This window comes from Triturus cristatus, chromosome 2_1 (assembly GCF_964204655.1).
Source record: "Triturus cristatus chromosome 2_1, aTriCri1.1, whole genome shotgun sequence".
Classification (NCBI taxonomy): domain Eukaryota; kingdom Metazoa; phylum Chordata; class Amphibia; order Caudata; family Salamandridae; genus Triturus; species Triturus cristatus.
Window position 1 is genome coordinate 70691223 of NC_140581.1, and position 144179 is coordinate 70835401.

The 144179-nt window shown below is 47.8% G+C and overlaps 1 protein-coding gene across 1 annotated transcript; it reads left to right on the forward strand.

Annotated features, from left to right (window-relative positions):
• Nucleotides 1-38038: 38038 nt before the first annotated feature.
• LOC146863759 (uncharacterized) lies at nt 38039-90496 on the forward strand. The gene is made up of 3 exons (XM_085627929.1): nt 38039-38346; nt 41896-42019; nt 86965-90496. Exons 2-3 carry the CDS (start codon nt 41935-41937, stop codon nt 89094-89096), a joined length of 2217 nt encoding a protein of 738 aa, XP_085484055.1. The 5' UTR covers nt 38039-38346; nt 41896-41934; the 3' UTR covers nt 89097-90496.
• Nucleotides 90497-144179: the final 53683 nt, after the last annotated feature.

Genomic DNA, 144179 nt, shown 5'->3' on the forward strand with positions numbered 1-144179 from the left:
GCTGCAAGAATCACTTGATAGCAGTATAGGTGAGTGGTTCCTTTTACTGCATTATTCTTATCCTTCTACTGTGAGAAACTGTTTACTCTCACCTTGGGTGACTGCTACATTTGCGCACCCTCAAATTATCCCTTTTTCTGTTTCTCCTCATTATCCTTATGGATTTCTTCTGCCTCCTTATGATAGGACTCTGTTTCATCATGTGAGTGCACCACGATGTGTTGTTCATTGTCACTTTTTCGTTTTTCTTTTTCCTTCTTTGTAGGTTACCTCACTGAACCTGTTGGGTATGTAGATTTGTCATGTACCTAGTATTGTCGATAGTTCTTATTTTTGATCCTGAGGAAGTGCCCTGACCATTGGCTACCACGGCACGAAACATGTCGATCTTTTTTGAGAGTAGGGCATGCATAACTAGTCACATAAATTACTAGTGCCTATACCCACCTCAATTCCTATTGTTTTTAGTTAGGCTGTTTACCACTTTATTAAAATTTACGTGTGGACTAACAGTACCTATTTTATACATTCACTCACATCTACACATCCTAGGGCCCCTCACCCCCACTGCACCTTTCGGCAGGAACAAAAGATCCCCGCCAAAGAGCCCCAATATTGGGAGCCCGTCAGGAATTGCAGTGCCGACCTGACGAGGGGCAGGCTCAAATGATGAAGCATGACACCTAGCTTGGTGGGTGTGTGAGAGCCCTAGTTCTAACAAAGGATTTCCCCCTTTGTTCTTTACCTGTGTCACTTTTGACCAGGCCCCATTTTCTTTGACACATGACAATACACTCTTTTCCTTGAGGAACTCTGTACCTTTTTGCATCATTAGTTGATGGGGTATGTACACTGGACCTCATTAAACTCACCCCCTTGTCCCCATTTTGTTGATACACTTAGAAATGAGTCAGGACCAAACCCTTTGGGACTTAGGAAGTTCTAGGGCCAACACCCACGGGCGCACCAGTGTACTCGTGTTACCTCGCAGGTCTCAAATGGTGTTGGGTCGCTTCGATTTCAATGGGAGCTGGCGAAGAAGTGCTGCTGCCGGGAAGATGCGAAGTGTCGAGAAGAACCTGAAAGCAGAGGGGACAGAGTCTGGGTCACTTGCCAGTGACCAGGAAGGCGATAGGCGGATGCCCACCGATGTCGGGTGATTTCAGGTGAAGAAGGTGAAGCTTGACTCTTCAGCCACGAGGACCAGGAGGTATCAAGGACAACCAGGAGCTGGATTCAAGTTGTCCCACGAAGGATGTCGAGTGCTGCAGTGTCGGTGCCCGGATTGAACACAACAAGCCTTGGCAACAGCAACCCATGCAGAAAGGAGAAAGATGCTTTGGTGCAGACCAGCAAGGTCTGTTGGACTCACCACTTGCTAGGGCATCGGAGGAAATCTGGTGCAACTAGGAAAGCCCAAGGAAAATCAAAGTTACCCCCGTAGGGACCCACCAGTTGATGGACCAGGGATCGCAAAGGGACCTTGAGACAAAACACAAAATGGCCGCCCACGGGTCACTCGGGGTGACTAGGCCAACATTCTTCGGTGGATTCTGTGCCTGAGGTGCGGGCTACACGTAAGCCCAAGCACGACTTCAAGAGATGTCGAGAAGTCAATGCACTTGCAAAAGTGCATGGTGACCAGGAGTTCCGGTTCCACGCTACTCATGAGGGCTGCGGATCTCAGCTTTGCTGGGGACTCGGGATGGCCTCTAAGATGTCTGGAAATCCTTTTCCTGGGCTGCAAATACTTCGGAGTCCGGCAGGAGCTTTGGAGATGCAGACTGGCAAAATGCTTCATTGGTGCCTGCCAAGCAGGGGAGTCACTCCTTGACCCCAAGGGAAATTTCTTCAGTCCTCTAGTCGTTAGTAGAGCGTCGAAGTTCCAGGATTCAGCTTCAGAGGTTCAGCCAGGGATATCTAAAGTTTTGGTTACAGAGGTTCCTTATTCATACCTAATGAAGGGGTTGGGCTAGCTCTGGGGACCCACCTATGGGAGGGTTTGGAAAGAGGGGTGGCTACACCCATTTCCTTTGTCCAGTTTCACACCAGAGCAGGGACTGGAAGCCCCTGAACTGGTTTCAGCTGGACTATGCACAGGGACACCAAATATGCCCCCAGTGCAGGACTTCAAAGCACTCTGGGAGTGCTCCCACCCAGCCCAATACACATCATTCTGTTTGGGAGGTGGTTACACCTCCCTGTGACAGGAAACCTTTTGTCCAGGCCTCCCCTGCCGGAGTTTCGGTCAGCAGCAGGAGGCCAGACCCATGTCTGTGGCTGCAGCATCCATTTTGTGATACCAGGGCTCTATTAGATTTTTGCCGGGTATACCAGTACTGTCATGTCTCCCTCTAAAAGGGTGGGATCATATTCTCCCACCAGTTACTGGTGTGGGGGTATGACTCCAAGGTGTTTGATACCAAACACGACATGTTTCCGCGCAGCCAGTCCAAAGTCAGCATTTACCGTTGGGTTATAATGCACTTAAGAGTGTATGGTCAGGCTGCACCACTGACAACCCCGGAGACGAGATTCCGAAGGCTGCAGAGGGGCTCAGCTCATGGCTGGGCACCCTCTCACATATAACCAAGCACCCTGCCTTCAGGATTGAAAAGGCCTGCAATTGGGGTAACTGATAGGTTACTATGTGCAGTGATAGGTGAGGTATAGTGAACCTATACCTCAGTAAGGGGTGCATGTACCACCTTACCCAGGCTGCAGTAGCAGACCTGTGGTGTCATTTTGCATGGCTTTGCAGGGGCTTTGCATGTCTTCAGCCCCTGGTAGGCCTCTGGGGTACCTTTGCCCTGGGTATATAGTATACCATATGCTAGGGACTCACAAGGGTACCCCAGAATCCAATCTGGAGTATACTTAAAGTACATGCAATCAATTTAGGGAGGAAGCAGCTAGGCTGGGCCCTGAATAGCAGGGTCCCAGCCAGACTAAAGTCGAAAAACAGTGAAACACCAGCAAAAAGCGTTGATAAACATGTGAAGCAGATCCTACTCTCCTACACAACCCCCCCTAACGTAGGGACATTAAACTAACCTGACCAGTTGAGTCTTCATGTTCTAAGTGGAAATATCTGGAGAGTACATCTGCATTGGCATGGTTACTCCCAGGTCTATGTTCCACTGTATAGTCCATCCCCTGTAGGGAAAAGGACCACCTGAGAAGTTTGGGGTTTTCACCCTTCAACTCTTTTCGTCATAAGAGGGGCTTATGGTCTGTCTGAACAATGCAGTGAGTACCAAACAAGTTTGGCCTAAACTTCTTCAGAGCCCAAATTACAGCAATGGCCTCCCTCTCAATGGCTGACCAACGTTTCTCTCTGGGGGTCAACCTTCTGCTTATGAAAGCTACTGGTTGTAGGAGAGTAGGATCTGCACTTATGTTGCACCCACTTTTTTCTGATGTATACACTGGTTTCTGGCTATAGTCTTGCTGGGTCCCTGCTAATCAGGGCCCCAGTCTCTCTGTTCTTTCTAAACGACTTGGAGTGCATATTAGATGCACTAGTGATTGGGTACTGTGGTACCTTATGAGCCCCTAGTATATGGTACCTTAGGTACCTAGGGCATTGGTACTTCACAGGCCTACCAGGGGCTGCAGCATGCATTATGCCACCCCTGGGAAGCAGACTCAATCTGACACCACAGGCCTGCTACTGCAGCCTGGGTGAGGTAGTGTTAGCACTCCTCACTGAGGTAAGGTTCCTATATCTCACCATACACATATAAACCTATCAGTCAACCCAAAGGCAGGCCCTATCAATCCTGAGGGCAGGGTGCTTGGTTTACTATGTGAGGGGGTGCCTCTGCATGAGCAGAACACCTCTACAACTGGCAGAGTCTATTCTCTGTGGCTGTTTGTGGATGCGGTTAAACCATATGCTCTTAAATGCATTATAACCCAACGGTAAATGCTAACTTTGGAATTAATGCATCAAAACATGTCGTGTTTGGTGTCAAACAACTTGGAATCATACCCCATCACCAGTAACTGGTGTGAAAGTATGATCCCACCCTTCTGGAGGGGATGACATGTACCTACTGTGGTAACACGGTAAAAATCTGAAAGAGCCTTGGCATCACAAAATGGATGCCACCAGCACAGACACTGGGCTGCCCTCCTGCTGGTGACTGAAACTCGCAGTGTAGGAGGCCCAACAATAGGCATCCTGTCACAGGGAGGTGTCACTACCTTCCAGACAGGATTTAGTGTATTGGAGCTGGGTGGGTGCACTTCTAGAGTGCTATGAAGTCCTGCACTGGGGTAGCGGTAGGCTCCTCTGTGCATATGCCAGCTCAAACCGGTTCAGGGGCTACCTGTCCCTGCTTTGGCATGAAACTGGACAAAGGGAAGTGGGTGTAACCACTCCCTACCCTGACCCTCCGAGAGGAGTGGTCATAGAGCTAGTCCCTCCCCTATCTTCAGTATAAGATAGCAAACTTTGCCATTGCAAAGCAGATAACCCTGGACGATGCTCTACAAAGAAGAATCATGGCCCTTCGACGTTCCACTACCTTTGGAAGACAGAAGAATCTCCCTTGGAGTCAAGGAGTGACTCCCCTGCTTGGCAGGCACCAAAAACCTTAATCAACGGTCGCAAAGTTTCCCGCTCCCGCTAGAGTTCGAAGTCCCTGCAGCCCTGGAAGTGGATTTCCTGACTTCTTGATAGCCGTTGTGAGTCCCCAGCAGAGCTGAGGCGAGTGGACCCCACGAGTGACGAGGAACAGCAATTCCCGGGTACCGTGCACTATTGTCGAGTGCAACCCCTTCACAATGATCTACAAACTTGTGCATTGGACCATTTATGGCCCAAGCATCTAGCAGGTTTTGCAACAAAAATCAGAGGCCTACCCCATCCCGAGTGACTGTGGGCTCCTGTGAAGTATTTCCTCAAGAGACATCTTCATGATACCTTGCCCATTGGCTTTTGGGTCACCTGAAGACTTTCTTATCAACTCAATGGGCTCCCCTGGTTGCTCCAGGTCTGCCCTCACTTGGTTTGCAACGCTGACTTTATTCACTTTCCACGCGACTTGCTGTTGCCAAGGCTTGTTGGCTCCAAGCCGATTGACGACACCTCAGTAAGCTGCAGACCTTATGGGACACTCCAAATCCAGCTGCTGGTCATCGTCGATCCTTCCTGGACCTCGTGAGTGAAGAGTCAAAATACCCTTGATCACCTGAAATCACCCGACTTCCGTGGGCAACCAGCTTCCTGGCCCCCGGTCACTGGCAAGTGACTGTGAACACTGTCCCTTCAATTTTCAGGTCATCCTCATCTTGAATTCACCCTTGGATTCCACCGGACACTTCTCCAGTCTTCGCAAGCAGCAAATCTTCTTTGGTCTCCATAGAAAACAGTGACGCGACGCGACACCAAAAGACACCTATGCACCCGGCTTCCCTGGGTGAGGTAACTCGTGCACTCCGGTGTCCTAGTGTGTGTTGGCCCTCGAATTACTTACCTTGTAAGTGGCTTGCTTGTAGACTTTTTCGAAGTACCCTTAAACTTTAAAAATCAAACCGCGATTTGCTCCATTGTAATCAATAGGGAACCCGCGGCTGTGTTCACACACTGCACGCGTCTCCCGTTGGTCGTTTACTTACCTGCTTTTACTGCATTAGTGAAGACCCAGCGATTCTACAGGCCCTAGGCCTTGTCATTCTGCAAGTCGACTTTCTTAACCCATTTTTTTAATATATGGTCTGGTACGCCCCTAGGGCCCCAGCCATATTTGTGCTTAACTTATTGTGAAACGTTGATATTTGAATGTGTTCCTGGCTTCTAATCTCATAAAGAGATTAGTAGAGTTTGTCTAGTAATAAATACATATATATTTGATATATATACCTGTGTGGTGTCCTTTCATTTGGTAATTCAAGAGATTATAAGGTAAAAGAAGCTGCTTTACATTCCTCAGAGACTTAGCCTGAAGGCTGCTCTCCACAGCTACCACTAGGATAGCTTTCTTTAAAAGGTTGTCTTAAAACTATCTACCATAAGAGTCGAATTGGACTGGTGCAAGGTGGCCACTATAACTAGTGACCAGCATATGCCAGGCCAACTTCTCACACTGGTTGATCCTGACCTTCATCATTCAACTGTGACAGTACAGCCCCTACCACCGACTCAGAAGCATCTGTTTGAACAATGAACTTTTTGGAGTAGTCAGGACTTTGCAGAATGGGAGCAGTGCACATGGCCTCCTTCAGGTTATCAAATGTCTTTTGCCAGCTACCTGTCCACTGAACCTTTTTGGGTCTTTTCTTAGAGGTTAGGTCATTCAGGGGTGTCACTATTGATCCATACCCCTTGACAAAGCTTCTATAGCACCCAGTCAGGCCTAAGAAGGCTCTCACCTGAGCCTTGGTAGTGGGAACAACCCAGTTCATTATGGACTGGATATTGCTCTGCAATGGTTGAACATGGACTCCACCTACAAGGTGGCCCAGGTGCACAACCTGACTCTGCCCTATCTGGCACTTAGTAGCCTTGATAGTTAGGCCTGCTTTTTGCAGGGCCTCCAAAACATTCCTCAGGCGGACCAGGTGATCCTCCGAGGTGGTGGTAAAGACAGCAACATCATCCAGATATGCTGCACTATAGTCTTCCAGTCTGCCAGTAGCCAACTGTCAGGTCAAATGTGTTTAGAAACTTGGCTGAGGCCAAAGTATTTAATAGCTCATCTGCCCTAGGGATGGGATGGGCATCAGTCCTAGTGACTGCATTGAGACCCCTGTAGTCCACACAAAACCTCATCTCTCTCTTGCCATCTTGCCACCACAGGTGCTGTAGTGGTCCTAAGTGGGATTGCCTCTGGGTACCTAGTGGCATGGTCCACCACCACCAGGATAAATCTGTGCCCAGATGCAGTTTGAGGATCCATGGGACCAACAATGTCAATCCCCACCCTCTCCAAGGGAACCCCCACCACAGGTAGTGATCTGTTCTGACATTGCTAGCATTGGTCACTTGGAACATTTTACCAAGTATAATCTGCCCAGGATCCACAAGATCTTTTGTCACCATTGTGAAACTTGCTCCTATGTCCCTGAATGCCAAAGCCTCTTTTCCATTTATTAAAGGCTGTTATCTGTATTTGCCCAAGTTACTGGGACTCACAAAGGAGAACATATCCATGCCTCCATCACAGACTAGAACAGCCTGAGTTGGAACTCTGACTCGGCCAGAGTCCATCTCAGAACCCAGGGTCAACCCTACTACACCCTTATTCTGAACATTACCACCACCAATTGTAGCCATACTGGGGGGAACTGTTGCCTTAGGGGCAATTGTGGCTAGAGTAGATTATTTGGACTTGGTGCAGTCACTGGTCCAGTGAGTTTCCTGCTTACAAATTTTGCACCATGATTTCTTTTGGCCTTTTCCCTTGTTAGACTGTGAATCCCCACCTGAAGAAGATTTTTGGGGGCCTTGTGAAGACTTCTGGTCTTTACACTTCTCCCCACCCTTGTCAGAGCTTTAGGATCTTGCTTCTTGGGTTCACCACCTTGGTTCTGTACCTTCTACCTCACCCTGGTTCTAGCCCACTGGTCTGCCTTCTTTCCCAATTCTTAGGGAGAGGTCAGATCTGAGTCCACCAGGTACTGGTGCAACAACTGATTTTGACAGTCTTGATTTTGTACCTTTTGGGTATGCCTGAACCTTAACCTGTATTGTCCAATGGTTAGGCCAAACCCTTAAATTAAGGCAGTCTTCAGACTGCTATAATCATCTGCCTCCCCCTCTCCAACAGTGAAGAGCTTGTCTTTACCTATGTCTGCAAAAGAGAGCCGTAAGATTGCTGCCCACTGCTCCTGGGGGACCCTTTGAACGTTACAGGCCCTTTCCAGTGCAGTTATCCATTTGTGGATGTCATTCCCACTCTGGTAGGGAGGGACAATTTAATTCAGGTTTCTATGGTCATGAGACCTCTCCCTATCGCTATTGATGTTGCTGCCACCATGGGACACTAGTCCCAAATCTTTTCTAGCTCTGTAGAGCTCTAGGGCCTCCTTATCTAGGGCTACCTGCTTTCTTCTGATCTCAAGCTGAGCTTCCTTATACTTAAGCAGTCTTTCCCTCCTCTCCCGAGAGGTTTCCCTCCTATGAGAGGAAATAGAGGTCCCTATAGACGAACCAGAATGATTAGACTCCACTGAGGGAGATCTAGACCTTCTAGGCCTACTACCAACTCTTCCAGGAGGGACAAAGAGGGGGCCATTATGGCCCTCCCCCTCATCTTCCAGGGGAGCTGGATTTTCAAGGTCCAGATCATTGTCATCTACCTGGCCAGCATCAGAGGTCGGGTCATGGGGAGTGTCACCCCTAGGCCCTTCCTCATGTGCTGTCCCACCCACTCTGCCTGTCCCTTCAGACCCTATAGGGCTTCTGAGATCATCCAGCCTGAGTACCTCTATGAGATGCTGGGTTGTTGGACTTTTGCCTGTCCTCAGTTTCCTAGCTGTGCATAATGCTCTTAGTTCCATGAATGGGAGGTTATCATACTTGGAAACTAGAAGCCCATTGGCTTCTGGCAGGGACCCACTAATTCCTGGACTTGAAGACATTACTAGTGAGGTGTAGTGTATTGCACTACCTACTCTAGTGTGGCCTACTAAACTCTCTTGAGTTGTTGAAAGGGTGTGCTAAGCCCTTAACACACAACTCTAAGTTCAGTAGAACTTAACGGTATTCTAAAGCTTGCATTATATGTACATAGGGTACCTTTAGTGGTTTTCAGTTAGTCACTCAATAGAGATTATCTTGTAAAACAATAGCAATCTGGAATCCCACCGCTGCCACCAATGTGAGAAGTTGGCCTGGTATATGCTGTCCACTAGTTATAGTGGGCACCCTGTTCCAGTCCAAACAACCCCTTATTGGTTAAATGTTAAAGACAACATTTATTGAAAGCTATCCTAGTGGTAGCTATGGAGAGCAGCCTTCAGGCTAAGTCTTGAAGGAACGTAAAGCAGCTTGTTTTACCAGTCTATCATCTCTTGAGTGCCTAAATGAAAGACAACCACACCAGGTATATATAAAATATATGTATTTATTACTAAACACACCCTCCTAGACTCTGTATGAGACTACAGGTCAAAACACATAAGTTAGACTTCAAATATGACAGTAAAATAGCACAAATACACGTCAGGCCCTAGGGGCGAGCTAAACCATATACTAAAATAGTGGTATAAGAAGCACAGCTTAACTAAACACATGGCCTTGAGCCTGTAGAATCACTGGGACCCCAGGAACCACCCGAGGTAGTGACACAGGGGACCCACGGAGGCCGTGTGCAGTGTGAGAACACAGCTGCGAGTTCCCGTTAGCTTCTATGGGGAAAGTCACGGTTAGATTTTTAAAGATTAGGGACACTTAGAAATGAGTCAGGAGCAAACCCTTTGGGACTTAGGAATTTCTAGGGCCAACACCCATGGGAGCACAAGAGTACTCGTGTTACCTCATCCAGGGAAGCCGGGTGCATATGTGTCAAATGGTGTCGGGTTGCGTCATCGATTTCAATGTGAACTGGTGAAGAAGTGCTGCTGCAGGGAAGATGCGAAGTGTCCGAAGAGATCCAAGCCTGGATCAAAGGTGAGAAGAACCTGAAAGCAGAGGAGACAGAGTCTGGGTCACTTGCCAGTGACCAGGAAGGCGATAGGCAGATGCCCACAGATGTCGGGTGATTTCAGGTGAAGAAGGTGAAGCTTGACTCTTCAGCCACGAGGACCAGGAGGTGTTGAGGACAACCAGGAGCTAGATTCCAGCTGTCCCACGAAGAATGTCGAGTGCTGCAGTGTCAGTGCCTGGATTGGACACAACAAGCCTTGGCAACAGCAACCCATGTAGAAGGGAGAAAGATGCTCCGGTGAAGACCAGCAAGGTCTGTGGGACTCATCACTTGGTAGGGAGTCGTAGCATGTCTGGTGCAACCAGGGAAGCCCAAGGAAAATCAAAGTTACCCCCTCAGGGACCCACCAGTTGACAGACCAGGGATCGCGAAGGGACCTCAAGATGAAACACAAAATTGCCGCCCACTGGTCACTCGGGGTGATTAGGCCAACATTCTTCAGTGGATTCTGTTTTCGAGGTAGGGGCTACAAGTAAGCCCAAGCACGACTTCAAGAGACGTCGAGAAGTCAATGCACTTGCAAAAGTGCATGGTGACCAGGATTTCCGGTTCCACGCTACTCACAAGGGCTGCGGGTCTCAGCTTTGCTGGAAACTCGGGTTGGCCTCTGCGATGTCTGGAAATTCTCTTCCTGGGCTGCAAATACTTCAGAGTCCGGCGGGAGCTTTGGAGATGCAGACCTGCAAAATGCTTTGTTGGTGCCTGCCCAGCAGGGGAGTCACTCCTTGACCCTAAGGGAGATTTTTTCAGTCCTCTAGTCATTAGTAGATTGTCAAAGTTCCAGGATTCAGCTTCAGAGTTTTGTTCAGGGATATTTAAAGTTCTGGTTACAGAGGTTCCTTACTTATACCTAAGGAAGGGGTTGGACTAACTCTGGGGACCCACATATGGGAGGGCTTGGAAAGAGGGGTAGCGACACCCATTTCCTTTGTCCAGTTTCACACCAGAGCAGGGGCTGAAAGCCCCTGAACTGGTTTGAGCAGAACTATGCACAGGGACACCAAATGTGCCCCCAGTGCAGGACTTCAAAGCACTCAGAGAGTGCTCCCACCCAGCCCCAATACACATAATCCTGTCTGGGAGGTGCTTACACCTCCCTGTGACAGGAAACCTATTGTCCAGGCCTCTCCTGCCGGAGTTTCGGTCAGCAGCAGGAGGCCAGACCCGTGTCTGTGACTGCAGTATCCATTTTTTTGATGCCAGGGTTCTATTAGATTTCTACCGGCTATACCAGTACTGTCATGTCTCTCCCTCTAGAAAGGTGGGATCATACGTCCACACCAGTTACTGGTGTGGGGGTATGATTCCAAGGTGTTTGACACCAAACATGACATGGTTCCGTGCAGCCAGTCCAAAGTTAGCATTTACTGTTGGGTTATAATGCACTTAAGAGTATATGGTCAGGCTGCACCATTGACATCCCCAGAGACGAGATTCCGAAGGCTGCAGAGGACCTCAGCTCATGCCTGGGCACTCTCTCACATATAACCAAGCACCCTGCCTTCAGGATTGATAAAGCCTGCCATAGGGGTGACTGATAGGTTACTATGTGCAGTGATAGGTGAGGTATAGTGAAACTATACCTCAGTAAGGGGTGCATGCACCACCTTACCCAGGCTGCAGTAGCAGACCTGTGGTGTCATTTTGCATGGCTTTCCAGGGGTGGCACAATACATGCTTCAGCCCCTGGTAGGCCTCTGGGGTACCTATGCCCTGGGTACATAGTATACCATATACTAGGGACTCACAAAGGTACCACAGAATCCAATCTGGAGTGTACCTAAAGTACATGCAATCAATTTAGAGAGGAAGCAGCTAGGCTGGGGCCCTGAATAGCAGGGTCCCAGCCAGACTAAAGTAAAAAAAATGTGGGTACAAGTGACATGGGTCCAGTCCTAAATCAGCCAGGCAGAGAGTAGCAGGCAGCAGGGTAGCACAATACAAAAGTTCTTCCAGAGCAGCAGTCCAGAGTGGTAGTCACTGTAGCAGCACAGCAGTTCTTCTCCCTGGCAGAGTCCTTCACATGTAGTACTGATTTGGTAGGGTCAGAATTCCAGTGCTTATATCCAGTTGTTCCTTTGAAGAGGGGGTGACTTCAAAGAAGGGTCTTTGAAGAGCACAGATGTCCTTTCTTCCAAGCCTGGCTCCAGACTCAGTACAGAGGGTTAAGCAATCTTTTTTGTGGGAGCAGGACAATGTCTATTCAGGTGTAAGTCTCAGCTCCTCCCATCAGTATGATGATGGCCACTCAGTCACGTGTATCCTCCCTTTGTCAGAGACTGTTTAGAGGGAATGCATGACTTCAGCTGTTATCACAGCCCAGAAGTGTTTTGGAGACTGGCTACAGACACACAGGGCTTTAAGAGCAGAGAAATGCCAACTTTCTAAAAGTAAGAGAAAGGAGGGGTTTGTCCTAGCCATCACATTCAAATGCTGCTAAATCAATTTAACAGAATAAAGGCCATTAATTCAATTAATATGGACTGTAGGCATTTATTTCCTACTCCGTTCTGTGCACATTACTCCACATTTAATCATGAGTCAGGTAAGTGTGGATACGTTTCAATCAAGAAAAAATTATACATATTAAGGCAACAAATGAAGAAAAAACATGCAAACTTTGTGATGAAACAATATGACATAATAAACAATACATGAAGCGTGATACATTTATCTAAACATTATAACACCAGTCTTAATTCACAAACGGGGCAGCTACTAGGACAACCTTTAGCATCCACATTGTGTAACAAATTCAAGGAGCTGCTACCCACAGGGTAAAGAGAAACATTAGGCCCAGTAGTAAGACAATTCAAATAACATTTCTACTGGGGAAACTTAATTAAAAGCGAAAGTCCCAGCGTTGTGTAATGCCAACGCGTTTCGATTCCCAAGGTAGTTTGTGGGATTCTCTTCAGGGCGTGGATTGGTTTTTTCTAGGGAATAAGAAGGGGTTATGAATTATTCACAAGGAGGGACTCTAAACTTCCCAATTACTCAAGTAATGTGGTGATTTCTCAAAAGTGGCATTTCTAAAACAGTAATGTTAAATCCTGCTCTACTAGTAAAGAGGATTTATCATTACCATTCCAAAGATATCGAACATGGCAAAGCTACTCCTTCTCAATCAGGAATTACAGCTTAAAAGTTTAATAAGGAATTCCCAATGCTAACCTATGAGAGGGGTAGGCTTCACAGCAGTGAAAAACAAATTTGAGTATTTTGACTACCAGGACATAGAAAGCCTAAATGTACATGTCCTACCTTTTACTTATACAGCACCCTGCCCATTGGGCTAGCTAGGGCCTACCTTAGAGGTTACTTAGGTCAGCATGATAAAGTGATCAGAGTTCTAAGGTCGACAACAAGAAGGTATTAAAAAGAGGAGGAGGAAGGAAAAATGTTTTGGGTGACCCTTTAGAAAGGGCCATTTTCCAACACACTGGTTAATAGGGACCTCTTCACTCCTATTGATCACTACACGGTATGCTGCCACCACCGCTTGTATGCTGCTTAACTCCTGGTGCAAGCGGTAGCTTTCCACCACTTTATGGTTTGTGCTTTGTGCACCCAACAAGACCCAATTTGTTGGACAGGCCTTTTTCATGGTACACACATATGATCTGTGTTTGCTTATGACAACATAAATTATGTATATTTCTGTTCTCCATTGTGAAGAACCCTATGTACGTTGGTGAAGGGATGATGTGTACAAATACAAGCTGGGAAATAGCATTTGCCACCTGACATTCCTTGTTTTGGGCATAAAAGGCAATGAAAGGCACAGTATTTCAGACATCTTACTGGGGATACTTCCTTCCACACGACCAGCGGTGAGGGCTTAGAAGCGTGTGCACTGGTGTACAATACTGGCTAACAGTGTAAGTGGTTCCAACGCGCTCTACTCTCAATGGTCCCACCGCCTCTGGGCCACCAATAATCTAAAACCACCTATATAGAAAGTAGCGCTTATTCATAATGTTCACAAGCTAATTGCTTCAATGTTCATATCCTTCAAGAAAAGTCCCTAGGCAGTCTTTAATAAACAGCCAATTTGTGTTTTATTTCAAAATCTTCCAATTATTGCATCTAGAAGCCATTACAATGAACATTCCAGCCAACGCGTTTCTTCCAAATTGGACATCATCAGTGATGCAGATTAAAAGAAAACAAATGCATCAATAAACAATTCTATGGTGTTACCCTTGAAAAGCTCTAGACAATTTTTTAGGTCTCGCCTACCCAGCGCGCATGCGCTGCTTAGGAAAGAGACTTTTAGAAATCGCTCCAGGTTTGCAGGCAAAAACGTGCACGTGTTGCATTGCTTTAAATGGCAACGCGTGCACGTTTGGCGATTTCCTTGTGGGAGCGAGCGGCGCCATGTGTTAGTAATTATCGCAAACACATGGTGCCCCTGGCTCGCTTCCGCAAGGGAAACGCTTTGGTTGCTCTCGGCCACACTCCCCTCAACCCTCCCACTTTTAGCGCGAGGCATGCGCGCTTGTTTTTCCTTTCCTGCAGGAGCTGCTCACATTACATGTGACAGCAGGCCGGGTGGAGGAAAGCTCTTTTGGGCTGTGTGAGTGTAGCACAGAGTTTAATATTTGTTGCAGCGCAGACCTGGAACTTTCTGCTCAAGAACGTAAGGCACCCTTTCACCAAGCCCCCCCCTAGTATGACAAAGACATTGTAGCAGACTATTAAACTGTTATTTTCTAGAGGAGCTGCCAAGGGGGTGGGGGACGTTTTGTATAGGTCGTTAAAATAAATCATTTGTCTGAAATGGAGAAAAGAGTGCGCAATGTTCATGCACTGTTTATTTCCCTCTGTCTCATATCGCCACAGTATTTGTGGCAGTCATGTGTGTACTTAAATGGTGCTTTGGAGTTCTTACTCTACTCTGTGGGTGTATATGTGTGTGTTCGTATACGTGTGTGTTTGTTTACAATAGTAATCTGTGTCTTGAAGTGCTGATCTGCTGCCTGTGTAAGTGTGTGTGTGTGGATGGGCAATTTGGCCTGGACTTGTTGCTCTAGGCTGTGTGTGTGTGTGTGTGTGTGCATTGCTCCTGTAAACTGTGTGCCTTTCCGTGTGTATGCTGCTTGTATAATAATTGAGCTCGAAACCTGCTGTCCTCTACACTGTGCGTGAGCAGCTGTGTGTGTGTAAATATAGGGTCCTGGGGCTGGTGTAACTATAGGGTGCGTGTTTGTAGGGCTATTGGTGACAATCACGGGGCCATTGATGGCTTCTCCACAGCTCACAAAACCATCACAGAGGTGGTGGCAGTCTTTTGAGGTGCGTTTACGTGTGTGCGCTTAACATGAGAATATGGGATGGCTCAGGTGTGTAGGGGAGGGGCATCTTATTGGCTCCACTGAGATGATCCTCACATGCTTCCCTCTATTAAAACCCTCACATGATCAGGGCCAGCGTGTGCTTGGATCATGTCTAAGCTGTAGTGTATGGGCTGGCAGGGGGCGACAAGAGGGCATTGCGGTGCCCGTAGGTGGCTCTCGTCTTGTAATACTAAAACAGAAGTGATGCCAGCCTTTTGAGGTGCTTGTATAGAAACATTTCTAGTCTAGCTGGTCAACAGCTGTGGTTGGGGGTGCGTGCGGGCTTCCCTGCTGTTCCCTTTCCCCCTGGTGGCGTACCTGTACATCCCCGTCCCTTTCACTGTCGCTGACAGTCTTTTGGGGCGTGTATGCATACAAATGAGGAGTCTGCGGCTGCCCGCAGCCCCCGCAGGGGGCCACCCTAAATGGGTGGCCCTTTTAGTCTCATGTGGCTACTTCCCCACCCCCACTTATTACTGCGGGACTCCAGAAGGAGTCCCCTTACACTCTGTGCTCCAGGCACGTCATATCCTGCGCGCATTGGGGAAGGGAGACCATTTAGGCCTCCCCCTCCATTTTAGGTCCTCTTTGGTGCCTGGCACGCCATTTCCCACCCTACCGCCTGCCCAGTGTGGGACAAGCAGGTGAATTACAGAGGACGTTGTAATGTTTTTCTTTGTCGTTGCAGGCGAAGTTACAGGGCGATCTGGAAGCAGTATGGGTACAGAAGGATACCTCTGCAAGAGCACAATAGGGATGCCGGAGCCAAATCCAAGGAACCTCATGGGAGGGTCCTGGAACAATTACGTTGGCGCCCCGTTAGTCCTTCGGGCGGTTGTAGGCCTGAACAACCGGGGGCTTGCCTTGCTACGCTCCACCCTGAAAGGGGCGTGAGTAATAAGGGACCAATGTGTCACGAGATCCAGTAAGGGGATCACCCCTATAAGGGTAGAGCTGATTGGGTTCTCCACAGTGCTTGGCTCATCAGGCGGGCAGGGCAGCATAGGTTGGTACAGCTGCCTGCCCTTGGATCGCCCATAAGATAACCCACCATATTTGCATACTTTTGTATGGAATAAACCTGCAGCAATATTTTCTCCAAACAAAAGTTGTGTTGTTTTATTCATGCATGCCTACTCTGTTGTGGTTTGGGTGTGGTGTGGTGCCTATAATGGGACTATGGCTGGTCTCGCAGCTCGGGTACCTGGGTCCCTGTTCCGCACTTGCCCCCTGGTTTGCCTCTCCCCCTCTCATACCATCACAGTATCTGTGTACATGGCTTCTAGAAACAACTCTTAGGCAAAATTGCAAATACCTTTGCAATTGTTTCATTTCGCTGTGTGGATTTCACCCTGGTTTTACTGGTAGAAAGTAGAAAACAAAACTCAATGTACGGGCATGCCAAGAAAAAGCCGGTCTGCAGGGCCTCTTCAAAACTGTCACAAGACACCTAGATAGATGTGGCACATATTTATGCAAAATACTGATTTAATTAGTGTAATATTAAAGAAAGTGCACAACTCACGGGTCCAGCCAAACACCCTAGACTTTAAAATGGAAACTACACAATTTAGCTTAAAAGCCCGCTCTGGGAAAAGGTGCACTTCTCTTCATGGCAAGGACGTCATCAGCAGCTGGTTAGCTGTATAGCGCCTTATGCCACCTTAACCCCTTCTGTGCCACGCCCTTTCCCCCTCCTGTGCCGGGCGTTACATTAGCAGGCGGGGTTCATGACGAGATAGTCTCGTCATGGGCACAGCGCGACCGTGCTCCATGACGAGACTATCTCGTCATGGGCACAGAAGAGGTTAAGAGCGCCTCAATCTCTGCAAAATATGTTGCTGTAGTGCCAACCTCACACTAATTTTTTCTGTTTCCTAACACATTTACTGTCTTATTAGTTAATAATTTATTTTCTGTTTATTTTCAAATTCTTGAACATATATAGTTTTAATTCAGCTATTATCAGATATGCATGGAAAGCACGTAGCGACAGGCTATCCCATAATGCAAACCCAAAGGTGGCATTCTCTCCATGCCCATTGTTAAACTAAGATTATGCAGAATTGAGTTGTTTGCACACTTTCTTAAGTAAATGGAGCTTAAGCGCATGCATGGCTGGGGAGAGGTTAGCTCGCAGTCATTTGCCTTTTTTGTGACCAGACACGTTTGTGGTGTGCCGATTGAGGTTCCTGTCTCTCGTGCCAATGTAATTATTGGACAGGCCGCAAGTTCCCGGTTTCTTTCTTGCTGCTTCCCAACAGAGCGCCTTTTGTATTCCCTGAACAATGACAGGGGCCTCCGATTGGCTGACGTCCGTCTGCCAGGGCCTCGTGGACACTGCGGCCAGCTTCCACTTCCTGCTTTGATTGTTGTGTGCAGACAGAAGAGGGCATGCAGCTGAGGGAAAGCATCCATACCTTCCATTTTAAGATGGCTCATCTCCGAGCAGCTGAAAGAAAAACACACCCGATAAGAGTGTTTTGTCAAGACTTCTTTTTTCCATACAGATGAAAGACAGTTATCCGCATTAGATAATGTTCAGGGATGTTCTTTCATGTGGCAGGACAGCGTGTAGCATGCAGGCCTTTTGTGAAAATGTAAAAGATCAACAAATACTTAGAACCAGAACTCACAGGCCCTATAGGGAACATATGGAGAAATTGTGTCATGTGCACTGATGGTCAAACCCAGCGAGCAACATTGGTAACCGCCTAGGGTAGCAGGCAGGTGGACACATCATCACAAAATTAGAATTAATATTAGCACCAGCAGTAGAAAACACTCCCCACCCCACCACAATCGCATGCATGTTCTACGCATAAATAAAACACACCACACAATTTTTGTTTGGGTAAAACTGCTGCAGGTTTATTACATACACCGTTATGTAATATGGTGGGTTATCTTACGGGCGATCCAAGGGCAGGCAACCATCTGGGCCGCCTGCCCGCCTGATGAGCCAAGCAGCACTGGGGAGAACCCCATCTGTGCTGCCCCTTCTGGTGATCCTCTTTCGGGATCACATTACACATGGTCCCTATTACTCACGCCCCTTTCAGGGCGGAGCGTAGCAAGGCTAGCCCCCGGTTGTTCAGGCCCACAACTGCCCGAAGGACTAACGGGGCGCTGACATGGCTTTCCTGGAACCTCCCATGAGGCTCCTGGGCTTTGGCTCTGGCACCCCCTATGGTGCCGCGCAGAGGTACTTTTCTGTACCCATTTGCTTCCAGATCGCCCTGTAACTCCGCCACAGCTCTGGAGGTGACCACCGTCGCCCTCAGAGCCCCCCACCAAAATAGCTACAGTCTTCCCCGTATACTCTCCTGTCTGGAGCCTCCTGCAAAACTAGATGGAAGAGAACCTCCCTACTGATTATAGATGCCCCATCTATATTCCAATAGCCCTAGACGTTAGCCTGGATCAGCTAGTGTCTGATGAAACAAAAGGCCCTTTTGGCGTGTGAAGTTGTGCCAAGAACTATCGACCCTGAGCGGTAAAGTTCCACTGCATCACATGACTCAACCCTGTGCCAACTGGGGGCAGGACGATTTCAGACACCATGGCTCACATTGCCCCATCTGTTTGCTGTTCTCACCTAGCTTCCATCCTTCAAGCACCGTGTGTGCCTGAACCTCTGCGTACCCCACCTATGGGACGGCCGCCCACTTGCTAGGTGACCGCTCCCCCAACCCGCCTGCCTACTTTGGCTATTAAGGCGAGAAGGATTATACTTAACCTTTGAGCGGTCCCTATTGTTGCTAAATTGTGACGCCTGGAGTGTTCATAACTAGAAGTATGTGAAAATGAGCAAGGGTGCCCTCCTGCCCTTGCCATGTATCCCTTATGGGCAACAGTGCCCACTGTCTCTAATATGGTGTCTAACAATGAAGGATAGACTAAGTCCTATTAAACCCCCCTCCTAGAATACTCCCAGATGGCGGGGGAGGTTCACACTGTCCCCCCTGCGCAGCCCTAGCGGTGGAAAATTACCTGCTCAGTTACATTTTAATTATTATTTATTTATTTATTTTTTTACCCTGGACGTGCCAAATGTTCACATCACATAGTAGCCTTTTGTGGTTGACACCTTGTTACACCCATTTCTTGGGACCGCAGCACACCATGTTGGCTGACAGCATCCCCACCCATCGAGGCTAATATAGCTAACCGGGCGGGGCATTTGTGCTTAACTGCAGGAACGTGTCACCTACCCTTGGTACTGGGGTGCCCTTACATCGCCCCCGTTGACCAGATGATTGCACAAACCCCTTTTGATTGCTAGACCCTTGTGAACACCTTAATGGTATCAAAGCTGGTTTGAAACTATAAGTCTTGTGCCCTTATTGGAGATACCACACTCTTTCATGCAATTACAACTTACGCAGCGCACCCCGCTTGCCTAACTGCCGTCGGATCACAAATGCACAGTACCTACTGTCCATCTACGACCCTGGAACCTTTAAACCTGCCACAGTAACGGAAACCAAGATTCCCAGTTCTCTGCTTAGCTGCAGTACACCTTCAGTGGGTCCGCTAGGAGATACCCCAAACCGCATTGGTCATGAAAACCTTAAATACACAATTTCCACTGGGCAACCCAGGAAGTAAACGTGCCCTTCAAGATACATCTACCCCAGCGCTGACCAACACGAATTTGGGACACTGGTCGCAGCAGGTGCCCCTTCCAGTCTCAGGTTCTAACCCATAGAAGGATGATCCAGAGGGCAGACAAGTCTGTGGGAAACAGATGGGAACATTCAATGCAAATACCTGCCCTTTCCTGAATATTGAGAATGCCGGATGGTCAATAATACCCTGTCGCCATTTGGCTCCAACTTAGTGTTTAACAAATTTTTTTGCACTGCCGCACGCTTGTTAGATGACAATTACACCACCCGCCTGCTGCCCTGGCTAAAGTGCGGGTGAATATGTCTTAGCTGAAGCGACCTGAAACCTGCCCTTGGTTGCAGAGGAATGCCCCCCAGTGTATATCTGGACCTGTTTCTATATGGTGCCAGCAGATGTTCCTCATAAAGGCCATAGCTTTGGTTTGGTGCTAAGCTTAGTGTGCTGCTGGCAGGTATTTTGCGGCTTCTGACATTGCCTCCAGATATATAATACAAGACCACACTCCACCTACACCTACAACACGCCATTACCGAATGGCTTAACAATGCTTGTTACTTGTATAAGATAACTGAAGCCACAATTCTGGCTTTGCTGCGTAGCATATTGAAAATGCTTCCATTCTGAAATGGTGGACTGTCACCTTTATGTGTTGAACAATGCATTAAATGTCTCCCTTCAATGAATGGCAAGCTCACCCATGGCTTGTGCAGCAGGCACTGCGTCGCAATGCAACAGATGTATACTAAATAACGTGGCATGTAGGTAGTGCCATGTTAATGTTCCCTGCCTGACACCCCCCAGAGTGCTTTGAGAACAGCCTACACCGTGTAAAGTTGTGCCTTCAAACATTCCAAGCCGCACCCTAGACCAAGGTGTGTCGCGCAGTGCCCACTACTCCTCACCGCGAGACCCTTCCTTGCACACAGTAAGAATTGAATCACAGGTCAATCTCGCGTCCGTTCGATTCTTCCTTACACTAACAAAGTGTGGGAAGGCGGGGCCCTCCTATGGCGGCGAGGCTGTAGGCAAATCTGCCCGCGCAAGAACCGTCTGCAGGGAAACATATTCCCCAGTGATGGAGTGTTTTGTGAAAATCCGGTATATGTTACCCACATGCTGCTACTTATGTACCGCTGACCACCCTTACTTAGATTGAGGGAATGCTTAAAGCTTCCTGAGGACTTTAGCCTTACTGCTCCAACCCAGTTTGGCCCCAAATTTGGGACAACCTCAGTAGTAACCATGCCCTTCTGGTTCTATCCCTAGCAGGATAACCCAGAGGCCAGACAAGTCTGCAGAAACCATGAGGGAAAAATATGTGCAAATACATGCCCTTTCTTGAATATTGGGGATGCCAAATGGTTTATAATACCTTGCCACCACTACACCCGGTTTGCGCCCACCTTAATGTGCCATGCTGTGAGCAATTAGATACCCCACCTATCTCTTCCCTATGAAAAGATGACACAAACCGGCCAAAGCACAATGAACGGGCAGTACGTGTGCCACTGAGACACCCCCAGCTCTGTGTAGTACAAACCCTAACTCACCGTGTGCCAGTTTGTACATATCATTCTGGGGTGACTAAGCCCTAATGTGCCCCTTTCCCTGGATGATCCCCAGTACGAGGGTACAGACTGATGACCAAGTGCTGCGCCAGCCAATAAACATGCTGACATGTGTGTAAAACCCAGCCGTAGCCTAACAAAACCACTAGAAGCAGTTAAACAGGGAAATGTAAAGACCACCGGAGTCCATCCGCACCCTCCGTACTTCCGACACAGCCAGACAGGTCACCTGCGCGCATACCAGGGGCTGAAACCAGAAAGCAGCATCCCCGTTTGCAAACGAAAGGGGCGCACACTCCCCGTGTTGGAGACAAAGTAGACCTTGTTATACTGCGAAAGAGGCACGTGCGGCACTCTAAGGAGACAAAGTAACTGTTCTTTGCAAAACAGAGCCTGTCCGTAACTATTGTCTATACTGGGACAAAAGATGAACCGTGATCGTATCACTGGTCAAGTCTGTGATGTCATATTTGCTAACTCTGGCATATTCTCATAAATTGCTATATGACTGACACCGCACTCTCATCCTATGCTTTGTGTGATCTTGGCCCACTTTAGTGTGAGCAGAGCCCCGCGAAGTAAACTTGGCTTCATAATCGATCATGCCCAAGTAAACTTCCCCCCCCTCCAATCAAGTTGGGTTACACAGTACATAGTAAGGGTGTAGTAGTCGAGTTACTCTCCTGAGGCCCCCATGCCCCTGCACTTGCGGCGCTAATGAAAACTTTGTCATTTTGGCTGTGTCAACGTTGTTGCCTGCGCCATCCTCCCTTCTTACTACCACACAATTAAGTGCTATGGGTAAATGAGAAGCGCCTCCTAGGCAGACCTCAAAATGCCACTCGCTGAGTCTACCCATGAGGCAACAATGAACTCGATAAGTTTAAACAACTGATGCAATCAGGTGCCCCGGGTTCTACTACCGTAGCCAATTTAGTGGCCACAAGAGTGTGTTCCAACACTGTGACTAGCTAGGGCACCACAGCTGTACTGCATGGCGACGAATATACCTGGTGAAGTCAGCGCTGTGCTTCCGAGTGGAAACCGTCGCTTTGTCGCAAGAAGTACAAACCTATTATCCGTTAAAACCAAAAGTAACAATACTCGAAGAGCAAAGGCGAACGATTTAAACGTTGGCAAATATCAACACGTGTGCAAACAATGTACAACTAGCTGGGTGACCCCTTTCTTTACCTTTTCCAAAGCGACTTACACCAGGTACGAGTTATATCACTGGTCACGTGGTATCCCCCTGTACTTAATTTCACAAACCGTGGACTGGACACTAGGGCGAACCAAGGGGTGGTAAAGAGGACACTGCATCATCCTTGCCCAGATGAGCACTGGTGGCACCATCAACCTCCGTCTTTTAAAATAGGTGATCCTTCTGGCTGGCAATGCAAAGGTTTCTGCGGAGGACAAAACAAGTTAGTGCCTTTACCCCCGTGTCACCTTTACTAACTTTAAATAGGGCTCTTCCAGAGCAAAAGCACTTAAAACAGCATTGCCCATTTTGTACTGGTGAAAGTCACCTGTGGTCGTGGGCTGGGCCCTTATTACACTGAAAATGCAGCAATGCGCCAACATTACACTGCCTTCCTCGGGTGTGGCTAACGTAATTAAGGGTATGGCGTAACTTGTGCAAGCCAACTTCGGTTATGACTGTTTAATAATCACCGCTTTCAACTTAATACAAAATCTGTAACCAAAATTAATACTACTAGTGCGGGCGCCAAGCCAGAGAGATAGCTTTGCAGCAAATTGCCTTCAGTAAGGATGCAGAAATATCGGACTTGGCGAGTGATGCATTGAGAGAGCAATTACGAACTTCCATTCACTCTATCGTCACAATTATGCATTATTCATTTTTGGTCTTTTTATTTTATTAAATGTTTCCATATATAGTCCAAACAGTTCCACAAAACTCCCAAAGCCAATATTTAACTTAGCTTTCAAGCCAAACTAACTAGACGCAACTCGAACGCCAAGAGGCTGTTGCGATATGAGGAGCCTTATGCCTTCTCAACATACATCGATAAATACAAAAGTGCATTTCCCTGTAAAATCTGGGTGTCTGCATCCCTCACAAATTCTAGACGAGAGGCATTAAACTTGGGAAGGCAGCAATGCAAATAGACAAAGAGACTTCCTGCCCACATGTGTTTATGATAATTTCTGGCACATCATTAGAAAAGGAATGTGCGCCGTGGTTGAGTCTCAAGCCACGATGGCGGCTCCCACCACTGCTCTCCACTCTGAGAAAGTTGCAAAAGAGGGTTTTAGCAGAGTCTTAAAGGTGATTAAATACTTTCTTGGAAACGCAATCCCTGTAAGAACAGGAAAAGCATAACTTCTGATAGATTAGGTAAAGAATCAGAGCTGACACTCTTGCCTTGAAACATTTCCAAGTTTGGAGTGAGCCTTTGTGTTAGGCGACGAGACTCTAGCCTGTTCCCGCAGCTGCCAAGGGGTCGCACTGGCTGCAGTGGCATCCTCCCCGCGGGTGCGAACTCACCAAGGGGCAGGGGCCGCACCGACCTGTCCTAGTTGCGCCCACCGAAGTTGGAGCCCCCCCAGAAAAGGATGCCCAGAGGCAAACAGTGGGGACGGGCACCGCCAGGAGACTGAAGAAAAACTGCCCCCGGAGGGGGCCCCCGACTCACCACAACACAGGGTGACCAGAACTCTAAAGCCAAAAACCGGTACAACCCACAAAATAGAAGAAGGACTACTATTTACTTCAAGCGAGCGCACAGAATGACGGCGCTCTTCAGCAGAGAACTACAGAGCAGGCAGTAAGAACAAAAATGAAATGCAACTCTGAAACCCAGTAGCTTGCCTATTAATCAAATTGCTGTCTTGAAACAACTGCTAACTATCCCTGCTTTTCAAAACACCAAGAAGCCCCTCCCGCGGTTTTCAGTTGACTCTCCTTAAAAACCGGGACATGAGCTACCTTTTCCGGAATCCGCCGGGACCACCGGCGAAAACCCGGGACCGTCCTGGCAAATCTGGGATGCCTGGACACCCCACCACCACAACACCGACACCCCAGGCTGGTGGTGTTTTTTTTTTCCCCTTTCTTCCACAGCAAAGTCCAATCGGTCTCAGTCTCCCCCTGCTTAGCCCACGCGCCCACCCGAGCTTGGAGCCACGCAGGCACCAACTCCTGCGGGAGAGGGGGGGGAGGGGAGCCGAGGCCACCACCCCAGCTGCGGCACAGGGAAAGGAAAACTCCACATCTCCATCAGCAGCAATGAGCCGCCCCGAGCAGGAGACAGCTGTGTGCTCGAGCCCACCCCCTCCGGTTCAAGTCCAACTGCGCTCGGAGCATGCCACAAACCATTCCACTGAGGGAGGGGGGCGCGAAGCCCCGGAGCCTACCGCCCAAACAATGCTCCCCACCCACTGGCCCCGGTCGGCCGAGGTCACCACACCGCTCCCGAACACCGCGGCCACCCGGCAAAAAGACATGTGCCCCATGGTGAGTTCATTCAAAACAAAGCATTTCTGTGTAGCTTTACCAACACGGGGATGCCTGAACCCGGCTTTAGCAGATGTCCCAGGTGCCAAAACAGCCCCCAACGCAAATCAACTCAGGTCAACAACACAAACCCAACAAATGCCGTGTGGCCTCCCGCAGACCCGCGCGCCCTGCCATCTGCCCCCGACTCCAGAGAGCAACCCGCTCCCCCCTCCGCAGCAACCACGATCGGGCAGCACAAAAGTGAAATATCACCTAGACTGTGGCACTAATATAGGCAGGGCCCCCGATTGCACTCCTCCAGGCTCTGTAGTCTTTGCCAGGAGGAGCCCCTCAAGTTTCGCTAGGCCACTGTCCCAGCGCTGTCCGCCAGCCCTTGGAACAAGAGCTGCGCCACGTGTGCCCTGGCAAATGCAGCAATGGCTAATCCGCCCGCAACCCCCCCCCCCAGAGGGGGCGGCGGAGGGCGGACGATATCACCGCAATCAAAGCACAAGCCTGCCTAGCTTTCAACTTCCAGGACGATCCGCTCACATTGCCCCCCCTCCTTGCCTGGCCAGGCCTGAACAAATTTGGGAATAATTTCTGAAGCCGCCTTACCAATACAATCACAGATCAAGCCACTGTGCCACGGTACTGCTCTTTATTAAGTCTGAGGCAACAACCGGCCGAAATGGTGGCGTCGATGCAATCAGACCCTCACCTCTATTCACCGTGCAAAACCACGGACGCAGCTCCCTGGCCAAACGGCTCGACGGCAACACGGCTGGACCTCGCCTCCAGCGGAGCGACCGAGGGCCAAGCACTACACACGGCGTGTCCCGGGCGCAAAAGAGGAAGGCCAGTGGGTGGGGGAGGCCTATATACTCCCCCGTCCCACGCGCCCCGGAAATGACGCGCCCTGCGCGCCGCAGCACCCTGGCTGCCAGAGTAGGGGGACTCCTCCCTGAGGGGTCCCCACACTGAGAAGAGGGGGGTGGGCTGGTACCTCGCTGGCACTAGAGGCCCGCCCTCCGTAGGGCACCCTGCGGGTGCCTCGGGCAGCTGCAGTTTACACTGAAAAAATACTCCCCTTGGTCCTGGTTGGGCGTGGACACATAATAGTAAATAAATAGTGTCCCACAGGACAGGCCCTGATGGATTCAAACAGATAAACCAGAGTATCATACGAGAAAAGACCAGTTCCTTGCCACCTGGCTCTGCTTCTGAACCAGGCCGTAACTTGAGCAGTGATGGAACAGGGAAATAAAAATCTGCTTCGTATACTTCTGTCATGTCTGGCCTCTTAGTGAAGACTCAGAGTTTCAAAGGATGCTACATTCGCATGCCTACAGGTACACTATGTTTTCTGAGTCATAGTCTGCAACCACTGTGAGACATGGGTAGTGATTTGGGGGGTTTTCTTGTCTGTTAGGGCGTTGTGTTGAACAAGAAATGTAAACTTTTTTTGTTGCCAAAAATGTATATTTTAGAGTTTTTGTACTGCTTTATTTTATAGACAAAATCTGAACTTTTAAAACCCTTTTGTCCACTCAGTGTAGGACCCCTTTGAAATACTATTAAAATCATTGAAATATGAATTTGCTGAACATAAAAAGTAGTTTGAGAGCTACCAATTACAGATGCCAACACATATTTGCTTTTTTTGGATTCACATAACGTGGGACACAGTGGAAGGGCCAAACTATAAAGAAACTTTGTAAACTAACCGTCTCTCCAAGGCAGCATCACAACTGGGATTGTTTGGGATGGAACTGCCTTACAATCTTTCACACAGATGGTGAAGTTTTTGCTTCGTTAGCTAAAGCCAAAGGCGCTTCAGGTCACCCTTTACCTTCATGATGGTCATTTGTTGGGTTAATCACTCTCATTTGCAGACTCAAGCGCACCGCGTCGGTATCCGATTCTATATGTGGATGAGGTTTTGATGGGGGCTCCAGGTCCATTCAAGCTTTGTCCTGTGTCTGCAGGTCATCGCGGTGCTGGGTCACACCTGCTCACTTACCAGGGAGTACACCACAGACACGGCCCTGGACTCACAGTCACACCAGGTCTTGCTCATTTGCACAGCAGCGATGCCTAGGCAGGCGTCACACTCGGCATCCGTCGCGCCTCTCTCTTCCTCCACCCTATGCTTCCTGGCCCTGTATCTCAATCTTGCTGTTTCTTTCATCCATGCTTTCTTCTTTTGTTTTACTTGTGCTTAAAGGCATCTCATTATAGTAAAACATCTACTCTGATGTTCCCTCCCCGCCCACCCTCACCGTGCTGTCTCTCGCCAAGCACATTGAGGCAGCCTGCACAACTGACGGATCCTGTGCTATGCAAAAAGACACGTCACCGGAACAAGAAGCATCACGTGGCCATTCTATGGGAAGGGGCGGGACAGGTCATCTCTCGCAGTGAGTTTAGTTTTGTAAGGACTCAGTTTGAGATTCCAGAGGTCCTTAAGCATGTGGATCAGTTGCTACTCTGATTTCTCAGTGTTGGCTGCTGCCATCAGCGCTGGTGCAGCACAGGCTGTGGCCGGTCAAGGCCCCCTGTGGGTTTTGCTCAATGAGTTTGCAGACTCTGACCTGGAATGGCAGGGCAATGACTTTCCACTCCAGAAGCGGAAAGCCACAAATCCACAATACCCAGTGTTCCCAAAGAATGTCCACAGACCCTTGCGTCGTGGCGCGCAATGTTGGGCTGAGTGTAAGCCATTGTTTTTCTGCTGTGAAATTTACTGAGAGAAATGTATCTGGCGCTGGTGGATGCTGATGGGCGCAAATGAGGTCTAAAAATGGCCACACAGAAGCCTTGTCTGTTTGTGAGTTCAATGAAACAAAGCTCTTCCGCTGTTAAAGGGGAGACAGTTCCTGTAGTAAAAAAAACTGCTGCCGCTTTGCTTTTTGAAGAACGCAGTAGCCAGGAAATGTGACTATTTTCAGATATGCAGCCCCCATCATATCATTATCAGTGCAATTTGTGTTCTTTTTTGCTGGTATTGAAAACTCTGAGGCAGATTCCCCAAAGCATTTATGTTTTATGGCTGAATGAGCACTTTATTATTTTTCTTCACCACTTGCAAGAGCGCGACTGTACCCTCTGTTGGAAGAAACCCACTGGTCTTCATTCAGCACCACTAGGCTAACTATGGATCAACAGTAATGTCCACCCTATGTCTCAGCGTCACCACAGCATCACTCAGCACCACAACAGCATCACTCAGCGCAACAACAGCAACACTCAGTGCCACAACAGCATCACTCAGCGTCACCACAGCATCACTCAGCGCCACCACTGCATCACTCAGCGCTACCACAGCATCACTCAGTGCCACCACAGCAACACTCAGCGCCACAACAGCAACACTCAGCGCCACCACAGCATCACTCAGGATCATCACAGCATCACTCAGGGCCACCACTGCATCACTCAGCGCTACCACAGCATCACTCAGCGCCACCACAGCATCACTCAGCGCCACCACAGAATCACTCAGTGCCACAACAAAATCACTCAGCACCACCACAGTATCACTCAGCACCACCACTGCATCACTCAGCACCACCACAGCATCACTCAGCACCACCACTGCATCACTCAGCGCTACCACAGCATCACTCAGTGCCACCACAGCATCACTCAGCGCCACCACAGCATCACTCAGGATCATCACAGCATCACTCAGGGCCACCACTGCATCACTCAGCGCTACCACAGCATCACTCAGCGCCACCACAGCATCACTCAGCGCCACCACAGAATCACTCAGCACCACCACAGTATCACTCAGCACCACCACTGCATCACTCAGCACCACCACAGCATCACTCAGCGCCACAACAGCATCACTCAGCGCTACCACAACATCACTCAGCGCCACCACAGCATCACTCAGCGCCACCACAGAATCACTCAGCACCACCACAGTATCACTCAGCACCACCACTGCATCACTCAGCACCACCACAGCATCACTCAGCGCCACAACAGTATCACTCAGCACCACCACTGCATCACTCAGCGCCACCACTGCATCACTCAGCGCTACCACAGCATCACTCAGTGCCACCACAGCATCACTCAGCGCCACCACAGCATCACTCAGGATCATCACAGCATCACTCAGCGCCACAACAGCATCACTCAGCGCAACGACAGCATCACTCAGTGCCACCACAGCATCACTCAGCGCCACCACAGCATCACTCAGGATCATCACAGCAACACTCAGCGCCACAACAGCATCACTCAGCGTCACCACAGCATCACTCAGCGCCACCACTGCATCACTCAGCGCTACCACAGCATCACTCAGTGCCACCACAGCATCACTCAGCGCCACCACTGCATCACTCAGTGCTACCACAGCATCACTCAGTGCCACCACAGCATCACTCAGTGCCACCACAGCATCACTCAGCACCACCACAGCATCACTCAGCACCACCACAGCATCACTCAGCACCACCACAGCATCACTCAGTGCCACAACAATATCACTCAGTGCCACCACAGCATCACTCAGCGCCAAAACAGTATCACTCGGCGCCACCACAGCATCACTCAGGGTTACCACAGCATCACTCAGCACCACCACAGCATCACTCAGCACCACCACTGTATCACTCAGCGCCACCACAGCATCACTCAGCGCCACCACAGCATCACTCAGCACCACCACAGCATCACTCAGTGCCACAACAAAATCACTCAGCACCACCACAGCATCACTCAGCACCACCACAGCATCACTCAGCGCCACCACAGCATCACTCAGCGCCACCACAGCATCACTCAGCACCACCACAGCAAGACTCAGTGCCACAACAATATCACTCAGCACCACACCAGTATCACTCAGCATTGCCTTTGCACTAGTACACCACCACATCATCATCACTCAGCAAGACCTGAGTATCATTCAGCATCAACTCAGCATCGTCTCCACACCAGTCACCACCACCACTACCACCTCAGCATCACTCAGCACCACCTCAGCCTGCTCTCAGAATCTGGCATCTGTTGATTCTCCCCTAGCGTCTAGCCGCTGATAGTGTTAAAATATAGGTACTAGTTCCCAACCTTCACCCTCCGATTGTTTATGCCCCCTCGAAAAAAGCTTTAACAAACAAGCATTGGAATAGGCAGAAACAAGTTGCCAGCATTGCAAGAACAAAAGAAAACTGAGGACATTTTTTATTGTAAATACTTTTTTTAATATGGTCGTTCAGTTGTACATAATGCCTTCTTGGTCATATATAAGGTAACAAAAATGCTTCTGACACTTTTTTTATTATAACTTTTCAGCAAGCTGCACAGCAGCCACACTTCTCTACAGCACAGCTTCAAGACATTGGCAAAGTCAATAGCTCTGGCTAAACACTTATAAGGCCCCAAAGGCGAGACCTATTGGCTATGCCAATGCTTGTTTTTATATATAAACACTCCCAACAGTTATGTCATAATGTTATTACATCCACAGTGATACCTGCCTAATTCCATTCTTGAAATCCTAACTAGTCTTTGTGCAAAAAAGATTGCCTCCTCGGAACACCTTATTATTCAGTATCATGACTCCATCGTGAGAACACAAAATAATTTACATCACATCCACCTCATTTTTACTGATGGCCCTAAGTCAAGCCCATGTGCCCGGTCTGGAATTACTCACTTAACTTCAAAACATGCTTATAATCAGCATACCTCCATACCTTCCCATCTTCAGTATCTATTTTATTATAGGGTTCAATTTTTTAAGTCGCCTCCCAAGCGCCTGCAGCCAATCGCCCTTTACTCCATTAAACTGAAAGCAAAATGTGCGTACCTTCAATTTCCATCCTCTTTGAAGACTCCGTAATACCTGTTAAGGCTTTATCCATTCATCCCCTTATTGAGGGTCTATCTACAAAACAATATAAAATACACACATATGTGTAAATCACATCAGGCTCAGCAGACTTAGGTCAATGGAACTGGGACCCGAACAATGATAATATGTTGCATTTTTTCCTGTAATGGGTGCCAGGTCGAGAACAGCACTTGAGATGATGTATCTTCCTCTAAAATATAATGAGCTCCAGGGGAGGGGTCTCGAATCGATACCTTGGAGGTACTGATCATTGTAGTCAAGAGAAAATCCCCTTTGGACAGATTACTACACCAAATATTCAAACCAAACTCATCCAAACAATTATATCACCAGAATATAACACCACCACCATCAAAGGCCAAGTGTTCACAGTTATAAAAATATTTTATTAAAATTACCCAAACATAGGGTCAAAATACAGTGCATTATCATAAAATTTAAAATCAGGTTAAAACCATCCTGACATAACAGATTGTGGGTGGCAATGTGTGAGCCTGATGTGATCTACACATATGTGTGTATTCTATATTTTTTTGTAGATAGACCCTCAATAAGGGGATGAATGGATAAAGCCTTGACAGGTATTACGGAGTCTTCAAAGAGGATGGAAATTGGAGGTATGCACGTTTTGCTTTCAGTTTAACGGGGTAAAGGGGGATTGGCTGCAGGCGCTTGGGAGGCGGCTTGGACACTGAACCCTATAATAATATAGATACTGAAGATTAGAAAGTATGGAGGTATGTTGATTACAAGCATTTTTTGAAGTTAAGTGAGTAATTCCAGACCGTGCACATGGGCTTGACTTAGGGCCATCAGTAACAAGCATTTACAATGCAATAGGTCTCGCATTTCCGAGAGTTTATGCTATTGGCATTGGAAATGACAATGTCTTTTATTTACTTATTTAAAAAACCAACACATTAATAAAAGGCATTGCAATCTACAATGCCAATAGCTCAAACGCTAGTAAATGCGAGACCTATTGCATTGCAGCCATCCAACTTCTGCTTCTGACCAATGGCCAGTGACGTTTGATAAAGCTGTGTTATCTTTCACGCTGTCACAGATGGGGTTTCATGTTGGTCTTTCTCCTTCCACAGTCCACAACCTGCACAAGCTCCCTTGGAGAGCTGCTATTCCTAAGCCACTGTCATATCTCCTTTCTCCAGTTTTAGAGGCTGTGGAAGATATTGCTTTTCTAAGAGAATATTTCTTCTGACCTGGCAAGTGGCAAACGGCTGTTGCACCGTCAATGTTGTGCCAGCACATGTCATCAAAAGAGGGCTTTGTGATCTCTGGGGTGATCAAAAGGATCTGATCTCAGTAATGTCACAGGACAATCTCATGCAGCAACAGGGCTCGGTGGGGTGGAAAGACTGCAGAGCTGCAGAAGTTCACTTTAGAATCACAGGCTGGGGCAACTGGTTTTGCAAGACTTGGCTTTCATTTAAAGGGTCTATCAAGTAAGTGATGTCACAATTGGCCTCGAAAACCCTCTAGGCCACATTAAACAAAGGCGCATTCTGTCTGGAATACAAAATCCAAGCAGGCATCAAACAAAGGAAACTGCAGGAATCTGCAATCTAGGCAGATATTATCAAAGAAAGGGAACCTCTGAAATACTAAACCCAAGCAGACATCAAGCAAATGTACAATCAAAGCAGACACTGCATGAAACTACAGCCTAAGCAGATATTAACCAAAAAAGCGAAATTCAGAAGTACTAAACCGAAGCATTCAACAAACACTTGCACACCGTGGAGCGTCAATACAGGTAGACACCAAACATAGGAAACTGCAGGAGTCTACAGCCGAAGTAGATATTATCAAACCAAACAAGCTCAGAAATATTAAACCCAAGCAGACATTAAACAGATGCACAACCTGGAATGCAAAGTCCAAGCAGGCACCAATCAAAGGGAACTGCCCAAAACTGCAGCCAGCCTAAGCAGATATTATCAAACAAAGGGATATTCAGAAATGCTAAACCCAAGCAGACATCGAACAAATGCTCAACCTCGAATTCAAAATCCAAACAGACACCAAACAAAGGGACATTCTACAATATAGAACCCAGACCTAGATGAACAAACAAAGGGACGTTGTAAAATCCAAAACCCAAATGCCATCATCAGAGAAAACGAGAATTCTAGAATCCAAGGAGAAGTGTTGTTCAATTAAGCGATGTATTTAATTATTTACCTCCTTATTAATTCCATATAAAGTGATTCGTATCACTTTGCAACCCTTTGGTTCATTCTGATGTGATTGATAAGGTGCATGTGAAGCCAGGGGTGTTATGGAGCATTCTGATGTGATTGATAAGGTGCATGTGAAGCCAGGGGTGTTATGGAGCATTCTGATGTTATTGATAAGGTGCATGAACAGCAATCTCCCCATGCCTAACCAAAACCAAAAAAAAAGAATTTACAATGCAATAGGTCTCGCATTAATGCGAGTTTGAGCTATTCACATTGCAAATAACAATGCCTTTTATTTGTGTTTTCGTTTTTGCAAACATAAATAAAAGGCATCGTCATTTACAATGCCAATAGCTTAAACTCGCGTAAATGCGAGACCTATTGCATTGGTCAGCCTTTACATTTGTAAATAGCCAACTGCACACATTTACATTTCTTTTAGGCAGCATGTTCCTAGTTTAGCTGTCTGCCTCTCCCTCGGCCCGACACCACAGGATACGCCCTCCCTCTTGAACTAAGGCATCTCATCTGTCGCAAGAAATGCTAAAATTATGGACCAACCATGGACGGCAGACATGAGGGCTAGCTAGTTTACGGACAGTCTGTATAAATGACGGAGGGGTAGTCACGCTAAGCATGTGTGACGCAGGGGAGCAAGAGAGAGAGGCCAGGCAAAGTATGGTAAGTACAGCAGGAACTGCAGAGTGGAGAAGTAGGGCACGGGTTAGGCATGAGGAGGCGGGCGCGTGTGAACCGAATGGACGGCGGGAACTACAGAGGAGAGGAGCGAGGGAGCGAGTATTGCACGTGATAGAGGGGGGGGTAGGTGAAGAGGGTGAGAAGGTAGTGCAGATGGGAGACAAGGTGGGTACGCAGGGACAGCGTAGAAGAAGAGAGAGCAAGGACAGCCGAGAGACAGGCAGGGCCTGGGAACAGAGCTGTGGGATGGTTGAAGACAGGGATCAGCGGCTGCAGGTGGAAGAGATGGGTGGGCAGAATAATCGGAGGGAGGGGGGATTGTGTCTGCAGAGGGTGGAGAATGAGCAGCAGGAAGGAGGGAGCGGGGCAGGCAGGATAAGAGAAGGGAAAACAGCAACAGCGGAATTGAGAGAGAGGAGAGGGAGAAGGGAACTGCTGGTGTGAGATGGACAGGCAGGGTAAGAAAAGAGAGAGATGCGGCTGCAGAAGAGGGAGAGGGGCAGGAAAGAGAAATGAAGAGAGACCAGGGAAAGGAACACAAGAGAGACGGGGAGACAAGGTAAGAAAACGGAGAGGGACTGGCAGGGTCCGAGAAGGACGCACATGAACCGCTGAAGGAAACGGGAGAGGCAGACAGGGCCTGAGAGGGTAAGGGTGGACTGCGGAGGGAGGAGCCAAGGCGAATCTTAAGAGAAGAGAAAACAAAACTCATAGAGAGGGTTACGCAGGGCGAGGGGAGAGTATACATTGCAAAAGGGAGAGGGGGGGGTTGGTCCTTACAATCCGGCCCTTGGAGGAACGGGTGTAGGTTTGTAGCCGGGAATGAAGAGGGGAGGTGGAGGGGCGGAGTGGGCTAGTTAAGAGAAGAAAGGATAGCAAACACTGCAGAGGGGAGAAATACATTATCAGGGAGGGAAGATTAGTGAAAGGAGGAACTGCAGAAAGAGGGGGAGGACAGAGAGAGCACACAATGATGACGAGCTGACAGGCTTGCACTGGGGGTGGAGCATGTGGCACCCCTGTGGTTCGTAATAGAAAGTTTTGTTTTTTATATAGCACCTCATATTGTATTTATGCTATGGATAACAGATGGATGGATGTATATTGTATTTCTACAGTGCCAAGCTAGAGAAACGGCAGCAGAGCACTGTACATGGTACATGTTGCTGTTACCCAACATATGGTACTGAAAGTACCGACACCCAAGGACAGATGGTTGAGCATCCCTCTCCAGTATACAAACTCATGATCTGCAGATCACTGCAGCTGCCCCGCTGAGTGCTCACCTTTCAAAGCCGTTCTCTGTTTACTCTTCTCTCCTTTCTGCCTTCATTACTTTAGAGCCCGATTTTGAGTGTCTTATTATCACCGATGGGCCAAAAAGAGCTGAAAGCGGCCGAACTCTCCAGACGAAACACCTGAGAAAAACATGCAGAAATAAGCAAGGGAACGCAGTTCCTGCGTGATATTCCATCAAACAATGTAATAAAAACGAAAAGTAATAGCGATCCCGTCAAAGCGATCAAAGCGAAAGTGATCGCGATCGCTTGGACGGGAGCGCTGTGTGGCAAGCACGTGAGTGGTGCGTGCGCAGCAGTGATTGGCGGCTGCGCGCGTGCACGCTCACATGCACTCAAGCTTTCGGCCACAGGCAGCACTTTAAAAATCCCAACTACAAAATGTCTCTCCGAGCCAGCGCATGCGCTGGCCTCAGCGAGACCTAAAAATGAGGTGGATTTGATGTAAATTATTTTGTGTTCTCACGATGGAGTCATGATACTGAATAATAAGGTGTTCTGAGGAGGCAATCTTTTTTGCACAAAGACTAGTTAAGATTTCAATGTTGGATATAGGTAGGTATCACTGTGGATGCAATAACATAATGACATAACTGTGGTGGGTGTTTATATATAAAAAAATTTGTCTAGCGCTTGTAAAGGGTAGCCCCATAGAATTGTTTATTGATGCATTTGTTTTCTTTCATTCTACAGCCCTGTTAATGTCCAATGTGGACGAAACGTGTTGGCCGGATTGTTCATTGTAATCACTTCTATGTGCAATAATTGGAAGATTTTGAAATAAAACACAAATTGGTTGTATATTAAAGACTGCCTAGGGACTTTTCTTGAATACGAACATGGAAGCAATTAGCTTGTGAACATTGTGAATAAGCGCTCCTTTCTGTATAGGTGGTTTCATCTTACTGGGGATGTTTATGAATTCCCAGAATTCGTACATTCACACACCTGGACAGGATTATGTGCACAGGTGCAATGAGGAACAATGGTTTTATTTCACAATCAGGGTTGAGACAAAAGCATTCACTGCCATTGCACAAAGAGAAGTGAGGTAGGGCGGCATCCATTTTAGAATCCTGCAGTGGAGGTATGCCTTATGTACTGTGAAGTATGCAAGGCCAAGACCAAGAGGAAGCATTTCCAGAGGTGAGCGGCCCCTTGCCGGGATTCCAGCAAGTGAGGAAGAAGAGTGATAGATCTTAGAGAATAGTGGTGGACATGGTGGGAGAGGAGAGTCACTGCAATAAATGATGATTGTTTTGATATATTGCATCGGAGTCACTATGAATTAGTGGAATTATAACTTGTGGCAGATTTACACAATGCTTACAAGTAGTTAACTATGTGAAGTTTATGAATTGGGTTAAGTTTCTTGAAAAATCCTTTTTTAAATTAAATTCTTCCATCACAAGTAGATTAGCCCTGTGTTTTTATTATGGAAACTCTACTTAAATGGGGTTTGCTTTGTTGTTTTCCATAACACGTATGGGACAGATTTGTGATTATTTGACGCAGCGCAGGAAGCCACCTTGCTGCGCTGCATAAAAGGGAAAAGGCAGAAACGTGCTGTATTTAACATGATACGGAGCATGTCTGTTCTTTCCTTGAACTGATGTACAATTTGCTGCCTTGTGCCAATGCAGGCACCCTTGCAAAGCATGCAGAATTGTTGTTGTGCAGGAAGGGACACCTTCCTGCACAAAAATAATCCTCAGAGGCATTTTCCTCTTTTCAAATGCAGCACACTTAGAAAGTGGAAATAAAGCGAAACACATAAATGTCTTTTCTCTTGCGCCTCTCCTGATAAGCCGTAGCATTTTGACATATTTCCAGGTTTACCAGTGTTGGTAGATCTGGGAATGTACCACACTCCATGGGTGGATGTGTGAGAACACCCACGCCCCACCCATGGAACCCCTCCCTGGGGCAGAGTTTAACGCATGGCAGTGACTTTGCTGCCGTCTGTTACTCCAGATTTATCAAGCCACTGAGGGCCACGTAAGGTGGACTTGCGTGGCTTGATATCTTTGACTTTGTGGTTGCTTTGCCCTTGCACCCCCTTGTGTGGCACAAGTGTGAATGGTAAATATGCCTGCATCTATTTTGGGTAGACGCGACGTCCTGGATTTTGGCACATTCTAGGCCTGGTATGTTAGTGCAGAGGGTGAGCATAGCAAATGCCTGCAGGCATGTTATAGAACAGTGCACAAGAAAGATGTTTCAGACACGTCTTAATGCAAAGCGTTTTGCTGCTACATGCCATGCTAAATTGCTGCATTTCCTCTTTACCACCAGCTTCATATATTTTGCACAGATGCATAAAGATGAGAACAGAATGATGCGCACACTGAGATCGCGGGGCAGCCCCAGATGGAAAAGAAACCCAGAAACTAGTGTTGCAAAATGGTATAGATTGTTAGGTTTTAGACTCTTATTTATGGAATGTAATTTAAATTAATAATGTTATCCAAATCAGTAGCCCGATGTATGTTTTAGAGCTTTTATGTCACATTTTAGAAGGATGCTTAGACATATGTCCTAGCCTTTCCATTTCACTTCCGGTCTTTCCCAAGTTCATGCATGTCCTGGGTCTCCCTAACTTTCAGTAGCACCTTTATTTCATGAGCCGGGGTACCAACTTATAGAGCACTAAGGGGCACATGCATCAAAGGTAGGAATTGAGAGTCCTTAATAGCGATTATTAAGGAATCGCTATTAAGGAGTCGCAATTACCTATGCATGTAGGTTTTGCAAAAAAAAAATTTGATTCCTACATATTCCTTAATAGCAAATAGCAAATTGCGATTCGCTATCAAGGAATGGCTTCCCATTAATTCCTATCGGCCTGGAGGACGATAGGATTGAATGGGATTGCATTCGCAATTTGCGATTACCAAATAGGTAGGGGTCAATTCTGCGAATCGGCCTGTTTGCGACCAGTATTTTGCTTGATGCATGTGGCCCTTAGTGCTTTAATTAGAGAGTGCACCTACTCGTGGGTGCCTAAATATGGTTTAATGCACAGGCAGGGCTCTGCTAAGATCAATAAAATGTGTTAGACTTTTTTTTTTTTTTTTATCGCATGTCTTACTCACGGTCGGTTTCTGAGCAGCACCAAACAGGCTCAAACGTGCTAAAACAACTTGTTTGCTCACCAATATTTGCCCAGATTCTTCACTGATTGTTGGTTTGTTTCAGGTGATTGAGGGCTGTGGTTGTCTGGAATTTGTGTTTCATCCAAGACCGTCTCCCTAATTTGCATAGCAGGTTCTATATCTATAGAGAGACCTTCTCCAGCATCACTGAGTGTGAGAGAGATCCCTCCTGAGCTCACAGCAGAGAGCAGCAGTCAGAGGTGAGAGCTGACACCATCACTCCCTGAGTGTGGGAGATCCCTCCTGAGCTCACAGCAGAGAGCAGCAGGCAGAGGTGAGACCTGCCACCATCACTCCCTGAGTGTGGGAGATCCTCCCTGAGCTCACAGCAGAGAGCAGCAGTCAGAGGAGAGACCTGACACCATCACTCCCTGAGTGTGGGAGATCCTCCCTGAGCTGTCTGATGACAGCAGCCTACACCGGAGAGACCTGACACCGAGGAACCCGACAGGAGGTGAGCAGACAGGATCTTCAAAGGTTTATTCTCTTTGCAACTTTGTGACGTTGGAACAGATGAAAAATCAGATGCCTCAGCAGGAAATCTCTGCTCAATGTTAGCCATCTTGTGTGATAAATCTACAACAAAAGGAGACATTGTATTTGCAACAATTGGTTTGAGAGAAATATAAATTGCAAATGTTGGAAAACGTCTCCTGTGAGATGTGCAAAAAGCTTGCTTTGTAAAACTATTACTATAGCAGGTGTTGGCAATTCTAAGTATTATATAATTAATAAAAGCTACTATTGCCCACTTTATTGTTACTCAATTCATAAGTCTTCAGTTAGGCTGAGCTGGTCCAGCCAAAAATTCAATTTGTGACATTCACACACCACAGACATCAGCAGCGAGCACCAAACTCACGGAGGAATCTTTCTGTATTACAGCAAAGCCCACCTCAAACTTAATGTACCACCTGCTCCGGTGGAATATTGGATCTGTTTATGCGAGTGTATCATGGCCAAGACTCCACTGTCCTGGCAAAAGGGAGGACATTTCATGGGGCAGAAGAAGGCTTTTCTTGGCTGTGGCTTGTTCCTCTGTCTTTGAGAGCAACCTCACAGACAAACACAGTGTGTTCATTCTCAAACCCTGACAATAATTCTCATAACATTATCTCCAGTCCATATGTTTATATCGTCACCCGTATCTCACTGCCCTCCATGCAGAGATGGCCTGATGGCGAGAGCTTTGAAACTCTGCAAGTAGGGGCCAGATGTACTATCTACTGATCCTAATGGTAATTTGAGGCCAGTATGTTTGCAACCACTAAATACATGTAATAACAGACCTATAAGCTTATAGGCAGGCTCTTAAAATTCTGAATGAGACCAGATTGAGGTCGGTTGCACATTGGAGGCCATCACAGGGATATTGGCCTGCTGGGGTCAGCACACCACCCAATCTTTGATTGCTTTTTAATGAAACAACCTTTTATTTTTTTAATGCACTACCTGCTCTTCAACAAACGTATTTTTACATTCACAAAGAGCTGGAGTACCAAGGGGGCCCTTTCTCTTTTATGAATGCATTTCTACCTCCTTTGAGGTGTTGGTAAAATATGCCACCAGATTTCAGTTGGAAAACATTGATTAATGAGGTACCAAGGCAGTATTTGGAGGGGATGCCTACAATCATCCCCTTCCACATACCAAATTGGAACCCATTTGAAGTCTAACTTTAGGAGTCAGAAAAACCTCTCAGACTCTGAAAATGAGCTTAGCACAAAAGCATTTTAAATGTTGCAAACCCCAGTTCGGAGCAGCTGCGTCTGCCTAATGCTTAGCACAGGTGCCCGCATGTTTGACCCCCAGCCTTGGCTCAACGTCTTCTGATTGTGGACATATCACTACCTCACATGCCTTAAAAAAGAAAACTCTGCAACGTGTGGCTATGATGTAGATTCCTAGTTCTCACGTAGAGTGCTCCGATGCCCGTGGGCTAAGTTTGTGCTATATAAAGCTGCAAACATAAATACATACATGACATGTGACTGCATGGTTGTTTGTTTATGAGGACACGAGTGTGCGGAAGTGGCTGAAAAGACTGTGGGGCATATTAACAAGGGCATTATCTCTGCTTTTTTGGCTTTAAAAGCCAAAGAAGCGGAGATAAAAATATCGCCCTATCAACAACAGGGTGCTAACATGCAAAATCGCATGTTAGCACCCTTTTTCACTACGCTTCCCTTTGCATCTCTAATGAGATGCAAAGTGGGCGTTCCAGAGAAAAATAATAGGAGAAATGTCGCAAAGCGACATTTCTCCTATTATCAAGCTTCACGCTAACCCTGTTAGAGACAAAAAAAGCAGCGCTAACCACGGTTAACGCTGCTTTTTTACATCTTCTAATTTTGGGGCATATCAGCAACAACCGGCGATAATTATCGCTAAGCGTACATAGCGCTAAGATAATTATCGCCGGCTAACGTCGATTTTTATCGCTGAGATAGCGTGCTGTTAGCAACGCTTATCTCAAAAGCGATAAGAATCCTAGCACTAACTGCTTAATGTGAGATTATCGCTGGAAACCCAGCGATAATCTCACGAAATGTGGCTTTAGCTTGTTGAAAGGGCCCCACAAACTTAGCCATGATGTCCAACTTCCATAGGATATCATGGCTATGTCAGTCCTGAAGCAGGCATAAGGAAAGTAGCGATAACAGGGGTTATCGCTACTTTTCTTGCCGCTATGCTTCATTGCGTGGGGCTTGATGATAGGAGAAAGGTCAGGAACGCCCACTTTGCATCTCATTAGAGATGCAAAGCTGGGCGTTAAGAATTTGTGCGCTAATGCAAGATTTCACGTGTTAGTGTGACCTTGCTAATTAGGCGATAAAATTATTGCCGCTTTTCAGCTGAAAACGGCCACAGAAGCGGCAATAATTTTCTATTGCCGTCCTTGTAAATATGCCCCTTTCAGACTTAGCCATGTAATTCAATGGGAGGTGGATTACATGGCTAAGTCCACCATGGGCTATCAACAAGGATATCCCTATCCTTGTAGTTTTATCGCTGCATTACCAGCGATAACCTCCCAAAATGCCGCTATTGCTGGATTTTTTTATCGCCTAGGCGGTTAGCGTTGTTAATAACGATAACCAGGCGATATAATCCAGTGATAGCGGGCGTTAAAAAAAATAACGCTAAGCGCCCTTAGCGTTAATTTTCCCTGTTCCTTGTTAATATGCCCCTGTGTCTGTCACAATACACAGCAAACAAAACATTTACTTTAAAGTGCACATCCTCACCCATCTTGTTAACACACACGCTGTTCCCACCCACACATCCACACCTGGCTGTGTAATGTATAAGATGTAATTATGTATCATATTAGAGAATTCTTTTTTTTTTTCTTTGAGTTCTTCGAATTCTTGGTTTGTGTTAACCAACCAGTCATAAAAGTCCGTATGTACTATAGGTTCACTTTGTCAGGAGATTATTTATGAAACGCTACAGCTGGATTAAAATAGCACATAAATGAAAGCACTGAATCGTGAACTTTTGGGGTGCATATGAAGAGATGTGCAAAATAAGCTGCAGTTGCCAACATTCATAAGATTTCATTCTATCTCTTCCCTCCTCTATCCCTCCTTGACTCACCCACACACTATTTTAAAACAATGATCTCCCTGACAGTCCATTCTAGACTCCTCCCTCCTCTATCCCTCCTTGACTCACCCAAACACTATTTTACAAATATGATATCCCTGATAGTCCATTCTAGACTCCTCCCTCCTCTATCCCTCCTTGACTCACCCAAACACTATTTTACAAATATGATATCCCTGATAGTCCATTCTAGACTCCTCCCTCCTCTATCCCTACCTTATCGCATGTGCACATCAAGGTAATGATACAGATGCAATTTGTTTATGTACTGATCCATGGTGGCAGTATTTTAGACATACTGCTGTTCTTGATTGTTGTAGCTTCAGATAGTCAGTGTTCTAAGTTGTATTTACTACATAAGTGATAGATTATATTTCTCTGCCATCCTATACAGGAAGAAAACCCAGATAGCAGATTGGTCAGACCCGGCACCATGGGACCCCGAACACCGCTTTACTCACTGGTCATCGTGCTGTCAATGCTGGAAATGTCCCTTTCTGGCCCAGGTGCCATTCACAGTAAGTTATTTGACACAGGAGTCTGACTTTTACTATGAATAACTGTGATTTCATGCAGTGACAGTGGTGGTCATGACTCTATTGGACATCTCCTCCTCCCACAGCACGAGGGCAAAAACCATCTCAGCTTTACAAACTATAAACAAGGGTTCGTGGTTTGGGTGGTCGAGCAATTCTTTTGAAGTATCCTAGATTTTGTCAAATCACTGCCACACTCCACATATGCCACAGCTCTCAGCTTTAAGGAGGTCTCCATACAATAGTGCAATCAATCGTGCAATGGCTTAGTTTCCTTAAACACAAACCACCACAGCAATGGCAGTGACAGACACTTCTATTGCAGGAGGGTGTTGCAAATTTTATTTCAGGAGAACTTATAGGAGACAAAGCTGACCCAATAACATATCACTTTAATCTCTGTACATTGTGTGCATCCTATGATGGATATCTGCTTTGAAGCTTGAATGTATGTACATGTTCTGTTTACATCTCCTTTGGGGAAGGCAGAGCACAAGGACTCAGCCAACATGGATTACTTGAAATAAAGAACAAACATTACTTAATATCAACTCAACGTTCACCAGAATGACGCATACAGTCTTTAAAAGGCTTAGCATATTGTCCCCACCGGGGAACCACGTGAAGATTTAGCCACACCCCAAAAAACATAATGGGCATCAGAGGCATGGCTAGAAGGCCACAACAACCAGCAGGTTGGTACCCCCTCCTCCAATAGTTCTCCCTAAGCCAGCTGCCAGTGTGGGGGTTTACATGCCTTGGGGCACAAGGTGGTACCTCTCGAGCTGAAGTAACCTGTCACTAAAATTAGAAGGGTGCTCCAAACATCTTCACCTCCATCCACTCCTGCCTCATGGACGATCTACATTGGTTTGTGGGTGCAATACTGCCTTTGTACTGACTCACATTATGGTCTTCTTCCTGATTGGGGCAGATATTAACTTTTCCTCATCTTGCAAGAGATATGTTCTTCCATTATTTGGGAGATGCGAGTTGTCTTAACTATCATGTAATTGACCAGAAATCATCCTACTTTGTGGACTATATTCATACAAGTTGGGATCGTTTGCTCCCAACGATGATCATTACTGCTGCTCTATGGGTTCTTCTTTCCCCCGTCAGGAAAATTAAGAGGGTCTGATTACCGGTTTGCGACAATGAGTACACACAACGCCAACCATCCCACAGGATACAGGAACAACGTTTACGTCAAATAAGAACTGTGCTGCTAAAGGAGCCTCCATGGTCCTCCAGGCTGATCTCCAGGAATGATCACTACAGCATCCCGCCCCCATCACTGTGCCATCATGGCCAACTCGTCTGTGGAATGGTAGGTATGGAAAACTCCTCCACTTTGTGAGAACCTCACACTGCATGGCTTGAAACCAGCAGACTGTATCTTGAAATAGAAGCATTTCCTCTTACACAGTGAAATGACCCTCCATCAGCTTTTTGTGTGCCTCTCTATACCACAAGAGGCTGTGACCCTGTCACAATCTGTAAGACTACTTAATAAAGCAGAGGGGGTGTTGCACTGAAATAACAAATTCACTTTCCAGCAGGGTGAACCTCTGAATAGTTTGCATTCTGTAATTCAGCGCTCACATAGCACTATTACCAATCTGAAATCACGGCCTAGCGAAGGCCTTTTAAGAACGTATATTGATTGGACCATATGATCCTGGTGTGATCGAAAGGTGATGCCACCAGCCCAAGTATTTAATTGTATGTATCTCCCCTCCTTGCACCAATTCTGCAAATGATGTTCAAGGGCCTTTCAAAATATGTCCTCTGTCTTGTTAACATCCATACACGTTTGTTGGGTTGCTGTGGGAGCCTCAACGGTGTTCCTTTAATCGATCCCAGAAACATTAAAGGCTGTGAGCACCTACTGGTTTCTCATTTGAGACCTTCAATATGCGTCCCGAGCAATATCGCTTAACAGCTGTGTTTTGTGAAAATACAGGAATGCGCCACATTTAACATTCTGCGGTGCATTTCTGCTCTCTGCCTGTGCTGAGGCACAAACTGCTGCCTAGTGCCAATGAAGGCACCCTTGCACAATGAAGCAAGTGTGGCTCCACTGTAGAAAGGTTTGGTTTTTGTGCAGGAAGGGGCACATTCCTAGACAAAAGCAATTGTCAGAGGCATTTTCTTCTTTCTAAGAGTGCTGCATGATTTAGCACACTTAGAGAGGAAACAATGAGGAGAAATAAAGACATTTCTCCAAGTTGCGCCTCTGGTAGACCTGGGAATGCGTCAGAATTGTATCGTACACCTCCCAACACATGCTGATAAATCTGGGAGTGTGTCAGAATGTGGGAACAAACATTCTCCACCCATGGCATGCTTCCTTTGTACATTCCTTTGTCAATTGTGCCTGTATTTTGACTGTGCCCTAGCATTTTGTATTTTGGCTGTGCCCTAGCATCTTTTAAGCTATTCTTCTGTTGCCATTTTGCGTTTCACTGCTACATTCTCCCTGCCGCAGATGCCCCTGCAGCCCCTTCCCCCTTGCCCGTTCCCACTCCTGCCTCCCAGCTGCACGTCCCTCCCTCCTTCCCTACGCAATGGTGGCCACTGCGTGGTCGTGTTGTGGACACGTGCAGCGGGCATGCAGCTGGTGTGCCAAAGGCACGCCAAATGCAAGCCTGTCTGCGCCCGTCCGTGACCCGACTGCGACCAGCACCAGGGACCCTTGATCTCTGACCTTCCACCACTATAACTCAACTGCCCTCCTCACACTCAACCCCGGAAGGAACATCACCTATGGCCAGTTCTCCTGCTGCCACTGCCGCCAGACCTTCACAACTGCCCTAGCCGCCAACACCGCCGATGCCCTGAGGTGCATTCTCCTCAACATGCGATCCCTGCACAGACATGCCGTAGAGATATGGAACCTCCTGGACACCCTCTCACCAGATATCGCCTTCTTTACAGAAACTTGGACCAACGCCTCCTCTGCCCCTGACATCGCCATCACCATCCCAGATGGATACAAGATCCAGAGGAAAGACTGCCCCAACCACCCAGGAGGAGAAATCACCATCGCACACAAAAGCTCCACCCGCCTCTCCACCTCGAGTGATGCCTTCTCCGCCGCCAGACACCTTCACATCCTAGTCCAGAGCAGCCCTAGAACCAAACTTCATGGCACCCTTGCCTACAGACCCCCCTTGACCCCATGCCCCTGTCGCCACCTCCATCACCGAACTCATCGCACCCCATGCCATTGCCTCCATGGACTACATACTCATCGGAGACCTGAACTTCCACCTCAACAACCCCAGCAACCCCAACTCCACCACCCTCCTGGACAACCTCTCCAGCATCGGACTGAACCAGCTCATCACCATGCCTACCCACAAGGTAGGACACACCCTCGACCCCATCTTTGCAGGGGGAAACAACATCCATTTCAGCCACACAACACAACCCCCATGGATGGACCACCACTGTGTACAGTACATCGTTGACAAGCCCAAGCTGCACAAACCTGCTCTGTGCCCCCCCACGCAGGAACTGGAGCAAAGCCACTGAGGATCAGCTTAACTCCACCCTCAACCACGACACTCCCACCACCTTAACCGACGCCAACCTTGCAGCCAGAGAACTACACAAATGGATCTCCAACTGTGCAGACAAGCTCGCACCCCTATGCAACTCCGACAGACAGCGCCCCAGGAATGCCACCTGGTTCACCGCCGACCTCTAAGAAACCAGACGCACCTGCAGACATCTCGAGAAGAGCTGGAGAAACAGCAAAACACCTGAAGACCACACCACCTGCAAGAACGTCATGACGGAATACCACCAATGCATCAGAACCACCAAAAGGACCTTCATCCCAAAAAAATCCTCTCCAACTCCAAGGAACTCTTCAGCGGCATCCAAGAATTCACCAAGCCCCCCAGCGAAACCACGGACATCACCCCTTCACAGGACCTCTGCGACAAGCTCGGATCTTACTTCCATCTGAAAATCAAGAGCCTCTACGACAACTTCAAAGACAGGACACCTGACTCCGCAACCATCCCCCCTTCGGCAGTGCCAGCCAGCCCACCATCTCCTCCTGGACACTAGTCACGACTGAAGAGACTGCCTCTACCATAAAAAGCACCCATTCGGGGGCCCCCACAAACCCCTGCCCACCGCACATCTATCACTGAGCTACCATTGTGCCAGAACTACAATGCACCATCAACGTCACTTTCAGGACTGGCACCTTCTCTGACAACTGGAAATGTGCAGAAGTCAGAATCCTGCTCAAAAAGCCCTCAGCAGATCCCACATACCTCAAGAATTACTGGCCCATCTCCCTCCTCCCCTTCACAGCAAAAGTCACTGAGAAGACTGTCAACGCACAACTAACAAGGTTCATCGAAGACAACTCCATCCTCGACCCCTCCCAATCCGGATTCCGCAGCAACCACAGCACCAAGACTGCCCTACTCACCGCCACAGACGACATCCGCACCCTCCTTGTCCAAGGACACACCACGGCTCCAATCCTACTCGAGCTCCCTGCAGCATTCGACATCGTCTCCCACCGCACACTTGCGACCAGACTCCACAACACCAGCATACAAGGAACCGCCCTCGACTGGATCCGCTCGTTCCTCACCGGCAGAACCCAAAGAATCAGACTGCCACCCTTCTTCTCGGAACCTACCGAAATCAACGGCGGAGAACCCCAGGGATCGTCGCTCAGTCCTACCCTCTTCAACATCTACATTGCCCCCTCACTGCCATTGTCAGAAAGCATGGCCTCAGCATAGTATCCTACGCCGACGACACCCAGCTCATCCTCTCCCTCACCAAGGACTCCACCACCACCATACTCAACTTCCAGAAAGGAATTGCGGATGTCGCATCCTGGATGAGCAACAGCTGCCTGAAGCTCAACTCGGAGCAGACAGAAGTCTTCATCCTCGGAACCTCCCCATCAGCATGGGACAACACCTGGTGGCTCACCACCATTGGCAGCCCCCCAAACGCCATGAAACACGCACAAAACCTCGGCATCGTAACCTACTCCTCCCTCTCCATGAACCGACAGGTCAACACTACCACCTCCAGCTGCTTCAACACCCTCCTCATCCTTGGAAAGACCTTCAAATGGATCCCCCGAGTCAAGGAAGACCACCACCCACGCACTCATAACCAGCAGACTGGACTACAGAAACACCCTCTATGCCAGGATCAACAAGTCTCTACCCCGCAAGCTCCAGACAATACAGAACACTGCAGCCAGACTCGTCCTCGGCATCCCTCGACACAAACACATCACCCAACACCTACGTAACCTCCACTGGCTCCCTGTAAAAAAAAAGAGTCACTTTCAACATACTTACCCACGCTTACAAATGCCTCCACAACACCGGACCATAGTACCTCAACGAGAGAATCCCCTTCCACGTACCCAAAAGAAACCTCAAACCCACCAACCTCACCCTTGCTGAAACCCAGCGCATCTGCAGAGCCTGAGCGGGTGGAAGAGCCTTCTCCTACATCACGGCCAAGACCTGGAACGATCTCCCAATCTACATCAGTTGGGCCCCCTCTCTGAACGTCTTCAGGAAGACACTCCAGACCTGGCTCTTCAACTGAACGGAGTTGCTTACCCACCCCCCATGCCTTGAGACCCTCTTGGATGAGTAGTGCACTTACAATTCCCTGATTGATTGAGAGTAACTCAAGGCTCAACCTAGCCTTACTCTAGATTTATCAAGCCATGCAGGGCCAATCAAGGGGGCTTTGAGTAGCTTGATAAATCTCATTTAGGTTGTGCATCACCCTTGCGTAGCAAGAACAATTGAAAACCTTGATATATATGGGCCTAAATGTTGATTTGTGGATACCCAATCACTGGAAAATGGACACTCACCTCAGGTGCATTTTTGAGTGAATATGTGTTCACTATGCACTTATGCACAATATTTTCTGTTGACCATTGTCTGCCTTGCCATGATTTGCACATCCTAAACACCTCCATGTGCCCCCCAGAGCAGACTGGCTCATGCGTTTTGCCGCAGCCCTCAGTGACCTCACAGAATCATGTGGATGTTGCAGGCCCGTGCCCCTCCATCCAGCCTATGGCCGCCCCTCTTCTCTAAGTATCCGTGCCCAGTGGCTCTCGATACGTAGATGACATATAACCAAAGACTTAAAGGAAAACGAGTCATGCCCGTCTGTGCTTTTTGTTCTTTTTAATTTCCTGTTAAACAACAATATTGAGCTGTTGTCATTTTAAAATGTTCCATTGAAAAAAGTTATAAATCAAACTGCATAAACTATAGATTCAAGGGACAGCTTGACCTGAACCCGGTTCTCCTGGAGGTGAAACAGGACCGCTGCCTACGGAGCCAGGCAGACTCAACATTAACATGTGAGTATAACACCATGCTAGCCGTGAAGAATGAAAGCTTCTCCTACAAACTAACTACACACCACAAAGGTAACTGCAACTCTGGACCATCTCTTTGTAGGTCGAGCACCAGCGTACGGTGTACATAGGCAGACCTTCTTCATCTCCTGTTTGACAGAGCTTTCTTTTTTTTATTGCTTCTTCCATGTGTCTTCAATGACCTATTCACAGCTGAAGGCACACAGGAGGCTGCTCAGAAAAGAACCATTTGCAATGCAATAGGTAAATGTGAGCTGTTGGCGGTGCATATGCTAATGTTATTTTTTCGTTTCAGAAGATGCCAGCTGTAGCAGAATAAAGTAAAGAAATTGCTTTCATGAAGGAAAGGGCGCAGTACCACAGGCTGTTACTAGATGTCCCTAGAATGTCTTTTATAGGTGTGCCAGGGACACCTAGTAACATTAACAGCTATATACCAGTATTAACATCAAAGTTATTTTTGTTTTATTCCTCTTAGGTCGAGGATAGAACGTTTCACTAAATATTAAAGCACGAAGGTAAAACGAAAAGTAAACATTCCCTGCTCTAGTGCCAGGCCCGGTTCTCGAGGGTGGGTCCGGTGAGCCATACCCAACCAAGGAATGCCCTGGCGCACCATATGCCATTCTGAGCTGAAAAACAGGGGGCAGATTTACAAGCTCCTTGCGTCACTTTTGCACCGTCGGTGCATCACTTTTGTGACACAGCAGCAGCGCAAAAGTTGCGGCCCATTTACAACGTGACGCATCTAGGGAGATGTATCACGTTTTGAAGCCCTGCGCCACATTAAATCTGCATCTGGTTTAATGTATGCAGGGTGGGTGTTCCATCGCAGGAAGCCCCGTAAAAGTGACGCAGTGAAATCTACAAGAATTCACTGAGTCACTTTTACGTCCATGCTGCGTCAAAACCCTGCGCCTGCTTGAAGCAGGCGTAGGCGTAAGTAGTGATGCAGCATGTTAGGCATAGGGCGCCCCTGAGCATTGCTGGAGTTGCGTTGTGCTTGCGACACGACTCCAGCAATGCGTGACTTTTCCGTCAACAGATGCATCAGAATTTCTGACGCATCTGTCAATCCTTGCACCATGGTGCGCCATATTGTAAATACGGCGCATCCATGGTGACGCAAGGGTTTTGCATGTTGGCGCAGGGAAAGTGACGTATCTCTACAGATGCATCACTTTCTTGTAAATCTACCCCTAAGTGTTTTTCATCCTAATGTTTACAGGAGTGTGAAGTCCAGTGAGCTCTATCTTATTGTTTATTTAATAACTAACACCATTGTCCTAGCTAGTTTCAGGCCTGTCCCCAGGCCTGAAATCAGCAGGGATTGTAGCCGCTATGATGTGCAAATGAACAGCCCGGACATCTTGAACACGTTCAGTCCCTGGCTGCAGGCTCCCATCACAAGGTGCCTAGGAGTTGTAAAAAGTGAACTGACAGAAACGCATTGTAAAGGATGTTCCTTTTCCCGAAAAAGTTACTGAAAATGTGTTTATAATTAGGAAATAGATTTACTCAGGGTTTGTTTTATTTTCTTCCTGCTATGAGGCCATTATTAACTTGCAGAATTACATAAAAAATATATAAATGAAAGAGTTAACAAAAGACATGTGTTATCTTTTCATTGGGTAAATAAAAAAAAATGTACGCATCATTACATTAATTCACACCACATTCATATGAATGTAGATGGCTATAAGTGATTGAATGGTTCCTTGTGCAGAGACCTATGGGAAGGGCCACTGGAATTATGCAATTGTGCGGACGTAGAGATGTTCGCATAGTCATGGATTTGCCGCATTTGTCAGATAATCCATTATTTTCTGCATAATTTGCAGATATTAAAATGTTGGTTCTAACTCAAATGGTTCAAAAGTTACTAACAGCTCAGCGACGTGTTGGCGCACAGTGGAAGGTCCTTTCATACGGTTGACTGGTCACCTTGTTTTTCCTTATTGCTGTATTTGGGTGTTAAACTGGTACCAATGAGGTGCAATCTATGCCCAGTGTTTGCAGGTAAAAAAATTTCAAAACAATGAAATAATACTATCAACAAATGTGCTGCATTATGCTGCATAGTTTACCTTTTCTTGCTGCATAATTTAGTGAGCGCTGCTCTATAATTTAGCCCCCCCTGCCGCATAATTCCAGTGGCCCTGACAATGGATAATCAGCAGGCCCCTTTTTTGATTCTCAGAAGGGTCGTCTCAGGATTTCAGTCTTATCAGGTTTATAAAATGGATGTCTCATGGTCCATTTATAGGAACACGTTGCAAAGTATAAGGTAGCAGATTCCACATAAAAAAAACAAATGGTTATATATTTATTTTAAGATTTAAAAACAGCTTACAACAGACCTTAAAGGTACAGCTGCTACAGGCTACTGCACGTAAGAAAAAAAAGAATTTAAGGAATAAAATCTAACCAATACTGATACATAGCAGAGGTGCTTTTTAAAAAGAAAAAGCATTATAAACCTATAATAATACATCAGTTATTCCTAAAAAAATATAGCAACTTGTATTGTGTGATATTGATGAACATTTAGAATTAATTAAGCATTTTTATAGCACTGTTATGTATTTAAAGCACCTTGTCTGAGGTATCTCCGTGCATTTGAAATATGAGTTTTATGGTTCACAGTATGCACCCACTGTACCCTTAACTCATGTTGAAATATTTGCATTTAAATGAGTGGCTAAACAGAGCTCGTAGCACACAGTATGGTGCTGTCTGGTCTGAGCATCTCTGCTTTCTATGTTTGTTTAGTGTAGGGCAAAGCAATATTGTTTTCCTGACTTAATAAAGCTTCTTTTGTGGTCGGTTCCCTCAATTCACACTACGCACCATTTACACAATTGCATACCACATACAATTACCAAACACCCAAACAACAAAATATTAAGGGGGTGCTAGGGTTGCTAGAAGTGTCACAACTAGAGATAAGGCTCCCAAAGGCTGGAATGGCCAGAACAGCAACATCTCAGAGAAGAAGACTTGGGCAGCCTCAAAGCCAGACGGGAGAAAGTTATTCTCAATTGCAAAGGTGTTAGGGGAGAAGGCAATGTCCTACACCCCAGAGAGTTATCAGCAAGATCTGGCTTCCCCAGCTCCAAATGAACATTTCCCAGAGTGCACTACAAAAGGGTTCAGCTGTGCAAATGTGGGTGCACTAATACGGAAATGTGTCCATGAAGCTATGTCTGAGAGGGTTGTTTTATCCATGCACTGAAGAGCTGCTCGATTATAGAGAAGCACCGGAAGTAGGTTGATGAGAAGATCGGGTTCCACTAAGAAATAAAGACACAGCACAATGATGGAGCAGCGCATCGCAACCAGACATTGAGGGATGGACCCCACAATATGGAATGGTGTATGGCAGTGGACAGAGTGCGATATAAAGGAAGAGGGTGTCCCAAGAAAGCTTGGGAGAGATGAAAAGCGCATAGAGAACTTGACTGAGTGAGAAGAGCAAGTCAGGTGAGGTGGGAAGTTATGCAGCATGGCGATGTTAGTTAAATGCTCAGTCATTACAAGAACTCAAAAATGTATCCTGTGATGAATATTTCGTAGATGAAACTTCTTACAACTATACACGTGGTTATTGTGCCATTTTGCCGGTTGTTTCCGTATTTGCTCATTACTGCAATGCCTACATTTTGCAGACTCCACATTTAGCTTTTGTAAGGTCATGCAGGAGAGAACTGAGGCACCCATCCGTCCCCCCTTCACAGAGGAGCAGGAGAGAACTGGGGCACCAATCTGCCCCCCCTCACAGAGGAGCAGGAGAGAACTGGGTCACCCATCTGCCCCCCCCCTCACAGAGGAGCAGGAGAGAACTGGGGCACCCATCTGCCCCCCCCCACAGAGGAGCAGGAGAGAACTGGGGCTCCCATCCGTCCCCTGTCCCCCCTCACAGAGGAGCAGGAGAGAACTGGGGCACCCATCCACCCCCCCTCACAGAGGAGCAGGAGTGAACTGGGGCACCCATCCACCCCCCCTCACAGAGGAACAGGAGAGAACTGGGGCACCCATCTGCCCCCCCTCACAGAGGAGCAGGAGAGAACTGGGGCACCCATCTGCCCCCCCCTCCTCACAGAGGAGCAGGAGAGAACTGGGGCACCAATCTGCCCCCCTCACAGAGGAGCAGGAGAGAACTGGGTCACCCATCTGCCCCCCCCTCCTCACAGAGGAGCAGGAGAGAACTGGGGCACCCATCTGCCCCCCCCCACAGAGGAGCAGGAGAGAACTGGGGCTCCCATCCGTCCCCTGTCCCCCCTCACAGAGGAGCAGGAGAGAACTGGGGCACCCATCCGTCCCCCCTTCACAGAGGAGCAGGAGAGAACTGGGTCACCCATCCGCCCCCCCCTCCTCACAGAGGAGCAGGAGAGAACTGGGGCACCCATCTGCCCCCCCTCACAGAGGAGCAGGAGAGAACTGGGGCTCCCATCCGTCCCCTGTCCCCCCTCACAGAGGAGCAGGAGAGAACTGGGGCACCCATCCGCCCCACCCTCACAGAGGAGTAGGAGAGAACTGGGGCTCCCATCCGTCCCTCCCTCACAGAGGAGCAGGAGAGAACTGGGGCTCCCATCCACCCCCTCACAGAGGAGCAGGAGAGAACTGGGGCACCCATCCGCCCCCCCTCACAGAGGAGCAGGAGAGAACTGGGGCTCCCATCCATCCCCCCCTCACAGAGGAGCAGGAGAGAACTGAGGCTCCCATCCGCCCCCTCACAGAGGACCAGGAGAGAATTGGGGCTCCCATCCGCCCCCTCACAGAGGACCAGGAGAGAATTGGGGCTCCCATCCGCCCCCCCCCCCACAGAGGAGCAGGAGAGAACTGGGGCTCCCACCTGTCGATGCCCCCCCTCACAGAAGAGCAGGAGAGAACTGGGGCTTCCATCTGCCCCCCCCTCACAGAGGTGCAGGAGAGAACTGGAGCTCCCATCCCCCCCTCACAGAGGCGCAGGAGAGAACTGGGGCTCCCATCCGTTGATGCCCCCCCTCACAGAGAAGCAGGAGAGAACTGAGGCACCCATCCGTCCCTCCCCCACAGAGGAGCAGGAGAGAACTGGGGCTCCCATCCACCCTCCCTCACAGAGGCGCAGGAGAGAACTGGGGCTCCCACCCACCCCCCGCTCACAGAGGCACAGGAGAGAACTGGGGCTACCATCCACCCCCCTCACAGAGGCGCAGGAGAGAACTGGGGCTCCCATCCGCCCCTTCACAGAGGCGCAGGAGAGAACTGGGGCTCCCGTCCGCCCCCCTCCCCCCCTCAGAGAGGCGCAGGAGAGAACTGGAGCTCCCATCCGCCCCCCCCTCACAGAGGCGCAGGAGAGAACTGGGGCACCCATTTGCCCCCCCCTCACAGAGGTGCAGGAGAGAACCGGAGCTCCAACCCACCCCCCCTCCCCCTCAAGGGGATCAGTCTTCACCTCCAGAGAGGTCTGTTAGTGTTCTGGGAGTCGCTCATGTCACTGTGCAAGTAATGCTGCGGCCTCAGAGCGCCTCTCACAGTAACAGAGCAGCCATGCTTCTTGCAAGAGGTGTCAGTGCACGCTGCGACAAGTCAAAGATGGTGTACACTTGTAATTAATAAAAGGAAAGGAAAAAAGCGGCGGAGATGTAGGTGGCGAACCCACGCGCTCACATTTCATTACTGACCTGTCAGCCAATAAACGAGCAGCAGCAGCAGTGTACTGGGCCGCACCCAGGGCCAACAAACACACCACAACAGCCTCGCCCTCGGCACTCGGGCCAGGCAGCCGCGAGAGCATTACCGACCCCGAGCTGGTGCGCGCGCGGCTGTAGGTGCAGCGCGAGGAAGTACAGAGGGGCAGCAGGTGCAGCGCGAGGAGGTACAGAGGGGCAGCAGGTGCAGCGCGAGGAGGTACAGAGGGGCAGCAGGTGCAGCGCGAGGAGGTACAGAGGGGCTGCAGGTGCAACGCGAGGAGGTACAGAGGGGCTGCAGGTGCAGCGCGAGGAGGTACAGAGGGGCAGCATGTGCAGCGCAAGGAGGTACAGAGGGGCTGCAGGTGCAGGGCGAGGAGGTACAGAGGGGCTGCAGGTGCAGCGCGAGGAGGTACAGAGGGGCAGCAGGTGCAGCGCGAGGAGGTACAGAGGGGCTGCAGGTGCAACACGAGGAGGTACAGAGGGGCTGCAGGTGCAGCGCGAGGAGGTACAGAGGGGCAGCATGTGCAGCACAAGGAGGTACAGAGGGGCTGCAGGTGCAGGGCGAGGAGGTACAGAGGGGCAGCATCTGCAGCGCGAGGAGGTACAGAGGGGCTGCAGGTGCAGCGCGAGGAGGTACAGAGGGGCAGCAGGTGCAGCACGAGGAGGTACAGAGGTGCTGCAGGTGCAGTCTGCAGTCCCGCACCCTGAATCATGATGCGACTGCCTTGGTGTATATTTTGTATTGCGGCGGGTGCTGCAAGCTGCAGCATACTCTGCAGTACAAAATATGCACCCCATGTCAGTCAGTCAATCAAATCAGCTTTATTCGATTTTAAGTCATAAAATCATAAATGCACAATAATAAAAAACTATTTAAAAAATACGTTTTTCCAGCTTCAAAGATGTTATAAAGTACAGAAGAAACAATGCATGTAAGCAAGCAGTAATACATTATTTCAAAAGATTATACCTTGATAAAAAAAAAAGAAAACGCAAACACCAGACCATAATAATAGTATCACATGGTGGTACGAAGCCTTATAACAAGCTTTAAAAAAGCCGACACAGCCAGGATTGTATATTCAATTTCCAGCATTTGCAATTTTAAAAAGGCTATTTTACATTGCTTTAAATTCCAGCTTTTTAGTTTGGGCAGCAAAAACCTTTTCCTGGGAGCGACATAATATTTAAAAAATAAAGTGCAGTGCATCGTGGTTAATCTAGAGGTTTCATCGCATGGACATATTGGATGGAGTATTGACCAGTCATTAATGTCAGGAAATGTAACCATCCTGTAAAACGAGCCACAGCGAAAACGGGACAAAAGCATACGTGTAAAGTCACTCTCTCCACATATTAAATAGGGTTGTAAACCTGGACAAGAGGACATCAGCTCATTTGCCTTAACCGATTTTTTCTCTTTCTCGGCGAGCCACCGCTTGTTTTCCAGGTAGTTCATGCAGTGTAACTTAAGGGATTTTCTAGGGACACTTTCCAGGCTGCAAGGATGATAGAAGTATTCTGGGTGACCAATCTCACTTGACAGATTTTTTATATAGTTGGTTGGACACCCCATCCAGATTAAGGCTATCCTTGATTACGTCCCTGTTAAATCCCGTCTCTAACGACACCCATATCTTATGCCATAAAAGCAAGGGAGTGAGCTTTATAATGTCAGAAATGTAAGCTATGCAAAGTTCCCTATGGCAACAATAAGTTGAAGTCGAACAGGGGACTGCCAAAAGATAACACAAAAAGCTGTTTTCATGACGTTGAATTTGGTCCGTGGGTTCTATGCCCCATATGCCTGCCCCATATGTCCCTGTAGAAATACATTCTGCCTTATAAATTGCCATTAACTCCGACACAGGTCCCCCGCCTAATTTTTTCAAAAAATAAATTACAGCACCTCTGGCTCTCGAGAAGATCAGGCTTCTGTTTTTCATGGCCGCTTTCCAAGATCCCTTCCTGTCAAAGGTTATACCTAGGTAGGAAAAATTGTCAGTGCTGACAACTTTCTTTTCTTCAATAAAAATGTCACAAGTCTTTCTAGCTTTTAAGCCACAGCTCATAGTAAAGGTCTTAGTGATGTTCACCTTTAAGCCCCGCTCTGACATGTAAGCAGCAAAGTTTGTCACAGACCTTTGCAGACACAACTGGGTCCGTGACATTATAACCGCATCGTCTGCGTACAATAAAATAGGGACCGGAGAACCCCTAATCACTGGGTAGTCCTGCTGCTTCTCAGTCAAAGACAGTCCTAGGCTGTTGATATAGAGTGAGAAAAGCAGGGGGGCAAGGATGCACCCCTGCCTCACCCCTCTTTTAATGGGAAATCTGTCTGAGAATTCTCCCTGTTTCCCATACCGTACTCTTGCTCCTGCCCCCCTGTATAATTCCTTTATAAACGTTATCAGGGAAGGATCCATTTCTAGGTCTTTAAGAGTATCACACAGCATGAGATGTTTTACAAAAAAAGTTTGCCCTTCTTAGCTTTGGTGTAGTTATCAATGATCAGGGACAAATTTAGTCCCTGTTCAATAGTGCCCACGCCTGCTCGAAAGTCATATTGAAACATTGACAGCACACCAGTCTCCTCCGCCCATAGCTCAAGCTTATTTAAAATGACCCTGCCTGCTATTTTCATATAGGCATCTAGTAATGATATCGGGTGGTAACAGCTGGGTTCATTCCAATCCCCTTTCTTATATAAGGGGATCACGATCGCGTTTGCCCAGGTGGGAATTAACCCATAATGAGTACAACACCTAAGAACATTGGTTAGGAGGGGAGCCCATAAACCGGTGTTAGCTTTATAAACATCCACCGGTATGCTATCCGGCCCAGGGGCTTTCCTTGAGGCACTGTCATTAATTGCACTAGTGACTTCCTTCATGGTGATATTAATCTCTAGGGGGAAAGAACGTCGGCCAGCCTTATCAGCTGTGCTAACCGCGGCTGTCTCTGACGTATTAGCACCAATCGGCTCATCCGTATAGAGTCCAGCAAAAAAGTTTAACCATTTTTCGCCGCTGATCGCCATGTCAATGGTATTTATCTCTCTATCATTCAGGAATGGGGTATTAACCGCTCTCCAGAAGCCGGTGTTATCATTAGATGCGCATGCCGCATGTAGGGCCTCCCATGCTTCCCTTTTTAGTGTAGTTCTACATTTATTTAGTGCCAACCGGTACAACGATCTCGCCTGCTTAATTTCGTCCCTGGATATCGGTGTTTTGTTCAATGCCTTCTTTAGGGTAGTGTGGGCCTTTGTACTATCATTATCAAACCATCCCTGAGAAGGTTGGCATCCCTTACGTTTAACCCTTGTTAGCAGTTTTCTAGCCGCGTCTGAGATCTTAAGAAAAGCATTGAAAACATCTTTGTCCTCCCTATCACGTGAAAGGCATATCTCTATTTCCTTAATCGAATTGGTAATCAAGTTTACCAGAAATGCCTCAGGGTCAACTTTTTCCCACTTTAACGTGTAACCATTTATATTAGCGAGGCTAATATCAGGGGGATATTGTGAGTTCTTAACACGTTTATCCTCTGACCCTATCCGCAGAAGGACCAGACATATTGGATAGTGGTCACTCATTAGACTATCAAGTGTCTTGCAGGAAAGAATGTTACAGGAGTACCGACTAGATATTAAGACAAAGTCAATAATGGAGTTACATCCCCTTCCATTAAAAGTTGCTTTGAAGGGGATAGGAGGTGAACTCAATTCGTTCGCATATCCAAGATCAAATTGAGAGGCTATATCATTCAGCATTTCCCCTAAAGATGTTTGTGAGAAATGCGTAGGGGCATCTTCCTTGTCCATCCCCAGACCACAAATGCCTTGATGGCTAAATTGGCACAAGGTGCAATTAAAATCACCTACCCAAATGATGGACAGGTCTCCCTTCTTTCTTCCTTGGAGATTTTTTAAACAAGAGGCTAGATTAGATAGGATCTTCACTATCTGGCCTTCGGGAATGTTATTATAGAAATTTATTAGAGCAATATCCTTCAGCCCACCTAAATTCATGGTCAGGACCTGGTAATAATCACTGGCCTCTATGACTCTCACGTGTGAGATCCCTGCCGTATTGAAGACATAAGTGCAAAGACCTCCTTTGTTTGGCCCATATTTGCTAGCATGTGATGCGGTATGGAATGTTTGGAACCCTATTATATGCTGTGCCTCTATGACCCAGGTCTCCTGAAGGAAAATTACATCACAGTCCTATATGTACGTTATCCAAAGAGGGTCTTTTACTTTAGTGTATAACCCTGCGATATTCCATGTTAATATATTGTCATGTTTACTAAATTTAACGATAGTCTCATCACCCTCATTTGCCCTACAAATGTCCATTAACATAGAGTCCAATTGGGCCTCTTCACTAGTCTATTTTCCTATATCTATAGGACTAACAGCCCCCATCCTACTTGTATCTTTAACCGTAAATGCATCAGTGGTCCTTGTTCTTCTAGTACAGATTACTGAACCCTCACTTGCTTTATTATTTCCCACCATCGCAGTTTGTCTCCTCCTCCTTTGGTACTCCTCCCACCCTGTGGGTCCAATAGGTCAATCCACTTCTTCCAGTCCCCTTAATGGATCAAAACGATTGGAAAGTAAAAACCCTCACCTCCCCGCGAACCCCCGTTTGTGGCCCTCCATGTATTTCTAACACGGGGGCCTGGGCAGGGTGTTTCTCGTTATGGCTATATATACCCGCATGTGGCAGATAAAAAGCTCCTAGTGGCAGTAAATTTATTGAGCAGTTGTTAAGGGTAGCATTTCCCAGCCTATTTAGAATTTCATGCACTAGTTTGGGCTCATTAAACGTTAATACTATGCAGTCACCCTGCAACATTTTACTTTCCCTACCCACCCAGGATACCCGCCTGGCCATTTTGAAATGATTAAATAACACATCCGTAGGCACGCCTTGCCTACCCAACCAGTGTAGTGACTTATTACGAAGATTAGACCAGGTTTCTAATTCAGGAGACTCAAGTGTTGGCGCAATTGCCAGGATCACCACGTATGGGGTAGCCTCCGGGGGCAGGTCCAAACATGTGAACCTTTGTGCCTCCTGAGGACACCTGGGGGCCGGGGTATTAAACCTTAAGTTACTTGGATAGGTGTTAATCTCCCCCACCAGCCCAGTTGTCTTGACGTATGCGTGCTTTTCGCTCCTAGCTATGTTTTGCTCCTGTATTTGGGGTCCTGAAATACAATCCCTAACTGGTGGGTTTGGAAGTGTGGTACAAATTAGGGACCTTAACGGGTTTTTTTCTTGAACAAGTGTAGAATTCTCCTGGTTATTTCTACAGATTTTTCCCATGAAGTTCATCTCCAGATTTCCAACTCTCTCCATTAGTTTCCCTATAGCGGTTTTGATAAGGATATGACAATCGTCTATACTTTTAGATAATTTTTCTAGTGCCAGGGAGTGTGCCACTAGCTGTGCCTGCGTAGAAGTTTTCGTATTGCAGCTATAGGGTTTCGGGAAGACTGAGCCTGAACTGACGCTTTACCCTGTATTATCCTTTTCTTCACCATGGAGCTCTTTTTACCCCTTACCGGACCTTGTCCTCTTAATGTCTCTACTGTTCTATCCTCCCGCCTTTCAGGATTTTTGCTGCGCTTTGGGGGTGGCTGAATATCCTCCATTACTTCACTGTGGTCGCTTTGAGTTATATGTCCAGAGATGTTCTGTATTGAGCCGTTTTGTTGAGTCTCGATGGAATGAATCTGAGCAAGAGCTAAAGAACTATCCATGCTACAACCTCCCTCCTTCCTTTCTGGGTGCCATCTATCCTTGGCTAGTGACTCCTCAACTGTGCTAATTTGCTCCTCAATGGCCCCCATAGGCCCAGTAAGATATGGCAGTAATTAAGTTTGGCCCCCAACCTTTGCTTCAACATTTGTAGTACCCGTTAGATGTTTCATCTTCCTTTTGGGCATGATCACACAGTTTTAATGCACAGTTAATAAGGGCACTACAGTTCGCTTACCTCTGGGAAGAGGTAAACCGGTATCCAAGTGTTGTATCCAGATGTAAGAGCTTAGGGAGGGGGCCCAGCCCAGCCCTTAACGGCCCCTGACGGGCACCCATGCATATCCCTTGCACTGTGTGGCAGGCACCATGTGGTGCCTGCCACATGATGCAGGGATATGTTGCCATGTCGGAGGGCCAGGGAGGAAGGATGGCTCATTAGGGCCCCCAAAGTCCCTTTCCTTCTGCCGTTTCATTGTGGGTAAACCACCATGAAACAGCCAGCGGCACCGCCACTAATGTAGGGATTCAAGTCCGTCCGATGGACTGACGGGCTCAATCCGTGTTGGTTGTTCTCTCCGACTGCCAAACATCCAACCTAATGTGGCAGGCAGTAATCAGTATTACGATGGCGGTGGGACCACCACGGATGGGCTGTCGGTGGCGGTCCCGCCGTCCTCGTAATCAGGTCCTTTGTTCCCATTTAACAGGAGATAGTACTGTGTCCAGAGATGGTGCTGTCCAGATAGTGCACTGCATCACAATGCATTAACTGTCCACAGCAGCTTCCCCTCCTATTACACATTGACTTTAAGGTTGCGTATGGCCATGTGCTCTGCCCTGCCTATATGCAACATTTGTGCTATAGAAATGCCATATACATATAGACATACAAATTCCCAATTCTGATTCGTAGAATCAGATTGTGGGCTTTAAACCTTGTAAATATAATTTGCAAATACAGTATTCCAAATGGTGAAACTTCCTCAATAGCTATTTGAGAATTATTTACTAGTTAAAGTCCACTTCTTCGGAGGCCTAAGTACAAACTACAACCCTAGGTACTTAGAGGTATTTACCTACTCCTACATGTAGATTCCCACGCGTGTTAATATACTCCTGTCACAGGCAGGGATAAGCGTGCTTCAGGTGAGCAGGAAGGACTTTTATAGTTAAAACAGTTTCCTCATGGAAAAAATAGTACATGGAATGAAATATGCAAAATGTCCAGTTGCTTTAAATTTCTCTAGTTGAAACTTAGGCCCATAGGAATTTTTGTGATACAGAAATCCTGACTGGTGTAGAGTTCTATGAGCCCTACCATGATCCTTTGATTATCCCCGATGTATGGAATATTCATTCAAAATATAGGAATCATCTCAGAAGAAAACATCTCCACCTTTCTAAACCAAGACTTTGCAAATGTGACCTCTGCAGGCTTATCCCCCCCTTTTAATTTAAGAAGTCCATCATATATTGATGCTCTGTCTGATTACCTCCCAAGATGCAAAACGGCTTGCTAATAGCTTGTTCACAATCAGTGATGTCTTCTTGGAGTCGTGGTACCAGAATCTCCTTGTCAGAATGTCACTGACATAAATATTATGTTCTAAATATGCTTTACACTCCTATATCCCCATTGGGCTTAACGCTAGAAAATTTGCATTTAGTGGGGCAATATTTTTACAAACAATATTTAGGGCAAAATATTTTTGTCAAATACAATTTCTGTCAGTGGTGTAACAAACCTTATGGGAGTCTCCCTGCAAAGTACATGGAGGTCCCTCCCTCCGGCCCACCACTTTGGTCACAGACCCAGCGTTCTGTGCTGAAGGAGCCCCCTGGAGACACAGCTATTTCAATGGCTCACAAGCCTATTACCCTACGCAACCTAGTTGATTCCTTTGTTAATTTTGTGTCCAACCTCAATTTATCTACCTACTTTAATAAATACCAGACTATGGCATGTGACCCAAAGAGGTGTAGGAATACTTCTCTAGCATGCAGAGGCAAACGTTTAATCAGTGTGCACAATTTCCTGTATTTGGGATTTGTGTTTGATACTTCGGACACAGGAGGTTCTCATATCTCCAAAAGTACCTTAAAACAATGGAGGGTGATTGGTGCATTCCCAAACCTTCTGTGGCCATGTGGTCGTAAGGCCTTGACCCCTCTTGTCCATAAATAAGGCTCAGTGCGTTCCAAAAGCCAGCTATGGTGCAGGAGTTTGAGTCTATTCAAGTAGCCATGCCTTGTAAGTCAAGAAAAACCACCTGTGTAGGCAACTGCTGGAACTACCGCCAACCAGATCACAGTTTGTGTCATGGCGAACATCTACACATTTTAATTAAACAACTTCTGTTACCCCTACTAAAGAAATGCCACCTGGCTCAATGCAGGCGGCCATCTGCTATGTTTATTGCATTGTATAACTTTTTTGTTTAATCTGCTTTTATGCATACCTCCAGCATGTGAATAACGACTAAAGAATTGAATACAGAAATAGAATTCCAAGGTGGAGTCCTCATTGTGTCACATTACATAGATCAAACCACAGGTTCATTAAAAACCCTTGTCCTCAGGCCATACTGCAGGTCAATATTGTACAATAGTGTTTCGAGAATATATCCATTCCAAAATATCCCAAGGTAGAAATAGATTAAAGAGAGTGTCTGTACAGTTTCACTCCTAGGGCTAGCTGGCTGGACTCCTGTTCTGAGCTGACTGAACATAAAAACCTCCACCCACTTGAACCCTGCACCTAGACCTGTCTTGAAGTGAGTCCTACCCGCCAACTGGTGCCCATCCAGTGCTAAAGACACTTGAAATTGGTTGGTAATGGTGCTCAAGTGGCCAAAAACCAAAACTTGGGAAAGGTTTTTGCTAACAAGTGACCTGAGAACAGACCAAGGACTGGGTTTTACCTGAGGTATATTGTGGGCCAGCCTGACTTTGTGGTAGCTTCTGCTATGTTCTTTTCAATGGCAGCATATCCTGTTAAGCAGCTCTTCTCTAGAAGGGAATTGGGCTTCATGGAGCCCTAGTCGGGTACAGCCGGCAACCTCACCTAGCTGCTACTCAATGATGACGTCTCATCCTTGGACACCATTAGCTGCCCTGCCACACAGATGTTTACCTTTTCAGACACTTTTCTTCATAATTTCTCATAAGATTGAAGGTAATCCAAGACCAACTCTAATCCATGTCTTATATCCCGAAGACGCACCATTGTGGATGCACCATTGTGGTTGATCTTAATTTTCACCTTTGCTGTGGTCCTGTGCGACCAGATGCCCATGGCTGGCACTTTGATCTTTTAGGCACTAGACTTTACTAAAGTTTAAAAAAAATCATAACTCTCCTTTGAATGGATTTAATTCATTTAGGTGTCATTTTATATATTATTTACTCTTTTGTTTCTAAATTGGTGTGGTATTTTCCTGTATTAAGACAAAATATTGAGTTTAAAATATTGATGTACAAGAATATTGGGTCTAAAATATTGTAACATGGGAATATCGATGTCAAGAATACCGATGTGAAGAATATCGATTTGAAGGTAAGTGATATCTATTTTTAAAATATCAGTCATTAATATTGTTTTAAAAAATATATTTGTTTAAAATATTGTTTTTAACTTATTTTGTTTTTAGTATATATGTTACATGTATGTGATGTAATGTTTTGTATAATAATTGTTTATGCAGTTTTAATATATTTTAAAGTTTTTAGTAGTTATATCGAATTTAATAACAATTTGTGTTGTTTAGTTCTGTTGGTTGTAGGTTTTTAGGGGCATAGGATGGGAAGTAATTTAATCATAATACATTTATGATTTTTTCAATGTATTTATTTTATTGATATTTAGTTATTCTAATTGTGTTATTATATTTATTTTAAGTAAATTGTATATGCAGGTTGTAGGGTTTATAGGGGTGATGGGTGGGGAGTAACTAATTTTTAATTCATTCTTTTTTGTAAATTATTATTCATTACTTAATTAATATTAATTATGTTATAATTTAGTTTTTTCTGATTGAGGGTTGTGGGGTTTTAGGGGTGAAGGGTGGGAAGAAATTCATATTTAATTAATTGATAACTTTTACTAATTAAAATGAATTGACAATTAATTATGTTTAATTCTTCAAAAACAAATTGGGGTGTGAGTTGTGAGGTTTATAGTTGTGAAGGGTGGGGAGTAGATTCATTTTAATTAATTAATAATTTGTTTTTAAATTTTAAAAATTATATAATTGATAACTTAGGGGCTCATTACGATGGTGGGTGGAATGCCTCCTTCAGAGAGTCGGAAATTCCTCAACCGTGATGGAGCCCTTCCGACCGACTCGCTCTGTTTACATTCCGCCCGCCCAATTACAATGTTTGTGGTCTTAACATAAACCACGTGCTCATTCTGAATCGGTTCTGAGTGACTCATGGAGTAATCATGTTGGTCGAAACTCCATCATACACCCCTATGGACAGCGTTTCTGGCGTCGGGATTACGATGTTGATTTCCAACATCCTTACCCCGTTGGCCTGTCCCACATGGAAAGGCTGTGGAAAAGTGACTTTGGGGAACCCTGCCAGGGCCCCGTAAGCCCGCGGCTGATGGTTGGTGGCCGAGGGGATACATAAGGGACCCTCCCTTGTAAAACTCTGCACTGAGTGGCAGGCACAGTGGGTTGCCTGCGACAGGGTGCAGGATTTTCTGCACACACCCCATTTCCCCATAGGAGCCTGTGTTATGGCCGGTTGTCGGGCGTAACACGAGCTCCCATAGGAAACAAAGGGAACAGTGTTCAGTCGCATGGTAATTCGGCGGTCCCAAATCAGACAGAGGGTTTATGCTCGACATCATAATGAGCCTCTGATTGTTTTGTGTAATTTTTTTTTTTAAGATTGAATTAAGGTGTGGGTTAAGGGTTTTATAGGATAAAGGGTGGGAAGTTTTTTTAATTTTAATGGATTTATATTCAGTTTAAAAAAAATAAGATTTGTTTAATTTATAATTTATTTTGTTAATTGTGTTATAAAGATTATTTGTCTTAGATTTTATATGTGTATTGCATGTTTTGAAGGGGTATGGGGCGGGGAGTAAATTAATTGTAAGTAATTGATAATTGTTTTTATTATTATTTAAAATGTTTATAATTAGTTATGTTAGTTTTGCACATCATTTTTTTGGGATAAATGTTATGAGTGTGTTGTGTGTTTTGTGAAGTTATATTGTGGAAAGTACATTACATATAATTAATTAAGCATTCAAATTTAGTTAATGGTAATTTGTTTGTTACATATTTACCTTAATAGTGTAAATATTTTTTTTATAAAAAGGTAATTTTTTGATTCAGGTTGAGAGTTTTGTGCATTTATCAGTGGTAAGTAGGTAAATGCAATTTATGAAATAATAATTATTTTGTTAAAAAATAATTTTCAAAAAGAGTTTATTAGTATGCAAATTGTTTTTGAATTTTATTTTTAATAATATTTGCAGTTATTTGTGTTATGTACTTATTTTTTCAACATATTTATATTTTTTAATTTGTGTTTGAAGTAAGTTTATTTTGTTTAAGATATTTAGGGCCTGAATGCGATGGCGGTGAGACCGCCACCGATAGCCCGCTGAGGAAATTCAATTTTCGATCTCGATCGTATTGGGCCTCCATTTTGTGTTCCACTGCCATTTTATGTTGCCCTCACTCAGGCAGCACGGCGATCGAAGTCTTTTCTGCTTTTTCTGCAGCATCGTGTCAAAATAGCCTTCTGCCTCTGTTTACGAAACTGGTGTCAGGGACTGGCTGAGTACACTAATCCCTGTCTGGTTTTTCTAAGCAATGTCTCAACTATCTGTTGGTTCACACTATTCTCTTCTGACTTTATCTTATCATCTGGCCTTCGCTGTCCCCTGCTCGTATTCTCTCGTTTCACAACTGTCCTCCAAAGCACACAAACGTATCTCGCCACCTGCAAGTCAGTTGCAGACCCGTTAATGAATCAACCTGTGGGGAGGGGTGACAAACACAGTTGGAGGAGAGGCTTCTTCGAGTTACTCGATATCTTGTTTTTAAACTTTTCCTATCGGTTATGTCTTATTTTCGAACTTTACTTATTGGTGCTTTGTGTATGTATTGGGTGTGTTTCTGGTTAACGTATATGTCACCTGGATACTATAAAAGATTGTGCGCCATGGAGTGAAGTGCAGTCTCCTGAGAACATACCGTGTGTACTTCTGGGACAACTGTACTAGCTGCAGCTAATAAATCTGATCTTTTACGCCTGACAGAGTGTCCCGTGTCTCTGTTCGTTGAAGCAGGAGAACCCAGGAGATTAAGGCGTACCCTGCACCGCCAGGCCCACAAGGTTCTGGTTCTTCAACGGGCGCCCAACATGGGGCGGCTTCAGAGGTAGTGGTTCTGCCTGAAGGTCGTGAGGAACCCCGCAAGAAAATTCTGGAGGAATCGCGAACCACGTCAAGCAACCCCTGTATGTGGAAGTGGTCCGAAGGTCTTTTGCAGCGTGGTTACTCCTTCATGACGGCTACTGACGACTGCTGCCCTGACTGCCACCCTGCCTTGGCCCTCTTTTGGTGATGTATGGTAAGGCGAGACGATAGACGGGCCTCTGTTGGCGTAAGAAGACATCCTTAGTTAAGTATTTGGTGGGTCGCTCCCACAACTTTGGTTCTTTGGTTCTTTGATTCGTTGGTTCTTTGGTTCTTAGATTCGGGTATTGCAATAACCGAAGCCGAGGGGTGAGTACATTTGTGCTGAGTTAAAATTGATTTAACCCCCTTGATGTTTGTGAACAGTCCAGTGAAATAACGAGATGCCTGGTCTGACTAAGTTTGGAAAACTTTGTTGCTTTGGTTGTAATAGGGACTCCCGGCTTGAGGACTCTTGTCCGATTCCTTCGGTTGGAACTCCCACTTATGAGCTCTATTCTAAACATGGTGTTGGCCCCATTGCCTTTAACGAGGCATGGACCCGATACACGAAGAATGATGGTGTTTGAAAGTGGCCAGAAAATGGTAGTTTTGAGCCTGACGTACTAGATAATTTGGAAGCAATTTTATTTAAAAGAAAAGCCCGGCCGGCAATGTTTGACTCTTTCCGCCTATGGCGTAAGGAAGCCAAACAGAGAGAAATTAGGCAAGCAAAACGAGATAGGAAAGCACAGGGTATGACGATTGTACAGGCTGCCCAACAGTTTAAAGATGACGAAATTGATAATGCGATGGAAATTTCAGAGTGACAGCATCGTATGGCAATAGATAAATGCTATCCGGTATTGCCTGCTTCCCCTTCTGATAAAAGAAAGGACTCCCCTGATGTCTTCCTTATTGAGATTTCCTCCGCCCTATGCACAAGGTGCTAATGCACCCCCGTTGTTACAGCCTGTTCAGCCGCCAGCAGTACCTCCGCCTGCTCCGGCTCTTCCACATTTGCCCCTTCCAGTATTGCCCCAACCAGCTTTGCCCTCGACTTCTTTACCCTCATCTCCTGAACTTCGATCTCCTTTGCCTTCTGCTCCTCCTGTAATTACTGGTTCCCCTTCTGTTAGTTCGCCTAATACCTTGTCCCCTATCCTTATGTCTAATTCTCCGTCTGTGCGTAAACGACTCACAGACACTGTCTCTGGTCTTTTATCTCCTTTCTTTGAGGCTTTAAATGTGTCTCCGGCTTTTTCTCGAAGACAGTCTCGTAGTCAGTTCCCAGCTTCCGAAGAACGAGAAAGGTTGGACTCTCTCGCTCGCAAATGGATCGAGAGGGGTCCCCAATATAATGTGCCCGATATTATGTCTACCTTTTCACAATGGAATGCGCCCACTCAAAGATATGTTTTCAATGTCATGTGTGACACTCTCGTTAAAGAATGGGAGGACATGGATTTGGGTTCGGTTCCTCAGGGTCTGTTAGATGTTCAGGCTGACTTCGAAAAAGGACTCATTGTGGGTTCTAAGGTTGAGGACGCTGTAAGGACACTTGTCACCTTTAGATCCTTATTTACCTCGCAGATGTTTCTTGACTCCGATCCTTCAGTTAGGTTGACACTGAAAAATTATCCAATGAGAGAGGTTCCTCCAGTATGGAAGGAGGCGGTTGCAGCCCAGGGTGCTAATCCAGCTGTTCCTGCTCACTTCCAGCATATATGGGTACCTGTCCCCTGGAAGAGATCTGAAGTTTTAGCTCTTAAACAGTCTCTACCGGATCCTCGTAAGAACCCTGTGGGATATTATAAAGAATTGTCACAGACTGTTGATGCTTGCATTATGAATCTAGCTGATATTGATATGTTGATGGGAAATGTAGTCCCACAAGCGTTATGGGCTAGGATTCGTAGAGAGGATCACGCTCAAGACTTGGGTGGTACTTGGGCCGCTATAATTGCCGCGGATACAGCTCAAGTGGGTGGTGCAAAGCCTGACGCTTTGATATCAGAAGTCCCTGGTAGGATTATTACACTAATGAAAACGATGATGCTCACCTTGAGAGTCAATTGGGATAAACTAGCTGCGTGTAAAAAAAAGAAAGATGAGAGTGTCTCCGATTTCTTCACTCGTTTAGAGGAGACATTTATCGATCACAGTGGTCAAGATATGACTACAGAGGGTGGACAGCGATTATTTGTAAATAAATTTGTATTTAATTTGCTTCCCGAGCTGTCACACAAGTTGAAAGACTCCGAGAGTTCATGGGCTGTTTCTTCTTCTGCCCAGATATTGGCTACTGCTCAATATTACGAAAATAGAGATAAAGAAGAAAAAGAAAAGCAAGTGAAAATGACGAAAGAATTGAAAACTAAGGTTCTTTTGCAACAAGCTTATCCTCCTCGTTATGTTCAGCCCCAGTTTCAACAGGCACCGCAGTTTCAGAGGATGTATCAAAAGCCTGAGCCGTATATTCCGCGACCTTTGTTAGGTCCTAATCAATGTGCCTATTGTAGAGAGGAAGGTCATTTTAAGAATAGTTGTCCGGTTTTATTGCAGCGCAATGGAGCACTAGCTGCTCCACGAGGTCCTGGTGGCCTCCAGGCAGCAAATAGAGGTCGAGGTGTGTTGACCCAAGAACAGCGTTCCCTTCCTCCTCCAAATTCCGTGAACTACTTTGATCAGCAAAACTTTCGATCTACACAGTATTCCAATGAAGACCATTATATTGAAGGCGAGAATGAAAGTCTTCATGTTAACAAGGACAGCCATGGACAAAGTAAGAGAGTTGTGTCGATTCCAGTAGATCAGAATGGACCTTTTGTTAATGTCACTACAATGGGTGTTTCCAGAGCCATTTCTTTTAGATACTGGTGCGTTGAGAAGTTCTATCATTCATTCTAAACTTCCTCTGGCACCTTTGTCTGGCTTAACGAATGTATCTGTAGGATTTTCTGGCGCCCCCAGTTCGTAACCCGGTCTCTTGCCCTTTGCCTATTTCCATTGGCCCTCATGATTTGTAAGCTCCGCTTCTTTGGACGAATGGTTGTGGCGAAAATCTGTTGGGCTTAGATTCATTGAAAAGAATACATGCTATGATATATTATTCTCCTTCTGGTGTACATCTTACTTTAGGACAGAAATTGATTTCTCCAATGTATTTGTCTAAAGATCAATTTTTTCCTGAATTGCTCTCTCTTCCTGCAACGCTTTGGGCTACGGGTCCAAATGATGTGGGTTGTCTTGAGATCCCACCTTATGTTGTTACTCTCAAGCTCAATGCTGAGTTGCCACGCATTCCGCAATACAGAATTTCCACTGAAGGTGAAAAAGCGCTTTTAGAAATCATTCATGATTTGATTCAGAAGGGTGTGGCAATAGCCCTATACTTCCTGTTCTTAAACGCACTGATCCTTCTCAACCTCCTGTTTATCGTTTTGTAATTGATCTTCGAGAGGTAAACAAAATTGTTGTACCACAGTTTCCTGTTGTCCCAGTTATCACTGCTCTGTTGACAATGATACCTTCCACAGCAACTTGGTTTTCTGTTATCGATCTAAAAATCGCTTTCTTTAGTATTCCCATTGCCGAAGAGAGTAGGGATATTTTTGGCTTCTCTCTTGGAGGCCGAAGCTTCCGGTTCAAGCGCGCACCTCAAGGCTATTGTGAGAGCCCCTCTATTTATAGTCAAGCTCTGAAATGTCACCTTGATGCTTTTCATTTGCCGTCTGGTGCTACTCTTACACGGTACATGGACGACTTGCTAATCGCTGCTGATTCAGAAGACATATGCAAGAATGTGACTGTTGCATTGTTGCGTCATTTGTCTGATCTCAATCATAAGGTTTCACCTTCCAAGCTACAATATGTTCGCCGAGAGGTTACCTACTTGGGTCATCTCCTATCAAAGGAGGGACGGCGATTAACCCCAGAACGAATTCAAGCGATTGCACAAATGTCTGTGCCATCCACACAAACAGAGGTACGTGCCTTTCTGGGCATTACTTTTTATTGTAGGCAGTGGATTCCAAACTTTTCTCTGTTGGCCAAACCTTTGTTGGCACTCACTTTGAAAGATACACCTCAGCCCCTTCCATGGACTGACGAATGCCAGAAGAGTTTCACTGACTTACGTACTGCTCTATGCTCTGCTCCTGTGTTGGGTACTCCTGATTACAGTAAGCCCTTCACGCTCTATGTCCATGAGAGAGAGGGTTGTGTGTTGTCAGTCTTAACTCAGCGATTTGGAAACAAACAGCGGCCATGTGCCTATTTTTCGGCTATGTTAGATCCAGTAGCTAAGGCATTGCCTAGTTGTCTTAAAGCAACAGCAGCGACTGCAATCTCTATTCGTCAGTCGGCTGGAGTGGTGCTAGATAATACTCTCATTGTTATGGTACCACATGCAGTGGATACCTTACTAAATAGGACGAAAACACAGCATCTTACGAGTGCTCGTTTGTCTGGATATGAGCTGACGCTCTTGGCTAGTCACGTGCATATCAAACGATGTAACACTTTGAATCCAGCTACCTTGTTGCCTCTTCCAGAAGAGAAAGGTGTTCAAGAACAACATGATTGTTTCCTCCGTACTGAGGAAGAGACAAAAGGAAGAATTGACTTGAAAGATACGCCACTAGTGGATCCGGATGGAATCCTATGGGTGGACGGTTCTTGTTTTAAGCTCCCTAATGGAGAGACAGTTTCAGCCTATGCTGTTACTACTTTGCATACGATTGTGGAGACAGCACGCATCAGACATAATTCAGCTCAAGCAGCCGAATTGATAGCTTTGACCAGAGCATGCGTGTTATCTAAAGGAAAAAGAGTGAATGTGTATACTGACAGTCAGTATGCATTTGGTGTGGCGTTCAATTTTGGGCGTCTGTGGAAAGAAAGGGGATTCCTTACTTCGCATGGCACCAAGATACAGCATGGTCAGTTGGTGACTGACCTACTTGAATCACTTGCTTTGCCTACCCAGATAGCAATTGTGAAGTATAGTGTGCATAAGAAGATTACAGATGATGTTGGTCGTGGGAATGCATTTGCAGATGAGATAGCGAAAAGGACAGCTAGAGATGCTACAAGTCGCATGTATGTTGCGGGCCCAGCGAATTGGGTCAGAGAGAGAGGAATGTATGAGGACACAGTAGAAAGTGTGAGAGCGATTCAAGAAGAAGCTACATAGAAAGAATAGAGCAAGTGGAAAGAAAGTACAGGAAAGTTAGATGAGATGGGATGTTGGGTTGAATTATCAGAGCACCAACGTTGGCTGTTACCAGACGCCTATGTACTTCCTGTAGTTACTATGGCGCATGGTCCAGCCCACCTAAGTGTGAAAGGTATATGCAAGCTTCTGGCTCCAGTGTGGCAGAACAAAGGAATCCCGAAGTGTGCAGATAATGTAGTGAAACATTGTATTGTTTGCCTGATGTACAATCCGGGAAAGGGAACCCCAACTCCAGCAGGTCATTTTGCTCCTCCGACATATCCATTTGAGGTGTTGCAAATCGATTACATTCATATGGAACGATGCAACAACCTCAAATATGTTCTAGTGGTGGTATGCGCCTTTTCTAGATGGATAGAAGCATACCCTCGGAAAGACAACACTGCTTTATCTACTGCCAAAGTTCTACTAAAAGAATTCTTCCCCAGGTTTGGTTTGCCCCGCATTGTCTGGAGTGACAATGGGAGTGAATTTGTGGGCCAAGTCTTGCAAAAAGTTTATGCAGGTCTTTGTATAAAGCAGAAGTTCCATGCGGCAAACCATCCACAGTCAGCGGGTTTAGTAGAATGTTATAACGGTACCTTGAATCTTAAGCTTGCTAAGGTACAAGCCAGTACAGGTCTTAATTGGCCCGTTGCTTTACCTTTGGCTCTCCTATCCACAAGAACTGCCGTACACTCTCGTTTGGGACTTAGCCCTTATGAAGTGGTTTTCGGACGCCCAGCTAATACATGGGGAGTTCCTCGCCCTAAAAAATATTCTGATATACCATACCCAATGTTGATTGATTATTTACACGACCTTACACCTAAATTGCGTGTTCTCCATCAACAGGTTCAGATTGCTTTGCCAGAGGCCTCCACAGACTCAGGTCATTCCATCCAGCCAGGTGACTGGGTCTGTGTGAAGAATTTCCAAAGGATGAAGAATTTGGAGCCTCGGTGGAAAGAGCCTTGGCAAGTTCTATTAACAACCCGTACAGCAGTGAAGGTTGAAGGAAAGAAGAACTGGATTCACGGTGTGCATTGCAAGAAGGTGCCTTTGCCTTTGCCCTTAGATCAGTGGGTCCGTAAGGGTATCAGTGACTCTGAAAGTGAAAATGTCCCTCGGTTTACACCCTTTAGTGATGCACGCCTGAATGGAACACTGTCGGAGAAAGAGGACGACGACATTCTCCTAGAAGCTGTACCACCACATCTTCGCTTAGATACCACAAATCCATGAACATTGTTTCGAGACCAGACTGTACCTTACAAAGACAATTACAATTTGAGACCTAGACTGAAGAACAAAACTTGAGATTCTCTCTTCTATGTAGTTTCTATCCTGGTTGCAGGGTCACGGTAGGAGTCTTGGTTGTGACCTGAGTAGTGGCAATAGGCCTGCAGGACTTGCAGTGTTATAGGATGGCAGATAATCGTAACCAAGTGATTGAGGAAGATTGCCGTGAGCATCCACTTAGAAGATGGAAACTACATTAGGGGAAAGAGAGAAAAAGGATAAGATGAAAGAAAAATACTGTCAATGTACAGTTGTTGTGGTATAAATTTATGTGTTTTCATAATATTGTGTATTTTATTGGCGTGTATAGGTTGGATTGTTCATGCTTTGCAACAAAAAGTTGTCCCTACTTCTATCTCTTTGCCTTCTTATTCCACTATCTCTCCACATCTATTTCATACACTTCCTCAACATGAACTCATCAGAAGAACCAAATACTATAATAATTCATTTGTCCAGTTATTGCACCAGCATCAATTAGTGATTAATACAACCGATTGTTGGGTATGTGGACTTATGCCTCATACCACAGAAAAAGGGATGCCATATTTAGTCCTTCCGTTCTCCTATGAAGGTTCCGCTTGGGCTTACTTTGTAATATTCTCTAATGCATATCAAAGCCGCTTTAAATGACCTGTTAGTTCCTATATTGGTGGACCAGATTTTAGTCATAGCTCGTAGATAAAGGGAATGGTAGCTATGGCTAAAATCATGGAAAATAGTACAATTTCTATTTATGAAAGGAAAGCATATACTGATTGGAATGTCACTCATTACATCACCAGTCTTAGTGATAAAGTTAAACAAAGAAAATCTCCATCAATTTGGACTGTACCTCACCAAGGCAACTTCTGTTTGCAAATAAATGGCCAGTCTGCTGACACCGAACAGAGAAAAAGCTTTTGTTCCCATACCTACATTTACACATCTCAGAATTCGCCACCGCTAGTACCATCTCAGGGCACGTATTTTATCTGTCACGATAGAGCTTACACGTGGTTACCGACTGGTTTTTCTGGTACCTGCTATATAGCTTTTCTTCTTCCCCCTACATGCACCGCTTCCTCAAATCATCATAGAAACAGATATGGCAGAGGAATTATTGATTCCAAAGACACAGCAGGACAAGAGGGAGGAGATTTCCTCAAAGGATTTCTTCCTTTTTGGGGTCCTATGGACAACAGCAGAAATATGAGGCAACTGGTTTGTGTTGTAGAGACCACTATAGACATCACTATAGGAGCATTGAGTAATATCACAGCAGAACTACAGGCGGATCGTCTTATGACATTACAGAACCGAGTTGCCTTAGACGTTGTTCTCGCGGACCGTGGTGGATTCTGTAAATTGATCGGATCGAGTTGCTGTATTTATATACCGAATGACGCTCCAACAGTATACCAAGCCATCTCTAAGTTACATGTCATCTCCGAGTCGATTAATCATCACGAAGGAGATTGGTCATTATTGGAATGGTTTTGGGGACTACGGTCCAAATGGGGTTGGAAGGTATTAACATTCCTTGGAATGGTTTTAGCCATCATTTTCTCTTGTTGTCTTTGTATGCATTGTGGCCCTGCCATCTGCGGCCTTTGTGCTACTGTATGCATCCCAAAACCTAAGTTACAGAGGACAGAGAATATCAAAATGATGTTGCAGCAACAACTTGATGACCTCATGGCCATCGACATCGACTCAGACTAACGTGAGTCTGTGTATCTTGCCTGAGTTCTGCCAAAAGGAGGGTCTGAGGAAATTCAATTTTCGATCTTGATCGTATTGGACCTCCATTTTGTGTTCCGCCGCCATTTTATGTTGCCCTCACTCAGGCAGCACGGCGAACAAAGTCTTTTCTGCTTTTTCTGCAGCATTGTGTCAAAATAGCCTTCTGCCTCTGTTTACGAAACTGGTGTCAGGGACTGGCCGAGTACACTAATCCCTGTCTGGTTTTTCCAAGCAATGTCTCAACTATCTGTTGGTTCAGACTATTCTCTTCTGACTTTATCTTATCGTCTGGCCTTCGCTGTCCCCTGCTCGTATTCTTTCATTTCACAACTGTCCTTCAAAGCACACAAACGTATCTCGCCACCTACAAGTCAGTTGCAGACCCGTTAATGAATCAACCTGTGGGGAGGGGTGACAAACACAGTTGGAGAAGAGGCTTCTTCGAGTTACTCGATATCTTGTTTTTAAACTTTTCCTATTGGTTAAGTCTTATTTTCGAACTTTCCTTATTGGTTCTTTGTGTATGTATTGGGTGTGTTTCTGGTTAACGTATATGTCACCTATGTACTATAAAAGATTGTGCACCACAGAGTGAAGTGGCAGTCTCCTGAGAACATACCGTTTGTACTTCTGGGACAACTGGACTAGCTGCAGCTAATAAATCTGATCTTTTACGCCTGACAGAGTGTCCCGTGTCTCTGTTCGTTGAAGCAGGAGAACCCAGGAGATTAAGGTGTACCCTGCGCCGCCAGGCCCATAAGGTTCTGGTTCTTCAACTGGCACCCAACGTATGGCGGCTTCAGAGGTAGTGGTTCTGCCTGAAGGTCGTGAGGAACCCCGCAAGAAAATTCAGTAGGAATCGCGAACCACATCAAGCGACCCCTGTATGTCGAAGTGGTCCGAAGGTCTTTTGCAGCGTGGTTACTCCTTCCTGACGGCTACTGACGACTGCTGCCCTGACTGCCGCCCTGCCTTGGCCCTCTTTTGGTAATGTATGTAAGGCGAGATGATAGACGGGCCTCTTTTGGCGTAAGAAGACATCCTTAGTTTAGTATTTGGTGGGTCGCTCCCACAACTTTGGTTCTTTGGTTCTTTGATTCTTTGGTTCTTTGGTTCTTAGATTCGGGTATTGCAATAACCAAAGCCGAGGGGTGAGTACATTTGTGCCGAGTTAAAATTGATTTAACCCCCTTGATGTTTGTGAACAGTCCAGTGAAATAACGAGATGCCTGGTCTGACGAAGTTTCGAAAACTTTGTTGCTTTGGTTGTAATAGGGACTCCCGGCTTGAGGACTCTTGTCCGATTCCTTCGGTTGGAACTCCCACTTATGAGCTCTATTCTAAACATGGTGTTGGCCCCATTGCCTTTAACGAGGCATGGACCCGATACACGAAGAATGATGGTGTTTTAAAGTGGCCAGAAAATGGTAGTTTTGAGCCTGACGTACTAGATAATTCGGAAGCAATTTTATTTAAAAGAAAAGCCCGGCCGGCAATGTTTGACTCTTTCCGCCTTTGGCATAAGGAAGCCAAACAGAGAGAAATTAGGCAAGCAAAAAGAGATAGGAGAGCACAGGGTATGACGATTATACAGGCTGCCCAACAGTTTAAAGATGACGAAATTGATAATGCGATGGAAATTTCAGCGAGACAGCATCGTAAGGCAATAGATAAATGCTATCCGGTGTTGCCTGCTTCCCCTTCTGATAAAAGAAAGGACTTAGAGGAAGATCCACTGATGTCTCACTTATTGAGATTGCCTCCGCCCTATGCACAAGGTGCTAATGCACCCCTGTTGTTACAGCCTGTTCAGCCGCCAGCAGTACTTCCACCTGCTCCGGCTCTTCCACATTTGCCCCTTCCAGTATTGCCCCAATCAGCTTTGCCCTCGACTTCTTTACCCTCATCTTCTGAACTTCGATCTCCTTTGCCTTCTTCTCCTCCTGTAATTACTGGTTCCCCTTCTGTTAGTTCGCCTAATACCTTGTCCCCTATCCTCATGTCTAATTCTCCGTCTGTGCGTAAACGACTCACAGACACTGTCTCTGGTCTTTTATCTCCTTTCTTTGAGGCTTTAAATGTGTCTCTGGCTTTTTCTCGAAGACAGTCTCGTAGTCAGTTCCCAGCTTCCGAAGAACGAGAAAGGTTGGACTCTCTCGCTTGCAAATGGATCGAGAGGGGTCCCCAATGTAATGTGCCCGATATTATGTCTACCTTTTCACAATGGAATGCGCCCACTCAAAGATAAACCTCTGTTGGCACTCACTTTGAAAGATACACCTCAGCCCCTTCCATGGACTGACGAATGCCAGAAGAGTTTCACTGACTTGCGTACTGCTCTATGCTCTGCTTCTGTGTTGGGTACTCCTGATTACAGTAAGCCCTTCACGCTCTATGTCCATGAGAGAGAGTGTTGCACGTTGTCAGTCTTAACTCAGCGATTTGGAGACAAACAGCGGCCATGTGCCTATTTTTCGGCTACGTTAGATCCAGTAGCTAAGGCATTGCCTAGTTGTCTTAAAGCGACATCAGCGGCTGCAATCTCTATTCGTTAGTCGGCTGGAGTGGTGCTAGATAATACTCTCATTGTTATGGTACCACATGCAGTGGATACCTTACTAAATAGGACGAAAACACAGCATCTTACGAGTGCTCGTTTGTCTGGATATGAGCTGACGCTCTTGGCTAGTCACGTGCACATCAAACGATGTAACACTTTGAATCCAGCTACCTTGTTGCCTCTTCCAGAAGAGAAAGGTGTTCAAGAACAACATGATTGTTTCCTCCGTACTGAGGAAGAGACAGAAGGAAGAATTGACTTGAAAGACACGCCACTAGTGGATCCGGATGGAATCCTATGCGTGGACGGTTCTTGTTTTAAGCTCCCTAATGGAGAGACAGTTTCAGCCTATGCTGTTACTACTTTGCATACGATTGTGGAGACAGCACGCATCAGACATAATTCAGCTCAAGCAGCCGAATTGATAGCTTTGACCAGAGCATGCGTGTTATCTAAAGGAAAAAGAGTGAATGTGTATACTGACAGCCAGTATGCATTTGGTGTGGCATTCAATTTTGGGCGTCTGTGGAAAGAAAGGGCATGGCACCAAGATACAGCATGGTCAGTTGGTGACTGACCTTCTTGAATCACTTGCTTTGCCTACCCAGATAGCAATTGTGAAGTGTAGTGTGCATAAGAAGATTACAGATGATGTTGGTCGTGGGAATGCATTTGCAGATGAGATAGCGAAAAGGACAGCTAGAGATGCTACAAGTCGCATGTATGTTGCGGGCCCTGCGAATTGGGTCAGAGAGAAAGGAATGTATGAGGACACAGTAGAAAGTGTGAGAGCGATTCAAGAAGAAGCTACATAGAAAGAATAGAGCAAGTGGAAAGAAAGTACAGGAAAGTTAGATGAGATGGGATGTTGGGTTGAATTATCAGAGCACCAACGTTGGCTGTTACCAGACGCCTATGTACTTCCTGTAGTTACTATGGCGCATGGTCCAGCCCACCTAAGTGTGAAAGGTATATGCAAGCTTCTGGCTCCAGTGTGGCAGAACAAAGGAATCCCGAAGTGTGCAGATAATGTAGTGAAACATTGTATTGTTTGCCTGATGTACAATCCGGGAAAGGGAACCCCAACTCCAGAAGGTCATTTTGCTCCTCCGACATATCCATTTGAGGTGTTGCAAATCGATTACATTCATATGGAACGATGCAACAACCTCAAATATGTTCTAGTGGTGGTATGCGCCTTTTCTAGATGGATAGAAGCATACCCTCTGAAAGACAACACTGCTTTATCTACTGCCAAAGTTCTACTAAAAGAATTCTTCCCCAGGTTTGGTTTGCCCCGCATTGTCTGGAGTGAGAATGGGAGTGAATTTGTGGGCCAAGTCATGCAAAAAGTTTGTGCAGGTCTTGGTATAAAGCAGAAGTTCCATGCGGCAAACCATCCACAGTCAGCGGGTTTAGTAGACTGTTATAACGGTACCTTGAAACTTAAGCTTGCTAAGGTACAAGCCAGTACAGGTCTTAATTGGCCCGAAGCTTTACCTTTGGCTCTCCTATCCACTAGAACTGCCGTACACTCTCGTTTGGGACTTAGCCCTTATGAAATGGTTTTCGGACGCCCAGCTAATACATGGGGAGTTCCTCGCCCTAAAAAATATTCTGATATACCATACCCAATGTTGATTGATTATTTACATGACCTTACAACTAAATTATGTGTTCTCCATCAACAGGTTCAGAGTGCTTTACCAGAGGCCTCCACAGACTCAGGTCATTCCATCCAGCCAGGTGACTGGGTCTGTGTGAAGGATTTCCAAAGGACGTAGAATTTGGAGCCTCGGTGGAAAGAGCCTTGGCAAGTTCTATTAACAACCCGTACAGCAGTGAAGGTCGAAGGAAAGAAGAACTGGATTCACGGCGTGCATTGCAAGAAGGTGCCTTTGCCTTTGCCCTTTGATCAGTGGGTCCGTAAGGGTATCAGTGACTCAGAAAGTGAAAAGGTCCCTCGGTTTATACCCTTTAGTGATGCACGCCTGAATGGAACACTGTCGGAGAAAGAGGACGACAACATTCTCCAAGAAGCTGTACCACCACATCTTCGCTTAGATACCACAAATCCACGAACATTGTTTCGAGACCAGACTGTACCTGACAAAGACAATTACAATTTGAGACCTAGACTGAAGAAGAAAACTTGAGATTCTCTCTTCTATGTAGTTTCTAGCCCAGTTGCAGGGTCACGGTAGGAGTCTTGGTTGTGACCTGAGTAGTGGCAATAGGCCTGCAGGACTCGCAGTGTCATAGGATGGCAGATAATCGTAACCAAGTGATTGAGGAAGATTGCCGTGAGCATCCACTTAGAAGATGGAAACTACATTAGGAGAAAGAGAGAAAAAGGATAAGATGAAAGAAAAATACTGTAAGCCAATGTACAGTCGTTGTGGTATAACTTTATGTGTTTTCATATTATTGTGTATTTTATTGGCGTGTATAGGTTGGATTGTTCATGCTTTACAACAAAAAGTTGTCCCTACTTCTATCTCTTTGCCTTCTTATTCCACTATCTCTCCACATCTATTTCATACACTTCCTCAACATGAACTCATCAGAAGAACCGAATACTATAATAATTCATTTGTCCAGTTATTGCACCAGCATCAATTAGTGATTAATACAACCGATTGTTGGGTATGTGGACTTATGCCTCATACCACAGAAAAAGGGATGCCATATTTAGTCCTTCCGTTCTCCTATGAAGGTTCCGCTTGGGCTTACTTTGTAATATTCTCCAATGCATATCAAAGCCGCTTTAAATGACCTGTTAGTTCCTATATTGGTGGGCCAGATTTTAGTCATAGCTCGTTGATAAAGGGAATGGTAGCTATGGCTAAAATCATGGAAAATAGTAAAATTTCTATTGATGAAAGGAAAGCATATACTGATTGGAATGTCACTCATTACATCACCAGTTTTAGTGATAAAGTTAAACAAAGAAAATCTTCACCAATTTGGCTGTTCCTCACCAAGGCAACTTCTGTTTGCAAATAAATGGCCAGTCTGCTGACACCGAACAGAGAAAAAGCTTTTGTTCCCATACCTACATTTACACATCTCAGAATTCGCCACCGCTAGTACCATCTAATGGCACGTATTTTATCTGTCACGATAGAGCTTACATGTGGTTACCGACTGGTTTTTCTGGTACCTGCTATATAGCTTTTCTTCTTCCCCCTACATACACCGCTTCCTCAAATCATCATAGAAACAGATATGGCAGAGGAATTATTGATTCCAAAGACACAGCAGGACAAGGGGGAGGAGATTCCCTCAAAGGATTTCTTCCTTTTTGGGGTCCTATGGCCAACAGCAGAAATATGTGGCAACTGGTTCGTGTTGTAGAGACCACTATAGACATCACTATAGGAGCTTTGAGTAATATCACAGCAGAACTACAGGCGGATCGTCTTATGACATTACAGAACCGAGTTGCCTTAGACCTTGTTCTTGCGGACCGTGGTGGAGTCTGTAAATTGATCGGATCGAGTTGCTGTATTTATATACCTGATGACGCTCCAACAGTATACCAAGCCATCTCTAAGTTACATGTCATCTCCGAGTCGATTCATCAGGACGAAGGAGATTGGTCATTATTGGAATGGTTTTGCGGACTACTGTCCAAATGGGGTTGGAAGGTATTAACATTCCTTGGAATGGTTTTAGCCGTCATTTTCTCTTGTTGTCTTTCTATGCATTGTGGCCCTGCCATCTGCGGGCTTTTTGCTACTGTATGCATCCCAAAACCTAAGTTACAGAGGACAGAGAATATCAAAATGATGTTGCAGCAACAACTTGATGACCTCATGGCCATCGACATCGACTCAGACTAACGTGAGTCTGTGTATCTTGCCTGAGTTCTGGCAAAAGGAGGGTCTGAGGAAATTCAATTTTCGATCTCGATCGTATTGGGCCTCCATTTTGTGTTCCGCCGCCATTTTATGTTGCCCTCACTCAGGCAGCATGGTGAACGAAGTCTTTTCTGCTTTTTCTGCAGCATCGTGTCAAAATAGCCTTCTGCCTCTGTTTACGAAACTGGTGTCAGGGACTGGCCGAGTACACTAATCCCTGTCTGGTTTTTCTAAGCAATGTCTCAAATATCTGTTGGTTCACACTATTCTCTTCTGACTTTATCTTATCGTCTGGCCTTCGCTGTCCCCTGCTCGTATTCTCTCGTTTCACAACTGTCCTCCAAAGCACACAAACGTATCTCGCCACCTGCAAGTCAGTTGCAGACCCGTTAATGAAGGGGGAGGGGTGACAAACACAGTTGGAGGAGAGGCTTCTTCGAGTTACTCGATATCTTGTTTTTAAACTTTTCCTATTGGTTATGTCTTATTTTCGAACTTTCCTTATTGGTTCTTTGTGTATGGATTGGGTGTGTTTCTGGTTAACGTATATGTCACCTATGTACTATAAAAGATTGTGCGCCACGGAGTGAAGTGGCAGTCTCCTGAGAACATACCGTGTGTACTTCTGGGACAACTGTACTAGCTGCAGCTAATAAATCTGATCTTTTACGCCTGACAGAGTGTCCCGTGTCTCTGTTCGTTGAAGCAGGAGAACCCAGGAGATTAAGGCGTACCCTGCGCCGCCAGGCCCATAAGGTTCTGGTTCTTCACCGTCGGTGGCGGTTCCACCGGCATCAGTGACTGAATCACCACCCACCACATTACGATGGTGGGAGTGTGTTGGTTGTGCTTGTAGTCCCTAAAATGGTGGCAGTGCCTACGAGGCACGGCTGTAGGGATTTCGATGTTCCTTTCCACCGGCCCTTTCATGGCAGTGAACCTGTCTTGCAAAGGCTGGAAGAAAGGGACATTCGGGTCCCCTATCCAGCCCCTCTTATCCCCTGGACACAGGACCTGGGGGCACCTATGGTGCCCCCCTACAAAATCCCTGCACCATATGGCAGGCACTGCATCGTCCTTGACACTTAGTGCAAGGATATGTAAAGTGTCCCTTTTGCATTGCAGTGGGTGCTGCAGCCACCAGCACCCTCCACAATGCAAAATATAGTCATTTTGACCGCCGTGGTGGTGGTCGCATCCAAATGCCTACTGTGACACCGCCAACAGCCTGACGGGCGGTCCCAATCCCTGATAGGGTGTCGAGCGGACATAAGTCACACCACCATCGAAATCGGGCCCTCAGTTATTGTTTTTGTAGTACTAATTGGGGTGGGACTAGTTAAATGTACTCCTCCAGATTCCAACACTTTCCCTCCTGTTGTACTGACTGGAGTAGGAATAGTAAATTTTACCCCTCCGCTATCCAACACTTTCCCTGCTGTTGTTTTGATTGGAGCGGGAGTAGTACATTTCACCATTTTGTACAGTAACAGTTTCCCTTCTATTTTAGTGGCTCAAATGATTCTAATAAATATAACCTATCTGTAATTAAATATTTGTACTGGTATTATAGTTATTGGAGGGATATTTGTAAATGTTAGCAAGTTTTTTTTATTTTTTCGTTGTTCGAAGTGGGAATTGTAAGTTTATTATAATAGTTTGCATTGTTTTTATTAAATTGTAGTGGGAATAGTATATGTCTTCAGTTCTATATTATTTTTTTATTTGTTATTGTTATAATTTATATTATTGTCTTTGTTTATATAAAATTTATTTATTGAAATGATTGATGTTTTTCATGTGTGAAATATTTTTTACTACATTTTAAGCAAAGTTATTTAGCTTTTTAATTTAATTAGCATGTTTTGTTTAAAAAATATTGTATTAGTGTTTGTATATATAGATATATAATTTTTTTAATAATATTTTATTAAGAATTTTGAATTCATGATACAAAAATGTATAGTTAAAAGAAGTTTCAAAGCTACCGCAGACATATGTAAATATATATATTAAATTATTATATACATGTGTGTTTCACTTTTTAACATTTTTTTAATTTATTATATGTGTTATATATATATATAAATATATTAAACTTAGTTTATTTTTTTTTAATTAATGTTATTATTGATATTATTTAATATATATTACTTTTATTTCCTTTTTTAAATTACTGTTATTTATATTATTTAATATTTATGAATGTATTTTATATATATTTAAAAAATTATATTTCGTACAACGATATTAATGATATCAATATTTTTTCAACATGTATGTACTTACCATTATAACAATATGATGATGGTATTTTTGTCATCGATATTATGGTTGCAAATATTTTGGGGGTCAATATTCTGTCAGTGAACCATATTTTTCTTGTGTTATGTTTTCACTATATTACTGTTTGAGTGCTGCATAAATACTTTACATATTGCCTGTAATTTATTCCTGACTAGTTGTCTTCCAAATGAACAGAGGACCACGCACAGGATGATTTAGTGAAAATGTGTGGTTCACCCTGACAAGGATAATGATTGTTGCTTGTAACCCCTCTCAACCAATAACCTACATTCTCACACTAATCATAAATGCAATAATCAGATCATATTGTGATTAGAAATAAGCACAGTAAACCACTGATACTTTCTAACACAAGTATTCATGTTTGTCAGTGGTATTTGAAATTGGAAACAGTACATTGCATAGTACACGATGATAGCACTAAATTGTGTGTGGATCTTAAGAAATGTTTTCTCGGAGGCACAATACATTCTGCTTACCATTTAAGAATAACATAGATAATGTACCCGTGCCATACGACCAATATAATTTGAAAATCCGGTGTTAAATGAGGGATTACCCGTGAAATCCAACTCGGAATTACTGACGATCAGTGTAATTCCTCATTTCGTAATGAACCTTAAGATTCCAACTAATATTGGACTGCTTTTTTATCACGTTGCGGTTACCCTTTTATCAGTAACTCTAGGTTGTGGCACTTCCCCAGTTTTACGTGAGTATGAAATCTGGGGCAGCATCAAAACCTATGGTGTTAATTGGGCAAACCCACTGCAATGCTCATGGAACCCCTCCATGGGGCAGAGAAAAGTAATGCCGCAACTTGCGCTGCTTTGCCTTACTCCATGTCTGTGGGGCCATTCAAAGCCATGCAGAGTGGCTTTGCGTGGCCTCATAGATATGGTTGAGAGGTTTGTCCTGCCGGAGCCTCACAGAAAGTGATGCTTCGAGAACACAAGCCTCTCATAAATAAGCCCCTAAGTTTCAACCCTACATTTGCGGTGCTGCTGAACCTGATATCTTTCAGACAATCCTTTTTACTGTGTCTCAGATACCATATTAATCTTCGATGTGTTGGAATTTATTGTATGAGGAGTGTCCTGCACTAACACTTTCTTGTCCATGTCTGGTATCACTAGGTATATGTGTAGTATATCCATGTCTTGTATCACCAGGTGCATGTGTAGTATGTCAATGTCTGCTATCACCAGGTACATGTGTAGTATGTCCATGTCTGCTATCACCAGGTACATGAGTAGTATGTCCATGTCTGGGATCACTAGGTACATATGTAATATGCACATGTCTAGTATCACCAGGTACATTCATAGTATGTCCATGTCTGCTATCAGCAGGTACATGTGTAGTATGTCCATGACTGCTATCACCAGGTGCATGTGTAGTATGTCCATTTCTGATATTCACCAGGTACATGTGTATTATGTCTATGGCTGGTATCACTAGGTAAGTATGTAGTGTTTCCATGTCTGATACCACCAGGTACATGTGTAGAATGTCCATGTCTGGTATCATCAGGTATATATGTAGTATGTCCATGACTGGTATCACCAGGTACATGTGTAGTATGTCCATTTTTTGTGTCAACAGGTACATGTGTAGCATGTCCATTTCTGGTATCACTAGGTACATATGTGCTATGTCCATGACTGATGTCCCTAGGTGCAGTGTTAACATATATTTTGGTATGATCAGCATATATAGCTGATTTGCTTCATGAAAAGACTTGTAAATCTACACTTGGAGAATTATACCTTTGCACAGGGACAGAATTTCTACTTTCCTAAGTTCACAAAACTATAAACTAAATGACCTGGGCCCCTTTGCAGTTTTCCAGACAGGACTAGGGAAAACATTAACGCATTCCTATTTGTTCCTGTGTGTTGTCATTGCCAATGGGGTATTTGTAAACAGTGTACATTTAGTTTAGGGAAAAGTAAACTCCTTTATGCAATTGCATAGTTTTCTTTATGCTTTTCCCCCTTGGGGAATCACTTACCTGACACCTCACAAAGTGTTGGGGTGTCTCTATAGCCTTTTTATAATGGAAAGGAATTTATTTTCGCCTCTTAATAGAGAAAATCTCCAATCAATGTCTGGATGGAAAAGTGTCCGAGGAGAGGTGGCTTCGGCCACAATCTTAGATATATGTGGACATTATTAAACCGGATATGCCTTGTATCTCCGGGAAGAGACTACACACTCTATCATCTCCATTTTACATGTAAGATCAATGGATTTCACTTGATGGTTATTTTATATTAAAGACAGATGTACATCGCCCAATCGCTCATGGTTTCTTGCTACTACATAATTTAGAGAAAGGGTTTGAGGAGTAAAAAAAATGAGGATCGTTTGAAATGAAACGCTGGACCTTGTGCTTGCTGCCCTAATGTCAAGTCAAGTCATAGAATTTGTATAGCGCACTACGTACCCAGAGGGTTTCAAGGCGCTTAGGAAGGGGAGGAGGGTTATTTGTCAAATATCCACGTTTTAAGCTGCTTTCTGAACGCTAGGTGGTTCTGGGTGAGGCGAAGGTAGGCGGGGAGTGAGTTCCATGTTTTAGCAGCCAGGTATGCAAAGGATCTGCCTCCCATGGTGGTCTTGTTGATGCGAGGTATAGTGGCGAGGGCTTGGCTGGAAGATCGTAGTTGGCGGGAGGGGGTGTAGAAGGACAGTCGAGAGTTGAGGCAATCTGGTCCGATGTCGTAGAGTGATTTGTGTGCGTGGGTAAGCAGTCGGAAGGTGATCCTCTTATTGACGGGTAGCCAGTGGAGGTCTTTAAGGTGATCAGAGATGTGTTCGTTGCGAGGGATGTCTAATATGAGCCTGGCTGATGCGTTTTGGATTCGTTGGAGTTTCTTCTGGAGCTTTGCGGTAGTACCCGCGTAGAGGGTGTTTCCGTAGTCCAGTCGGCTCGTGACAAGAGCGTGGGTAACTGTTTTCCTTGTTTCGAGGGGGATCCAGCGAAATGTTTTTCTGAGCATGCGAAGAATGTTGAAGCAGGAAGAGGATACGGCGCTGACTTGTCTGTTCATTGAGAGTGAAGAATCCAGGATGACGCCTAGGTTCCGTGCGTGGTCTGTCGGGATGGGTGCTTTTCCGAGGGCTTCAGGCCACCAGAAATCGTCCCATGCAGAGGGGGATGTACCTAGGATGAGGACTTCAGTTTTGTCTGAGTTCAGTTTCAGACGGCTTTGTTTCATCCATTCGGCAACTTCTTTCATTCCTTCGTGTAGGTTAGTTTTGGCGGTGCTAGGGTCATTGGTGAGAGAAAGGATTAGTTGAGTTTCGTCCGCGTAGGAGATGATGTTGAGGTTGTGTCGGCGTGCGATGGCCGCGAGGGGGCTCATGTATACGTTGAAGAGGGTGGGACTGAGTGAGGATCCTTGAGGGACGCCGCAGATGACTTCAGAGGCCTCGGACTTGAATGGAGGAAGGCGGACTCTCTGGTACGAAATCTGGTTTTGTGAAAGAGATTAGCTCAGCAGCAGGAGCTAAAGATTACATATGTTGGGGTCGCATGTCAGAATGAATGTGTTAACTCCTCCAATTGGGCATATATTCCTCCTGAGTTTTGTTGTTAGCCCTTGTATTCTCTTATTCTCGTAACTTGATTCATATCATTTTATTCTGAATCTGTTTTCTCTAGGGCGTAAGAGGGAAGCTGACTGTAAGTCAACAGCTGCTACTCTCAAGGAAGCAGCGAAGAGTGTCACCAAAGCCCAGGACGTGAGGGCGGAAGCCGAGATGATGATGAAGCCGTACTCCAACTGGGAAGAGTTGGTGACGCCAGCCTCCTTCTCCATCGGTATCCTAGGAGAGCTGGCAGCCTTTTCAGCCGCCGCAGGGGACTTCTCTCTCAACCTGAATCCACCAGTAGGTGGATTCAAGTACATGAAATACCCAGAGTCCTTTTCTGCCTCCCTAACGCAGGTCTGCAATACAGCCTGGGCTTCCTTCAACGCAGCAGATAAAAACATGGATCGGATCAGGCTCCTCACAGGTTCCATGCCAAAGGACATTAAAGATGCGGTCACGATTCTGTTCCAGCCCGCTGCCACTATTAATGCCCTGCTCCCAGGGCACCTAGGCTCTATTCTCAGTACGTCCAATGAATGTACACCCCTGGCTCAGTCGGTGGAGGCAAGCTTTACCAACACCATTCACTTAATCCAGGAGGTGCTTGAAGCTTGTGTGAACTCCAAGAGGGGCAACAAGAAGCAGATGGCCGATGTGAAGGTCACCCTGGAGCAGATCGCCATAAGAGAAGCCTTTGCAAACAAATCTGTGCAAATGGCAGAGGAGTTCAGGAAGATAACTGAGACACAACTAAATGATGCAGCAGATGCATACAAGGAAGCTCTGAAGAATGTGCCCGCTGTGTGGGAAACCATGGCTGCTAATATCATGGGAGGCATTCTTGACGCACTGTCTTTCACTGCAAACAGGTTTATAAGCAAGGAGGTTGGCACAGATATTCCTACCAATGGGGCTGAGGGTTTTGTTGGCGCTAGTGCTACTATTGATGCTGCTGGTGACGTGAAGTCCATCCAGGCCACTAACAATATTTGCTCCAAGTCTAACCAGATGACCGCTATCACACAAGGCCTTCGAAAAGTCCTAGACAGTAAGGGGAAAACTATTAACATGAACCTTGTTTATGATGAGAGAGCTGACACCGTGACGACAAACTATGTAAAAAGACTGGCATTGTCATTGAAAAAGGATGTAGCGGCTAGAGCTGAGTGTAAAGCAAAAACACTAATGAATGCTGTTTTACAATCTGCGGTTGCTATTTGTGAAGATTTGGAAAGAGCTGCATTATCTAAGAATACAGATGAGCGTTACCTGAAATCACTTGCTCAAAGGGTAAACACAATATTTAGCAACTCAATAAAAGTTGATTCATATTGTAAAGCAGCGACTAATTCACAGCCTTTGCAGATAAAGTCACCGAATGCAGACAGAATTCAAGGTCCTCTCAGCATAGGCACTCTTTCTGCACAAATGGCATATGCACGAATGGAACAAACCACAATTCAATTAAAAAGAAGTCAGGACATGTACAAGGAACACTTTGAAAAGGTCAAAAAAGAAAATGAGGATCTAACAGCAATCCTGGCTGAAATGAGGAGCCATAAACTGGAGGAGATTGACATTGACACAGCCAAGAAGATGCTCATTAGAGGCCTGGAATCTCTCCTGGAGTCTTTGGGGAAAGTGAAGGAGCAGTGGCAGAAAATGACCTATTCCTTCCAGATGATATCCACCATCATTCAGTCCGGCATCAGAAAAAATGTAAATGAGTTACTACAGTCCACCAAAACAGAGAAAAGCATTCCCAACTATACTTCTGAAGGCTTTGTAAAGGACATGTTGTACACCAGACTATTTACATCAAGCACTATTGTCCAGTTAGCAAACAAGATCTCGTCTACCTACTGCGAGGTGTCCCAACACCACATGATGGACCGCGTGAGCACTTCAGGAAGACTGCTTACCATGACTCCCTCAGACCCAGAGTTTCAGATCGAGCGCGAGAAGTTTCAACGTAGTTTTGCAGAGGCTCAAAAGTCAATTGAAGCCTTGGTGATTTCGAATAAAGAAGAGTTTGACCGGAATATTGCAGCAAGAGTTGAAGTGATCAAATGCCAGTTTGGAGAAGCCATCCCACCCTTATCAGCAGAAGAAAAGAAGCACATCAGTGAGGATGTAAATGCAGGGGCAAATGCTGCAAAAGGTTCAAGTAAAATGGAACTAGACCTATCTAGCTTTACCTGAGAGAGCCACCATATTCTTCTTAAATCATGTTTACATCTTTATGCTTTCCTTAGCCAATGATGTATTGGAGTCAGTGGGTGGAAGGTGTTTCCATTCCAGTGGGTGTGGGTGGCAGGCATTTCACATTTGTTTTATCAAGCGTTTTGCTCTAGAGACATGTTGTGTAAATTTTGCATCATGTCATTCTTAGTAAATTGAACTGCAGTCAGATATCAAGAAATGATAGCTATCTTACGTGCATTGCTATGTCAGATACCTTTCTGCATGAACTCAAGGTCATGTCAAATGCCTCTGCCTTGAAATCAAAGCACTGTTTAGTATCTCTGTCCTTGCCCTCAAGGGTGTGCCCAATACTTCTACTGTAGAATTAAACTGCTGCAAGATCCACCTGTCCTTGAACCTGTAGGCGCGTCACTTACCATTTATCTTGGACTCATCAGAGACTCAGAGATTCCGGTTTTTGAATAAGGGTGGGCGTAGTTCGCGAAGTAGCACTTCGCGAAGCTACGCAAAGTGAAGTTCGCACTACGCGAGCTACGCGTAGCACTTCGCGAACTGCGAAGTAACATGTTCGCACTGTGCAAGATGTTGTTTTCAATGATTGCACAGTGCGGACAAGCAACCGGCACTGTGCAATCATTGAAAATGGCATCTTGCACAGTGCGAGCTGTAGTTTTCTGCTGATCGAATAGATTTTTTCTCGAGCTGCAGCTTTCTCAACGCGAACTGGTAGTTTCTCATCGCGAGCGGTCGCGAGCATACGCGACCCCTCGCAATGAGAAACCTGACCTTCTCGCGTTGGGAATCTCGCCGGGAGGTTTATTTTCCATGCTCGCGATCGCGAACAAGGAAAAAGTCTCGCCAGGATGTCATTTTGCTTGCTCGCGGTCGCCAACTTGACGTTGAGGACCGCGAGCAAGCAAAAAATGACCACAGCACTACGCAACACTACGCTACGCGTGTTCGCACTGTGCTACGTGCAGTTTGCGTAGCGCGAAGTAGCGCGAACTTCGCAAACTACGCGAGCGTAGCGTAGTGCTTCGCCCAGGCCTATTTTTGAACTCAAAGTTCCTCTGAAGTCCATGCCTTGTTCTCACCAAGAATTCACAATTTAAAACACCCCTGCATGACAACATGCCCCTACTTAGTAGGTTGTTTCCAGATGAAGCCCTTTGCAGATCTAATGTGTTAAGTAGGAGTTAAACATTGTACTTTGGGTATGAGCTAAACGGGACATAGACTTCCCATATGCTTCCCATGGACAAGAATGTTTTTGTTGTTTAGAAGTTAGCCAAAACATGTACACCAAAATCTTTGTTTTTTATCCTGAATCATGCATGTGCTTTTATTTCTCACTATTGTAATCTGTAAAACAATAAAGTTCCCTGCATATGACTTAATATTATTTTCAGTTCCATTTCTTTGGTAGGTAGGTTTTCTTATTTGCACATTTGTAGCCACATAATTATTCAGTTAATTCATTGAGCGCTTGTTTATTTTCAGGCACCAGGGACGGAATGTTAAACAAATTCCAAGAGAACTAAACTCACATTAAAATAGTAAAATGTGGCTGCAATATCACCATTCACACTTAAGTATCATTCATCAGTAACAACAACTCAAACTTCTAGTTAAAGTGCAACTCAAAAATAGGGGTGGGTATAACTTGCATACTGCCACGTAGCGTAATCATGCAGAAGGACCCCAAAATTCTGTGAGATTCCACAGAATTATTGCACAAATGACCCCTCGCTAATAGGTAACACAAAGTATTTCTCTGTGTCCCGTGTATGGATAAACTTACCTACCAAACAACATATCTGTGAATCCACATAGCTATTGTTCATCAACATACCTATGGTTCATCTTCATCTATGAATCAACATAAAACAATTTTCATCACATTTACAAGATAGCTGGGAGCCTCCCTAGCTACTTGTCATATGAAGATTTATAAATCATTGCATATAGTCTGGTTACTCACTTATATAAATAAATAAATCCAGTATTTGTAAAGCGCAAACAGTTACCCGAAGGCATCCCAGCGCTGGGGGATGTCGGGAAGATTAAGCAAGCTATTGCCCAGAGTCACATGGTGCTGGGCTGACCTGCCGCCAGGGATCGAACCGTGAGCCCCAGATTCCAGCGTCAGTTGCCCTGGCCGTGGTGCCACACCTCTTCCCTAACTTATAGTTAAGAAATATACACATTAAACCAAAAATAAATATGAATGGTTTATTGTGCTGTTTCAATGCAACTTAGACAACTGTAACAAAGCATTACATTTTTGTCATTTAAAAAAAATAGAAAGTTACATACAAAGTTATATTCTGGGTTATGTGGCATCTCCATTCACACTCACATGACACTTGAAATATGGTGTCTGCAAAGTTCCATAGATTATGCTGCAAAAAATATTGGTGTCTCTACCTGGAGACTACAGATGATGGCCTCACTGATCACCAGGCTTAGAAGCCATTGCCCTAAATGTTCCACTGATCCAGTCACCACAAGACTGGGACAGAACAAATACACATATTTTACTCTGCCTCTAGGGGGCATTCCAAGAGTGGTACATAGGTATTCCCATACCACCACCCACGGGGTTTGATGCAAAACTCTATTTACTAACTATAGCATATTTGCTGCTGGTGTTAATAAAAGAGAAATGATTTTATTTCTCCTAAATTTCCCCACTAGGCGTGTGTACTGCAATTTAGAGCATATATCCGAAGTGGGAAAAGCATATTATTTTGAACCGGAAGAGCACCCTTTCAGTGAAAAAGCTATGTTGGAAATAATGCAGGCTACCTGATCTTGTGGCAGCGTTAGACTAAGAGCAGAACAATGCCACATCTTAGCATATATGGCACTGTCCCGCTTTCTTCCTCTCACGCAATGCAGCACAGGAAATGTGATTGCTGCGCTGTGTAGTGTGACATGTTTGTAAATTTGCCCCTTACAATTGAATCTCTCACTAGGAACGCTTGCTCCGTTGGTTCACCTCTTTGGGCTCTTTTAGGATAGTGGGAGGCATTCCACATTATCTGGCTTGGTACCCGATCCCTACTTTAGTGAGTGTGTGGTCGCCTTATTTCCTACGTCTCCACATTATTTATCTAGTTAGTTAACGTCCAGGTTCCCGTTGTCAATACATCAGGGAACTGATTTTGTCTCCGAAAATTGATGGTGTCTTGCTATATGTACCTGTTTATCAGAGTTTACATTGCCAAAACAACTGCTGTGGTTAATGTACACTGATGAGACAAAATACCAAGTGCGGAGAGGGAAGGTGTGTAGGGTAATTATCAGCAAAATAGGAACAATGAATGTATGAAGTGGAACACAGAGAGCAAAGTCAGCTGAATGCACATAATGCAAGGTACATTCAAGAGCACTAAAAAGCAAGTAAATATGACTGAAGTATGAACACCTCTGCATACCAAAACATTACATTTACATTCACCACTTCTTGTCTCACCTAACCCCACATTCCCCCATAAAAGCCATTCTGGTATTTTGACTCTGTGCACTGGGACACTGTTAATAGGGCACAGTGAATATGCCCTGACTCCTAAAACATGTCAAAATTGACGGACTCCTAATTGGCATATTCCACTTTCCTACAAGTCAGTAGAATATGGTGTACCAAAATACACCCAGGGTACTAGTATGACGAGGCAAACATGACTCCAGGCCTACCATTGTTGCCTGGCTGCTGCAGTTTATAGCTGCAACCTGTCCCTGTATGAACCACTCCTTTAATAAATAATAAGCCCTCTTGCAGCCCACAAGGCAGGGAGCGTGGTATTTAAAAGGAGGACACGTAGAAATGTAAAGTTGCAGTGGCTAGCATGCAAAAGCTATTTTTATTGTGGGAAGTGCAACAGTCCCATAGAGAAACAATGGGAAGCAATATTCTGTTATCTCATGCTAGGCACCAGCTAGAAAAATTAGCATATGCATATTTTCTTAAACATTTATTAAGCACCCAACTTAATGCTGAAGTTGTATTTTTAATACCTATTGTGAGGATTTGGACGTACTATATGATATGGCTGTGGGGCCTTATTATGCAGTACACACACAAATACCATCTTGGGTCCATTCAGGTACATTTACTTAGCCATAACTCAACCCTGGGTAGCTGTGGCTTCGAGCAGTAAGGCTTAGTAGGGGGTCAATGTGTAAATCATTTAACAGCACCAAACAACAGAATAAGAAAGTCACACAATATGAAAGAAACAAGGGACACCACTATATAAACATAAATGATATTTTTATTAATTTTTGGAGACCTTATGCATTATAATCCACAACAGGGTTCTGGAGATACAAATTTTAGAAGCAATAAATACCTTTTAAATCAACTGCCAGCAAGGATTGGCCCCAAAAAGGTTTGGAAACCTTCGAATAGTTTGAATGAGTTAGTTTGGCAACATCTGCCCAAACTGATTGACAAAGTCCAGCAAGATAGAGATCTAGGGGAGCTGGAAAGGAGGCTTTGGACAGTTACCTGGCCACCATAGTGATTTTAGAGAAAGATCCAAACTTTACAGGACAACCACCATAGACGATAATGGAGTAGTCCTGATGCTGAGGGAGGCAGGCAAAAGATGCTCAAAGGATGCTCCAGTTGTGGTGCAGCCAATGGGTGGGGTCTCTGTGATGGTTCCTCTGGTAAACAGGGATGAACTTGGCCACAGAAGTCAGAGTCCTTCGTAGTTCTCTATGTTGCAGTAGCAGGCCAGCCGATGCTGGGCTACTGGTCAGTCTTCACTGTGGTTGGAACAGAATCCTTAGGTAGGGGCTAGTGTCCCTAGAGTATGATGAACATAGTCCTGGGTAGCACTTGTAGTGTCAGCAGACATGGATGCAGGTTTTAGCTATGTTGGATTTGTCCTCTTGGGTACCTGGCGACTGGTAGCAGCAAAGCCTCTGCAGTGGCATCTACAGCTCTTGTGTCCCTGGAGCTCGTTCCAGGAGATCAGCCAAATGATCCTTGAATTCACTGCTGTTGGTAGAAGTCAGGAATCAACTTGTCTCCATGCCAGGAGCTGTAGGCACAGTCCAATCTTTGCTAGCCCAAAGGTGCAGTGCTTCCAAGATTGTGGCTTCTCTTTTTGCGGGTCCAAGGGCAGCTGTGCAGTCCTTCTTCAGTCCGGTTCCAAAGTGATCTGAGGGCCAGGGTGCCAGGGGTGCCAAATGTATCCCAGAAAAGTGCCCTGAGGGGACTATGCGGTCACTAGGCGATCCTAGTAATGAAGGTCTTGTGATGTGTGGCATCTGGATATCTCAGAATGCAACATTCTTGCTCACTTTGCCACTGGATTCAAGCTAGCGTGGCTGATGAGGGGTGTTACCCCGAAACCTGTCCCAGGATACTTGTTTCCAGTCTAGGGAAGACCTGGCTTGGCAGTTCCGGCTGGACTGATTTGCATATGGCTGGATCTGAACTTGGGTGGCAAAGTGAGCCAAAGAACAATGATGGATTCAACCCAGATCAAATTGTGACTAGGGTTGAGTGTCGGAAAAGTTTCAGCGCTACGTCCATCATCTCCTTGTGTTTGTTTTGCACAATTCTTTCCCCCTTCAAGATGTCACAACCCTTCCTCAGTCTTCAGGAGCACGAAAGACCACCCTAGAGGTGCGGCTAATTGAGGGCTACATGCCCACAGTAAAATTGGTTTGGGGGCGAGTTTCTCCTCTCTAGCCCGTTCTGCAGCAACAAAAGGCATCCTGGTCAGGGGTGTGGGGCCAGGCGGCCCATCAAAGGCAGCTTCCCCTTTGAAGATCTCCTCTGGGCTTCCCTGAGTGGCGATCCAGGCAGAGGAAGTGACACCTCGCTGCTCAGGCACTTGACCTTGTTCCTGAGCCTATTCACATGTCTCCCCATGTGGTCAGAAAGTTGTGTCTGTGTGTGTGTGTGTGTGTGTGTGTGCCTGCCTTTGTGAGGCTACTAAACAAGCAGAGCACAGAGCAGTAACTTTCTAAATGTATAATAACCTCAATTTGTGACATTAATTTCGACGTGGCATGATGTCACACGATTAATTTGACACCTGATCTGACCCAGTTTGGTAGTCCCAGTCAAAAGTTAGCCAGATAATGATGTCACCCGGTAAACCTATATTAGCCAATGGGGCTACCAACATTACTCACAGCAAAACAACAATTTGGAAGTGTTGCTGTTAAGACATGTTGCAAAACATATGTCTTACCTAACAAAATATTGTTCCCTGCTATAGGAGTCCATATGCCTTCCTTAGTAGAGATTTAAATATATAGTTTTAAGGGATAGGTGACTTTGCCATAGGTTTAAAGTCGAACTAACAGTGAAAATAATGTACCTCCAGTCTGCAGTGGCAGGTTGGAAGCCATTTTGTCCTTTGTTGCACAAAGGGTTACACAAACAGTGCTGCAGCGGTGAGTGGACACTCTGGGGCCGATTCCAATCCTGGAAAAAGGCTGTACCAATCGTTGTACGGAGCGTTTTCACCGTACGACTCGTACCCGGTAAACTTTCCGTACAACCTAGGAAGTACGATTCGTACAGAAAAACTATTTCCGTACGTTTCGTACAAAAGCCCGTACGGGTAAAAAAAACCTACGATTCTGATCCGGAACAGTTTGTACGCGATGTCCGGACGTATTCAGGCAGCGGTTTCCGGCCCAGTAAGTACGATTCATCCCTACGTCACTCCGTGCGGCTCTTTTTTTATGGGAGCCAAACACCGCCGGAAAAGCAGAGTCCTACGTGAACCGCAACGCAACGGAGCCCCGGTACACGACGTACACGCCATGAACCCTGTCGTACGTGTCATCCCAGTCCTCTCGGCCTACGACCTGGTGCACCACACCCGACGCACATGCCGCAGAAGGTGAGAACAACACCCAGGGGCCAGGGTGGGGGTGAGGGGCAGGAAACATACCCCATACTCAAAGCCAAACCTATAATATGTAGGCCATACATTACCACCAGGGTCTGGTCACTTGGGGGGGCGTGTCCAGCAACCCCTGCGTACCACAACAACGGAAGTGGACGTGTACGGTGCGTTGCACAAGTACCCCTACGGCACCATTAGAACAGTGATACGGACCGTACACACGCAATGAATGCGTGGATACGGTGCGTGTCACACATACCCCTACGGCACAGTAGAACAGTGATACGGACCGTACACATGCAATGAATGCATGGGTACGGTGCGTACCACACATACCCCTACAGCACAGTAGAACAGTGATACGGACCGTACACATGCAATGAACGCGTGGGTACGGTGCGTGTCACACGTACCCCTACGGCACAGCAGAGCAGTGATACGGACCGTACACACGCAATGAATGCGTGGGTATGGTGCGTACCACACGTACCCCTACGGCACAGTAGAACAGTGATACGGACCGTACACACGCAGTGAATGCGTGGGTATGGTGCACATCACACATACCCCGTTACGGCACCAGTACATTTGGGATACGAGGCATACACACGCCAGGAATGTGGGCTTAGAGGACTGGCCCAGCATGTTACCTTTATATTGGTGTGTGTGTAGGTCCAGGCCAGCAGTGTACTGCTCCAAGGGGGTGCGTGGGTGGGTGCAGATAACTCCCAGCAGTGTCCAGGCATATGAGGGGTGGGTGCATATGACTCCCAGCAATGTCCAGACATATGAGGGGTGGGTGCATATGACTACCAGCAGTGGACAGAGATGTGGGGGTGGGTGCATATTACTCCCAGCAGTGTACAGACATAGGAGGGGTGGGTGCATATGACTCCCAGCAGTGTCCAGACATATGACGGGTGGGTGCATATGACTACCAGCAGTGGAGAGAGATATGGGGGTGGGTGCATATGACACCCAGCAGTGTCCAGACATATGAGGGTTGGGTGCCTATGAATACCAGCAGTGTCCAAACATATGAGGTGTGGGTGCATATGACTACCAGCAGTGGACTGAAATATGGGGGTGGGTGCAGAGGACTCCCAGCAGTGGACAGAGATATGAGGGGTGGGTGCAGAGGACTCCCAGCAGTGGCCTGCAATATGAGGGGTGGGTGCATATGACTCCCAGCAGTGTCCAGACACATGAGGGGTGGGTGCAGAGGACTACCAGCAGTGTCCAGACATATGAGGGGTGGGTGCATATAACTCCCAGCAGTGTCCAGACATATGAGGGGTGGGTGCATATGACTACCAGCAGTGGCCTGACATATGAGGGGTGGGTGCAGAGGACTACCAGCAGTGTCCAGACATATGAGGGGTGTGTGCATATGACTCCCAGCAGTGTCCAGACATATGAGGGGTGGGTGCAGAGGACTACCAGCAGTGTCCAGACATATGAGGGGTGGGTGCAGAGGACCACCAGCAGTGTCCAGACATATGAGGGGTGGGTGCATATGACTACCAGCAGTGTCCAGACATATGAGGGGTGGGTGCATATGACTACCAGCAGTGTCCGGACATATGAGGGGTGGGTGCATATGACTCCCAGCAGTGGACAGTGATATGAGGGGTGGGTGCATATGACTACCAGCAGTGTCCAGACATATGAGGGGTGGGTGCAGAGGACTCCCAGCTGTGGCCTGCAATATGAGAGGTGGGTGCAGAGGATACCAGCAGTGTCCAGACATATGTGGGGTGGGTGCATATGACTCACAGCAGTGGACAGAGATATGAGGGGTGGGTGCATATGACTACCAGCAGTGTCCAGACATATGAGGGGTGGGTGCAGAGGACTACCAGCAGTGTCCAGACATATGAGGGGTGGGTGCATATGACTCCCAGCAGTGTCCAGACATATGAGGGGTGGGTGCATATGACTACCAGCAGTGTCCGGACATATGAGGGGTGGGTGCATATGACTCCCAGCAGTGGACAGTGATATGAGGGGTGGGTGCATATGACTACCAGCAGTGTCCAGACATATGAGGGGTGGGTGCAGAGGACTCCCAGCTGTGGCCTGCAATATGAGAGGTGGGTGCAGAGGATACCAGCAGTGTCCAGACATATGTGGGGTGGGTGCATATGACTCACAGCAGTGGACAGAGATATGAGGGGTGGGTGCATATGACTACCAGCAGTGTCCAGACATATGAGGGGTGGGTGCAGAGGACTACCAGCAGTGTCCAGACATATGAGGGGTGGGTGCATATGACTCCCAGCAGTGTCCAGACATATGAGGGGTGGGTGCATATGACTACCAGCAGTGGCCTGACATATGAGGGGTGGGTGCAGAGGACTACCAGCAGTGCCCAGACATATGAGGGGTGGGTGCATATGACTCCCAGCAGTGTCCAGACATATGAGGGGTGGGTGCATATGACTACCAGCAGTGTCCAGACATATGAGGGGTGGGTGCATATGACTACCAGCAGTGTCCAGATATATGAGGGGTGGGTGCATAGGACTCCCAGCAGTGGCCTGCACTATGAGGGGTGGGTGCAGAGGACTACCAGCAGTGTCCAGACATATGAGGGGTGGGTGCATATGACTCCCAGCAGTGGACAGAGATATGAGGGGTGGGTGCATATGACTACCAGCAGTGTCCAGACATATGAGGGGTGGGTGCAGAGGACTACCAGCAGTGTCCAGACATATGAGGGGTGGGTGCAGAGGACTACCAGCAGTGTCCAAACATATGAGGGTTGGGTGCATAGGACTCCCAGCAGTGTCCAGACATATGAGGGGTGGGTGCAGAGGACTACCAGCAGTGTCCAGACGTATGAGGGGTGGGTGCATATGACTCCCAGCAGTGTCCAGACATATGAGGGGTGTGTGCATATGACTACCAGCAGTGGCCTGACTTATGAGGGGTGGGTGCAGAGGACTACCAGCAGTGTCCAGATATATGAGGGGTGGGTGCATATGACTCCCAGCAGTGGACAGAGATATGAGGGGTGGGTGCATATGACTACCAGCAGTGTCCAGACATATGAGGGGTGGGTGCAGAGGACTACCAGCAGTGTCCAGACATATGAGGGGTGGGTGCATATGACTCCCAGCAGTGTCCAGACATATGAGGGGTGGGTGCATATGACTACCAGCAGTGGCCTGACATATGAGGGGTGGGTGCAGAGGACTACCAGCAGTGCCCAGACATATGAGGGGTGGGTGCATATGACTCCCAGCAGTGTCCAGACATATGAGGGGTGGGTGCATGTGACTACCAGCAGTGTCCAGACATATGAGGGGTGGGTGCATATGACTACCAGCAGTGTCCAGACATATGAGGGGTGGGTGCATAGGACTCCCAGCAGTGGCCTGCACTATGAGGGGTGGGAGCAGAGGACTACCAGCAGTGTCCAGACATATGAGGGGTGGGTGCATATGACTCCCAGCAGTGGACAGAGATATGAGGGGTGGGTGCATATGACTACCAGCAGTGTCCAGACATATGAGGGGTGGGTGCAGAGGACTACCAGCAGTGGCCTGCAATATGAGGGGTGGGTGCATATGACTACCAGCAGTGTCCAAACATATGAGGGTTGGGTGCATAGGACTCCCAGCAGTGTCCAGACATATGAGGGGTGGGTGCAGAGGACTACCAGCAGTGTCCAGACGTATGAGGGGTGGGTGCATATGACTCCCAGCAGTGTCCAGACATATGAGGGGTGGGTGCATATGACTACCAGCAGTGGCCTGACATATGAGGGGTGGGTGCAGAGGACTACCAGCAGTGTCCAGACATATGAGGGGTGGGTGCATATGACTCCCAGCAGTGGACAGAGATATGAGGGGTGGGTGCATATGACTACCAGCAGTGTCCAGACATATGAGGGGTGGGAGCAGAGGACTACCAGCAGTGGCCTGGAGTATGAGGGGTGGGTGCATATGACTCCCAGCAGTGTCCAGACATATGAGGGGTGGGTGCATATGACTCCCAGCAGTGGCCTGACATATGAGGGGTGGGTGCAGAGGACTACCAGCAGTGGACAGAGATATGGGGGGTGTACATCATTATCAGATGACCACACCTACATGGTGGTATGGACGCATCCCTAACTTTGGACTATGATGATAGTGCTATTACAACACATCACTGACAGCAGTGTCCCACTCCCAGGAGGATGGATGTCTTTCACACACTGCATGACACACCACATGTGGGTGTGAGGACATACAACACATGCATACCCACCCATGGCGGATGCAGCACAATACACACCCTGGTTTCATGCCAACAGACTGTATAGTCATGTAACTGCATACAAAACTAAGATAGCCAAAGGGAACCCCCACTGTCACGCACATCCCAGGACTGATAGGAATGTTCAGGTGCTAGTCCAGCCACCAAGATGTTGTCTCCCATGGAAGGAATAGGGTTCAATTCCACCAGATACAATGCCCACAATTTTGAGTCAGGTGCCCAAATACCCTGCATAACAAGTACCATTTGTGTGGTAGGCCGTGATTACACACATGCATACTGCTGAAAAGGGACAATTTGTCCCTGAAGGCATTCCTACATACCCAAAACACAAGTACAGTGACTAGCAAGGATGGCACAGACGATTCAGCAGGAGACATCGGTCAGCAGGCATGGCCATTGTTGAAGGGATCCCTCACCAACAAAGGAAATGTGGATACAGGTCAGCACAACAATGGTGCAACTGTTTGCAGGGAAGATGTCAGGTGCCATAGAAGAATGAACACTCCTTGGGAAAATGTCTCCAAACAAGATGAACACACACTACCAATGATTCCTTGCAGAGACATTGTGATTGCACACAGATACCATGGTCCACCTCATGACCATCATGCAAAAACATTTCTCAGAACCCTAACACATTACCAGAACAACAACTCCAGGGGCATCATCACCAACATCTAGTACCTGAAATTAAATAGTGTTGAAAGTAAAAGAAAAGGCTTTATTCAGCACCAAAAAAAAAAAAAATTAAAGAGAGACTATGTACAAAGGCCAATGGCCAGTCCATTTCTCAAGTCCAAGGGTGGATGTAGGGGACCGCGTCCACCCCTACCTTGCCTGCACAAAGGAACCTCAAGGTTTGTCGACCGGGGGGAGGCACCATCTGTGGCAGGACCAGGCACTGCAGGGACATGAGGGTGATGGGTAGGTGTGGTGGGTGCCAGGGTGGACGTCTCCACCACAGGGAGTGGGACAGCGCCAAAGGTGGAGGTGAGCACGGCGCTGCACACTTCTGCTAGGGCCTCCATCCTAACCCCTGCACCTGAAGATACCCCAGGGACAACGGAGGTTGTGGTGGGTGAGGGATGGGGTGCAGCGGTCTTGTGGGAGGGGGTGGACATGGTGGGGGACTCAACTCCCGTGCCCGAGGACTTCCTCGCCCACTTGTGGGGTGGTGGCGCAGTGGGGGCGAGGCCCAGCTCACCCATATAGGTCTCCTTGGGGGAGAGTTTGGCAGGAGAGCTAAGGGGAGTGGTTTTGGAGGAACAGGGTTGTGAGGACTGCGGACTGCGACTGTGGCTGCGTGTATGTCGTCTGCCCCCAGCCCCTGTGGGTGTGCCTACATCCTCTGAGTGTGCGTGCCAGGAGGTGTGCGCTGTGCCTTACTTGGGGGTGTGCTGGATGTGTCTGGTGGGATGCGTGCCCGTGACTGTCTGGGTGTGCATTGGGCAGGCATGGGAGAGGGCAGTGTGGATGGGTCTGGGGTGGGGGGGGACAGAGCGCTGCAGGAGAGAAACTGCAGCATCAGGGAAGAGTCCATGGACCGCAGAAACCTGCGTTGGTCAGACATCGTTGCTGACATGCCCTCCATGAATGACACCATCTGTGTGAGCAGTTTAGTGTGTCCATGGAGGACTTTCAGCAACGATGCCTGCCCAACCTGCAACTGTGGCAGTATGTCCACAGACTCTTCACTGAGGGCAGCAGGGGTGACAGGGACAGGGGGCGCGGTGCCTGGGCCGAAGGAGACATAGTGGGCCTCTGCATGGACAGAAGGGACGGGAGCAACTGGGAGGGCGGAGATGGTAATGGAGGAGGTGGGGACAGATATGGGGATGCTGCCAGTTGGTGTTGCAGCCTCCACCTCCTCAGGGAGGTCAGCTTCGGACCCGTCGGCATCGTAGCTGCTCTGGCCTCCAGACGGGTCCTCCGACTGACTCCCCTCGCCCTCCTTGCCACTGGCTCCTTCTGACTCCCCAGCACTGGTGGCACTGTTGCTGGGTCCCTCCTCCAGGTCCATGCAGGTGTCTCCCTCGGTTGCGGATGATGATGTTGTGGGCAAGGAGAAGAAACCGAAATGCATCAGTCACCTGTATACATCTGACACATGAGCACAAGAACAATTGGTCACAGTGCATATCAGGCAATGCATCATGAGTAACAGCTAGATTACTCCGCACATATGTAAGCCCTGTACTGCCCAGTTGGTAGACCCACTATGCCACTTGGACACCAGGAAAAAAAGAACACAAAGGGCCACAACTTGAATGAGAAATACACTGAGAAGCTAGTGTCTGTGAACCCGTGAGCACAGCAATACAATGAAGTCATGCCACCTCTTGTTTACCCAGAAAGAAACAGTAGTGGTGCACCCAAGGTAAACTAACACACCTCAATACTCAAGGTGTCACCACACTCAGTGACCTGTAAGTACTTTGGAACACAAAATGAAAAAATGTTGCTCCCTTGGGACTCACAATACTTTACACAATCAACATGTTTTGAATGTGCCAATTTGCCATTTCGTGAAAAGAACACTCATGTGCCTGCATGAAATACGTCGCACAAGGCAGTGCACACAAAAGTACATTTACACTGTCATTGAAGAAGCTGGCACCTTTTCTAAGAAGCCACTGTTAGAAATAAATGGTGTTGCAGAAAGTACATATACATCTGCCCACGGAGGTCTTGATGTCTTGAGACTCGTTCGTTTGTATCACCAACAACAAAGGAGACTCACAAAATCAAGAACACTGTGGGAACATGTATATGGAGAATCTGCAACACCATTTGTAGGAGAGTGGAATCGACTGCATAGTTGCCCCCAACTTTTTGCTGATGTTTTGACTGTTTTATGACACTAGCCAGGCTGTGGCCCTGCTATCCAGGACCCCCGCCCATCTGCTTCCTCTCTAAACTGAAGTGAGTACCCTAGGTACCTTCCAATTGGATACTGAGGACACCCTGTCAGCCCCTTGTAGATGGTACCCTAGGTAACCAGGGCATGGGTCCCTCAGAGGCCTACCAGGGGCTGCAGCACTTATTGTGCCACCGCTGGGACAGCCATACCAAATGACACCACCAGACCACTACTGTAGTCTGGGTAAGGTGGTGCTAGCACCCCTTTCAGGGATATAGCTATCCTGTATCCCACTTAATACAACACATATATCCTCATAGGTCACCCCTAAAGCAGGCCTTGCTTATCCTACAAGGCAGGGTGCTGAGATATGTGTGAGGGGGAACCCCTACCTGAGTAGGGCCCCTCTGCAACCTTCGTAACATCATTGCTGGGTTGTTTGTAGTGTAGCCATACCATATACTCTTAACTGCATTATAAGTATATCGCGATAGCGTGATAACTTGAGAATGGCTACACAGAACCATATCGTGTTTGGTGTCAAACATGTAGGAATCATACCCCCAATCCAGTCATGGGACTGAGGGCATGATTCCCCCCTGCTAGAGGGGCGATATGGGAAAAGCGGCAGAATTTAGACACCAATTTAAAAGTGCACGCGTAGTACAAAATGGATGCTACCCGCCACCCACACGACTCTGGCTGCCTGTTGCTGGGCAGAACACCAGCCACGGCAGCAGGACAATAGGGATCCTGTTGCAGGGAGGCGTTCCCACCTCCCCAGACAGACTATGTGGATTGGAACTGGGTGGGTGCACCATAGGATGCCTTTCAGAGTTGCACGTAGGCTTCCCCAGTGCCTACATTCTGCATACACCGCCTGGAACTGGTTCAGGGGCATCCTGTCCCCTGCCCAGGAGGGAAACCACACAAAGGGGAGAGGGTGTAGCCACCTTTTCCCGCCTGACCTCTCATTGGTCGACCCTGATCTGGACACTCCCCTAATCTTTGGATAAAGGTGAATACTGGGTCCCCAGAGCCTCAGATTATTCTTGAACTTCACAGTCTTGAAGTTCGACTTGCTGCCGCACAGCTAAAGGAAGAAATCTCCCTTGGGGTAAAGGAGCTACTCCCCTGCTTGGCAGGCACCTGAAACACTGCAAGTGACCTGGTTGGAACCTCGCTGCTCCTTCGGACATCGACAACCCTTTCCTATCTTGAGGGGGGCTTCCAAGCATCCTAGAGGCCAGTGAGTGTGCACAGCAAAGCTCAGCACCGTGGACCCCGTGGGTGCCGAGATCCCCAATACCCCAGGACACCGGCCTCCTCTTGCACAGCACATGAACCCGACAAGTGTGGAAGTTGTGCTTTGGCCCATTTATGAGCCAATATTTCAGCATCATCTGTGCCAAAGATTGATGCCCTAGCCTGCTCCGGTGACCCATGGGTGCATCTTTACGTACGCCAAATTGCTGCCTCCCGCAGTCCCTTGTCTCTTGACTTGTGGGCCTTAGCGGATGTCAGTCTTTGATTCCAAGAGGTCCCCTGGTTGCTCCAGGCCTGCTCTTCAGTCTCCTTGCTGGAGACCTCGCTCAGACCTCGTGGGTCTGCACCAGTAGATGCTTTGTGTTTCTTGAGTGGGTTGCGGTTGCCAAGGCTTAGTGGATCCAATCCGGACACTAACACCGCAGCGACCCTCATCCTTTGTGGTACAGTCATCCTCCAGAAGCTGGCTTTCCTTGACACCTCCTGGACCCCGTGGCTGACGATCCAAGCTACACCTCTTCCACCTGGAAGCACCCGACATTGAAAGGCTCCTTCTCTTGAGCCCCCCTGGTCACTGTGCCGTGACCCAGAAACTGTCCCCTCTGCTTTCAGGTTCTTCTCTTCAAGATCTACATCTTCAATCTTCACGACATCATCGGCGCTTTTGGCTAGCAGCAGTTCTTCACGTTTTGCCATTGAAAATCAGCCCGCGACCCGACATCGAAAACGACCTATGCACCCGGCTTCCCTGGGGCAGGTAACAGTGGTACCTCGGTACTCTCGTGGGTGTGGGCCCTTCAAAAGCTTAACTCTAAAGTATTGAACTTGAACTCCTGCTAGAAGTGTATTTAATCTCGTAAATTTCAACCGCAACATTCTCCATAGGCTTTAATAGAGATCCCGACAGTAGCTTCAGCCACTGCACACGTCTCCCGTGGGTCCCCTTCCTCACTACCTTGGGTGGTTTCACAAGGGGCCAGCGACCCTAAATGCCCTAGGCATTGTCTGTAGAATTGTCGTGGTTCTTATACCACTTTTTTGATATATGGTTTGGTCCCCCCCTGGGGCCCTGTGATTCCAGTGCTATTTATTGTAACTATCAATGCTTATTTGAATTGTATCATCACCTCTAGCCTCATAAAGAGACTAGTGGGGTTATTCCTAGAATAAATACATATATTTTATATATATATACCTGTGTGGACTACTCTTTCATTTGGTTATTCAAGGGGTTATCTATGGTAAAACAATAAGCTTAACACTCCTTCAAGACTTAGCCTGAAGGCTGCTCTCCACAGCTACCACTAGGATAGCTTTCTTTAAAGGTTGACTTTAACCTATCACCATATGAGTCGAATTGAACTGGTGCAAGGTGTCCCCTATAACTAGTGGACAGCATATGCCAGGCCAACTTCACCATTTACTTCTAACAGTGGCTTCTTTGAAAAGGTGCCAGCGTGTTCCATGAAAGTGGAAATGTCGTTTGGTGTGCACTTCCTTGGGAGACTTTTTTCATGCAGGCACATCAGTGTTCTTAACACAAATCATAAAATTTCCACATTTAAAACATGAAGAACTGTTGACAAGTGCTGTGAGTGCCAAGGTCCAATTATTTTTGAGTAACAACTTGAATTATGTCAGTTGTCACATGGCCATCCGTCACCTCATTACACAGTTGGCTACACATATGACCTACTGCCTGTCATCTGGAGTGGCACACATGTCCACACCCAGGACAATGCATAAGCTAATGGGCCTGCAATTGGGTTGAAAAAAGCCTAGCTGTACTGTGGGGACACCCTCATGACAAGCCAGAATGTACACACAGATGTCAACACACAAAGTCCAAACTGTGTTGCATCTGAACCACACACAGGTGCCAAAAATGTATGAGCAGGATTAATGTTTTTAAAAAACTGGATCAGGCTGCCAAACACGAATATTAAGCACTGGCCAGCATCCCAGGGGCAATGCACGGTGATTCTTTGTACAGCCAAGTCTCACACACAAGTCAGACCTGGCAATGAAAATTCAGGGTTGCACATGTATGCCTCTCCCGCACATCCCCCCATACCTGAGTCAATGTGATTGATACAGATCAAGAAGTGACACCTCTTATTCAGGGTTACAATAACTGTGCAGGAAAAATTGCTTCATTTACACAACATCACCTCGTGGGGCAGGCAAAACATATTTGTGACAAACAACCATCAACAGATTGTTGTGAATAGCCACACAGGCACTGCCCAGTGTGAGTATGCACAAGCAAAATGGTGCATCCCTGCCCAGTGGACACATGTAGCACACATTTGCAAAATAAAAACTAGGCCAGGGAACAATGCCACAGAGGCAGACCTATGCTGAACCCACAGAGAATGTGCACAGTGTTGGATGACACACATGATTAGGAGGCCAGGGTGTCTCAGGGGACTGTAGTGGGCACACTGCTCCGTGGTCCTGGAATGATCTGACTGTACCATATTCAACCGTCATGGCACTATGCATATCTCCCACTCATGCACATCATGTTTGAGGCCACAACATTGGTCATGCATGCTGCTAGGGTGTTCATTTGAAAGCTCACACTCCTATGTTGAGAATCATCATCAGTGACAACAAATATGGAACCCCCACATAGTGAACAGGTCATGGCACAGGCAAGGTACCAACACAAGTCACAGACCACCCTCCCACATGATGCAGAAAGCAATGTGCACTTCGATTTACTGGCACCCTAGATGACCATGTGCAAATGTGATTACACACAGACCAGGGGACACATGTCAAGGAGGGTAAGGGATGAAAAAGAGCACCATGTGACATTGGGGAACAGAAAATGCACTGCACATATAAACTCTGGGAGTGTATCCAGGATACAGAGCACTTCCAAAAGCTGGCGACACATAACACGACAAACAGCCATGTACCTTCCCCCTCCTTGCTGCAGTCTCTACTGTAACTGCCTTTCAAGCTCAGGGAAGACCACCGCCAGGACACGTATCATGTGGGGGGTCAGGTGTCGGCGGCCGCCGTGGGGGCGAGGAGGGTCAAGTCCCAGCTGGAACCGGGCGATCCGCCGGGTCCAGCACCGGATGTCCTGCCACCTCTTGCGGACCTGTGGCAGCTGCCGACTACGCTCCCCCTCAGATCTCACGGCCCTGACGATGTTGTTCCAGATCACCCCCTTCTCGTAGGCAGTTACCTGTCAGGATGACAAAGTGACACAACATCAATACACCTGCTCCATGTCCCAGAGACACACATTTGAACATCTTTGAAATGTTGAACAGGGCATAGGATGCAGACAGGAATTACATCATACACAATAAGAAATTGGCCTGTGTGCAAGCCCCAATGCACTACATGGCATTGAAAGTCAACAGGTTGGCATGAGGGGTGCGACACACTCACTGATCATGCCACACACTGTGCAGCACATGCAACAGCAGGCTGATGGCCAGCATGTGCCAAGCAGTCACATGTACCACTACACTGACGCACCATTAGCATACTAGACAGACACGCCGAAGCACAGGTCACTCGCCTGTCATTGACAACAGCGGATACAACCCTCACTCTGCACATGTGCCACTTGCCAGTGGGGTGTCACAGGTGTCATGCTAGCTCTGCAAGTCAGACACACAGCACGGCTTACTTGTCACATCAGATGGGTTGATCTGTTGCCTCCTCCATGCAGCTGTGGTGCAACACTTCACATAGACACTCACCCACATGACAAGGAACATTCACACACATCAATGTCCATGAGGTCGTACACATCATTTCGACACTCTCACCACAGGTCCACTCAACTCATACACATCTGTGGGTACAGTCACCTGTCACACCGGGGGGATCACTGAATCACCTCAGGACAATAGGGAAAAAAGCCACAAAGGATTTGCCAGGCTGAATGTGTCATGCACTATGCAGTGAAAGTCACAGTAAGCACAATGCAAGTGAGGAGTGCACACAGGAACTACATCATGCTCTGCATGAGAGACATTAGCATGTCCCCCCCCCGGGACCCACTCTAAACAACATTGCATGTCTGTCCCACATGGACACAATATTGACAGTCACACAACAGGTGCATAGGCAAAGGTAGTGGACTCAGCACTCACGTGACATGGTCCAGAGGAAGCAGAGACAGCAGCAGTGTGGTCGACTGGAAAGTTGTGCAGGCAAGTGCCCTCTCATTAGTTCTGGCTGCCTTATATCTGTTTTGCTGAGGGGCATTCATTTTGAGGAGTACATAGTGATTGGTCAGACTCATTAGCATCGTACATTTACTCCAATCCCTTTAAACATACACCAATGACAGCATTCGCATCGTTCAAATTTTGAGCATCATGTCAAGTCAACAACCACTTTGCAACATTGTATTTTGTGGCCAACTGATTGTTCTAGGACACCTGATCAACACTTTTCAACTGAAAACTCTGTCTCCATGACAACCAGCATGCATTTAGGGCCTAATACTTGTCCCTTATGTGTCCTCTATGTAATTTTGAAATCCACACACAGGTACGGTGCGTTTGACACATACGGGTACGCACTAGTTCACACGTACGGGTACGCACCAGTTCACACGTACGGGTACGCACTAGTTCACACGTACGGGTACGCACTAGTAGTAAAGTGCGTTTGACACGTACGGGTACGCACTAGTTCACACGTACGGGTACGCACTAGTAGTAAAGTGTGTTTGACATGTACGGGTATGCACTAGTTCACACGTACGGGTATGCACTTGTACTACAGTGCGTTTGACACGTATGGGTACGCACTAGTTCACACGTACAGGTACGCACTTGTACTACAGTGCGTTTGACACGTACAGGTATGCTCTAGTTCACACGTACAGGTACGCACTTGTACTACAGTGCGTTTGACACGTACGGGTACGCACTAGTAGTAAAGTGCGTTTGACACGTACGGGTACGCACTAGTTCACACGTACGGGTACGCACTTGTACTACAGTGCGTTTGACACATACAGGTACGCACTAGTTCACACGTACGGGTACGCACTTGTACTACAGTGCGTTTGACACTTACGGGTACGCACTAGTTCACACGTACGGGTACGCACTTGTAGTACAGTGCGTTTGTCACGTACGTGTACGCACTAGTAGTAAAGTGTGTTTGACACGTACGGGTACACACTAGTTCACACGTACGAGTACGCACTTGTACTACAGTGTGTTTGACACGAACGGGTATGCACTAGTTCACACGTACAGGTACGCACGAGTAGTAAAGTGGGTTTGACACGCACGGGTACGCACTAGTTCACATGTACGGGTATGCACTAGTAGTAAAGTGCATTTGACACTTACGGGTATGCACTAGTTCACACGTACAGGTACGCACTAGTAGCAAAGTGTGTTTGACACGTACGGGTACGCACTAGTTCACATGTACGGGTACGCACTTGTACTACTGTGTGTTTGACACGTATGGGTACGCACTAGTTCACACGTACGGGTACGCACTCGTACGGTACGCACTTGTACTACAGTGCGTTTGACACGTACGGGTAAGCACTAGTAGTAAAGTGCGTTTGACACGTACGGGTATGCACTAGTTCAAACGTATGGGTACGCACTTGTACTACAGTGCATTTGACATGTACGGGTACCCACTAGTTCACAGGTACGGGTACGCACATGTAGTACAGAGCGTTTGACATGTACATGTACGCACTAGTAGTTAAATGCGTTTGACACGTACAGGTGCGCACTAGTTTACACGTACGGGTATGCACTTGTACTACAGTGCATTTGAGACATATGGGTACGCACTAGTTCACACGTACGGGTAAGCACTTGTAGTACAGTGCGTTTGACACATACGTGTACGCACTAGTAGTAAAGTGCGTTTGACATGTACGGGTACGCACTAGTTCACACGTAGAGGTACGCATTTCACACGCTTACAATGGTAATACAGGCGCACACATGCCAGAAATGGAGGGCTACGAGTCGCACAAGGATGTCCATCAAGTACTTGTCATTGCATACTGTCATGTGCAGGCCCTAGGTGTGGCAGCCAGTGATATTGCACAGGTCATCTCATCTAGTTGCACAATTGATGTGTGATGACCTGTGGACACATGTCATGTGTGATGGGGCACTGTGTGGCACACATCACCTTGACACTTGTCACATGTGTGTCTGTAGTCCAACTGTGTCATGCACAGCAGCAGTGGGATGGCACAGTCATCAACACCCGCACCTGTCTCCTGATGCCAGGGACAGGGACACTCTATCAACTGACATGTCACGATCAGCGTGCCCCTTTGTGACTATGTCAGGTGTGTGTCATGTGTTCCCATGAGCTTGATGTCAGTGTTCCATCAACTGCATCAGCTGTTGGTGCATCCAACATGGGTCTGTGTGGAGATGGGCATGGCACACATCTACGCACACCATGCCACATGTGGATTCCCACAGCTGTAGTGTCTGTGTGCATTGGACATCATATTTTCCCAGGCATACATGTCTGCATCGTCTGAATGGCTGTGCTTAATTGGTGTCACGTGTACCCCTTCATCACAATGTGTGTCATATGTACATTTGACATTACATGTGACCTGTGCGTTTGCCTTGCAGTCAACTGCATGGATGAGATGACATCCTTCCAATGCAGCTATGTGGATGTGTGTTACTCCGGTGATATCTCTGGCTGTTCACTCAAACTTGCCCCCAGCTCATTTCAGGGCATGTCATGTAGACTTGACAATCAACAGGTGTATCTGGCTTTCCGTAGGAGTGCCAGCAAGCTGGCATATGTGTCCTGGGTGTATTGCACACACCAGACTCCATAGTTACCTGATGTGTAGTAGCAATTTAGCATGTGCTATGTTCATTGACATTGATGTTGGCAGACTCTCAATCTTCATTCTTCCAAACAATGTCTTGCAGGGTACCGCGTGTCCCAAGCAAATGCCAGACTTGGCTGCCATGAGGGAACGTGCCTGCATCCGACGTTACAGATTCACTCAACTGTTGATTGAGGACTTGACTGACAAGCTGGCACCACACCTCCAGCCACGACACAGGTATCCTACTGCGCTGACCCCCAAGATGAAGGTAATGGCAGCCCTACATTTTTTTGCCACAGGTACGTTTCAATTGACCATAAATGATGTAGGTGGGATGTCACAGACAATGTTCAGCCGTGTCCTGCGTGATGTTTTGGCAGCCATGTTGGAGCACCTTGATGAATTCATCAAATTTCCGACTCCTGAGGAGTTGACAGAGGTCAAGGGTGATTTCTATGCCCTGGGAGGGATGCCCCATGTAATTGGGTCCATTGATGGGACACATGTGGCTTTGGTACCACCACAGGCACAGGAGCAAGCCTATCACAATAGAAAACATTACCACTCAATAAATTCCCTTGTGGTGTGTCTTGCTAACATGCTGATTTCCCATGTCTGTGCACGTTTTCCAGGATCAGCACACGATGCCTACATCATGAGGCATAGCAGGGTGCCACAAATGATGCTGTGGCTGCACAATGAACAAGCATGTCTTGTTGGTGGGTATACTCTGTTTGTCCTGTGTGTTGCGGTATCTTTGGCTCTTACGGCATCTCCTGACCCACTTATTTACATGATGTTTCCATGTAGGGGACTCTGGATATCCCAACATGCCATGGCTAATGACACCTCTCCGCAACCCAAGAACAGCTGCAGATCACCGGTACAACAATGCACACGGGCAGACCAGGCGAGTGATTGAGAGGACGTTTGGACTCTTGAAGAGCCGATTCCGGTGCCTTGACAAGACAGGCGGGTCCCTCCCATATGCACCGGAGAAGGTCTGCCAAATCTTCATTGTGTGCTGCATGCTGCACAACATGGCCGTTGAGAAGGCAGTGCCACTCATCCTTGATCCTGATGAGCAGGAACATCCACCGGTGGAGGATCCAGGGCTTGGTCACAAGGCAAGTGATGAGGAGGAGGAGGATGAAATCCGGAGCCAGCTCATACACAACTTCTTCTCATAATGGTGAGTCACTGGGTATGAGTGTGCAAGCTTGTAGCATTGAGTGGCATGTGTTGCAATTTGTGTGTCCTGCTGACTGAATGCAAAGTAACTTTGATATGTGTTCTGATGTGTCACTCTAGTGATGATGTCATGCCACACAGTTTTGCGGAGAGACTTTCTTTGAAATTTACATGCGTCCAACATTGTTCATGTTTGTAAATGTCCATTTGTGCGGCGAGAATATTTTTAGGTGACTTCTTGTGTGTCTGTCATTCCCAGGTTTTGGCGCCTGTTGTCTGCTCGTGTCATCGTTGTCCTCCTGCTATTCCTCATGAGGATTGCAACGTGTGCTGAATCAGCATTACATGCATGGACATGTGGAAATGTCAGTTTGGGTAAGGATTGCAGCAAGGCTTTTTGGTGGTTGTACGGGTTGGGAATGTGTGGGCCTGCTTCTGTGCATTTTGTAGTAACATGCATACATGTCTTCTCACCATGGAGTATATAACATGTAGCATCACTCCCATGACATGATAGTCACCCTTCTTGACAGTCAACTGTAGTGGAGTGTGGCGTCTGATGAAGGCATCAATGTGTGTAAACCTTGCCTCTGAAACATTGCGGATGCTACGGGTGGACATAGTGTGGGACATCACAACCACAGGCTTTAAGTGGAATTGCAGCCTCTCCGTGTGCAGCAGGATATGTTTGGCTGATCCCCTTAACTTGTGTGCCAGTTCATTGGGATTGACATCATCCGTGCCGTGAAGGGGGTGTCCAGCATATGTCCCACATGTTCTGTCAACTGACCTGTGAGTCTGTTCATATGGATGCATTTCCCTTTGTGTGTGTATGTGGAATAAAGGTGTTCAGCACAATCCAAAGTGCCTCATCTCTGTCACTGCAGCTCTCTTGCCAGTTTGCATGCGTCATCTATGGCATACTTGTCAAATATTGAGCAGAATGTGTATGTGTACTTCGGCAACATGCATGCAGTTCTTCATGGCTAATAATATCTATTGTGCATGAAGTCCCTGGTTGTATATGTATTTGTGCAGGTTGCTCCCCACAACGGGATGTGAACGCATGCTGATGGTGTGTCTCCTGTGCGCAGCTCCGCATTTTGTTGCCTGACCATGTGGCCGTCATTTTTGGTGATTGTTCATACATTTTCTCGTAGTGACCCATGAGTAACCTGACACTCCTTCCTTTACATACACCTGTTGCACTGTGCCTTTCTGACCTCCTTTTCTTTGTGTGCTACTTTTTGCCTAATTTCTCACCCCTTCCGCCTGCTGCTGCCTGACCTGCGGCACCGCCCCACCTAGTGCCCGGATTCTGCAACCAACACGCCTCCAAAATGCCCATCCCTTCCCCCTCCACCCATTCTATATGCAGCCAGCAGCTTTTCGTTGCCTCTGTTGCGCCAACGCCGTGCCAAAGGCAGGACCGTCTGTGCCTGCAACGTGCACAGTGCACAAGCCTCTGGTCTTTGCATGACCCACGTCACACAACAGGCTCATGCTGCAGCCAACCTCCAAGCAATGTCCTCCAGACAATCATCCGCCTGCTATCAGGCAACCCCTAAGCGCACACACGACACCTTCGCATGCTGAGTGTGCAACTCCAACTGCCTACACAGCGCTGCCCAGCCTAACATACCCAGTCAGAACAACCAGGTCATGTGCCTCCTACTCCACACCCGCTCCGTCCACCAGCACGCCATTGGACTCTGTTACCTCATCAACACAACAGCCCCACACATAACCTTCATGACAGTAACCTGGACATAAGCATCCTCAGCACACGACTTCTTCATTGCCATCTCAGACGGATACAAGATCACCCGCAGGGACGGCACCAACATTCCCGGAGGATGAATTGCAATTTATTCACAAGTACACCCTCAGAGTCACAAATCCGGGTTTGCAGCAACTCCCTGGCAACCATCAGAGTAACACTCATCTACAGATCTCCAGGCCTACATCCATAATTCCGCTAAGCCATCAACACGTACATCTGCACGCATGCCCTCACCTCCACAGGCTACATGTGGCTGGGGGCCAGTAACTTCTGGCTGGAGGAGAACCACACAACCATCCATCATTGGTCCATCAACATTTTAATCCACGTCTCCGACAAGCAACATACTGCCCCACACCCCGCTAACGATACCCCGAAGATGCTTGATGTAAGTCACCACAGACAAGCTATGTGGGACACTCAAAACAACACCACCACCGCCACACCCTGAAACCTCACGCACTGGATCAGCAACTGATCCAACAATCTTGCCACATTGACGGACTTTCCTGTGAAGCACAACAACAGTTAAGGCACCTGTGACAAGGCAGACCTACTGGACTCCTACAGACCTAGCCGGACTCTTGTGCAAACCTTGCAACACAAAGAGCCATCATTTACCTTACAGGCCTGGAAAAGACCACACACAGACATCACCATATCATCAGTAAGGACAAGTGGAGATCCTTCAGATAGTGCAGAGACACCAAAAAACACAACATGAAGGAGCTCATCAGCATTGTGAGTGAACTGACAGCAGATCTCCATCCAAGACACCACACCCTTGCAAGGCAGATCACATCCCTTGCAACTTTGTACCACTGCTAGCTCATGGCCATACACAACAGCCTTGGCACACAGAGGCAGACAACACTATTATCTGCAGGACAAACCCCCCCTCAGGTTCTGGACTCCCGTCAGCAGCAAGTACACCACCTGGCTCATGTGCACCATCCACTCTGGCTCTCCATCAGGCCCCTTCCCACACAACATCTCAACCACATCATTCCCCATCCTTGCAGCCCATGTCCAGCGCGTCATGAATGTCCCCTTTGAGTTTGCCACATGCCATGGGTGCTGGAGGCATGCAGAGACCCAGGACCTTCTTAAACAACGGACGGCAGTACCGCAGGATCTCCTGGTACATCACCCTGCTTCCCTACCCAGCAAATGTCATCAGGAAGACACTCAACAAGCAACTGACAAATTTCCTCCACACAACCAGCTCCAGGCAACCGGCACCAGACCATCTTCCACAGTAATCACACCACTGCAACCGTCATCATTGCCACCACCAACGACAACTTTGCCCTGCTCAACAATGGTGAGCCCACCCCGCTTGAACTCTCAACGGCATTATACACCATTTGCTAACACACTGTCAGCTCACACATCTCCAACACTGGTATCCAGAGGAGGGCCCAGGATTAAATCAGAAAGTAGATCACCAGCAAGGCCCAGGGAGTCTGCCTCCACCCTGCAGCATATAATACACTGAGGTCATGTGGTACATGCCCCAGGGCTCTTCTCTAAGCGTGACGATCTTCAATGTCTCCATGACCCCCCTCTCCACCATCACATGCGCACACAACCTCATCATCATCTCGTATGCCATAGACACCCAGCTGCTCCTCAAACTCACCAAAGAGCCAGCCATTGCCAGATCCAAACTTCAAGAAGGCATGAGATCCGTTGATGAATGGCTGAACATCAGCCACCTGAGGCTGGACTTGGACAGCACTGAGGTCATCATCTGAGGATTGTCCCCTTACGGCTGGGTCAACTCCTTGTGTCGCACTGGTCTGGGCACCGCACCAGCAGCCAGTGGCCACGCACGCAAGCTGGTGTTCATCATGGACCCATCGCTCACAATTACCATGCAACTCACCACCATCTGTACCTCATGCTGCAACACCCTCCGCATGCTTCAAATGATCCACAGATAGATCCACTCCAAGGCAAGACAGACAGTCCCCCAGGTCCACGACACCAGCCGGCTGAACTACAGCATCGGCCTCTATGTAGAACAACAGCAAAACTGCAGGAGAAATTGTCCACATCCAGGGTGCATCCGCACACCTCTTCTTCAACATCCTCCGCCCCAGCCACATCACCGTCCACCTGAGATAGCTACAATGGCTCATTGTCTGCTGCAGGATCACCTTCAGACTCCTCAACCACACTCAGGAGGCAGTCCACAACCCCAGACCCAAAACAAACCTTGGACGTCTGTCATCCAACACCCCGTTGGCCCAACTCCATGCAGCCTACCTTGCCCTGGCCAGCATTCATCACATCCACATAAAAACTGCATGCAGGAGATAGTTCTCACACCTCGCCAAACAGACCTGGGACTCCCTCCCCGGGCACGTCAACATGACCCATGACCTCTACACCTTCATGATACTCTTCCAAATTGGTCTGTCTGAGCAGTATTGCAAGCCCCCCCTCAGCAGCTTGAGGCCATCACGGGTGAGTATTGGGCTCCATGTCTGTATTTGGGGATACATTGTGACCCATGTGTGTCCTCAACCGGACTCAGATCCAAGTGTATGGATGGCTGGAGTTAGTTCCACACTCAGGCATACTTTGACATATCCCCACACGTATGTTGTGGACTCATGCGTAATAATTTTTTAATTATAGCTCTGTGGCGTGATTTGTGCACTGAAAAAGGTGCAATGCAGGGACCATAGAATCCAAAGTTTACAGGGGGAGATGGGATCCTTGCCATTTGAAGTCATCAGAGTCCAGACCACAGTGTTTGGCATCATTGGTCAGACTGTGACCAGCAGGTCCATGTGGCAGATGATGTCAGTCAATGAGGTGATGCTGTCGCACATCAAGGCCAGGTGCCAGGCCAGGTGACCTGGGAGATGTAGATGGTCCGCTGCCTCTCACGGTCTTTTCCGTGGACGACCCACCTTCCTCTGGGGACCCTCAGATGCAGGCCTTGACGATGCTTGGGACGCTCCATTGGACGAATCCTCCTCCTCTTCCCTCCCTGTGGCTGGTGGTGGTCTTCGCTTGGTGGCATAGGGAGGGTCGCCCATGTTGTTGGCGATCCGACGGAGTGAATGGCTTATGTCCCTTTGCACCGCCAGGAGCTCAACCAGTCTTGCCTCCATCCGTCCTTGGTGTTCTTGTTGACTAGCGTGTTGCTCGGCCTGCTGGTTCTTGATCTCTGTGAGGGTCACCACTACCTGGCTGAACTCCTTGGTGTCACGCTGGTATGCATCCATGATGTTGTGTATGTGTGACATACCGGTCCCTTCAGCTGGCTGGTCAGGTTCTCGCCTCCGCCTGCCTCCACTCCCACCACCCCTGCCCATACGAGCCTGGGCTGCCGTTGTGGGCACATCGGGTCTACGGGACCCCTGAGGGATGGCAGTGGCAGTGTTGTCTGCCTCCTCCTGGGTGCCCGCTGCACCTTGTCCCTCCTGGTTAGACTGGCTCAGTTGTTCACTGGGGGCAGGGCTCCTCGGTGTCTCCTGGGATGTGGCAGGAATGGGGGTGGTGGTTGGCACAGATGGTCCTGAACCAGGTTCTGCAGGGGCTTGGACACCAGAGGGTCCAGGTTGGTCGGTTTCATCCGTGGAGTGTTGAGAGGCGTCGCTGCCGGTGGGATCAGGTTCCTCCCGGGCCAGGGACTGTGAATCTTCACACTCATTGTTGGGGGTAGATTCATCACGTTGCCCTGTGTGTGAGAGACAGAAAATGTTAATTCTGTTTCATGCAACATGCATGTTTCATACACATTCAAGTTGGCAGTGTTCCTCCAGGTAGTTGTATGTGCCTAGCATTCTCCGCAATGTTCACTTGTGGATGGGTATGTTGCGGGGGACAGATTGATATGTTCTCCTGAGTCTTTGACATGTAGATTTTTGGCTTCGATGCTTCTTCGGCTATGTATTGGTCTTGTTGTGTTACATGTCCATTGTGACAGTGGGTAAATCCATTGCCTGTCCTGGGGGTGTCTGCTTGTGTAAGGTGTAAGAATCTTACCGGAAGAGTTTTCTGCAGGAGCGTCACGGAATTCCAGGACTCTGTAGATAAGGCCTCAACCTTCCACTATCACCTAATGCCTCTATCAAACACTAGAGCACACTAGTAATAGGGGAAAGAAGGGAAATAAAACAAGGGACAAGAAAGGGGTAACAATACATGGATTTCAGCCACCACTTCACAAGCCGGTATGAGGACCTTAGGTCTCTGAAAGGGAAAGAAACAATGAATAGTGGACTAACAGGCAATGCTAGATAGAGACCGGAATTAACTAATTAATTGAAAGTACCTAGAGCCTTAACTGTGATCTTTAGATCAGGGGTACACAGGGCTGGGTCTCTGGGTGTGACGACAAACCTGGACTTCAGACAGCACTGCCCTAAACCCTGAAACACCACCCCCTGCTTGACACCCTACACTGCCCGAACACCACTGCTCTGCCCTAAACCCTGAAACACCATCCCCAGATTGACCCATTACACTGCCCGAACACAACTCTACTGCCCTAAACCCTGATACACCACCCCCCAGCAAGACCTCCTACACTGCCCGAACATCACTGCACTGCCCTAAACCCTGAAAAACCACCCCAACACGACCCCCTACACTGCCCGAACTCCACTGCTCTGCCCTAAACCATGAAACACCACCCCCAGCACAACCCCCTACACTGCCCGAACACTATGGCACTTAACCCTGAAACACCACCCCAGCAGGTTCCCCTCCGCTGCCCGAACATCACTACTCTTCCCTAAACCCTAAAACACCACCCCAGCATGACCCCCTACACTACCCGAACACCACTGCTCTGCCCTAAACCATGAAACACCAACCCCAGCACGACCCCTACACTGCCCGAACACAACTGCCTTGACCTAAACCCTGAAACACCACCCCCAACACAACCCCCTACACTGCCCGAACACCACTGCACTGCTCTAAACCCTGAAACACCACCCCCCAGCACGACTCTCTACACTGCCTGAACACCACTGCACTGCCCTAAACCCTGAAACACCAGCCCCAGCAAGACCCCCTACACTGCCCGAACACCACTGCACTGCCCTAAACCCTGAAACACCACCCCCAGAAAGACCCCCTACACTGCCCGAACACCACTGCACTAAAAACTGAAAAACCACCCCCTGCATAACCCCCTACACTGCCCGAACACCACTGCACAGCCCTAAACCCTGAAACACCACCCCATGCGCAACGCCTTACACTGCCCGAACACCAGTGCTCTGCCCTAAACCCTGAAACACCAACCCCAGCACGCCCCCTACACTACCCGAACACAACTTCACTGCCCTAAACCCTGAAACACCACCACCAGAACGATCCCATACACTGCCCGAACACCACTGCACTGCCCTAAACCCTGAAACACCACCCCCGCATGACCCTGTACACTGCCCGAACACCACTGCACTGCCCTAAACCCAGAAACACCAGCCCCAGCAAGACCCCCTACACTGCCCGAACACCACTGCACTTCCCTAAACCCAGAAACACCACCCCCACCAAGACCTCCTACACTGCCCAAACACCACTGCACTAAACCCTGAAACACCACCCCCTGCATGACCCCCTACACTGCCCGAGCACCACTGCACTGCCCTAAACCCTGAAACACCACCCCCTGCACGACTCCCTACACTGCCCAAACACAACTGCACTGCCCTAAACCCTGATACACCACCCCCAGCATGACCCCCTACACTGCCCGAACACCACTGCTCTGCCATAAACCCTAAAACTCCACCTCCAGCACGTCCCGCTACACTGCCCGAACACCACTGTTCTGCCCTAATCCCTGAAACAGCACTGCCAGCACAAGCCCCTACTCTGCCCGAACACCACTGTCCTGCCCTAAACCCTGAAATACCACCCCCAGCAAGACCCCCTACACTGCCCAAACACCACTGCACTAAACCCTGAAACACCACCCCCTGCACGTCCCCCTACACTGCCCGAACAACACTGCACTGCCGTAAACCATGAAACATCACCCCCAGCACGACCCCCTACCCTGCCCGAACACCACTGCACTGCTCTAAACTATCAAACACCACACCCCACTATGACCCCCTGCACTGCCCGAACACCACTGCACTGCCCTACACCCTGAAACACCAGCCCCAGCACGACCCCCTACACAGCCCGAACACCACTGCACTTAACCCTGAAACACCACCCCCTGCACGACCCCCTACACTGCCCGTACACCACTGCCATGCCGTAAACCCTGAAACACCACCCCCAGCATGACCCCCTACACTGTCCGAACACCACTGCACTTAACCCTGAAACACCACCCCCTGCACGACCCCCTACACTGCCCGAAAACTACTGCACTGCCCTAATCCCTGAAACACCACCCCCTGCACGACCCCCTACACTGCCCGTACACCACTGCCATGCCGTAAACCCTGGAACACCACACCCAGGATGACCCCCTACACGGTCCGAACACCACTGCTCTGACCTAAACCTTAAAACACCACCCCAGCACAACCCCCTACACTACCCGAACAACACTGCTCTGGCCTAAACCCTGAAACTCCACGCCCAGCATGACCCCCTACACTGCCTGAACACCACTGCACTGCCCTAAACCATGAAACACCAGCCCCAGCACGACAATCTACACTGCCCGAACACCACTATACTGCTCTAAACCGTGAAACACTACCCCCAGCATGACCCCCTACACTGCCCGAACACCACTGAACTATACCCTGAAACACCACTCCCTGCATGAACCCCTACACTGCCTGAACACCACTGCACTGCCCTAAACCCTGAAACAGCATCCCCAGCACGACCCCCTACATTGCCTGAACACCATTGTACTGCCCTAACTATGAAACACGACACCCCAGCACGACCACCTCCACTGCCTGAACATGACTGCACTGCCCTATACCCTGAAACACCAGCCCAGCACGACCTCCTACACTTCCCGAACACCACTGCTCTGCCCTATACCCTAAAACACCAGCCCCAGCACGATCCCCTACACTGCCTGATGACAACTGCACTAAACCCTGAAACACCACCACCTGCATGACACCCTAAACTGCCCGAACACCACTCCACTGCCCTAATCCCTGAAACACCTTCCACTGCACGACCCCCTACACTGCCCGAAGAACACTGCACTGCCGTAAACCCTGAAACACCACCCCAGCACGACACCCTACACTGTCCGAACACTACTGCACTGCCCTAAACCGTGAAACACCAGCCACAGCATGACCCCCTACACTCCCCGAACACCACTGCACTGCCTTAAACCCTGAAACACCACCTAAAGAAAAACCACCTATACTGCCCGAACACCACTTCACTAAACACTGAAACACCACCCGTTGCATGACCCCAACACTGCCCGAACAACACTGCACTGCCGTAAACCCTGAAACACCACAACCAGCACGACCCCCTACACTGCCCGAACACTACTGCACTGCCCTAAACCGTGAAACAACAGCCCAAGCATGACCCCTACACTCCCCGAACACCACTGCACTGCCCTAAACCCTGAACTACCACCCAAAGAAAGACCCCCTGTACTGACCGAACACCACTGCCCGAAACCCTGAAACACCACCCCCAGCAAGACACCCTACACTGCCCAAACACCACTGCACTAAACCTGTAAACACCACCCCCTGCACGACCCCCTACACTACCCGAACACCACTGCACTGCCCTAAACCATGAAACACCACCCCCAGCACGACCCCCTACCCTGCCTGAACACCACTGCACTTTTCTAAACTATGAAACACCACACCCCAACACGACCACTTACACTGCCCGAACACCACTGCACTGCCCTACACCCTGGAACACCATCCCCAGCACGACCCCCACCACTGCCCGAACACCACTCCACTGCCCCAAACCATGAAACACCACCCCTAGCACGACCCCCTACCCTGCCTGAACACCACTGCACTGCTCTAAACTATGAAAAACCACACCCCAACACGACCTCCTACACTGCCCGAACAACACTGCACTGCCGTAAACCCTGAAACACCACCCCAGCACGACCCCCTACACTGCCCGAACACCACTGCACTAAACACTGAAACACCACCCCCTGCATGACCCCTATACTGCCCGAACACCACTGCACTGCCCTAAACCCTGAAACACCATCCCCTGCATGACACCCTACACTGCCCGAACACCACTGCTCTGCCCTAAACCCTGAAACACCATCCCCAGCTTGATCCCCTACACTGCTTGAACACAACTGTACTGCCTTAAACCCTGAAACACCACCCCCAGCATGACCCCCTACACTGCCCAAAGACCACTGCCCTGCCCTAAACCCTGAAACACCACCCCCAGCAAGACCTCCTACACTGCCCGAACACCACTGCACTAATCCCTGAAACACCACACCCTGCACGACTCCCTACACTGCACTAACACCACTTCACAGCCCTAAATCCTGAAACACCACCCCTAGCATGACCCCCTACACTGCCCTCACACCACTGCTCTGCCCTAAACCCCGAAACAACACCTCCAGCACGTCCCGCTACACTGCCCGAACACCACTGCACTGCCCTAAACCCTGAAAACCCACGCAAAGAAAGACCCCCTATACTGCCCGAACACCAGTGCCCTAAACCCTGAAACACCAACCCCGCAAGACAACCTACACTGCCCAAACACCACTGCACTAAACCTGTAAACACCACCCCCTGCATGACCCCCTACACTACCCGAACACCACTGCACTGCCCTAAACCATGAAACACCACCCCCAGCACGACCCCCTACCCTGCTCGAACACCACTGCACTGCTCTAAACTATGAAACACCACACCCCAACACGACCACTTCCACTGCTCGAACACCACTGCACTGCCCTACACCCTGGAACACCATCCCCAGCACGACCCCCAAAACTGCCTGAACACCACTTCACTGCCCTAAACCCTGAAACACCACCCCCTGCACAACCCCCTACACTGCCCGAACACCACTGCACTAATCCCTGAAACACCACCCCCTGCACGACTCCCTACACTGCATGAACACCACTGCACTGCCCTAAACCCTGAAACACCACCCCCAGCATGAACCCCGACACTGCCCGTACACCACTGCTCTGCCCTAAACCCCAAAACAACACCTCCAGCACGTCCCGCTACACTGCCCGAACACCACTGCTCTGCCCTAAACCCTGAAACACCACGCCAGCACGACCCCCTACTCTGCCCGAACACCACTGCATGAAACCCTGAAACACCACCCCCTGCACGACCCTCTACACTGCCCAAACACCACTGCAATGCCCTAAACCCTGAAACACCACCCCCAGCATGACCCCCTAACCTGCCTGAACACCAATGCACTGCCGTAAACTATGAAACACCACACCCCAGCACGACCACCTACACTGCCTGAACACCACTGCACTGCCCTACACCCTGAAACACCAGCCCCAGCACGACCCACTACACTGCCCGAACACCACTACACTGTCCTAAACCCTGAAACACCACCCCCTGCACGACCCCCTACACTGCCCAAACACCAATGCTCTGCCCTACACCCTGAAACACCACCCCAGCACGATCCCCTTCCCTGCCCGAACACCACTGCACTGCCCTAACCTATGAAACACCACACCCCAGCACGACCACCTACACTGCCCGAAAACCACTGCACTGACCTACACCCTGAAACACCAGCCCCAGCATGACCCCCTACACTGCCCGAACACCACTGCACTGCCCTAAGCCCTGAAACACCAGCCACAGCACATCCCCCTACACTGCCCGAACACTACTGCACTTAACCCTGAAACACCACATCTTGCATGACACCCTACACTGCCCGAACACCACTGCACTGCCCTAAACCCTGAAACACCAGCCCCAGCATGACTCACTACACTGCCCAAACACAACTGCACTGCCCTAACCATGAAACACCAGCCCCAGCACAGCCCCCTACACTGCCCGAACACCACTGCACTGCCCTAAACCCTGAAACACCACCCCCCAGCAAGACCTCCTACACTGCCCGAACATCACTGACTTGCCCTAAACCCTGAAAAACCACCCTAGCACGACCCCCTACACTGCCCGAACTCCACTGCTCTGCCCTAAACCATGAAACACCACCCCCAGCACAACCCCCTACACTGCCCGAACACTACGGCACTTAACCCTGAAACACCACCCCAGCACATCCCCCTACACTGCCCGAACATCACTACTCTTCCCTAAACCCTAAAACACCACCCCAGCACGACCCCCTACAATACCAGAACACCACTGCTCTGCCCAAAACCATGAAACACAAACCCCAGCACGACCCCTACACTGCCCGAACACAACTGCACTGACCTAAACCCTGAAACACCACCCCGACACAACCCCCTACACTGCCCGAACACCACTGCACTGCCCTAAACCCTGAAACACCATCCCTGCACGACCCTCTACACTGCCCAAACACCACTGCACTGCCCTAAACCCTGAAACACCAGCCCCAGCAAGACCCCCTACACTGCCTGAACACCACTGCACTGCCCTAAACCCTGAAACACCACCCCCTGCATGACACCCTACACTTCCCAAACACCACTGCTCTGCCCTAAACCCTGAAACACCATAACCAGCTTGAACCCCTACACTGCCGAACACAACTGTACTACCCTAAACCCTGAAACACCACCCCCAGCACAACCCCCTACACTGCCCGAACACCACTGCACTGCCCTAAACCCTGAAACACCACCCCAGCAAGACCTCCTAAACTGCCCGAACATCACTGCACTAATCCCTGAAACACCACCCCCTGCATGACCCCCTACACTGAATGAACACCACTGCAATGCCCTAAACCCTGAAACACCACCCCCAACATTTCCCCCGACACTGCCCGCACACCACTGCTCTGCCCTAAACCCCAAAAAAACACCTCCAGCACATCCCGCTACACTTCCTGAACACCACTGCTCTACCCTAAACCCTGAAACACCACCGCCAGCACGACTCCCTACTCTGCCCGAACACCACTGCACTAAACCCTGAAACACCAACCCCTGCACGACCCCCTACACTGAATGAACACCACTGCAATGCCCTAAACCCTGAAACACCACCCCCAACATTTCCCCCGACACTGCCCGCACACTACTACTCTGCCCTAAACCCCAAAAAAACACCTCCAGCACATCCCGCTACATTGCCTGAACACCACTGCTCTACCCTAAACCCTAAAACACCACCGCCAGCACGACTCCCTACACTGCCCGAACACCACTGCACTGCCCTAAACCCTGAAATACCACCCCCAGCATGACCCCCTAACCTGCCCGAACACCAATGCTCTGCCCTAAACTATGAAACACCACACCCCAGCACGACCACCTGCACTGCCCAAACACCACTGCACTGCCCTAAACCCTGAAACACCAGCCCCAGCACGAACCTCTACACTGCCCGAACACCACTGCACTGTCCTAAACCCTGAAACACCACCCCCTGCACGACCTACTACACTGCCCGAACACCACTGCTCTGCCCTAAACCCTGAAACACCACCCCAGCACGATCCCCTTCCCTGCCCGAACACCACTGCACTGCCCTACGCTATGAAACACCACACCCCAGCACGACTTCCTTCACTGCCCGAACACCACTGCACTAATCCCTGAAACACCACCCCTGCACGACTCCCTACACTGCATGAACACCACTGCACTGCCCTAAACCCTGAAACACCACCCCCAGCATGTCCCCCGACACTGCCCGCACACTACTGCTCTGACCTAAACCCAAAAAAAACACCTCCAGCACATCCCGCTACACTGCCCGAACACCACTGCTCTACCCTAAACCCTGAAACACCACCGCCAGCACGACTCCCTACTCTGCCCGAACACCACTGCACTAAACCCTGAAACACCACCCCCTGCAAGACCCTCTACACTGCCCGAACACCACTGCACTGCCCTAAACCCTGAAATACCACCCCCAGCATGACCCCATAAGCTGCCCGAACACCAATGCTCTGCCCTAAACTATGAAACACCACACTCCAGCACGACCACCTGCACTGCCCAAACAACACTGCACTGCCCTAAACCCTGAAACTCCAGCCCCAGCACGAACCTCTACACTGCCCGAACACCACTGCACTGTCCTAAACCCTGAAACACCACCCCCTGCACGACCTCCTACACTGCCCGAACACCACTGCTCTGCCCTAAACCCTGAAACACCATCCCCAGCACGACCCCCACCACTGCCTGAACACCACTCCACTGCCCCAAACCATGAAACACCACCCCTAGCACGACCCCCTACCCTGCCTGAACACCACTGCACTGCTCTAAACTATGAAAAACCACACCCCAACACGACCTCCTACACTGCCCGAACAACACTGCACTGCCGTAAACCCTGAAACACCACCCCAGCACGACCCCCTACACTGCCCGAACACCACTGCACTAAACACTGAAACACCACCCCCTGCAAGACCCCTATACTGCCCGAACACCACTGCACTGCCCTGAACCCTGAAACACCACCCCCTGCATGACACCCTACACTGCCCGAACACCACTGCTCTGCCCTAAACCCTGAAACACCATCCCCAGCTTGATCCCCTACACTGCTTGAACACTACTGTACTGCCTTAAACCCTGAAACACCACCCCCAGCATGACCCCCTACACTGCCCAAACACCACTGCCCTGCCCTAAACCCTGAAACACCACCCCCAGCAAGACCTCCTACACTGCCCGAACACCACTGCACTAATCCCTGAAACACCACCCCCTGCACGACTCCCTACACTGCACGAACACCACTTCACTGCCCTAAATCCTGAAACACCACCCCTAGCATGACCCCCTACACTGCCCTCACACCACTGCTCTGCCCTAAACCCCGAAACAACACCTCCAGCACGTCCCACTACACTGCCCGAACACCACTGCACTGCCCTAAACCCTGAAAACCCATGCAAAGAAAGACCCCCTATACTGCCCGAACACCAGTGCCCTAAACCCTGAAACACCAACCCCAGCAAGACAACCTACACTGCCCAAACACCACTGCACTAAACCTGTAAACACCACCCCCTGCATGACCCCCTACACTACCCGAACACCACTGCAATGCCCTAAACCATGAAACACCACCCCCAGCACGACCCCCTACCCGGCTCGAACACCACTGCACTGCTCTAAACTATGAAACACCACACCCCAACACGACCACTTCCACTGCTCGAACACCACTGCACTGCCCTACACCTTGGAACACCATCCCCAGCACGACCCCCAAAACTGCCTGAACACCACTTCACTGCCCTAAACCCTGAAACACCACCCCCTGCACAACCCCCTACACTGCCCGAACACCACTGCACTAATCCCTGAAACACCACCCCCTGCATGACTCCCTACACTGCATGAACACCACTGCACTGCCCTAAACCCTGAAACACCACCCCCAGCATGACCCCTGACACTGCCCGTACACCACTGCTCCGCCCTAAACCCCAAAACAACACCTCCAGCACGTCACACTACACTGCCCGAACACCACTGCTCTGCCCTAAACCCTGAAACACCACGCCAGCACGACCCCCTAACCTGCCTGAACACCAATGCACTGCCCTAAACTATGAAACATCACACCCCAGCACGAGCACCTACACTGCCTGAACACCACTGCACTGCCCTACACCCTGAAACACCAGCCCCAGCACGATCCCCTTCCCTGCCCGAACACCACTGCACTGCCCTAACCTATGAAACACCACACCCCAGCACGACCACCTACACTGCCCGAAAACCACTGCACTGACCTACACCCTGAAACACCAGCCCCAGCACGACCCCCTACACTGCCCGAACACCACTGCACTGCCCTAAGCCCTGAAACACCAGCCCCAGCACATCCCCCTACACTGCCCGAACACTACTGCACTTAACCCTGAAACACCACATCCTGCATGACACCCTACACTGCCCGAACACCACTGCACTGCCCTAAACCCTGAAACACCAGCCCCAGCACGACTCCCTACACTGCCCGAACACCACTGCACTGCCCTAAACCCTGAAACACCACCCCCTAGCAAGACCTCCTACACTGCCCAAACATCACTGCACTGCCCTAAACCCTGAAAAACCACCCTAGCACGACCCCCTACACTGCCCGAACTCCACTGCTCTGCCCTAAACCATGAAACACCACCCCCAGCACAACCCCCTACACTGCCCGAACACTACGGCACTTAACCCTGAAACACCACCCCAGCACATCCCCCTACACTGCCCGAACATCACTACTCTTCCCTAAACCCTAAAACACCACCCCAGCACGACCCCCTACAATACCAGAACACCACTGCTCTGCCCTAAACCATGAAACACGAACCCCAGCACGACCCCTACACTGCCCAAACACAACTGCACTGACCTAAACCCTGAAACACCACCCCGACACAACCCCCTACACTGCCCGAACACCACTGCACTGCCCTAAACCCTGAAACACCACCCTTGCACGACCCTCTACACTGCCCGAACACCACTGCACTGCACTAAATCCTGAAACACCACCCCCTGCATGACACCCTACACTGCCCAAACACCACTGCACTGCCCTAAACCCTGAAACACCAGCCCCAGCAAGACCCCCTACACTGCCCGAACACCACTGCACTGCACTAAATCCTGAAACACCACCCCCTGCATGACACCCTACACTGCCCAAACACCACTGCTCTGCCCTAAACCCTGAAACACCATAACCAGCTTGAACCCCTACACTGCCGAACACAACTGTACTACCCTAAACCCTGAAACACCACCCCCAGCACAACCCCCTACACTACCCGAACACCACTGCACTGCCCTAAACCCTGAAACACCACCCCAACAAGACCTCCTAAACTGCCCGAACAACACTGCACTAATCCCTGAAACACCACCCCCTGCACGACTCCCTACACTGCATGAACACCACTGCAATGCCCTAAACCCTGAAACACCACCCCCAACATTTCCCCCGACACTGCCCGCACACTACTGCTCTGCCATAAACCCCAAAAAAACACCTCCAGCACATCCCGCTACACTGCCCGAACACCACTGCTCTACCCTAAACCCTGAAACACCACCGCCAGCACGACTCCCTACTCTGCCCGAACACCACTGCACTAAACCCTGAAACACCACCCCCTGCACGACCCTCTACACTGCCCGAACACCACTGCACTGCCCTAAACCCTGAAATACCACCCCCAGCATGACCCCCTAACCTGCCCGAACACCAATGCTCTGCCCTAAACTATGAAACACCACACCCCAGCACGACCACCTGCACTGCCCAAACACCACTGCACTGCCCTAAACCCTGAAACACCAGCCCCAGCACGAACCTCTACACTGCCCGAACACCACTGCACTGTCCTAAACCCTGAAACACCACCCCCTGCACGACCTCCTACACTGCCCGAACACCACTGCTCTGCCCTAAACCCTGAAACACCACCCCAGCACGATCCCCTTCCCTGCCCGAATACCACTGCACTGCCCTATCCTATGAAACACCACACCCCAGCACGACTTCCTACACTGCCCGAACACCACTGCACTAATCCCTGAAACACCACCCCCTGCATGACTCCCTACACTGCATGAACACCACTGCACTGCCCTAAACCCTGAAACACCACCCCCAGCATGTCCCCCGACACTGCCCGCACACTACTGCTCTGCCCTAAACCCAAAAAAACCATCTCCAGCACATCCCGCTACACTGCCCGAACACCACTGCTCTACCCTAAACCCTGAAACACCACCGCCAGCACGACTCCCTACTCTGCCCGAACACCACTGCACTAAACCCTGAAACACCACCCCCTGCACGACCCTCTACACTGCCCGAACACCACTGCACTGCCCTAAACCCTGAAATACCACCCCCAGCATGACCCCCTAACCTGCCCGAACACCAATGCTCTGCCCTAAACTATGAAACACCACACTCCAGCACGACCACCTGCACTGCCCAAACAACACTGCACTGCCCTAAACCCTGAAACTCCAGCCCCAGCACGAACCTCTACACTGCCCGAACACCACTGTACTGTCCTAAACCCTGAAACACCACCCCCTGCACGACCTCCTACACTGCCTGAACACCACTGCTCTGCCCTAAACCCTGAAACACCACCCCAGCTCGATCCCCTTCCCTGCCCGAACACCACTGCACTGCCCTAACCTATGAAACACCACACCCCAGCATGACTACCTGCACTGCCCGAACACCACTGCACTGCCCTACACCCTGAAACACCAGCCCCAGCACAACCCCTACACTGCCCGAACACCACTGCACTGCCCTAAACCCTGAAACACCACCCCCCAGCAAGACCTCCTACACTGCCCGAACATCACTGCACTGCCCTAAACCCTAAAACACCACCCCAGCAGGACCCCCTACACTACCCGAACACCACAGCTCTGCCCTAAACCATGAAACACCAACACCAGCACAACCGCTACACTGCCCGAACACACCTGCACTGACCTAAACCCTGAAACACCACCCCAACACAAACCCCTACACTGCCCGAACACCACTGCACTGCCCTAAACCCTGAAACACCACCCCAGCACGACCCTCTATATTGCCCGAACACCACTGCACTGCCCTAAACCCTGAAACACCAGCCCCAGCAAGACCCCATACACTGCCCGAACACCACTGCACTGCCCTAAACCATGAAACACCACTCCCAGCAAGACCACCTACACTGCCAGAACACCACTGTACAAAACCCTGAAACACCACCCCAGCACGACCCTCTATATTGCCCGAACACCACTGCACTGCCCTAAACCCTGAAACACCAGCCCCTACATGACCCCCTTCACTGCCCGATCACCACTGCACTGCCCTAAACCCCGAAACACCACCCCCTGCATGACTCCCTACACTGCCCGAACACCACTACACTGCCCTAAACCCTGAAACACCACCCCCAGCATGACCGCCTACATTGCCCGAACCCAACTACACTGCCCTAAACCCTGAAACACCATCCCAGTATGACCCCCTACACTTCCCGAACACCAATGCACTGCACTATACCATGAAACACCACCCCCAGCACGACGCTCTACACTGCCCGAACACCACTGCACTGCGCTAAACCCTGAAACACCACCCCCTGCATGACCCCCGACACTGCCCGAACACCACTGCTCTGCCGTAAACCCTAAAACAACACCCCCTGCATGACCCCCTACACTGCCCGGACACCACTGCACTGCCCTAAACCCTGAACACCACCCCCTGCATGACTCCCTATACTGCCCGAACACCACTGCAGTGCCGTAAACCCTGAAACACCACCCCCAGCATGGCCCCTACACTGCCTGAGAACCACTGCTCTGCCCTAAACCCTAAAACACCAACTCCAGCACATCCCGCTTCACTGCCCAAACACCACTGCTCTGCCCTAAACCCTGAAACACCACTGCCAGCACGACCCCCTACTCTGCCCGAACACCACTGCTCTGCCCTAAACCCTGAAATACCACCACAAGCAAGACTCCCTACACTGCCCAAATACCACTGCACTAAACCCTGAAACACCACCTCCCGCACTACCCCTTACACTGCCCAAACACCACTGCACTGCTCTAAACCCTGAAACAACAACCCCAGCACGACCCCCTACACTGCCCGAACACCACTACACTGCCCTAAACTATGAAACACCACACCCATCATGTCCCCTTACACTGCCCAAACACCTCTTCACTAAACCCTGAAACACTACCCCCTGCACAACCCCTAAACTGCCTAAACACCACTGCTCTGCCCTAAACCCTAAAACACCACTCCCATCATGTTCCCTTACACTGCCTGAACACCATGGCACTGCCATAAACAATGAAACACCACCCCCAGCATGACCCCCCACACTGCCCAAACACCACTGCTCTGCCCTAAACCCTAAAACACCAACCCCAGCACGTCCCTCTACACTACCCGAACATCATTACTCTGCCCTAAACCCTAAAACACCAGCCCCAGCACGACCCCCTACACTGCCCAAACACCACTGCACTGCCCTAAACTGTAAATCTTCCCCCAGCACGACCCCCTACACTGCCCGAACACCACTGCACTACCGTAAACCCTAAAACACTACCCCCAGCATGACCCCCTACTCTACCCAAACACCACTGCACTACCCCAAACCCTAAAACACTACCCCAGCACGACCCCTACCCTACCCAAACACCACTGCACTACCCTAAATCCTAAAACACTCCCCCAGCACGGCTTCCTACACTACCCAAACAACACTGCACTACCCTAAACCCTAAATCTACCCCCAGCACGACCCCCTACACTACCCAAACACCACTGTACTACCCTAAACCCTAAATCTACTCCCAGCCCGACCACATACAATACCCAAACACCACTGCACTGCCCTAAACCCTACATCTACCCCAGGATGCCCCCCTATACTACCTAAACACCACTGCACTAACCTAAACCCTAAAACACTAGCCAAGCATGACCCCCTACACTACCCAAACACCACTGCACTATCCCAAACCCTAGAACACTACTCCCAACCCTAAAACACTACCCCCAGCATAACCCCTACACTACACAAACACCACTGCACTGCCCTAAACCCTAAAACACTACCCCAGCACGACCACCTACACTACACAAACACTCCTGCACTACCCTAAACCCTGAATCTACCCCAAGCATGACCCCCTACACTACAGAAACATAACTGCACTACCCTAAACCCTAAAACACGTGGATCATCTACATTTTTTTAGAACTCATGGTCATTTACCATACAAACCTTTAGAACAAAATTTGTTGTTAAATCATGCGTGGTAAATGACCATGCATTCTAAAAAAATGTGTAGTAATGACTTCGCGTTTACAACGCATGCGTTGTAATGCATGCGTTTTAATGGTATTGCGAAGTAAAAATGTCATTGTAACGGCTGTTTACCGATCGAAGCTGGCCCCTGTTCTTCAGTGAGTCGTTTATTTGATAAATTAGGAGGAAGGAATGTGTTTTTTTTACCGAAAAGTGCATTCCCAGCTGTTGTATTGTGAAAGTGTCTGCGTGATCTGGTTTCACTTCCGGTGAGAGAGTGGAAGAGTCTGTTTGGATCAAAAGGGGTTCTGCTATTGGATGGGGCCGGCGCGACACGTCATCAGAAACACAGCTAATGGAAAGTGTTATCCCCGAAGTGTGGAGCAGTGCCATGAGAGGTCAACGAGTGTGCGTCCCACCGCAGTATGACGGTACCGCGTGACCCATGTGCCGCCTCCAGTGTACGGAAGGCAGAAGCAGCATCCAGCCCAGGTCTTCTTGAAGACCGTTGTAGCACTAATTCTACATTTTGGAACTAGGGCATTTTAACCTTGTTTTTCCTGCCAGAAACAAAGAGAAGATCCTGTGTTATTCAGTGCCCTTGTTACCTTTTCTGTGGGTAGTGGTGCTTGTCACTTCGCTGCCCTGCCGGTGCACATGACTGGGCTCCCCACCTCGTGTGCCATCTGCAGGGCCTCTGCCCTCGGTTCGCTGGTTTCGGTTTCTGGAGTGGCAACATAAACAGTTGCTCAGTTGCTCCCAAAGGACAAGCCAGAACACGACGATGTCATAATAGCATGGCTCCGCTCGTGACACAGTATGACATCATAGGAGACATAAGAGGACCTCGTCTGCGTGCTGACGTCAGTTCCACCCATTTTTTCAATGCCACCGAGGTAAACAGGTGGACCGACACATTTTCACATGTATACATAGTATACTAAATATATATATATATATATATATATTACCTACCAGCGGTCGCCAGTAGGTAGTTATAGTTAGGACCTATTTTCCATAGGAAATCCGCAACATTCTATTCCCAATAAATCTGGTGCCGGTTGACGAATCTTCGCAAAATTTTCCAAACTTTTGGCCAGCTCCGGTCCACTCCTATCCTGAACGTTTTGGGGTGATTCGTCAAGCGAGGGCTGAGAAAAAACGGGGGTCCCAAAACGCGTTTTTCCCATGCATTTTCCCATAGGACCTTTAGACGCAGCTACAGCCCGAACTGCTGAACAGAATTACACCAAATTTGGCAAAGAGGTAGTCCTCACTTCAGACTCGTGCCTTTTTCTTAAATGGTGTAAATCCGTTCAGTAGTTCCTGAGAAAATTAGAGTTAAAAGTACATATATATCTATGGCCTCGGAGGGTCCGCGCACCCTATGCACACACTGAGCGCACCCTCTGCGAACCGTGTGTGCTCCCTCCTGATCACACACTGAATGCTAATTGGCTGTCAAGTGTCTGTCAACATTCGAAACCAGGAACTGTTGGCAGCCACTTTGTGCCTCGGTAGAAGCGAGGCTGAAGAAGTATGGGATATAGGTGTGTGAAAGATATAAAGGGGACAGGGTAGAAATACTCTGACCCTCTAGAGTTGCTTAGGGGGTCCTAGAAGGACTCCCAGGGCCCCTTTTTTTTTTAACGGCAAATGCGCGCAGGGTGCGCGGATCCGGCCATAAAAAAAAAGAAAACGAAGCACGGGCTTTCGCGCTTCCTTAATAATTAGCTCCCGGGGTGCCAAATCCCAGGGACAAAGTGTGGAAAAAACCTCTACCCCGGGGCTAGAAAAGAAATAGGGGGGGCTGAATGGCCCCCCAAGCAACGTGACCACCACCCCCTGGGGCTTCATTTTTTGAGGGAGGGGGCCTCGTGGCCCCCCTCCTGGAGCCTTCGAGGGCCCTGGGGACCGCCACCCCCAAGGTCCAGCTCCTACAGTATCCTGGGGTGCCCACCCCAGGACACTGTTGTTTGCTATGAGAGGGCAGGAGTCTCCCGCCCTCCCATAGCAAACTTTGTTTGAATTTTGAACGATCTCTTTCAAAATACAAACGATATGGCTTTTCCACACGGGGAGCTGGATGTCGGCTCCCGAAGGACGTGGGAGCTGGCTGGGACCATGGGAGCGTTGGGGCTCCCCCCATGGTCCCCAACGTTTTTTTATAAGCCACGGGGGATAATAAAAATTAGTGATAGGGGCTATATTTCTTTTTACGGTAAAATTAGGAGTCGCGCATCCTATCGCGTTGGGTGCACGATTTCTCTCGTGTAGGGTGCGCAGGACCTAGCGCGTTGGGTGCGCGACTCCAAGCTAAAAAAAAATGAAATTTTTGGGAGATAAACATCAGCTTAAGTGTTTTGTTCTTGAGTGGCTCTAAAAAGAGCCGTTGTGTTAATTGAGAGTTTTTGGTACTTATAAGTACCTATACAGAGTCTAAAGTTGTTGAGGAAGACTATGTTTCCTTCATCAGTAAAGTGTACTCTATCTCTCCTATACATCTCTTGCATATGAAAGTGTAGATTGTTATTGTAAAGGGACCCCATTCTATAGTCTCGGAGAAAGGCAGAAACAGATTTATTCACATGTTTCCTAGCTTTCTCAATCTGTGGACAAAAATGATTGGACCAGTTCCATTTCTGCCTTTGGCATATGTTAGAATATACAAAGGCAGTTTTGGGAAAAAGTGAAATCAATTCTGCAAAGGTGTCCTTCATAAGCATTTCCAGACCTACCTCAGTCAAAGTGCCTAGGTCATTGCCACCACAGTGCACTATTATGAGGTCAGGGTGTTGGAGATCCATAATGGATTTTACCAATGGCATCAATTGTTGCCACTTTAACCCTCTCTGTCCAATCCATTTAATGTCTACATTTGGCAAACCTAGGTCTTTGTGAATGCCTTTGTTTTCTGTATACCTTTGGCTCCAGAAAATATAGCGGTGTCCCACAATCCACACTCTAAGCATCTTGAAGGGAGGTCTGGATGCACTCAGATGGTCTCTGTAAATGAAATGGCAGTTTGAAAAGTAAGATTTTTCTAAAATGGTGGCTAAAATGCAGTTTTGAAAAAAGAAAAGAAATGATTGGTTGTTTGACAACCTTCTGCACTGAAAACTAGGGTGTATGTTTCTGTTTTTTAAATGCATGATTGGTTAAACAAAACTGATTGAAAGGAACATTATATATGATAAGCTGATATGTTGAAAAGTCAAGCACACTTGCTGTTTTGATTAGCAGCATTGTGTGCTGAACTTGTGACCTTGTGACCTGTGTGCTCAGTTCAGTGTTCCATGAACTGTTTCTATGGTAACAGGCAGAAGGTAGATTGGGGGTAGGGTTCAAATATATGTCATTTGGAAATGGTTGAATAGTTTAACCAATAGAAATGTGTGTTAGCTTTTGAATTAATGTGGGGAGGAATGTGATTTGATGTTTACATGTATATGTGTGCAAAATGAGAGGGAAACGTTGCCATTCTTTGGTTTTGCTGACAGGTGCACAGTGCAGAGATTCTGTATAAGAAAATCTGGTGTGTGACTGACATACTTCTTAATCTACAAAACAACTTGAAAGGTGAGTTATTTAATTGTGAGGGGATGTATGTGGTGTATTTTGATTTTAATCAGACTAATGTATTTCTCCTGCTAAAGTGCATGGAGTACTTTTTTTTGTCTACAAACTTATTGTCAGTGTGTGTGAATGTAGAACCCGTTCTGTGATAACCATTTGTGTTTGTCATGTGTTTGCATACAGATAACTGTGCTGTTTTTATGTTTTGGTAGAATTAGAAACCAGTCATTGTTTATGTATTTGCAAAATGAGTCACGTTTCTACACTAAAATGTAGTACTCCTTCTAGATTAAGAAATGTGTTTTGGTACAGTGGAAGGGATAGTGTTGTTTGTCTAGAATCCCACAGTGAGTCTGTGTGCATTTAGGAATCATTTTGAGAGAAACATTTTGGTACTAATGTGTAGTAGAAGATTTTCTGCCATGTGTGCAGTCACCTTACATCTAGTAGACTAGTAAAAGTATTTTGTACAAGCGATAGTTGGCTGTCTAGAATCACACTGTGAGTCTGTGTGCATTTGGGTAATTATTGTGAGAAAAGCATTTGGTAACATCATGTATTTGTTGCTGGCAGATTACTGCTTTAAAATCTGTTTTGTTGTCAAGTTTGAGTAGCATTAGAGGCTAGTTATTGCTTATGCAATTGCAAAATGAGTCAGGCTATCACAGTAGTGTGCAGTATTCAAATATGTAGAATGTGTGCAGTCACCTTACCCCTTCCAGAGTAGTAAATGAGTTTTGGTAAACTACAAGGGATAGTGTTGCTTGTCTAGAATCACACTGTGAGTCTGTGTGCATTTGGGTAACCATTGTGAGAGAAGCATTTGGTAACATCATGTATTTGCTGACAGATAACTGTTTTAAAACCTGTCATGTTGTCAAGTTTTAGTAGCATTAGAAGCCAGTCATTGCTTATGCATTCATAAAATGAGTCAGGATTTGACTCTAAAGTGCAGTACTGAAATATGTAGATTGTGTGCAGTTCCCTTACCCCTTCCAGAGTAGTGAATGAGTTTTTGGTAAACTCCAAGGGATAGTGTTGCTTGTCTAGAATCACATTTAGTTAATATCCAAGTAGTAATGGAGTGAGGCAGGCTTTAGCACATGGATTGATTCAAACGCAAATCCACTATGCATGCAGTCCTCTAACCACCTACACATTTGTCTTTCACATCTTCAATACCCCAGACAGTATTCATACAGTTCATACAAACACCCTGTCACTCCTCTTACACTCTTTTAGTGACTCATTCAGCATCATGTAGTAATCCATTTACTGTGCCAAAACCTAAACACTTATAAATTCACCCAGGAACTCTCCTTGCAATACTGTATACATTCAGTTAATATCCAAGTAGTAATTGAGTTAGGCAGGCCTTAGCACATGGATTGATTCAAATGCGTATCCACTATGCATGGAGGCCTCTAACCACCTACACAATTGTCTTTCAGACCTTCACTTTCCCAGTCAGTATCTATAAACTCTAGTAAACCCTCTTTCAGTCCACTTGTACACCTCTAGTGACTCATCTGGCACTATGTACTAATCTATTCACTGCGCCAAAACACAAAAACTTAAAAAGATTAACCCAGGCACTCTCCTTGCAGTACTGTAATGATTCAGTCAGTACCCAGGTAATCATGCAGTGACCGAGGCCTTAGCTCATGGACTGTTTAAACGTCTATCCACTATGCATGCAGGCCTCTAGTTACCTACACACTTGTCTTTCACACCTTCAATACCCCAGACAGTATTCATACAGTTCTTGCAAACACCCTGTCACTCCCTTTCCACTTGTCTAGTGATTTATTCAGTTCCATGAAGTAATCCATTAACAGTGCCAAGAAAGAAACAGTTATAAATTCATGCAGGCACTCTCCTTGCAATACTCTAAACATTCAGTTAGTACCCAAGTACTAATGGAGTGAGGCAGGTTTTAGCACATGCATTGATTCAAATGCCTATCCACTATGCATGCAGGCCTCTAACCACCTACAAACTTGTCTTTCACTTCTTCAATTAACTAGTCAGTATCTATATACTTCAATTGTTGGACTTGGCCCTTCTGGCAGGTTCACCCCTGAACTTTTTGCTTTTATTGGTGACCTGGTGGTAGTGATTTTTGGTTTCTGCGCACTTTCCCTGTGTCCCAGAGTAAAGTGTGTGCGCCCTCTGTGCATGTGGTGAGATAGGCCTGCCCTCCCATAGGAATGCATGGGGAATGTATGTGTCCCTAGTAGTTTCTGATGCGTGGAGTGTGCAGGCTCGAGTTTGGTATGTGCGGACTCGTGTGATCGAATGCTTCGCAATGATGTATGATGCGTGATTATGTCATGTGCGGAAGTGCCACTTCTAGGAGTTGGCATATTAGTGTAAAAGGTGTCTGGTGTGTGATTGGCTGGAGCTGGCTGGTGAGCCTGGCTCCAGGAGTCTGGGTGGGTCTGCCCCAGTGGTGAGTGTGAGATTAGCATGCTGATGGCTGGGGAGGAGTGCACCTTGGACCTGAATAGGGCAGGGCTTTCCCCACACAATGCTGGCTCCGCCCCCTTTGGTGTGACTGATGACCCTGGCCTGCACTCTGAATAGGCAGAGGGGCTGAGCAAAACAAGCTCAGGAACCAGTTGTAACTGGTTCGCCCCTTCCCTGCACCCTGAGACAAAGGGTTTTACTGTATAAAAATGGGGCTGTGTCCCCACAGAAACGGTTCTCTTCCAGGATCCTATCTGAGGGGGGCTGCTGCTGCTGGAGGCCAGGAGGAACTGCCAATTGAGACTGCCTTCCTGCCTGGAGGGCCCAGTGAGCTGGCCCCTGGCCCAGCATTGCCCCCTGCCCACCTTCCTAAGGAATTTGCTGGACTTTTGTGTTTACGGGCACCCCTAAGCGCCTGGAAGTGCTTTCCATTTACTTATAGCGCTAGGAACGCTTTATGCGTGGCCAGCAGTGCGGAGCTGCAATAGTTAGCGAGGGAACCCCGACGTAGGGATTCCCTGCTAGTCCGCCTAGTAGTAAAGCGGGTGCCCACCCCACATTGTGGAGCTCGAGCGGGAGCCTACCCCGCTTTATTGGAAAATCAATATCCCTAGCGGGTGCCCACCCCACCAGAGACCTTGCCGCTTGTTTCCGCCACCTAAGACTGAAATCCGAAGGCGGGAGCTCACCCCGCGCTTCGGAGAAAGCCGGCATCGCAAATCACCACCGCAGCCCCGAGTCCCGGCCGCGTCATCCCCCTGCCGCGCTGGGATTGGTCCAGTGGGAGGGAGTGTGGCCCACGTGATCGGGGCCTCCAGGAAGAAGCCACGTCGTGAGGAAGGGAAGTGGACGGGAGCCCACCCTGCGCTTCCCCGGAAGGAGGAAGATTCAGCGAGTCTCTACGCAGCAGCGTCGCTGCTGCCCTGCAGGAGGGCTAACGGCCACTGGTCCCGAAGTGGAGACGACGCGGGAGTCCCCCCAAGGATAGCCCGGTAAGTAGGAAGGGCTGGGGGACTCCGCACAGGTACTGTGGGTGCCGGTCCCAGACCGGCTGATTCTTCCAGCGGCCCCTGCCTTACAGAGAGCCTCGCTCAGCTCTCCAGCGTTTGGGGACATTCTTCTTTGAGAGCGCGAGGCGCTCCAACTTGGAACATTGCTGGCATGAGTGTTTAGAGCGCGAGGCGCTCTAACTTGAGACATTGCTAAACCCAAGAGCGCTAGGTCGCTCCAACGTTGGGGGCATCTTTGTATTTGTGCGCTCCTGCGCTCCAACGTTGGGGACAGTGTGGTGCCCCGAGCCCCGTGAGGCTCCCAGGTAGAAGGGGCATTTCTTCAGTGATTGAGTGGCCCCAGATGGCAGCGGGCCACTCCCCCCGTGCCCCACAGAGGTGTGCAGAGCCCCGAAGGCTCCAGGGGGCATTTTGTGCAGCTAGAGCCCAGGAGAGACCCCCCGTGAGTGCTGCAGATTTGTGTTGAGGGGCACGGTGGGGCCCACGCTCATTTCTCCAGCTGCCCAGCACTTAGTGGGCAGCTGCAACGTTTAGGTTGTGGCCTTGGCATCTGCTTTGGCTTGTGCAGTCTTGCCCTGACTTTGGGACACAGGGCGTCCTAGCCCCTACAAGGCCAGTTGGCCTAGGGACTGCCACAGGTGGTGGCTTATGTGAATTTGGCGCAATTGTTCTTTTCCTGCACCTCTGAATGTGTGTTTATGCATCATGTGCCTTGTTCTACACCGCTGAATGTTTTTATGCATCATGTGTTTTCCTTCCCTACACCTCTGAATGTGATGCATCATGTGTAACGTGCTATTACCCCTACAGGTATTGTGATACTTAGGTGGTTGTTTGTTTACTCCTAGTACAGGTGGTGCTAGTGAGGTCCTAGTTCCCTGCGTGACATTTTCCTAAGGTGGTTAGGGTTGCGTAGGTGGTACTTACCTGTTACCAGTAGTTACTGGTTGTGTGCTACATGTTCTATTTTTAGTGCTACAGTGATTGTATGTGCTATGTTCTAAAGTATTATTCCTATGTTCTAAGTGCTAATTTCTACAAAGTGCTAATTCCTGACAGTGGTCCATGTGGCCCTGTCCCCTGTACATATAATCCCTTGTAAACTCTGCCCGTGCCTGTTGGCACATTGTAAAGTGTGTGTTCTTATCTAATGTGTTTTGGTAATACAAAGGCTATTTTTATATAATACCTTGTGTGGAGTTTCCTTTGTGGTGGGCCTTGGGTGTTGTTGCTGGGTGCGCGCGCAAACGCTTTACACATTGCCTCAGAGATAAGCCTGACTGCTCGTGCCAAGCTACCAAGGGGGTGAGCAGGGGTTATCTTTGGCGTGTAACTCCCCAGCCCTGACTAGAGTGGTGGTTTCTGCCTGGCTTTGGCACAAGCCCTAGCCAACCAAAAATCCCATTTCTAACATCAATAAACACCCTGTCACTCATCTTGCACTCCTCAAGTGACTGATCCAGTACCATGTACTAATCTATTCACTGCGCCAAAACCGAAAAACTTAAACGTTTCACCCAGGTACTCTCCTAGCAGTAGTCTAATGATTCAGTCAGTACCCAGGTACTCATGCAGTGAACCATGCATTACCACATGGACTGCTTCAAATGTCTATCCCGTATGCATGCAGGCTTCTAACCTACTATACACTTTTCTTTAACAGCTTGAATTCCCCAGTCAGTATCCATGTACTTCCAGCAAACACCCTGTCCCTCCCCTTGCACTCTTCCAGTGACTTGTTCAGCACCATGTAGTAATGCATTCCCTGCGCCAAAACCCAAACACTTATAAATTCACCCAGGCACTCTCCTTGCAATACTCTAATCATTCAGTCAGTACCCAAGTAGTAATGGAGTGAGGCAGGCCTTAGCACATGGATTGATTCAAATTCGTATCCACTATGCATGGAGGCCTCTAACCACCTACACAATTGTCTTTCATACCTTCAATTTCCCAGTCAGCATCTATAAACTCCAATAAACACCTGTCACTTTAATTGCACACCTCCACTGACTCATTTGGCACTATGTACTAATCTATTCACTGCACCAAAACCTAAAAACTTAAAAAGATTCACCCAGGCACTCTCCTTTCAGTACTCTAATGATTCAGTCAGTACCCAGGTAGTTATGCAGTGAACCAGGCCTTAGCACATGGACTGCTTCAAACGCATATACAGTATGCATGCAGGCCTTTAGCAACCTACACACTTGTCTTTCACAACATCAATATCCCAGTCAGTATCCATGCAGTTCTTGCAAACACCCTGTTACTCCCTTCGCACTTCTCCAGTGATTTTTTTCAGTAACATGAAGTAATCCATTAACTGTGCCAAAAAACAAACACTTATAAATTCATGCAGGCACTCTCTCTGCAATACTCTAAACATTCAGTCAGTACCCAAGTACTAATGGAGTGAGTCAGTCCTTAGCACATGGATTGATTCAAATGCCTATCCACTATGCATGCAGTCCTATAACCACCTACACATTTGTCTTTCACATCTTCAATACCCCAGACAGTATTCATACAGTTCATACAAACACCCTGTCACTCCTCTTACACTCTTTTAGTGACTCATTCAGCATCATGTAGTAATCCATTTACTGTGCCAAAACCTAAACACTTATAAATTCACCCAGGAACTCTCCTTGCAATACTGTATACATTCAGTTAATATCCAAGTAGTAATTGAGTTAGGCAGGCCTTAGCACATGGATTGATTCAAATGCCTATCCACTATGCATGTAGGCCTCTAACCACGTACACAATTGTCTTTCACACCTTCAATTCGCCATTCAGTATCCATACATTTCCAGCAGACACCCTGTCAATCCCCTTGCTCTCCTGTAGTGACTCATCCGGCACCATGTACTAATCTATTCACTGCACAAAAACCCAAACCCTTAAAAGATTCATTCAGGCACTCTTCAGGCACTCTTCTTGCATTATTCTGTTTCAGTCAGTATTCAGGTACTCATGCAGTGAAGCATGCCTTTTGACAAGGACTGTTTGAAGTAACTATCCACTATGTATGTAGTGGTCTAACCAGTTTTACACTTATGCATCAGGCCTATTTTTCCACAGTTACTATGCATACACTCCAGCAAACACACTGTGACTTCTGTTGTAAACCTAAAGTGAGTCTTTTAGTAGCATGTAGTGATCTATTCAATGAAGTAAAATTCAAACAACTGTGATTTCACCAAGTGTCTCTCCTTATAGTACTGTAATCATTCAGTCAGTTAGCATGTAGTCTTTCAGTGAGGCAGACTTTAGGGCATGAACTGCTTCAAAGTAGTATGCATGTAGTGTTTTAACCATCGTCACACTGGTGCTTCAGGGCTATAATTTCTTAGTCAGTATTTATATAAAATGTGTTTGTATAGTAATAGAAAAGTATAAATTATAAAGTTATTAGTATACATTTATTTGTGATTATTTTTTACAGATACTGTTTTTTACCATTAAAATAGAGAAATCATGCCGGAAAGAGAAAGAAAAAGAAAAGAACAGAAAAAGGACATTTACTTGAAGAAAAATCAACCACAAGTATTGAAAGAACAACTTAGGGGCCGATTCAGATCCTGGAAAAACGGGGTACGAACCGTCGGTCGGAGCGTTTTCTCCGTCTGACGCGTACCCGGTCAAAAAACTTTACAATATTGCAATTACAATTCGTATGGAAAAACTATTTCCGTACGAATCGTACAAAACACGGACCGACGCAAAAAAACATACAAATGTGATCCGGGAAAGCGCCGACGTGACGTCGGGACGCATTCAGGCAGTGTTTCACGAACCAGGAAGTACGATCCGCACCGACGTCACCCCGCACGGATTATAATTTCCGACTGCCAAAAACTGCCGGGAAATCAGAACGACGCGCACAAGGAGCACCTGTACGCGACGGACAGCCATGGACCCGAACCTACGTGTCATCCCAGCCCTCATAGCAGTCCACCTGCTCTACAGGAACCGACGCAGATGCCGCAGAAGGT

Bases quoted from the DNA above. Each gene is read 5' to 3' on its own strand.
- LOC146863759 (XM_085627929.1), top strand. From the start codon at position 41,935: ATGGGACCCCGAACACCGCTTTACTCACTGGTCATCGTGCTGTCAATG. The intron at 42,020-86,964 runs GTAAGTTATTTG...TGTTTTCTCTAG, and splicing joins TGGCCCAGGTGCCATTCACA to GGCGTAAGAGGGAAGCTGAC.